Consider the following 128141-nt stretch of genomic DNA (forward strand, 5'->3'; position numbering starts at 1 on the left):
TTACTGAAATCCAAAAGCAAATCTAAGAACAACACAAAGCATCCTTAGACAATGATTGAGATAATGCTATGTAGCATCCTCTTACCTCTGGTTTATTACACAAGTCTGCTGTTTGCTTTAGCCTGAAGACAAAGATGCAGCTTTCATTCACACCTTTTACACTGTGTGGGAATGTCAAATGGCAGCCCTTGAAAGTAGTCAGCATCATGATATGACAACAGAATTTTAAAAAGCAGAAGAAGACAATAACAGCATATTTAAGTTGAAATTTCTGCTCTTTTCTTTTGAGCATTTCCTCCTCTATCACAAATAAAAATTCACTGAATGAAAGAGCAATGCAATATGCAAATTTTATACATACAAAAAAAAACCCAAAAAAACCAAAAAAAACCCCAAAAAACAGATTTGTACATGAGATCTTCTGGGCCAGGTGTAGGACTCCTTAAGTATCTTGTATCACACTCCAATGCAGTTCTGCATATTTAAATGATTCAAGGCAGTTCTGGCTATGCATCCAGAGGAGGTCAGTGCATCATATATGCTGAGTCCTCTATGACTGTCTAACAATTCGTGGTAGCTAAACTAACTTCCTTGGGAGATGCCCTGCTGAGATCCAGAAGGAGCTATTTCCAGCCTCTATGCTCTAAGGAATTCCTGCATCCCTGCTCTTTCTTCCTTAGCTCAATGATAATTAAAACAGCTTGGGCAAATATGTAAAATTCAAAATTCCTGTGTTCATCATTCTTCCATACCTACCTACTATGTACATGTGGTTTGGACTTGTATATAGATATAGACTTGTACTGGATCAATACAGCTAGACCAGAACCACTTGATCTCTAAAATTCATAAGGATCTGAATAGGGTTTTTTGAGGAAAATCAGTTTGTAGGAAATCTAACCACAGTTTTAATTCTACTGTATTAGTATGGCTTGCTAACCTAATACTTCTTTTACTTTACTGCTTCATAAAGGTAAGGGACACAGTTTTGATCTGTGTGTGGAAGGTCTCACATTTAAAAGAAAAAAAAAAAAAAAGCATTTAAATTCTCTTTCTTCTTTATTTGCACTGCAAAAACCAGATAAGTTTCTAAACAAACTTATCTTGCTTGTCTTCCTCCTGTTTTGCCATAAAGTTATTTCAGTATAACTCCTGTACTTATGACTGACTTTGTTTTGGAGAAAAAAAAATATTGTTAACAAAATTTTAACTATTAAGCAAATGTTTTTGTTCTGTACCTTCTATGCAGGTGGTTAGAGATTTCATTCTGGGTGAAACAGGTGTTGTGTTAATATACTGCTATATTTAATTTACCTGATGATACTGTAGTTAACAAGGTGTTTTACAAAGTGCAAATAGAATATGTTCTTTTTCAAAAGTTCACAGTTTAGGCTAAGTGTCAGCAGTCATATCTTGTCTGCTGATCTGTCCCGTCAAATAATCTGAGACTGTCCTTTAATTTCCAGCCCTGGGAGAGGTGTAGGATCTGCAGGGAGTGGTTTTAACTTTGCCAAGGATTAAAAACAAGGCAAGAGGACTTAAATTCAGCCTTTCACATCTTGAAATTTTCCTAAGACTTCTCTTAAATGCGTTTTTATTTGTGGATGATTAATCCCTGGAAGCATTCAAGGCCCATGGCAGGGGGTTGAACTGGATGGGCTGTAAGGTCCTATACAAACTTGCCATTCCGTGATTCTCTAATGCAATGGAACTTTGCACAAACAAGGCATCTATGTATTTGACTTCTTGTCAAATACATGTAACTCAGTCAGAGGTTTCTATTTCTTTATTTATTCATTAATTCTTTTTTTTTTATCCTCTGTTTGCTTTTAAGGGAGTATTCCCTCCTGTGTGAAAAGTAAATAGGTAGATTGAGAGATAAAAAAGCTGAATTCCTTCCTTTGACCCTTGAAGAGGCTTGATGCAAGGAGTGGATATCTTTCCACTTATCAAGCCATTGTGCCTCACATCAGATTTAAGTTAAGCACTCAGAGGTCAGGTCTGTTTTCATGTAGGCAAGTGTAATTTGTATAATCATCCACGCTTGAATTTTGGATCTAAGAATACCAGCACTAGTTCTGAATCAGATGATGTGTGAATTGAGACATGGACAGCCATCACCAGAAATCTGACTTGTTATTATTCATTTTATGAAGGCAATTGAACTCGAATAGGGACTTCCAGGCATCTCAAGATAAGCTGCGTTTGAATGAGTGAATAGGAAATAAAAAACAGCCTGGAAATAACCAAGGATACTGCCTGCTGGGGAGAGGCCAGGGCCTGCTGTTCTGCAGGGGAAGAGGAACTGGGAACTCACCAACAGCCAGGGCTGTCCCAGCATACTCAGAAGTGACATATGAAGCAGGCCTGTGATGATACCCAGCATAAGACCACCATTGACCCAGCAAACCCACAGTGAGGAGAGAGCTTCAGCTCAATAGTAACTTCTGAGAGAAGGAAGGAGATTCTCCTCTGAAGTTATTTTTCCAGAAAAAAATGCCAAGACTGTGGATGACATTTAATTTGACTTACTGAAGTTGCTTTTCCTTGGAAAAGAGGGAAGAAGAAAAATCCCTGAATGTCAGGTATGAAATAAGAGATTATAGAGGGAAACAACTTTTTATCCGCCCTTGAACCATCTCTTTGATAAGCAAAATAGAGTGAGTTATGAGGCAGAGCTTCAAAACCTTCAGTCTTTGTCATGGCTCCTTCCTGAACTCCCATTTTTCAAGTCTTCTGAACACCTTGAGCAGGATTTCATGACACATGGAGGCTTGCTCCTGCCACCTAAAAACATAGTCTTCTGCCCTCCTGTTGCAAACTTCCTTTGATTATGTATCCTAGAATATTTTTTAATGTTCAGATTGTCCTCTGTGATCCTCAAATTCCTCTCAGACTGCAGCTAGTCTAGGCTTCCTCCACCTGTACATATAATCTGCATTTTATATATTTGGATATGAATTTATATTTATGCCTCTTGCCACATATGTTGCCCATCTGAGCACTGCTTAACACAGCTCTCTTGATCAGTGTCAGAGCCTCTTCTCTTTTTCCCATCCCTTACTCTGTGATCTGTAAATCTTATCTGCAACGATGCTATGTTATCTTCCAGGTCACTGAGAATAGTGTTATGCACCAGGGGATGAAACCCAGATACCTGGAGGTGCTCATAAGAAACACAAACATTCAAAGATTATTCATTTCCAGTTATCCTTTGTGATCAGTCACCTCACTAATTTGTAAACCATTTATCATGATTTTTTTCTGAAATTCTAGTTTTAAAATATATGACATATATGAGTAAGCTCCCCAGGGAGGTGGTTGAATTGCCATCCCTGGTTGTGTTTAAGAGCCGTTTGGATGTGGTACTCAGGGATATGATTTAGTCTAGGGTTTTTAGAGTTAGGGTACTGGTTAGGCTGCGGTTGGACTTGATGATCTTCAAGGTCTTTTCCGTCCTGAGTAATTCTGATTCTATGACATCAAGTAAAATATTTTCTTCTCTGCTGAAATTAGATCAATGCTGTTATGTTTATTGACCAGCCATTCCTATTATAAAGAAATTCTGATTTAGCTGAGCAAGCTTTAGTTTTCATGAACTCAGTGGACAGGCATTAAAAAAATTAACTTCCCTTAGAGGTAGTGGTAAGAACACCCCATAGCAGAGGGAATATCTTAATTTCTCTGTTGATTTTCAGCCACTTAAAGAAGTTTGTGTACTTTAACTTCCCTTGTAAGAGAGAAGATATGAAAGAGCCATACCTCTCTGGATGGAAGAGGGCAGAAGGGCTACCCTATGTTGATGGGAGCAGACTCCCATAACACTGAATTGCTGTTTTCCAGTGGGAAAAATATGCCACAATCAAAGGATAATAGGATAAATTTAACATCCCTTTTTCAACTTTTGTGACTTATTCATGCTTTCACAGCCTGTAAAGCAGCCAGAAGAGTGGAAGTCTCCAGGATAGATAAGATTAAGGTAAAAGATACAGGCCCCATACATGATCACTTTGGATTCCTTCACCTCCCCCACTCACTCTCTCACAGTGTATAGATATGGCTACTTCTGGTAATGGCAGAAAAATCACCCCTTTGCTGGTAGCACATATCATCACCTAAAACCTTTCGCTACAGCGGACTGTTAACAGGTAGAGTACAAGGATTAAACAAGTACAAAGAGCCCAAATTCTGATCTTTATAATTAATATGTCAGCTTTTGTAGGTAGACCAAAGGACATTTTGCTTGTGTAGAGTCTGTGGGATAATGATAATTTAAATATGCAACCCAGGTGCCTTAAGCAGCATGAGTCACAGGCTGTGAATGAGCAAAAATTTGCTTTGACCTTGAGCACTGCAGAAATCAGTTCTGGACTATAAATCAATCTTAATTAAAGGCTTGTTTTTGTGAGGTGCTATGTATCCTGGCTTAAAGCCTAAAATGTTTAAGGACCTGTTTAACTGTAAGCATATGAGTAGTGCCAGTTGTGTCAGGGGGACTTTATCTGTCATCCACACATGAGTGGTCTGCTGGAGCAGAGGGAAAATGTTCAGCTTCCTGTAGGATCAAGAGTTACAACAGTGCATGTCTCCACAGTGAATTGTAAGTTTAATCAATGCAAAATATTTCTCTTCTGGTACCAGTTTCAGGACAGCTATTGATTTCATATCTTTCAATAGGTTTTTGAACTGTAATTATGACCTTATTTTCATATTCATCAGAACAGAACATGAAGTAGATATCTGCCAGAACAAGAGTAAGAAGACTTAAGAGATCATCATTACTTTGTCAATAAATTATCTTGAATTATCATGTGGAAACTGTATTCAGTTAGAAATACCTTATAATGCCATGATTTGCTAGTGTTTGATTAGCCACATAATATTTTTGTTTAAAAAAATGGACTGCACATGTCTGCTCACTGTCTTCTAGTTGCCTACATATTATTGCCCCCCAACAAGTGAATATGCTGCTTTCATCTATTTGTCAGTAATCTCTTTCTTTTGAGATCTCTAGCACTTTAATCCCTTACTTTCTACATCCTATGGATTAAGTCTTCTTTTACAGCATGACAGACTTTAAATAACTTAATGACTAGGTGTCTGCAAAAATCCCTTGCCTATATTACAAATAACAATACATGGTCCTCTGTGGATATTGAGAGTGTAAATCAGCATTACTCCTGCTGTTTATAACATCAGAAAAAAAACACCACAATTGAATTATCGTCTTATGTTTAGCCATGAACCGTGAAATTAGCAGGTAATAGTAATGTACTGAAACTCACACCCTACAAAAAGGATCAAGAATAAAAATGATCAAAACCATGTTTTATGAAACTGCACTTCCCATGCAGCCAGAGTCACTGATGTGTCACCATGGAAGAGGAAAATGTGAAAAGTCAAATGTACATTTGATGTCCGCTGGTTATTAGGTAAAGACTATACTTGGTCTTTAAACAGTAAATAACTTAAAAATACTACTGGGGAATCTTGTATTAAACTTCTTCACTTCTTATGGTGAATTTTATGAGTATCTTATTGACTGTTACTGCTGTGTGATTGATAAAAAGAGCCTGCGGGGAGGGGTGAGGACTAAATCAGATTAGTTCAGAGAGTGTAAATCTCAGATAACAAGTAACATTCATGGTAGTGTTGCAGAAATACATAAGTACAACCTCATGCAGAAATGCCCATCTCTCTGCATCTTGTACATCCCTAAACTCTTGAAGGATCAGCAGTGGCCATGTATTATTGTGCCGTAGCCTTGATGTTGAGATCGAGCTGCAAGGTGCCCACCAGTACAAAAGCCATAGAAGGGAGAAAGATAGTGTCAACCTCACTACCGCTGGGCAAGGCTGACTGGCAGTCATGTGGTGCTCACTTACAAAAGGCTGTGTGCATACATAAAGTAGATTATGAGATCCTGGTCTGAAAGGAGCAGGACCTTGGTTGTCCTCATAAGTTCTGTGATTCTGACAGCACAGGTGTCTGGTAAAGGAGGGAATCTTCTGCTGCTGCTGATGAAGTGCCTAAGTGGCTCCTTGCTGAGGCAAGACATCCAACTCATTTTGTGGGTACAGTTTTTCTCAGGCTGAATGTCCAAGCTGACTGCACTTTAACTTTGGTTCCAGCCTTGCTTTACTCCTAGAAATATTCTCCCCTTAAATGTTTCTAATCACATGAATAAAATCAAACAAAGTAGGATCTATATGCAGCTTGGCTGTCTTTGATTAGTACATCCCACTAGAATCCAGAATGGTTCTTCTGACTCTCCCTCATCCTTTTGAACTTGGTTCATTTTCTTAATTTTCATTGGCCTAATTTACAATACCTGAGGCCACTGTCATCCTTTCTGTACATAGAGTAGGCAGTGTTTAATGAGATGCTATAAAATCCTGTCCTCCTTTTATCTTTGGAACTTCTGTTAGTAACTTTAAACAAGCAATATTTATCCCTACAGCAGATCTATTCTCTGTGGTTTTTTTGTGTTTTTTTTCTTTTTCTTTTTGTGTTTCTTTTTTTCTTTTTGTGGGGTTTTTTTTTTTTTTGTGGATTTTTTTTGTTTTTTGGTTTTTTTGGCTTTTTGTAGGTCACTGTAATTCCAAAGCTTAATATTGTAGATATTGTTCTTCATAAAAAATAATACCTGTAAATTGTAGCCTTAACAGGGGTTTTATTTTAACCTCCTAACAGGAAGAAATCAAACAACATCATTCCTAAATATTAGTGGGAAGAAAAGATTAAACTGCTTTTGAAACAATCTCCAAACTCTCTGCTGGGGGCATGGATTCACCAAACAGGGACCTGACATACAAAGAAAATGTAAATTAAAAAGATTAGCAAAGGAGGGCTAGGTTTGATGAAAGGCAGAAAATTCAGTATGCATACATCTAAGCCAAATTTCTGAATATATCTAGAGAAGGCAGCCTTAAAATTCTAAGATTAAAAATAACACTATGTATTCGGCACTTCTATCACGCTTTTATCCATGGCTCCGAAAGCACTTTGTGAATAACTATGTTTGATATATTGAAGGAGTCAAATTTTTCCTCCTGGGTAAACTGAGGCATTGAGAAGTGATTCTTCTGAGTTCAAACACAGGGCGTGATGTAGCAAAGGAAGAGGTTGACAGGTGACACTACAAGCTGAAACCCTGTACTGTGTCTGCCTAGGATGGAGTTAATTTGGCTGTTACTGAGCAGTGGTTGTACAGTGTCAGGGCTCTCCTCCTTTCCTACTCTGCATCCTTAGTATGTAGGCCAGGGATGGGCAAGAAACTGGGAGGAAATACTGCCAAGACATCTGACCAAAGCTGATTAAATGTGTGCTCCATGCCATATGATGTTGTACTCAGCAATAACATCTCAGGGGGAAAAAGGATGGGAAACAGTCATTATGATGGTATTTGTCTTTCCAAGTGACCACTATGGGTACCAAGGTCAAACTTCCAAGAGATACCTGCACCTCCACCAGCCAATGAGAAGTACTTAATGAATTCTGCATTTTGCTTTCCTTGTGCACACAGCTTTTATTTTCCTACTAGGCTTTAAAAACAGTTCATGAGTCTTCTAGTCTTTCTTCTATTTGCTTTGTGGGAGAAAGGAGTGAGTGAGTTGCAGTTTGGTCATAGAATTGTTGACTCTTTTGTGTTGGGACACCTAAAGATCATCTAGTCCAATTAACCTGCAATGAACAGGGACATCCACAGCTAGATCAGGGCTCAGAGCCCCATCAAGTCTGACCTTGAATGTCTCCAGGGATGGGGTATCCACCATCTCCCTGGGCAATCTGTTCCTTAGTAGCTCACTCCCCTTATCTTAAAAAAATTTCTTCCTTATATCTCATACAAATCTCCCCTCTTTTAGTTTGAATCCATTTCCTCTTGTCCTATATTGGCAGATCCCACTAAAGAGTCTGTCCCCTTCTTACTTATAGTTCCCCTTTCAGTACCGCAAGGCCATTCTCAGGTCTTCCTGGAGCCTTCTCCAGACTAAACAACCCCATCTCTCCCATCCTGTCCTCATAGGGAAGTGTTCCATCCCTTATGTTATTCTTGTGACCCTCCTCTGGATGCACTCCAACAGGTTCACATCTCTCCGGCACTGAAGACTCTACATCTGGATGCAGTACTCCAGGTGAGGCCTCACCATAATAGAGAAGAGAGACTAGATCACACCCCTCACCCTGCTGGTCATCTTTCTTTTGGTGCAGTCCAGGATACAGATGGCATTATCGTCTGTGAGGGCACATTGCTGGCCTATGTCCAACTTCCCAAACACTAGTACCCCCAGGTCCTTTTTGACAGGGCTGCTGGCAGAGTTTTCATTCCCCAGCTTTCATTGCTAGTGGACCTTAACCTAGGTAGAAGACCTTGTGCTTGAATTTGTTGAACATTATGACATTCTTCCATGACCTTTTCTCAAGGTTGTCTAGATCTCTCTGGATGTCACTCCATCCTTCTGGTGTGCCAACCATACCCCACAGCTTGGTGTCATCAGCAGACTTGCTGAGGAGACACTTGATCCAACTGTCAGTGTCAGTGATGAAGATATTAAAGAGCACTTGTGCAAGGAGTGATCCCTGAAAGATGCCACTTGCCGCTGAATTTCCATCCAGACACTGAGCCACTAACCAGCACTTTGGATACAAACTCACAATGAGTTCCTCATCCATGAAACAGTCCACCTATCAAATCCGTATCTTTCCAATTTGGTGGGTCAACCCATCTGTAGCCCTCAGCAGCAGTGCATGTATTCAGTACTTGAACAAAATCTTCTAGAGATAAATTCTAGAGGTAAACCTCAAGTTGGCACCTGGGAATTTGTATTTAAAAAAACTCACACATTTTCAAAAATTCTTCAATGAAAAGAAAGCTGATATTTTGCTAGGTAAAAAGTGAAACACAGGCTAGAATTTTAGGTGAAATAAGTTTAGTTGTATCAACTATCTAAGTAGAATAATCAGCCCATCAAACCACAGCTCACAGTAATCAGCAGTCTTGCGACCTTCTGTTAAGATCTCAGTAGAGGAACTTTAGCATAACAAAGTGTTCCCTGGATCAGCAATCAGACAGTATCACACAGGTATGATTCATGTGTTTGGAGAGAGTAGTATTTTCTGTTTTTTCAAAGTACATTAAATAACAAGTAAAATCTATATTAAAGCAGTGTTACAGATCTTGTTTTCACCCATTAACTCACAATAACACTGAAGAGAACAAAAAAACAAGAGCACAAAGCAAACTGTCAGCCATACTACCTTTTCATGACAAAGCCAGAATAAGCTTTCCTGACACTAACAACTTCCTTAAAATTCATCTCGTTCTTCTTAGCTGTGAGAAAATGTGCATAATTCGTTTTTAGATTAGAATGTTAAAGGGACATTTCTAGCAATAAAAGCAAACAAACCAAAACAGCCCTCTTTGAAAATATTCCAACTATCTCGTTATCATTTGCTGTAACTGAAAGAGACTCAAAATACTATTTATAGATTTTCTTTGTGTTATTGAGAGCATTTTGGCATTTAATTGTTCCTCTTGTCTGAATATATCCTTCAAAATCTATTGCAGGATTAATAGGTGGCAAAAAGAAAATCAGTCAAATCCCTCGTTCCCTTCAAGTTTTATTTTAACAATAAAATCCATAAATATAGCAGAAATACTGGCGGGTAGCGGTAAAATTCCATTTTAACTCTTTTTGATTCACTGTGTTTCAAACTGACAGTGCTTGTACCTGGTTATTATTGTTCGACAGAAATAGTTCTCATTTTAAGACAACTTAGGTGAAAAAGATTCTATTTGAAATACTGCAAAACCGTGCTGAACAAATGCACTCCTTATAAGGCAGGGCATCACGTATTGGGTTAAGATCTCATGTATAAAATTGTTAATAAACTACACAGCTATATTTTAATAACTGCTTCATTAAGTGACAGGAGTACAATAGGTCACAGCTTTCATAGTTTATAATGCCCTCATTTTCTACAATATATACTGCTCATCTATGAATATGTATGTAACCTATATCATGTACAAAGAGAACAGCAGAATAATTGAGTGATATTTGGGGATCAATTAGCTTCTATATCAGTATCAACTTGTTTCTACACATCACATAGAGTTGAAGGAAATTTTACAAGGAAAAAAGTAAAGTAAAGGCTTTCTTCCTTTGTCTGCCCTTTGACATAGTCCGAAAGCTATTTTTTCCTCAGGATTTAGAAGCACCTTTGATACCCACTTCTTTTGCCATTCTGTTGTATGTGATAAATGTACTGTCTCACTGACCCAAAAATGGTTCATGCAAAGGTTTCTACTGTCCTTTCTGTCCCACACTTTATTTTTTTATTATCCTTTTTATCCTGTGGTTTTTGTTTTCAGCAAGGCAGAATCCTCTTCCTGCTTCCTAGCAACATCCTTAGAGAACCTGAAAACTTTTCAAATCCCAGTCACTGTCTTGGCTGCATCTGGAAAGGGCAACAAGATGACAAATTCTCCAGATGCCAGATGTAGGTTGCAGCTCACATGTGGAAAGTATGACTTGCTTATGGTTTCCCAGCCAGCTGCTCCAGATGAAAACCATGGAATCAGCATGTCCTGCTTCTGAGAGAGTGCATATGTATGTTCTTTCAGATCCTTTCCTAGATTCAAATCTAAGGTCCAGGACAGTTGGAGTGGAGGAACATTTGTTAAATAGGGAGATTCAGAAACATTAGCATAGGAATGTGGGCATATGATGAGGCAGATTTTCATTTATAAGTGACTGGAAATGGAAAACACATTAAAGAGTTCTTCAGGCCAAGCCCTTCTTGACATAGCTGTTTAGATGCCTTATGGTGCACTTCTGGGAAGGTCTTTCTTCTGCTTAGGATTTACAGCCATGTAGTCTCAGCTCCTGTGACATTCTGATCATAAAATAATGAAGGCTGGAAAAGACCTCTACGGTCATCCATTCCAACCATCTTCCTACCGCCGATATTAACCACTAAACAGTGATCCCTTGGGAAGAGGATCTTAAGCCTGGGGTGTTGAAAAATCTGAATGTTAAACTTGAGAATATAATTTGCTTTTGTAGCTATAAGACAGAGAAACTAATCAGTTTGGAGAGAGAAATACATTTGCCAAATTGATAATTGAACAAAATAAATAAATATTTCTTACTGCAACTGCAGCTTTAGGAGGCAAAACTCCCCTTAGCAGAGCTAAGCACTTCTCTCTTCTGGTTCAAGAAGACCACCGGGAAACACTCCTGTAAAGAAATGACAATGGGGATGCTAGAGTCACGTGTACAGTGTTTAGTGAACTTTTCTCAAGTGACCACATCACAAACCCCTATACTTTTAACACAGGGGAAATATAGTAATACAAGTCTCATTCACTGCCCACTGTTGCATGTTTTACAGTTAGTGAAATTCCAGTGACTTTGACTGAAGCAAATGAGAGGATAATTGACTTCAGGGTCTCTGCTTTGAAGACTTAACAATCTAATTTTGGACTGGAACAAACAAAACAAAACAAAACCCAATTAGAGAGGAAAAGAATACAAAGTCCCTCAGGTTATGCTCATGTCTTTACTGGTTCTGCTACATGTCTTTAAATAGAAGCTCTAAATCACCACTGCATGAACATCAAGAAGGATAGGAAGAAGGATATTTGCTATAATTATATATTATAAAAGCAAAAATATCTATTTTATTTTGCACCAGTACTAGAGGAAATTTTCTGCTCATGTGTGATAAAATTGTGCAGATTGTAGACTGTTGTATTAGGTGAAGCTGGTGGGGATTCAGGACATAACACAATAGGCCCTCCCCTGCTCGGTTATGCATATGTAGAAGAGGGTGTAGATGAAATGGAAAACATGTATAAGGGACTTACGCAGTCAAATAAATGCCATTTTACTGCTCACCACATTGGTGTCATGAAAAGCGTGTAATTTGGTCGGGGCCATCAAAGCACCTTACTGAGGGATGTGACTTATAGGGTTACCAGCGTAAGGTAACAGTAGACATCTGCAGAAATATCTGCAAGTCACGCTGTCTTGTTTGCACCTAAATGAAGAGCTGATTTGGGGGATCAGGTGACTGAGCACCACCTCTTTTCAGAGCTCAGAGCATTCCTGCAGGTTTCACAGGAAGGCAGATGCAGGATCTCATGTTCTTATTGGTCTTATCATCTGCCACTCTGATGGTTATGCCACTAATTGCACAAGAGCTCATTAATGCTTGTACTGCTCTATGCTTGGAGGTGGATATTAAGGTAAAAACCTCTTCATTTATATGTGGTTTTCCCTCCCCTGGAAGTGTTTCAGGAAAGAGTATATGTAATATTTAGGGACATGGCTTAGTGGGCAATGTTGGTGGACAGTGGTATTGTGTGATCTTCAATGTATTTTCCCACCTGAATGATTCTACGATTTTATTCTGTGATTCCCTTTAGTCCTAGTTCATATAACAGCTATGGTAAAATCCCATGTATTGCATCAGCAGTATAGAAATTGTAAGGCAAAAAGGAATTCAATTTCTGCCTTTTAGAGCTTTCTTGTCTGCTTGTAATCACAGACAATTTTTTTTTTTTTTTTTTTTTTAAGATTAAATTCTTTCACTTTAGCTCAAAGCCTTTACAATTTAATTCTTGGGTGTGATATTAAATTTTAATCTTTGAGGATATTGAAATGTATTTCCAGCAGAATATTATGGGTGTGCTGCTCAAAACAGATCTTGAGACAACAGAGAGCTCCTGGAGTGTTGAGATTTTGCTTATTTGCCTTCAGTGTCAATTGAATAAGCCTTTTTCGCTTTGCTATGCTTTCCTTTTTTTTTTTTTTTTTTTTTTCCTTTTCTTCCTGTTCTTCAATATTAATGTTTCAGCACCAGTTAAAAGTCAATAGATTTCATGTTCTACACCTATCCATGTATCAATTTCAGCTACTAGAATACAAGACAGCAGGGTCAAAGCTAACATTTGCTATAGAAAAAGGCTTTTCCCTTAAACCTACGTGTCATGCTCATGAATGCTGGGATATTTTTTTCAGCTGAAATCATTAGAGTGCTTTATCTAGAGCTTTACATGCTCTACAGTATTTCCAATAGTAAGGATAAAGGAATCTGCTGAACCAAATAAAAACTTAAACCCAATAAAAATGTTGGGATTTCACTTGCAGATATCCACCAGAATGTTTGTGCTCTGACACATACATATTTGAAACTCACTTCTGTTTGCATCTAACTTTTCTCCCACGTGTTTCACAAGATTCATTCTTTCTTTGTCACTCTCTGAACTGGAGGCTTCAAATTGCTGCCAGACGCTGGGGGAAGTGAGGTTAGCATTCATTTGAATGTCTGTGTTTAAATCCAAAGTTTAGTACTTGCATGTGCATAAGACCAGAATATTCCCACTGTTCAGCTGTGTATCTGTGAGACTGGGATATCTCTGGTGTTGTACTATGAACTTTCTATATTATCACTCAGACATGTTTCAGAGATAGGAATTTATTTATCCTAGGACACACAGAGGCTTCAGACCAATCATTATCTTACCATTAATATTAAAGGAATCCTGGAGACTTTCCTAGCTCAAATGGGAGGTTTTGGGGGGGGTTCAATCAACTTTTTACAGTGCAGACAAACAGAAGTACCTGTAGAGAGCGATTCTACCTATGTGAGATTTGATTTGTCCTTTTGGGATATCTGTATTAAAATCTTCAAAGAAAAATAAGATTAAAGGGAAAACAATGTTGTTCTTATTTACACCATTCAAAAACTGACCTACTAAAGGTCTGGATGAACTAATGAGGTTTGAAATACTCCTGGGTTCCTAAAGTGAAGTATCACCAGAAATCTGCAATAATGCTATGTATGTATTCCTCCACATCTGGAAACTCTGAATGAAAGGTATTTACTGATGCCAATCTGAAAGGGACTGAACCTCTCTGCTTATGATCTTTAAATCAGGATCATAATTAATACAATTAAATCCTCAATAATCTATTTGAAGCAGAAATCTGACAGCACTTTTCAAATTTCCCTTGAAGAGCATTGCTTCTGCCTCTGTTTGTCAATAAGAGCTGGACATTTGATAGGGTCCCAAAAGCTCAAGATGATCTGAAACAAGCAATAACAATTTCTCAGAAGCATCCATTTCTGAAACTGTTCCATGGCAGCATATATATCACCTAGATTTTGCTTACCATCTATAAATTTCATAGAAATCCAATTACTTCTCTAGAAGAAGATTGGAGAGTCTCATGTATCAAAGCAGACTAAAATTCCCAGCAAAGGCTGCTGGCCCAGAAATATTTGAAAGCAGACATCAGTTTCATCACACCCAAACTACCTTTGTCTCCACAGTCATTGAGCACTCTTAATTACCTCCAGGTCCAAGCTAGAAAGCAAGTTCAGCCTCATCCACAGCACACTGCTGTGGTACCAGGGAGATATCAACAGGTGCCAAGTACAGCTAGCCACTTGTCCCAGTCCAAGCTCTCATTTACATGGGGGGCCGCACAGGGATAGTGGCTAGGCTGAATCTACCACAGTCCAGCAGTCTGGAAGACATCCAAAGCTTGGCTTTTCCAGATACCATTTGTACATGGGGTACCAGATACTCCCAAGGAGTGGTTTGAAGCTGAGGCTTTTGGATCACTGTGTATCCATATTGTTTTTTCAAGGAGCCCAACTTTGGCTGTTTGAATTTTGCCTTCAACAACCTCCTGCTCTGCAATAGCCATACCAGGTTCCTTCCAGGTAAGAACATGGTCTTTCTTTTCTTTATAGATTGATAGAAGGGGAGATTGCAGAGGGCCAGATACAGTAAATTGGCTCAGGATTAAGCTTTAACCACAGAGCTTGCATGAAAATGCCTCCAGACACATCAGCTGGACAATGCCACTGACTGATCAGAGAGACTTCCGAGAAGTGAGTGGTGTCAGTACACATTTAATGTGGTTTCAGGTACACACTCTGTGGAATTTGGAGCTGAAAACCACGGGGTAGGGTGGTTTAATCCTTCTCCAAGCCAGATTGGTATGCTGGAAAAACAACGTATTCTGCTTGAGGCTAACTTGGAATTAGTGTACTAACATTTGTGTGGACTTGAATATTTTTTTTCCAATATGAGAGTTGTTTTGTATCAAAAGGTGACTTTTGCTTCCACTGACATCCACTAAAACTTCTTATTGGTTTCAATTAAGCCAAAGCTTAACCCTTTGTTACCTTTGCTGGATGCAATACTAATGTGCTAATCAAAATCATTTTTGAATATTATATTGCTTGAACTTTTTGGAGCATAAAGTTGTATGACTGCTCTGCAGCTGCAGCACTTAGCACTTGACTCTTCAGTAAATTCAGTGCTTTGGTAGAAGGCAGAGTCTTCTTCTCCCAGATAGTCCCAAGCTGCTACTGCTATGCCACTTTCAGGTTGTCCTGTGATAGTCCTGGCATCAAAAGTACTAGAAAGTAGGATACAACTTGTTTTCAGTTTTTCTGGTTTTGAGGTAGATAGGCTTGCGGCATGTTGTTTACCTGGGCTGGTCCATCTTCCCAAGAGGGAAAGATTATCTTCAGCACAACACTGGGCTAATAATGCACTATGCTGCCTTACTGCAAGAGCTCAGCATTCTCTGTGTTGTCCTTCATTATATACTATAGGGATGCTTTAATACAACTGCAATGTGTAATAAATCTAAAGCCTTCTGTTGCCTGGTTGAAGGCTGCAGTTCACTATTTTGATGTCTAGTTACATCTAAAGTTCAGAATTGAAACCTGTCCTTCAGTGGATTGTTGCAATCTTTTTGTATGGATTATTTTTTCAGCACCAAAGGATTCTCTATTGTTATCATTATGCTACTGTCCACTTCCAATGCAGAGTCTTAATCAAGATGGAAGTCAGAAGACAGCAGGGGAGCAAAGTTCAGCTCTCCAAACAAAATGGGGCTTTCATCTGGATGTAGACTGAAATGTCCCTGGCTTCAAGCAGCATTTGCTATAGGTGGAAATCCCCAGCTCCCCTTTTGGTGAAATGCTATGTCTCACCACAGTAACATGATCAAACAGCTGCTGGTAGAGATGACGTGTGCTACCAGCCACAGTGCATGGCAGCTGGGCGAGTGTCTCACCCTTTAAAATCTGTTCTGGAATTTAACACTCATTTAAGCAGCTTTAGATGAACCCATCTACATCAGTGCTAGCAGTCTACAAGCAGCCAAACAGATTTCTGTGCCTCCCTGTTTTTCTCAGAAGCCTCTTGTTTCTTTGTTGGTTTACTTGTCCTAAAATCAGGGATTTATCTCAGTGATAACTTCCTACCCTGTGTTATCATTAACCTCTGCTGCAAAGCACAACAACACATGATAGCTCCGTGCTGGACTGCAAATTGCTGCCACTCTTCCAACAATTATGAGTTCTGTTTTAAAAACACGAAAACTACTCAGATCTGCTGTGGGGATTCTTATATTGCTTGTAAAAGGCCATTACACTTCTGCATCTCTAACCACCTCCAGCTGATGGAAGAAGCAACTCTTGCCTCTGCACGTATGTGCCTCGAGTCCTTGCTCTCTCTATGTGTCAAAAATACTCCATAGGCTCCCAGCTAGTTTTCCAGGGCATGCTTTCTGTCAAATTCACATGCTGTTTACATCAACAAAAGCCCTTGTACTATATTTGTTATGAAACTTAGTGTCTAACAGGCAACTTACATTTGTAGCACTTAAGAGTGCAGACAGCCATATATTGGGAAAACACAGAGGCAGCTCCTAGTCAAGTGGTCTGATTAGTGCCAGCCAATAAACTATATCAGATACAACCAGGCCTCAGCATGGAGCAGTGGGAGGAGAGAAGAGCTTGGTGAAGAGATGAGAGGAGTGTGCAGAGGATCTTCAGAAAGCCAATGGAGAGGTTTATTCTTAAAAATGAATTTTTAGAAGGGTATTTTCAAAACTGCCTCCAAGAGAGGAAGACCCATGTCTTTCTTGTGAAAATTTGTAAATCAAAACAAATCACAGCTAGATTACCTGGGTAAGGTCAAATAAAAAAGCTCTTCTGCAAACTGTGTCAAATCCCTACCTATTGCTTAAAAAAGGGCTCATGCTCTGTTTGTGTTCATTTCTACAAAAACTAAACTTGATATACAGAAAAGTTGTAAATTACATTGAAGATAATCCTGGTGACATAAATATTATAAACCTCTTGAATCTTGTCACCCAGGAATGTCCTGTTTGAATGCCATTTTCACACATTTGAGATACACAGATTTAACAGGATCATCCGAAAGTATTTGTGAAAACTAAAAGAGCGCATATCTGTCTCAGCAGTGAGGACTTCTAGCAGCCTGGCGCACAAAGAATGTAAATTCAGACATAGCAATGCAGCACCTGGATATGGAAAAGAGAGAAGAGTGAAAGGTGCCATGGGTGCGTAGCAATGAGCGGAGCTGACAGATTCATATTATTAATGCAGCTCAACACTTCACGATATTATTCTGTTGTTTCGACTTAATTGGATTTTTGTTAACCACAATTCTGAAACTCGCTAAGCTGGCTACCCAAACTGGTTTGAATTTTGCAGACCATTTCAATTAAATCTCTAAAACAAAACTCAGTAAAAGCAGTGGAAGTATGGACATGTGGCCTGGAAATAATAAAGAGGTGTTATTCATACAAGCACAGATGGGATCAGGAAAGCCAATGAATGTGAAAAACTACAGGAGGTTCTACAGGTGCATTGATCTGAAGAGAAAGGCAGAGGAGAATGTACCATTTCTGATAAATGAGAAGGGAGAACTGGCTTCAACAGACATGGAGAAGGCTGAGGTACTCAACAGGTTCATTACCTCAGTAAAGAACTGACTGTCAGGCTTCTCATATCTCTTGCATCTCTAGACATCTTGGTGGGAGTAGAGGGGGCAAAATTTAAGATGTCCTCCAACCTAAGCTAATCTATGATTCTGTGATTCTCTAATCATCCTTATGGTCTTCAAAGAGAGTGAGTTGGCATAACTCACAGACCCTTCTGCCAAATCTGTTTCTGTTTGCACATGAAATGATCACACAGTTTTCCTACTCTGAATTACGAATAAAAAAGTTTGATTCCAAGAGGATGTTTGAAAATGCAAATTCCAAAATAAAATTCATCTGAGGGAACACAGATGCCTACACCTGATTTTCTCTGCTTAGATTGGTTTTTTGAAGCGATGGGGGAGAAGCAGGCACTAAGACATCACTTACCTTTTCTCAAGGTAGATGTGTAAAGGAAATCACATGAACTGTTCCTGAAATGTCCGATTTTCCTTGCTCTTTATAAAAAGCCTGAGGATGACCAGCTCAGTTATAGGCATATAAAAGTAGATGGGATGAATCCAAGCTGGTATCACAGAGGCACTGTGCTGATGCTCTGAGACACAGATCATAGTCAGGGGAGAAGAGAGAGCTACCAATATACATTTTTCCTGGCAGTTATTACTGTTTGAAATACCCTAAACTTTATGTATCCTCAGTTCATTTTTCCACTTTAAAATTTTTTTTAAAATTCAGTTGGATATGGATCATGAAAATAATCGACCTCTTGAGAATCATCATAGTGATCTCCTATTTAGTATATTCATAGACTGCAAAGTGAAAATTCTGGCACTCCCTGGTGTTTGACATCTGTTCCATCTGCAGTGCAATGCTTCCAAATAACCTTGCTCATGACCTGGGAGTATAATGTAATTTCAGTGATGTACATCTTTTACTCTCATGATAGGTTAGCCATTTGATCTTCCCAAAGGGGAAACTTCAGCAAGTATGTATCACTGGTGGTGATGTAATTGATAACTTTTCTAATTGTACAGCTGGAATAGGTTGATAAAATACTAGATTTATAGATTTGTTGCTTTGTGTTCAGCTCTCATACCTATAATTTCTATCTGGTGTGCAGAAAGAAAATTTGTTCGTCTCTAAATATGTCAGGCCATTAAATGTATGTTGCTCATGATCTTGCACATAAGAGGCACATTTAATATCACTAAAACGAACAATGTATCACAAATTCTTTTGTGTGAGAGCAATCTAATCAAAAGCTTTTGTTCCACTGAAATTTATCCAGGTTCTTCTGGGAGATAAAAGTTTACACTTAGCTTAGCCAGTATACCCTGCTGTGCCTGGTATATTTACAGAGTCATATTCAGCATGGTTACCACTGCATGCATGTGCAGCAGGATGCCGATTTGGAGAACTACTATGGGTTATGTATTAAAAATGAGTTGAGAGCACAGGAGAGGAATTCTTATCTAGTTGAGATTTTAAACCTCGACTCTCTTGAGGTCAATAAGTGAAACTGGTTGGCTTTTTTGTAAGATCAAGGATTGTGGAGCAGTGGTTTGCACTCAGTCCTTTGTTAAGATAAGACAGCTGGGAACAGAAGTAGGCTTTCAAAGCACTACTTGGGGCTCCTGGGATGGTTCAGTCACAGGGATTGGAATGGGACTTCCTCTACCAAAACACAGACGAGTACACTGAAGACTGCTCTGACCATGCAAATCTCATTTTTCCTAGTGGTCAGAAAATAGTAATGCCAAGGAAACAAAACCAATGAAACGGTCTTGTACATGCGTAGCAGTTATTCTTTCATTTACATCTTGCAGCAACAGAAAAGAGCAGTTCTTTGTTCTTAATACTGAATTTCAGGTTCATTGAATTACATGACAACTTACAGGGAAAAAAAATCAAGGATGTATTAACTACAATAAAGTACTAGCAACTCACAGTAGAATAGGTAAGAAAGGTAACTTGAGCGCACAAGTAGTAAAGAGAAGAAGCAAATAATTCTTGGTTATATATTTAATTCTCAAGGTTGCTCAAAAATCCTGCAGCTGCAGCAGGGGCAGCTCCTTTCCTCTTCACTCCAGGGTGCTGGGTTGTACAGAAGGGAGAGCAAAGCTCTGGCCCTGCTCCTCTAGAATAGCCTGAGATCAGAAAACATATCCTAACCTGTCTGAACCAGAACCAACATATACTTTTCACAGCACTTATTTTACTCTTCTGTGACTCTTCTGCTGAATCCTGGGTCAGAGTTCTTTCCTGCTCAGCAATGAGAGAATGACAGGTCTGACAGGGTTGGAAGGATCTCAAAAAATCGAGTCCACCCTGCAAATCACCTGACCCTCAGCTGTACCAAAGATACGTGTTTGATAACAGATTCTCTATGACTGGTTTCATCCTTCTCCCATCTCTTTCTCTTTGTGATGTGTCCAGAAATGCAGCCATGATTTGCAGCTGAGTGTCCTGAGCTGGGATGTGCCATGGCATCAGCATAGATTTGCTAGGAATTAAGGATCAATAGCAGAAGGGTGCCATCAACACTGAATATTCTTGTTACAATCAAAGTGACAAAGTGGTATTACTATTTTCCACAGAGATCTGTGGCTTTCTGAGCTATTTACTTACCTGAAACTTGTTGCTACAGCTACAGGTTGATGCCAGAAACAAATGAGCTAAAATTCCATGTCTGCGGTGGGTATGTGAGGAAAACAAGACTGCGAGCAAATTCCTCAGCCTTCCTCTTTTGTCACAAGAAGCTCAGGTGCATCAAATGACTCTGTCCTTTGGGTGCTGGGAAGCCATAGTTGAATACTTCCTGGTCTTCCCTATTAGACTTGCTAGAAGGCTTATCCATGATGTCACTGGAACAGAAAATAGATTTCTTCTTTCCAATATCCAATTTTAATTTATTCTTTGGCAGTTTATGTCTCTTTGTGCTTGTAAGAGCATTTTCTCTACATTAAATAGTACTACACTCTGGTGTATTTATGAAGAACATTTGCATCACTTCTCTGCAAACTGCTTTGTTAAGCTATCTGAGCACCTAATTTTCACACAAAATATGCTCCTGACTACACTAATCATAATAATAGCTTTTCTCTGCACCTTCTTCCAGCTGAATTCATCTTTCTTGAACCTGAGGGTTAGTCAAGGGTTAGTTTTTCCTACAGAAGGACTTTCAGATACTTTATTCAAAAAATAGAATTCACTGTGTTAATGTTGGCATCAAGACTATTTGTGCCAGAAAGAGAAGACTGAATGCCTACAGATGAGTACAATACATAGTGGAGTACATAAATGTAGCAAGAGGAAGTATCAAAAGAACATATAAACAGAAAAGGAGAAATCTGATAACACACTCATAAGATTTAGGTTCTTACCTTGATCTGGAATAAGCATATTTTTACTGTCTCTTTTCTGGTCTAGTAAGATTTTTTTTCTTTTATTGTGTTCCAAAATAAATTGAGTAGGAGTGAGATCTTTTTAAACATCCCAAGCGATTTTATTAAGGCTTTGAAGCAATGTCCCGTTGATGAAGAATGTTGCTGACTGTAAATGCTGTATTAAACCTTCACCAGTTATCTGTATTTCCTTGATTAACATCAGAGATAAAAGGAGACTTGGGAAGCACAGTTTGTCTTCAATAGATATTCAAAGTGCCTATTTACTTTTGTTAGCAACAGGAAACTGTAATGGGAATATTCATTTCAGCATGAAATGAAACCCACTCAGTGAACGTCTCCAGGGATGGGGCATCCACAACCCCCTTGGGCAACCTGTTCCAGTGCGTCACCACCCTCTGTGTGAAAAACTTCCTTTGAAAAGAAGACACGAAGTGCTGGTGGTGAGGTCTCCATCTTTGTCAGAAGGAACTTTCCTGTTTGATACTTACAAAAGTGTTTCTTTAGTACTCCTGCTGTACAGTTCACTGCTCTTTGTGTCACTGACAACTATCTTCAACTCAACCTTCTTTTACCACAAGTTGACAACAGACACAATGCTAAATTACTAAATTATTCCTGACAACAAGAGTAACAGCTACTCAGACTACTGACTGTTTTAATAATGGATTAAATGTTTATTTCCAGAGAACTTTTAAAGATGCCTCTTCCCACATATACATCGTTAAAAAGCCATGCTAGATTACTGGGAAACTGAATTTATTTCTTCTCCTCCAGTTCTGTTTCTTAAGGAAGTTTGTCCCAAGTTGTTGGTTGTTGTCCCCAGGATCTGAATATCCTCATCTCTTTGGGATTTTTTGCTAGTCTGCAGAGCTAACAGTGCCTCCTCTGACTTAATTCTCCAAAGCAGTGGCATGTAACTTAAAATGTTCTTGAATGTTTCATGGAAAAGAGAAAGCTCTCAAACTGCTTTTCTTCTGCACAGTCCTCACTGCATTTGGCCCCTCCTCTCCCTCAGGAATCATCTTTATGTCTTTAGGCCTGTGTTTGCCTATCTGGTCATCACAGACATTTTGCAAATCTGATAAGCCATGGTCCCATAAAACCACATTGGTTTAGCCTGTGCTGTGATGCCTTTTCTCCAGCTGAAGTGATGAAGAAGAATAACGTCATCATCTTTCATTTTAAAATTCCCATCATCTAGTCAAACTGAGTCATTACATGCATCCACTTTCACAGTGTATGCACCAGCCTTTCCAGCCTTTCACACTTCAATAACAAAAACTTAGGAAAAAAATAAGAGCTCATAATTCACTTTTGTCATTAGTAATTCAAAAATAGTTATTTTCTACTTCCACATAAAATTAAGTTTATCCAGGCACAATGCAGACATGGGTCCTTCTTCTTCTTGTTTAGGGAATATTTTTGTACAGCCTAAACAAGACAAGACTTCACCAGAGATATTACAGTGATGTTAGAATTTCCCAGCGGCTTTGCTTGTTCAAAATTCAGATGAATTTACAGATTTCATTTAAGTATAAAGGGCCATCCACAAAAAGCATCTTACAGACTATGTCAAAGAAACCTCTCTAAAATTCTGAAAAAAATAGACGGTCCAAGAATAGAAAGGAAAAGAAACTGATAAATGTTTTCTTTTTTCTTTTCAGATATCAAGCCAAGTCATTACATAGAGCACTGCAATGTTTGGCACTATCAGCCAGGGCTGTCATGTTGGAGCTGGTGTTTCACTGTACTCATCTTTGAGTGACATGAGCACAGGTCTACTGTAACAAAGGGGGAAAAAAAAAAAAAAAAAAAACCAACCACTTTCCCTCTTCCCCTCATGAATAGCCCATTCAGTTTATGGTTCCACTTCCAACGTTCAATATTTTGTCTCCGTACCAGTAGTAGATGTATGAATGGGGTGTATGCAGACTGACCTTTTCAAGGCTTTCCCACATACCCAGACCAGGGAGGAGCTGTCATGCCACAGGAATTTCTTGAAAATCTTCATGTAACAGCATCATAAAATGATAGAATGGCCTGGGTTGAAAAGGACAACAGTGACCATCTAATTTCAACCCCCCTGCCGTGCACAGGGTCGCCAACCACCAGACCAGGCTGCCCAGAGCCACATCCAGCCTGGCCTTGAATGCCTCCAGGGATGGGGCATCCACAGCCTCTTCAAGCAACCTGTTTCAGTGCGTCACCACCCTCTGTGTGAAAAACTTCCTCCTAATATCTAACCTAAACCTTCCCTGTCTCAGTTTAAAGCCATTCCCCCTTGTCCTATCACTATCCACCATCATAAACAGGATAAGAAGCATAGTTTAATGAAAACTATTATCATAACCATAAAATAAATTTACTTATTTATGTGAAGAAGTATGTCAGAGAATTTGAATTTTCTACTGAAAACTCAGCTCTTCATTTGTATATAAGTAATTTTTTGTCATTAAAACAGGGGATATGTTGGATGTTTTTTTTCATCTGCTTATTGTTACTAATAGCAAAATTATTTAGATGTTCTCTGCCATAGTGAACCTGGTTGAAATTAACTATAACTTCTGCAAGCAGAGGACAGCTGGCCAACATACTGCTGCTGAGAAATGCGAACTTGGAGAGTGTTTGCTTTTAGGGAAAAGAAAGACCTATTTTTCTACAGAAATGGCAAGTCTTGTATCAAATTATTCCTTTTAATCCCATGAGCCTTTAGTTCACAAAAATTCTGGGAAAAGAAAAAGTAGTTATTAAAAAAAAAAACACAAAAAAACAGAAAAACCACTGTACTACCATCATGGAATGGCAAAAAGGGATGTTAAAAATTGCCTTATAAATTAGTGTTTTAAGAATATTTATAGAACTCAGGAAAGAATATTCTGTGAAAAAGCAGACTCAGTTTTTGATAAGAATATCCCTAAGGTTTTTCTGCTGCACAGTATCATTTCTGTTACTATGGTGTAGTACTAGGAAGTCCTAATTGCTTAAGGCGCTGAAGATAACAGTTTCATGAATTCCACTCTATATCAGCAACAAGAGGAAGACCATGGAAAACATGAACCTGCAACTGAATGGGAGAGGACATGGTGACAAAGTGCATGAAAAGAGCCAAGTCACTTGGAATCTTCTCCACTTTGTTCTTTACAGGTAAGACTTACCTTCAGAAGATTTCATTGGACTGTACGAAAGTAGACACTGCTGTTCTCTTTGACAAAAGTCAGAAGAAGAATCCAGAGAACTCCAGTCTGGTACACCTCACCTCAGTCCATGCAAATGTGATAGAGCAATCTTCCTGGAATCCATTTCCAAACATAAGAAGGACAAGAAGATGACTGGGAGAAGTTGGCATAGGTTTCCAAAAGGACATAATACTTGACCAACTGGATACCTTCTGCACTGAGATTACTGGTTTGGTGGACATAAAAGATACCAGTGAATGATGATTATCTTAACTTTAAAGTTTTTGACACTCTCTCCCATAGCATACTCACTGAAACACAAATGAAGTATTGTCTACGTAAGTGGACAGTGAGGTGTAGTAAAATCTGTCTGGACTACTCAGCTCAGAAGTTTCCAGTAAAGGATTGGAGAGTTTTGGTGGACAAAATGTGTACTGTTCCACTGCAGCAAAGAAGGCCTGCAGTATTCTCCAGCAGACACGGATTTGCTGGAGAAAGTCCAGTGGAGGACCACTTACATAATGAAGAGACTGGAGCACCTGTTATACAAGAAGACTGAGAGGCTTAGAACTGTTCACCATTAGAAGACACAGAGGGGAATCTCATCCATGTGTAGAAACACCTGAAGAGAGGAAATGAAGACACAGCCAGGCATTACACAGTGGTTCTCAGCAAAGGGACAAGAGGCAATGAGCACAAATAAATATATGGGGAATTCAGTTTAAATGGAAGAAAGAAAAAGTCACTGTGGGAGCAATGGATTCATGGAGGCATTCAAAACCTGGTTGGACATAGCCCTGGGCAACCTGCTGTATGTCAGCATACTCTGAGCAGCAGGGTTAGACTCTATGATCTTCCAGAAGTGCCTGCAAACTTCAGCTATTAAATGATTCTGTGGAATACAAGAATTTATATTTGTGATTACTAATCAAACATTTATACCACTGATTGGTGAAGCCTGTTTTCTTTAAAAGTGAGATTTCAGGGCACATTTACACCTCTTTGATAAAAATCTTTGCATTTGGTAGATAATAACAAGTACAGAAAATCATCTTTTCACACACAAAAAAACCACACACAGTTGAAATATTTTACATTCATGGCTCATTCTTTGTTTGCAGAAGGACTAAGATATGTTTAAGCTTCCATAAATGTTCTCAGTTTGTAAGGAACAGTGATTAGAAAAGAGCAAAGACATTCCTTGTTTCTTCCTTCTTACCTCTGGGTGAATGTAATGCTTCATTTTGGATCTGACAACTTCTTCAATTTACAGTTACCAGCTCCACCTGTGAATCAGTTTTTTATATTCCTTTTCATATGTCACTTTGTGTTTAGATTGCAATGGATATCCTGCAGCAAAGAAACATTCAAATTAAGCAAATAATGCTATCCTGAAGTGTTACGTAGTCCATACTGAATCAAGAAATTCCAGGTTTTGTATCTGAAACCTGAAGATATGTATTTTTTTGCACTCTGTAAATACCACTGTTGCAGATCCTGGTATAGATATCCATAAGGCCAGTTTACTTCTTATTGAAGAAGTGAATGATATCCTGATCTTCAGCAGGCTTATTCATGTGCTCAGCAGAAACTTATGTTTACATGCACACCAGATCAAATCTTCCCCTGGTGACAAACTGGGTGGAACAGCTTTTTGAACACATCAACTATACCCCTTAAGATGGGACTATTAAAAAGTATCTCCTGCCTCAGAGTCACAACATACAGTCTACCCAATGCTTCCTTCCCATCCTGGTTTTCATTTGCAATTATATGTTCAGTATCACTCTTTAATACCATTAGCATTATGCAGTATAATGCAGTTGCAGAATATTGATGGCACTCTGAGTCGACCCAGCAATTACTGTGGAAATGCTCAGAAAGGCTACTGTACATTATAAAAGCATTAAAGTGTGAGCACTATGCAGTAATGATGGAATTATCCTTATTCACTTCCTGCCGATTTCTGAATGTTGCACACAAATTGAATACTAGATAATCATGTTTCTACCTGGTCATTCTCCACCTTTAGACTCTATATCATGTCAGAAACAACTGTGTTTTTTCACTGCAGCAGTTGTGTGGGTTTGACTAACAGAAGCTTGCATACAATATGAAACATTACTATCGTGGAATACATTTCTTGTTTTCTTTCTTTAACATTTGATGAACTCCATTAGAAGAAATATCTGTCTGGGTTAAACCAGATGTTTATCCTCCTCTCTTTTCTACGTCATCATTGGCAACAGAAGATGGTGTTTCAGGAGATCATACAAGCCCTGACATTTTGTATAGTCCCTTCTTCTTGTGCTTCCTGAGTCCCCAGATGTTGTCAGATGTATTAGAAAGTGCATTCTTTTCCTTTAAGTATCTTCATGGATTGGTTGTGTGTGAGTTGTCTGAGACTGTTCTGAAGCCTCTGTTATCTGCATCCACAAGATCTTATAGCTATAAATTACATAATTTCACTACTCACTAGAAACTTACCTTCTTTTACATGTTTTAAATCAAGATCCTACCAGTTTAAACAGTTGTACATAATCCAGGGACTGCACAATTTAATGAGTAGTTGTTTCACAGCTTTGCAAAACTCACCCATAGCCCCTCCAGTCTTCTTTAAAGACTAAGAGATCATGCATCCCTTCTTTGGCTCTTCTTCCTCTTCTCATAAGACATCTGTTCAGCCCTCTTGATCTCTTAGTGTCAATGCACATATTTCCACATGTTTCTCAAGATTTGGCTGTACCGAGTTTTCATAACAGCATATCCTCTGTCTTGTTCTCAAGCACCTTTTTTCTTCTTGATTAATTTTGTTGTCATTCTGGATCCTACTGCACACTGAGCGACTGTCTGCATGCAACTCTGTTCAGACTCCTTCAACTGAGACACATTCCCAGGAGAAAGATTTAGCCCACTCTTGTTCTTTAATGTTATGCCACTGACCTTTAGAGGAGCTGGACCAGTCAAACAATGTATCCAACATGTGATCCCGTTCTTTGTAGAGATCTTTGGTTCTTTGTAGAGCTGTTACACAGCTGATGTTGGATATATTCTTAAGAACTCTTGCAGAAAGGCTCCACCACAGGCTGCTTCAAGGGCAATCCAGATTATTATTTTATGGCCAAAATTGCTTTATAGAAGGCAGACTGATGGATGCAAAGCTATGTGTGTCAGGTGATGAGGTTTATCTCACTTCCTGGTTCAGCTTCATAAGCTACAGAGCAGAGGTAGCCCTTTTTGCAGTGGAGGATGCTGTCAACTCAGGTATTATAAGAAAGGAAAAACTGACTGAGAATCTTTCCTTGAAAGCAGTGTATATATTGCACTTTTCTTTTAGAGCAAAGATGAAAAGAGCTCAGTGCAGCGGGTAGATTGACACAGAACAAATAAAAGAGGTATTTACTGGAGAAACATAAATCTCAAATTCCTGAAAACAGAAAATATATGGACTGTCTTTTAATTTTTTACAGGTGTCACTACAAGATCTTTTGAAATTAGTGTAATCCTGTAGCCACTATCTACTCTTTAGAGAGGAGAACATTTAAATGAATATGTACACTGGCTGTTATTACCTTGTACCACAACAGCTGAGCATCAATTACTTCATCTGGCATGTTTTTCAATGGCTGTTGAGTATTTCTTTCCTTTGCTTATGTTTGAATAGTTTGTCTGAGTACTTTGGCACTAATTTATCTTTTCAACCAGCTGCCTCCTTTGTATTAAGGTTTTTAGGGATGTTTTTCTCCCTGGCTATGGCACTGCAGGTTGCATGCAGACCTGCCAGTCTTGTACTCTAAGAAAAACATGACTGATGGCTTGAGGGAGAAATGGTGGTAATTTCAACAGACCTCAAGCACACGATTATTTCTGCATTTTATGGCTGTTATAGTTTCCTTTAGACTATTTGTTATTCCAGCCACTGATGTTTGTTCTGCCTTTTTATTTTTATTTGCACAGCTCTGTCAACTTTTTGGTATAACAACAACACGAGTATTTATACTTTTTCCCTCTTTAATTATTAATTAATTAGTTCTCTGGGATTGCTTTACAGTTTTCTTTACAGATCTACTCAATCATATTCACCACTGTAAACTGTCCTTTGAAGAACTCACAGGGATATATTTACTGTGTTATATACATGCATTTGTGAAAGATATATGTGCAGTTAATTTTACATCACACTTCTCTGGAATAGGTGGGATGGAATGGCCAAAGAGGTAAGGATATGCTGAAGGAGAATTTCATATGACTTTCTATCAAAAAAGAAGAAACAATGGATCCCAAATGTCATTGAAAGTAACTGGTTTGTATTTTATATTAGTTTTATAATCTGGGTTGCCTTTGCCTTTCGTTTACTGCTACTGTGAACCAGCTCCCTTGGTAGAGTAGGGTGATGACAGCTAAACAAAGCATAGCAACCTGAGGGCTAATAAGAAAAGACTTGATCTCACCATCACTGTTTATGTATGAGTTGGCAAATTCTGTCATTGTCTGGTAGAAACCTTCTGATTATAATTAGTGACAAAATTAAGTAGAGAAAGGGATGTAGTTAAAAATAACACCAAAAAAAACAATCCACCAACCAAATAAACAAACAAAACAAAACCATCCCCCCCAAAAAAAACCAACAAAACAAACAAACAAACAAACCAGGCAAAGGTTTGCTCTTTGGATTCAATGGTCTATTACAGTTGAAGTATTCATGACCTTACCTCATTTAGAAACTGAAGAGTTGGTCTAAGTGACAGTACATTGTAGAAAGTGATCACCCTTTTGTAGTAAAGGAGAAAGAAAAAACAAGCTAAATGTTACTACCAAAGAAATTTCCTTAATATCTTTTTAAAATAACTGAACAGTTTACTGTGATCTCAGTATTTCATATCCAGTAGTGGCAGGGTAGGGGATCTGCTGATTTTCTGAGATCAGTTCCTATCTTACCTTTTATGATAAGAAAACCTAATACTTTTCATTTAAATGTTTACTAAACACAACTGTACTACATTTCTGTAAGATTTTCCTGACTCAAATAAAAAATTCTCACTTTTCCATCAGAATGTAGCCTTTGCTTCCCAAAATCTCAAAGATTCAAGAAACATCTAAGCATATGGACCATGTCTACTATTTCTCCAGCAAAAGAAAAGGTCATTTCGGTATTGCTAAACTGTTTTTTTCTCATGAAATTTTAAAAGAGCGTTTCTTTTCCAGTCTAAATTCTGAAGGCGCAGGGAAAGCTTGTTTTACCCTCCAGAAATGATAGTAATGTTTGGGTGATGATGCAGTTATTTTTTGTAGCACAAATCTCATTGTGAGCCTGAAGGGACTGGCTCATTTGCAAACACTGCAAACCGAAGTGCAGAATACAGTCTGCATACAAAGCCCCCTGGAATTTGTATCATTTCTAAAGCTATTGTTCTGAGGAACAGAATCAAAAACAGAAAAACACGAAACCAGACTGGGTAAAGTACACAGGAATACAGTAATCTATACAATCTGTCAACTAAATCCTGAGATGTGTGCAACTTTCATACCGTAGTATCACAGAATTATAGGGGTTGGAAAGGACCTCTGGACACTGTCTAGTCCAACTCCTGCTGAGGCAGGTTCCTTACAGTAGGTTGCACAAGAAAGAGGCCAGATGGGTTTTGTTTGTTGTCACAGACATCTTGTTCCAGTGCTCTGTAACCCTCAAAGTAAAGAAGTTTTTCCTCATGTTCGTATGGAACTTTCTATGTTCTCATTTCTCCTTGTTGCCCCTTGTCCTGTTACTGGGTACCACTGAAAAGAGCCTGGCATCATCCACTTGACTCCTGCCCATCAGATATTTATAATACATAGATAAGATCTCCCCTCCATCTTCTCCAGACTGAACAGTCCCAGGTCTCTCAAACTTTCCTCATAAGGGAGGTGATCCAGGCCTCTAACCATTTCTGTGGACCTCCAGTGGACTCTCCAGTAGTTCCCTGCCTTTCTTGAACTGAGAAGTCCATAACTGGACACAATACTCCAGATGTGGCCTTACCAGGGCAGAGAAAAGGGGGAGGATCACCTCCCTTGACCTGCTGACCACGTTCATTTTCACACACCCCAGGATCCCATTGGAATTCTTGACCACATGGGCACACTGCTGGCTTGTGGCCAACCTGCTGTGCACCAGGACACCCAGGTCCTTCTCTGCAGAGCTCATTTCTAGCAGGTCATTCCCTAACCTGTACTGATGCATGCATTTCCTCCTCAGGTACAGACTCTAGACCTGCACACACTGAACCTCATCAGGTTACTCTCTGTCCAACTCTCTAGCCTGTCCAGGTCTTGTTGAATGGTAGAACAGCCTTCTGATGTGTCAGTCACTCTTCTCAGCTTTCTATAATCATCAAACTTGCTGAGCGTGGACTCTATCCTTTCATATAGGTCACTAATGAAGATGTTGAGCAAGAGCAGACCCAGTACCAGCCCCTGGGAAACACCACTAGCTACAGGCCTCAGTCTGAAATCTTCACTGCTGCTCGTCAACCTTTAAGCTCTGTCAGACAGTTCTCGATACACCTCAGTGTCTGCTCATCTAATCCACACTTCCAAAGCTTACCTGCAAGGATGTTATGGGTGACCTCATCAAAACTCTTGCAAAAGTCAAGATACACAGCATTTATTGTTCTTCTCTCATCTACTCAGCCTGTCATGACATCATAAAATGTGACCAGATTGGTAATTAGCCTTGGGGAATCTATGTTGACTACTTCTGATAGCCTTTTCTTCGCTTGCTTGGAGATGACATCCACAAGCTATTCCACCACCTTTCTGGAAACAGAGATGAGCTGATTGGTTCCTAGCTCTGTCTTCTTGTCCATTTCACAGACTAGAGTGACACTAGCTTTCCTCCAGTCCTCAGGCACCTTTCTCATTCTCCATGTTCTCTTAAAGATGATAGAGAGCAACTTGACAGTCACTACTGTCATCTTCCTCAGCACTTATGGGTGCATCCCATCAGTGCCCGTGGATTTGGTACATCAAGTTTTCCTAGGTGATCTCTGACCAGATCCTTCTCAACCAAGTGGAATTTTTCCTTCTTGTAGACTCTCTCCCTTATTCCCAAGGGATTCCCAAGGGGCACTCTTATCAGTAAACATCAAATTATAAAGGTGTTCAATAACTGCCTTTTCAGTGTTCTCTGTTATCAGGACACCCACCTCATTCAGTAGAGAACCAAGTTTCCTTAATATTTCTTTTGCTCTTTATGCTTCTCTTAAAGAAGCCATTCTTGTTATTCTTGACCTCCCTCATCAGATTTAATTCCAAATGAACCTTTTCCATCTTTGTGGCTTCCCTGAATGCCATGACAATTTTGCTCTATTCCTACAACTGGACAGACCCCTTTTCCACCTTCAGTAGACTTTCTTCTATTTGATTTTTTCCATGAGATCTTTTCTCATTTATGCAGATTTTCTGTCACCTTTGCCTAATTTCTCACTCTTAGAAATCTGCATCTTGAGCATGGAAGAAGTGGCACTTGTATGTCAGCCAACTCTCTTGGGCCCCCTTCCCTTTCAATACCCTAGCCCAGAGGATAACTCCAAAAAGGTCTTTGAAGAGGTTGAAGTTGGTGATGTTCAGAGTTGCAGTCCTACTTCTTGCCTTATTTCTACCTCATGGTCACTGCATCTAAATCTATCCCCAGCCTTCACAGTCCCAACCGGCAGTGTCACCCATAGTAGTCTAACCCTTAATTCTCACCCATAAGCCTTCTACTCATTTGTAATTCATTCTTAGTCAGCACTCAATGCATTAAAGTTGTTCTCACTCAAAAAAAAAAAAAAAAAAAAAAAAAAAAAAAGCAACTCCACTGCCTCACCTTGCTGGTATGTCTTTCCTATAAAGTGCATGGCCATCCATGACAGCATTCCAGTCATGGAGGTGTCCCCCATGCCTCTGTGACTGCAATAAGACCATGGCCCTGTGACCACACATAGATCTCTAATCCCCAGTCAATTGAAATGGTGTGAGCATTGCTATTTTGAAACCTTATCTAGTTCTACTATCCCATATAACCAGGATTCAGGAAAATGGTAGATTAGACATGTTCTCAGCATTGTCTTAAATTCGTACTTCCTCTGGCATCATGTAATATCAGGTCATTTTATAAAAGAGCCAAGATGTAATTTGTCCACCAGAAAGCAGCTATGTGATGGGGTTGCATACTTGTTAGTATCTGAGTCAGACCTAGTGTGTTCAGCCACTGAAAGGGACACATGAACTGGTAGTCATCAAATCATAATTCATATTTAGGGCTGAAGTCTATGGTTCTGGCCTTTACATATAAATGAGAAAAGTATTGTATCTTCTTTATTGCTCAGTGCTAGATGACGAATAGAAGGACCTGTTTTGTGCTCTGAAATCTTTAATGGCTTCTAAGTCTATTATCATCAACTATAGCTGTCAAATCAGTCATTCAAACTCTCATGGTGTCATAAGCATAATAAATATTAAACAGTTTTTCAGAGCAATTTTAATATGTTGTGTTCTTCAGCTAAAAAACTTTTTTGATATAGTCAGTAATGCATGGGCATTAAAGGTGGAAATGTTGTGGTGCTTGATAAGGATTAATGTGTTTGTTTATTATGTTGGAAATTAAGCCTTCTTGAGCACCTTTACAGCTCTTAAAAAATCACTTCTCAAGGCTCATTCATAACAATGTATAAGTTAGATGTCATAATCTAAACATGTCATTCTAGATTCCCCTTTTACAAAGAAAAATATGCTCTAGAGTGTGATTCTTATTACATACTTGAAGCCAGGTTTGCACTGCATCTGTCACACAAGGGATAAAATCCTGACTCAGGTGTTGCAGACTAAATGATGTCCACACTGCTGTCACCCTTTTGTGAAAACTCACCAAATCTAGGTTAGGTCCAGTGTTCTGTATATCTTCTGTGATGCTTCCTAGGAAAATGTTCTGTAGGGTAGCATTCAGTTCAAAGTGACCAAAATTAGTAGGGGGCTTATTTCATTGTGTAAAAATTTACTGGTTGTGCTGTGTGAAAAAGATGTGGGAGTTGTTGGATCTATAGGGATGTAAGATATTCTTATGAGGCTAATTTGGGTACAGTGTGCTGTACTGTCTGTATAGGGAGGACCACTTTGCCAAAAACACCCAATGCTTACCTCTGATGGAGCTAGGTAAGCCTCAAAGAAGGGCATGCAGTCGATCTCTATCCCAGAAAAGGTTGCATCTGTTTTTCCACTGATTGTAGGGCCAGGAAAAGTACACAGACTTGTAGTTTCCTAAACTAAAACCAATGAATTTCTCCATAGATACCAGAGACAGGATTTGACCTGCTGTCACCCTAGGCTCTTTGTGTTATACTAAATAAGATTGGATCAGGCTAGGGCCTGATGGTGTGGAATATATTTTGTCCATGCAGATGAAGATAAGCTATTTTGAAGAGATCTCTCACAGAAAGACATAGATGAAGCAGCTCAAATCAGGAACAGGAATTAAACAGTGTGTACTGCCAGTGTTTGAGCCTATTCTTTACAGCAATTTAGGCTTTCTTATAACAATTTTGTGTGTGTGGAGAGTTCAGGCATGCAAGACTGTGATTCTTATAAGGCACTGTGTTGGAATTTGCCTTCTTTGGGTATCCTTGGGGATATCCTTCCTCCTAGAAGAGTCAGATGGTTAGAGCACTGTCACACACAACAGAAATTATTTCCACATCTGAAGGAATTCAAACTCTCATCTGCCAGGAATGTATCTTAAACACAGAATGTAGCATGGTCACAGGTTAAATTTGTATGGGGGATTTCTAAACTCTGTTCTTCACATACTGTGAAGTAATTTTATAAGAATGTTATCTCTGGTTTTGTCTTCCATGCAGTGTAATCCTGGTGGCATGTTATTGTCCGTCTGGAAACTCCAGTGCTAATCTTATCTTGTAAAACATAGCCATAGTTTTACATAGTCATAGCTAGGTTTTCTCTCACTAAGGCATAGACAACAAAACAAAACAAAACCCACAAAACCTTTATCCAGAAAGATATTGAGGCCCTGGAACATGTCCAAAGAAGGGTAATGAAACTGGTGAGAGGTCTGGAGCACAAGTCTTATGAGGAGCTGCTGAGGGAGCTGGGATTGTTTAGTCTGGAGAAGAGGAGGCTTGGGGAAACCTCATTGCACCCTACAACTTCCTGAGGGTAGGTTGTGATGAGGGGGGTTTGGAGGAAATGGCCACAAGTTTTGCCAGAGAAGATTTAGATTAGACATAAGGAAAACTTTTTCTCTCAGAGAGTGATCAGGCACTGGAATGGCTGCCCAGGGAGGTGGTGGAGTCGGCATCCCTGACAGTGTTCACGAGGCATCTGGATGAGAAACTATAAGATATGGTTTAGTGGCTTGTGGTGATAGGAGTATGGTTGGACTAGTTGACCTTGTAGGTCCTTTCCGACCTTGTGATTTTGTGATTCTATGATTCTGTGTTCATGATAAAGCTTTACTGCATCTCTGTGTCCATAACCTACACTGTTTCTAACTCCCCTTGCTACTATGGTCAGAGAAACATACCAGTCCTGCTTCTGATCTGCAAGTTACACCTTGCTTCACCCTCTGTTCAGTGAATGCGCTATGCAGGTCTGTGCATATTGTTCCACCCTTCCAAGTGAGTTAACAAAATCTTGAATAGACAACTTGCCAATCAATCACAGCTGTCTCTGAGGACTGCTTTGAGTGGTGTTTCAGCAAAGCAGCTAGATGAGTATGCATACTGATCAGTCCTCCAACAAGGCCAGCCCATTTTCCCCTCTGCCTGAGCAACGATCTGTATTTAATATGAGAAGACAGTAAAAGCACAAATATCTGTTTGCAAGAAAGACTACTGGGTTATCAAACCCCAGCAGATTAAACATATTTTCTGGGTGCTGAGTGAGAGCCACCCTATTCTCACTTCTCTCTTCTCCATGAGTTTAAGCAATTCAGAGGGATTGATTTTGGTAGTTCCAGTCTGAATCACTAATTCCTTTCTGTCATTGTAAGAGGAATCCAATTACCTAAAACTGGGTTTCAGATTTTGCAGTGGAAGCCAGGTGTTTAACCTTTAGTTATTGCTGTGCTCCATACTACGATGTTAAAGTCCCTTTGCTTAGCTCAGGGCTTGAATTATATCTTTTCCCTAGCAATTTCATTCACATTGTTAAAAATTTTGAATCCACCAAAGTCAAACAATGGAAACTTTATGTATAAACCATGTGCGCTAAAGCTAGTTATGAAATACCATTGCTGACTATTACATATTATACCTTGAGACCCTGGAACTCCAGCACCCAAATAATCTTCTTAATCAGTTCATTTAATAAGTGTGTATGCTACTGTGAATAGGTTTCTTCTTGTTGTGAACAGGGATGCACAGGCAGATCAGGGTAGAAGGAAAAACCTCCGGAGGCAGTTAGTGTGGCTGAACTGACATATAGCATTTCCTTCAAATGTTACAAGTGAACATACAAATACTGTAAATACAGCATCGTTGGATACTGTGGTCTTGAACACACCTTTGTGAGGAGAGAACTGTCATTAAATATAATGGTATCAAGAGACTTTCTGAGATTTCAGTGATTTGCAAGTTCATAAGTATAGAATATTTTTATATTATAAATTCATAAACTTAAAAAACAAGGTAGATGAAAAAAATTCAAAAAATAATACTGCCGCTTAACTTAGGACTAGAACCCCTCTATATAGGCAAAATATCCCAACAATGTACATCAAATTCTTCTTACACATATCTAACTGTTACAAATCCCCTTAAAAATGTCACTCAAGACTCTTTCTATACATCTGGATTCCATAAGAAAGATTCAGATTCACACAGATTTTAGACTGAGATTGAACATCTTTGCTGCTGATGTGGACAGGGCACCCTCAGTAACTCTGCCAGTGACACCAAGCTGAGTAATGCGGTCAGTACACTTGAAGAAAGGAATATCATTCAGAGGGACCTGGTCAGGCTGGAGAGGTGTACCTACTTCATGAAGTTCAGCAAGGCCAATTGCAAGTTCCTGTACATGTGTCAGGGCAATCCCAAACATAAATGCAGACTGGAAAGAGAATGTACTGAACATTCCTAAGAAGAAGGACTTGAGAGTGCTGGTAGATGAAAAACAGTGTGAGCTGGCGATGCAAGCAGGCAGTCCAGAAAGCCAATCATATTCTGGGCTTCATCAAAAGAAGCATGTCCAGAAGACTGAGGGAGGTGATTGTCCCCCTCTGCTCTGTTGTCTTGATAATCCACCTGCAGCATTGCATCTGGGCCTGGGATACCCTGCAGAGGTAGTCTAGAGGAGGCCACTAGGATTACCAGAAGGCTGGAACATCTCTCCTTTGAAGGCAGATTAAAGGAGTTCATGTAGTTTAGCCTAGAGATAGCTCTGACAAGAAGATATGGTGATCTTCTAGAGCTTAAAGGGAGCCCATAGGAAAAGTGGGGAGAGACTATTTATCAAGGAATGTAGTGATAGGGCAAGGGGTAATGGCTTAAAAATAAAAAAGAACAGGTTTAGATTAGACATTAAGAATAAATTCTTCAGTTTGAGAGTACTGAGGCACTGGAACAGGATACCAAGAGAAACAGAGTGCCCCATCCCTGCAGGTGTTCAAGGCCAAGCTGGATGGGGCTCTGAGCAACCTGGCCTAGTGGGAGATGTCCCTGCCCATGGCAGGGGTGTTGGAACATAATGGTCTTTAAGGTATCTTCCAAACTTACCTACTCTACAACCCTGAGTTTCTGTGATCCTTATGTAATCACAGTGTCACTTTATCTTGAGGATGCAAATAGAATTTACAGTGACATGGCTATTCAACTGAAGCTGCATTGTGCATATAGTTGCCTTTAACTACTTCATTCTTCTCTTTTGTATACTTCAGGAATGCTACCTTTAATGATGTAAACGAGAATGGCTTTACACATACAGATATGAGCAGAATTAAATCCACCTTTCAGCCCACCCCTTTACCAAGTCACATGAGTTCAGCGGCAGCAGTGATTTCACATAGCCTTTAAATGCAGCATCAATCCATCCTGACCTCAGCTACATGTGTTAATCCACTTCTCAGTCACACACTGAAGCAACTTTGGGATTGCTCCTTTGACAGCGTTGTGCTCTAGGTGAACAGTAATGACTCTGTAAGGGCTAAATTTCATCTCTCGTGTGTTCTTCAAATGTAAATATCTCATCTACTTAACCATATAATTAATTTTTGAAGAGTTTACCCTTGTAGTCAGGGGCACACAGTCCAATAAAAAGGTAAGTAAATATCGCAGGGGTCAATTACTGGCCAATACTTGTATCCACATACAATACATACCAGGATATTTTTATAGTCTCTCAGGTAAAAAGAATTAACCTAGCAACCTCTAGATGACTGATGTCTTAAAGCAAGCTTCACTGATCTGTCACAAAACTACTTGTAAGTAGGACGGGAATATTTTCTGCACAAAAGGTCCTGACAATATTGATTGCTTGTTTTTCCCTTTACAAAAAAAATGAATGCTCAGACTCTGTGTTTTTTAAACAGCTTAACAATTCTGTGAACTCAGAGTATTGATACTATATGGATCTCAGCACTTTTACCTCCTTTACTTCAAAATATGCATCCTGGACAATCTTGTATTCTGAGAGCTTGTAGGACCATGTCTAAATTAGCAGAAATTAAAACAGCATTCAAGTTACATGCCAATTTACTGTAACAATGGGCAATTTCAAGTCTCTTCCAGAGCTAAGAGTCTGTATCTGTACGAAGGCTGAGCAAACACAATCCTCTCCTGCAATGACTGGAGACAAACTCTGCTCTAACACACAAAAGCTCAAATCCTTTACGCCTCCTTTTCAAAGGCCACACTCCCAGTGAGAATGTATCTGGTGTCATTTTTCCCTAGATACATTAACTAATATTTCTTTCAAGCTGGATGTTATTTTGCTATTTACAGCCTTATTTTCTAATCTTAAGTCTCTGTCTTTTATCACTACCCTCACTGGTATTAAGGTGCAATGGTGCAAGTGGTAGAAGTGCCGCTCTGCTACCCAGGAGGCTCGAATTCCGGGGGTTGGACTCGATGATCTCTAAGGTCCCTTCCAACCCACACAAGACTGTGATACTGTGATACTATGAACTCATCCAAACATGAAATAGGCTGTAAAAAGAAAAGCTGGGTATTTTTATGCTCTCATGTGATTTACAGGAATCATACAACATCCACAAAAAACAAGGAAAAACTCTTGCCAAATCTTCCAGATGCAGAAATAGCATTCCCAAAAGGAAATCAGTTAGCTACCATGACTGAGGGCTGACTGCTGCAGGTACAAAAGGAGAAGAAGCAGAAAAGCAACAGCACTGCAAACCCTATTACCTGGTTGTGCTGAGACAGAACCAACCCTGGCCTCTGCCTTGTGTCAAGGGAGGTTCAGCAGCACTGGTCTGCACAAGACCCTATGACACAGTCATAGGTAAGACTCTGCTCCACTGTCCTAGCCACTGCAGCTCATTGTCCACAAGGGTATGGGACTTCCTGGGCTGCCCAAGGGGTAGATGTGGACAGTGACATATAACGAAATGTCTTCTAGGGGACTGTAGCAACATGTAAGACTTATTATGGGGATGATTAAGGGAATGCTGAGAACTGGGAAGAGGGAGGAACCAAGATAGTTTGTGGAAGAGTGAGGAAACAGGAAAAGGGAACTAAAATTATCTGAATGCATGCAAGCAGTTGGCTTGTTAACACACTGGTCTAAACACACCTTGCACCCAATCACAGCACTCTGGTCTGCCTTCCAGTGAAACTTCTTTACATTTGTGGGTGTGGTGGTGTTGTTTGATGTGTTTGTGTATGGGAAATCTAAATGCCTGCAGAAGAGTGGTTCCCCAGGGAACTTCAACCTTTGATTTGAGTGTATGAACACATAACTCACCTGTTGACTTCAAGGCAGATCTATAGCAGGGAGAGTAAGGTGTCTAGGGTCCAGCCACCAGACAGATCATGGTCCTGGGATCTATATGCTGGAGGACCCAAGAGCTTGAAAACTTGTCATTGGGAGACCTTTGTTTTATACAGGACAGGAGAGAGATCCCATCATGGAATAGTGAGAGGACACATGAGTAGCAATAGTGGGAGTGAGTCTTGACATTAACAGAAGCCAGCAACTGGAGGTGAGCCTGGGGAACCTCTAGTAGACCTCTCTCCTGATCAGCAGAAGAAGAGGAAGAGGATGAGGCCTCTTCTGTATATTTTCTGTCCATGCTTTTTCTGTATGTCTAGCCAATCATAAATGTTTTTGTCAAATGTGCACATGCACCTACTGGGGTACATGTCCAGCCAGAGCTGCACTAACCTCACAGCTCTTAGAATACTGAATTTACCAATTTCCAACAAAATGCTAATGTTCTCTTTAGATGAGCATGGCCTCGACTACCTCCACTAATACAGTAACCAAACCTTCCATACAAACCATATCCTGGCGACTCAACTATGTTCTGCTTTCATTCCTATTATTATAAAGAAGTGTGTCCTAGAGACTTACTAAGATTATTAACTTCCACTGATCACATTAGAGCTAGACAGATCTCTGGGCTACTGAAGTATGATTACAAAGGTGACTGATGTAAAGCAGCTCCCCTTGCAAAACAAAGTACCAATATAATTACTACTTTAAATAGTAAATCTAGGATTTAGAGAGAAATAGAGCTAAGGCAGTTTAATTTTTTCATTATTATTATTATTATTATTATTATTATTATTATTATTATTATTATATGTAGCTGAAAATTCAGCTAAATCTATATTTTAAATCATACTGCTAAGACCCCAGACCAGGCAGGGTGTCAGATACCAGTGCTCCTTCTGTCACAGTGAGATGTGATGTGGTATCCTTTCTAGATTTACCTGTCCTTCCATTTGTCATTCAATGCTCCTGTTGCCAAATATGTCAAGGGAAGTTTTGCCATCTACTTCATCTGCACCATTTGGAACCTGTCCAACAACGAACTGTATAGAAACCTTTTTCTTACTAGGAACACAGCATTTGTTCTTTGTTCCTTGTCTTAGGACTGTTTCTGTTACTGTCCTCTCAAAAATGATGGAACAGGATTTCAGGATTTCTGAAGAGGAAATCATACTTTTCTTTGAATAGCTCCTTTTAAGAGGTGTTTTATCTCTAGCAGGAGGAGGATTACAACTAATCCAAACTGTTCCAGTGTCATCCTACAATTAACAGTTGAAATAGTATTTCCTGTCTTATGCTTCATCTCTTTCAGTTTTTCAGTTCAGTTCCTGCTTTCTCACCATCTTCCAGTGGATCCACCTTTATGATAAGCATAATCACTGGAAGTCCTCCCTGAATTCTATGTTGGGAACCACTGTAATTAGTGAGTAAGAAGTGATCCTGTAACTTGCAAACGACAACCATGTCAATGGCTTCTTCAGGAAGGAAAGATGGAAGGAGTGAAGTGGATAGTGACTGGAGTTTTGTCAATATGAAGTTCAGAAAAAAACAGTAAATATTCTCTACAATGGCATGAATGATGGTCAGAAATTGAGATTGACTGCTGAAACCACCAACCTTTTGCTTAATTACACTGTCCTTGTTCTTTTTTAACTGCTTAGATAAGTTCTCACTAATACCAGTGCAGACAAGACAAGGTTTATTGTTTTTTTCATCTGCACTGGTATAAATGAAACCTTATTCCATCACTGTAAAAGATCAGCAAAACCAATTAGATATTTCTTTCTTCTTAAAAGGTTCAGATTCACAAGATTTTCATATTGTTATAGACTCATTGAATCACAAAATTGCTTTGGTTGGAAGGGATCTGTAAGATTACTTTCTTTCAGGTCCCCTGCCATAGGCAGGGACACTCTCCCTCCCCCCAGCCCTTCAGATCAGGTTTTCCTGGATTTTTTTGTTTTTCCCGATTCTTGTCCAAGATCAAAATAGCAGAAATGAGACTAGTTGAGAATTCTTGAGTTTTGTAGGAGGGTCTTGGTTCCTCTAAAATGAATCTCATCTCTAATTTAAGTTCTGCCTTTAATTCCATTTTAAATATGATGAGGCAGATGTATGCATGCATTAAATTCCTTCACATTCTGGGCAGTATATATTCTTCTGCAAGTCAAAATGTGTAGCAAGAGGATCTCTGGTCTTAACTTCATGTCAAATAGTCCTTTGTTCTTAAAAGAATCTCTGATGTTTACAAATTATGTCCTTTGTAATCATCTATATTCATCTGCAACTGGAAAGATGAAACAGAATGTTCTCTTAAAATACAGACGGGAATTTTGTTTGCCAAAATGTCAATCAGGAATATTTTCTAAAATTCTGATGGAAAATATCATTCAGTAATAAAGAGGTTGCCTTAAAATATTTATTGTAAATTCTGTGGCATTTTGATAGATACATACATTTGAAATGTCCTAATTACATATTTACTAAAAGTTTTCAAGCTGCATTTAGGTTGATTAACATGAGTCAGCAGTGTAGAATAGTAGAGCCTTGCCTCTACAAAAATAGAAACATTAATAATATTTCTCACCTGTTATCTTTATTCAGCTAGTTTATATTGATTAGAATTGCCTATAGCAATTTGGAGATCTTCATGTAATTTAAACACTGAGAAATATTTCCTAATATCTAAGAAAGCCCAAGATTGTGCAACTACCTTATGGAGAAGCAAGAGGCATTTGTAAGAACAGAACATTTCTCTGAAAGTAATGTTTTCATTTTTATGGAAACTAAAACAGAGGAATACAAGGAATTCAATATCAGTATTTGATAGAGCAAATTTTCAGCCACAACACACTTCTTTTAACATAGTGAGCATCATAAGCTATGCATTTTCACAAGCAATTAACAAAAGCTTTCATTCTGTTCTCACCAAAATCTGCACCAGTGGAGGTGAACTACTGCTCCACAGCTGCTGTGACCATATCATTGCTAGGTCAATATGAAATCACTGTGAATAATAGAATTCAGGGAGTATATTAGCTGCTCAGTAAATGGATGAGTGTCAATTGGCAAGTGGTAAGCAATTGCATTCTACATTACTTGTTATGTATATACATATTATTGTTTATTATTACTAGTGTTATTTCCCTTCCTTTTCTGCCTTGTGAAACTGTTTTTATCCCAGCCCACATTTTACCATTTTTTTTGATTCTCTTCTTCATCCCAGTGAACGATTGTGTGGTTTGAGCTGCCTGCTGGGTTTAACCATAAAATTGTGTTGCATATAACCACCAGGTCTGAGATTCACATGACTGCCTAAGGTAAGTAGACAGACAGTTAATGGGGAGAATGGAAACTTTATGGCATCACTTATTAGACCTTTTTTAAAACACACTGGATTTGAAATGGCTTTTATGGATAATAGCTTTTTAATGAATAAACCACTCATTGGACAAGGAAAGGGCTGGATGGTTGCACTCAAAGAGTTGTGGTCAGCTGCTCAGTGTCCAAGTGGCGTTCTTCAGGGATTAGTGTTACAATCAGTTTTGTAAAACATCTTTGCAGACAACATGGACAGTGAGATTGAGTGAATTCTTAGCATGTTTGCAGATAACACCAAACGGAGTAGATCAGTTGACACGCTAGGGGAAAGGAATGCCACCCATAGGGACATTGATGGGATTGAGAAGTGGGCTCATGCCAAACTCATGAAGTTCAACAAGACTATGTGCAAGGTTTTGCACCTATATCAGGGCAATCAGATACAGACTGAGCAGAGAACATCTTGAGAGCAGCCCTGGAGAGAAGGATTTGGGAGCGCTGGTTGATGAAATACTCAACATAAACAGGCAATGTGTGCTTGCAGCCTGGAAGGCCAACAGTATCCTGGTATTTGCACTGAATATCAGCAAAATATTCTTTACTGTGAGGATGGCAAGACAGAGGAACAGGTTGCTCAGAGAAGCTGTGGATGCCCTCTCTCTGTAGGCATTCAAGGCCAGGCTGGATGGGGCTTTGAGCAACCTGATCTAGAGGTGTCCCTGCCTATAGCAGGGGGCTTGGAAGTAGAAGATCTCAAAGGTCCCTTCTAACACAAACTGTTCTCTGATTTTATGATATAATACAAATTACCTAGTGTTTCAAAAAGCACATCATACATACAACAGAGCACACAGGAACAGTAACATGCGGAGAAGCCACATGGACTTAACCAGAGAAAATTAAACAATCTGACCTGACTCGTAAGGGGACCATCACAGGACATACATCAGTTTGATAGTTCAGAGATAACACCAGTCAGCAAGTCAATGGGACATGCACTCCAAATACCCTTATGGACTGAGGGAGCTACTGCCCACATGAGTTTGGGGCACATAACAGCATTGGTGTCCAACCTTTTGGCTTGCTGGGGCCATACTGAGAAAACAGGACTTACCTTGAGCTGCATATAAGATAAAAGGTTAAGGTATATAATTAACAGAACTTATTTTTTACTGTACTTTTTATTAAAACATAAAAAATGGAGAGCAACACAAGCATAAACTTAGGGGGATGTTTGACTTTGTTTTGTGAAACTAGTGAAACAGGCTGGTTTGATGGCAGCTTTTGCCATTCCTATCGAGTTCTCAAGGTGTTTGTCAGAGATTTTTGATGAAATATTACTCTTATTGTGCTTCATCCTTGACAGTGATTGTTCACAGTTGTATATACTGCCAAAAAGCAATGACATTAATAAGATATGACTGTGAAATGAGGTATATTTTTCTCTGGAAAGATAGGTCTTACAAAAGTTTGGATACATCACCAAATTTTTATTTGATTTTAATGTCTGATTGCAACTATATACATTGGATTCAAAAATTCACAGATAACATATTTATGTCAACTGATAATGGAATCACAAATAAATAAAAAAAAAAAAAAGATGATTTTTTTCTTTACTGGAAAGCTTGAAAGTTATTTGCAAATTCTCTTATCAAAGCAGAAAGCAGGGCTGCATATTTTTCACTGTACACAGAACTGAGTTTAGCCAATGCATCAAAATGCATAGCGTTACTTGCCATATATTGAGTTTGCTATAACTTAATTTTCCTTTCAAACACTGCTATGGTTGGAAACACAGCATGGATAAGTTGATTTTCACCTTGAAGATGCATATTTAACTCATTTAAATGAATTGGTCAAATCTACCAAAAATGTTTAATATGTGAGCTATTCTTAATCTTCATGTTCTGGCACAAATTTTCCTCTTGATTCCATAAAGGACTTGATTTCACTTTGCAAATCATAAAGCCTTTTTAGCATTTTTAACCCAATTTACCCACCTTCCTTCAGAAAAGCAAATGATGACCCCAGAATCAGCATCCATACTTTTAAGAGACTCCTAGAATTGATGATGATTCAGTCTCTTGGACTTTACAAAACTCACCATTTTGGTGACAATTTGCATGACATAAACAATTTTTAAAGCTTTTGCACATAGACATTTTCGGATGTCCAAGGCAACTCTATTTCATCAAATTCAACTTGCAGGTGGTAATTGCACTATCATTTTCTATTAATTTAATGTTCCTCTTTTTTATCAACCATCACTGGGGCACCAGCTACACCAGATATGTTGGCAAATGTTAAAGAAAATCAAGTTAATGTATTTTTTTACTGATTTACTGTGTTTTTAATGACATAAAAGACATTCAGTGACATTTTGTCATTGTTACTTCCAACAAAAATGGCAATTCGAACCATATCTGCAGCTCCAGTACTTTCATCTATTGCCAAAGCATAAAATATGAAATTAACATTTTCCTATTTCTTCAGTTCATATGGCTACAGTATGTTGAGACAAAGTGATTTTAGAAAAATCATAGCTTTTATTTTTTTTTTATCAGTACACATTGTATCTGCCATGCTTTCCAGACATTGCTTAATAAACTCATCATCAGTAAGTGGGTTTGGTTTTTTTGGCAATCAGATTTGCTATCATTTCATTAGGTTTTGTAACAGAGTTCTTTTGTGTTTTAGGGGTTTTTTTTTGTTTGTTTGTTTGGTTGGTTGGTTGTTTGGTTTTTTTTTGATAATATTTTTGTTGAGGTGACAGACTTCAGTTTCACTATTTTGTCTTTACAAAGCATTCCTTGAAATACATACAACTGAGCAGCATTTTTCAGCATATTATGTCTTTTCAGGTTCTAATCTTGAAAACTGACATTATTTCCTTGTAAAATGATCATAGTGCCATGCTGTCTGTCAACACTGCACTGTGTCTCCCATGTCCTGAGGCTGGCACAGCCTTTTTGTCCCTTGTTCCCCTGCTGCTGATGACATGGCAGCAGTGAGCAGGCCTTGTGCCAGGATGAATGTGGCTCATCGACTGCAGGTTGGATATTCCATATTCCTGTATTATAGGATAGAGGGGAAATATATCCTGGGATTATACAGGTCTTAGTATGGGATGGTTAAAAGAAGAATAAAAAGTGGAGATATCAAATGAACCTGATGAGGTTCAACAAGAGCAAGTGTAGAGCCTCTCACCTGGGGAGGAGTAACCATATGCATCAGTACAAGTTAGGGGATGACCTGCTGGAACTGAGCTCTGCAGTGAAGGACCTGGGTGTCCTGGTGGACAACAAGTTGACCATAAGCCAGCAGTGTGCCCTTGTGGCCAAGAAGGCCGGTGAGATCCCGGGGTGCATTAAAAAGAATGTGGAGTGGACAGCAGGTGTGGTGAAAGTGATCTTTCCCCTCTACTCTGTCTTGGTACACATCTGGAGTATTGTGTCCAATTCTGGACTCTTTAGTTCAAAAAAGACAGGGATCTCCTCAAAAAGAGTCCACTGACATTGGCAAAGAGATTACTGCATCAGAAACACACAGGCTGGCCACAGAGGTTTTATAAAGTACTATTCTCAGCTCTGATGAATAGTACTTCTGAATTTAAAGAAAAGTGAAGGCTTACAAAGGCTTCCAGGCTGAAGTGCCATTTCCAGAAGCACAAACAGTTTTCACCCAGTGAGATGTATGTGTCCTTTTATATGCAAAATGGCATGAAAAAAATAACACAGGCAGAGTATGTTCAGCCCCTGGGATTCCTTCCAGCATGTGTGCTCTGTTATTTCTGTAAGCCAAAAGGCATTACCTTTCTGATCTATGCCATACTGATTTTGCTCTAGGCTGTTAACTCTCAAGTGCCCTGAATATCAGAAAATTCTGGTCATTGTATCACACAAATGTAACCCATTTGTTTCTAAAAGCTTGGGGGTAGGTGCTGAAGAACACCACAGTGAATTTATAACAGTCCACTGAAGTTAGAAAAGGGAGTTTCATTTAAGTTAATGTAAATGTAATTAGAAACTGTTGCAGAGATTTCTGTTCACAGAATGTGCTCTCTTCATGCCAGTTTTCTATCAATTTCTTTATTCCAGGCATATGATGAACCAATAATTAGAATGTGAAATGATCACATAAAGATTACTGATTGCCAGCTGATCATTCTGAAACATTCCTATTACAGTCAGCAAGAAAAATTACCCTGCTGTGTAACTCAGAAACAATGCCTCTGCTTGTAGCAGAAGGGAAAGTATAATGGAGTAGGAATTCTTGGGGAGTTCTTGTGGAAATGTTCAATACTGCAAGTGAACTATTTATTAAATATTTTTTCCTTTATGAACACTAAGTATCTGTCATACAATGGAAACCCTTGCAGCAAAATTAGCTTGTAAACTGACCTTTCACTTTTGCTTTTTCCTCTTCAGCTTGACCTACTCACAGCCTCAGGATCACTATATGAATACACACAATTCTAAAAATCCCTTGACATTACATGCCTGTTCTCTAAATAATATATTTTTTGCATGAATAACTCATGGTTGTACAGGCTTTTATAGACCTTTACCTTGCAGACCAAAAGAAAAAAGCAATTAAAAACAAACACCATAATAAAGAAAAGAAAAAGGATCCGTGGTATTTAAAATGTTTATAGAATATGTATGGGAATAGAAGTAACGACTGGCTGATGAGAATTTTGGCAATACTGGGCAGAAAAGGCAGGTCACTAGTAAGGGTTTCTTACAGCACTCTGGTGTATGAATTAGGAATGATGGATATGCAGCATGGACTGCAAAAACTGGTGCTGTCTCAGGTCTTTGTATTGTTCTGTCTTAGTCAATTCCGAGCCATCAGTTTGATTCCTTTAGAAAAATATGTCTCTTTTCTATTAAGCATGTGGTAATTCTTGGAGGCAACAGGAAATTTTACATACATGAAGAAATCTTGGAATTTTCTTGGAAATTACCAGCTAGCATACTATGCTTACTTACATAGCAGCTGTAGCCTTCTCTCCAAATTAACTAATGCCTTCTGCCCTTTTTTGTTGTTTTTTAACCTTCAACTATGAAGATCATTCCAAAAGGATGTTACCAATTGTCATTTATCTGTTGCTTTTTATTTTATTTTTTTTTTCAGTTGTTCCTGGTAGAGGACATGTCCCTTTATTTTGCATGTATCCCTATGGTATGAGTGTAACATGTGGCTCTCTGTTTTCCTTCTGCAGTTTCATCGAGACATCAGGGACTTCTTTTCTGGCTTTTCTGACCTTCCGTGATTGAAACTGTGTGACTGATAATGCAAAGAAACAAAAAAACAGAAAGAAGTCTTGTGATGCAAACATGCAAGTGGGTAACAAAGCTGCAGATGCAGCTTCTGCTATGCTGCTGATATTTTGACACCTGAGAATCCTACTTCTGCACTTCTTTTGGACATAAGCAGGCAATTTCTGATTCTAATTGGTACATAAATACATGTCCCTATGATTTCATTAAGCTTGTCACAAGTAAATTGAGATAGAAAATATTTGTTTAGCCAAATAAATTTCAATTTAGCCCTTATTTGTTGATGCCCATGGGAGTTATGCAAGTAAAGGGAAGCAGAGATATAATGAAATGCAGGAAGCAATCAGTGACATCAAAGTAAAGCCTGCTGGAACCTTCAAACTTTCATTTGCACGTCCAGCTCCACAAGCCTCTTTCAACACATTCTCAGTAGAGAATGTCAAACTTTTGGACTCACAGATAAATGACATGACAGAGCATAACCTTTGCTTCTGAAATATTCTGCCTGTTCATTAAAAGGAACCTGCTGAAGTTGGAGCAGAGCATGGGAAGGAGATAAATGGGAAGAAAGACGTGATATGAAGAAAAAGAATACAATTTATGTGTTTGCATTTAAAATGTATAATACTCTGCGTTTCTGATTAGCCATTGTTCAAACAGCTATTGTTATTTTGTACTGATTCCTTTAAATACCAAAATTAAAACTGGAAAAAGGCAAAAAGTACTTATGATCAGTTGAGTAGGTGACCTTATTTTCCTAACTCCTCTCCTTCTATACTCTTCTTTCTAGTTCATTAAAGTTCAAAGCCTATAGGAAGAAAGAGTCAGGCAGTAATTGTGGCTTGCATTTTCTTTCCTGAGCATGGTGGTAGCAGGAGTTATGTTACAGAGCTCACTGCTCCCACATCAGCTCTGCAATTGGACTCTCCTAAGAAGAAATAGAAGACAGACAAGTCCTGTGCCAGAAATCGTTCAGGTGAATACCAACAGGATGTTTGTAAACTGTTGTGGTTTCTCTTTATTTAATATGCTGAATTAAATATCTATCTACAACAAATCTCCCAAGGCATGGGTGCTTCCTTTTCTAAATTGGTGATACATTACAACTCTCGTGCAATATCTTCATCTCTGAAAGTGGTGGGAGATGCGTAAGTTTGAGCACACTGGGCAGTAAGAAACAACCAGCAGTCAGGAGAAACAATAAGAAGATGAAGTCTGTATTTAGCTGTGAGCATCTTGCCTCTTAAGGGTCCTTCTGGCAGCTAGGGGGAGGTTTCTCTCAGCAGGAGCCCAACTAGTGAGCTACGAGCAGCCCTCCAGGCACTCAGTGAAGGGCAGCTCACTGGAGAGCCACCACCTGTGAGCAATTTTCCTTACAGGACTCAGTTCACTCAGGAGAGCTTACACATCCTTCTCCTGCACTGAAAGGGACGATGAAAGAACAGAAGGGCTGCCTGTTACATATTACTCCATCAGTAGGACTGTAATACATCTTCAAATATAACTTAATTTGTTAACTCAAAACACTGCATTTGAACGTGATTACATGTAAATTTTACTACGTAATCCACTAAATTTGGATAATTAAATGTACTTACAGACTTTATTCCCTATTTTGAATGATTACTATGATTTAATTTTAATTCCTTTTCCAGAGCTAATCTCCTCATGTTTTGAATTATCAGTACCCTCAGACCTCATTCCTACTAAGTCTGAATTAATACAGTACTCTCTCCCTGTCCATGCAAAACATCACATTCCCAATTTATCTGTGTTCGCTTTTCCTCCCTCCACCACATGCGTTCTAATAAACAAGAAAGAAAGCTGCATTCAAGCAGAATCCAGACTGCCGCGATGGCAGCAGTGACACTGACAAATTATGAGCAGTGTTTTGGCTGCATGTCTCAACTTGCCAAAGATGCACCAGCTGAACTGTGCTGCTGACAGCTGCCAAGGCCTGAAAAGGTGAGAAACCACCAACTCAGTAACAGGGCACTTCAGATCTGATTAGTTCTGCAGCACTGGTGCTTGACTATGCCCATTTTTGGCTGGCTGAGCTAAGGAAATCACAATTTCCCTTCTCCTGCGCTATCTCAGCTGTTTGTTGGTGGTCCTGCTGTGTGCTACTGTTTCCTCAGAGTCACTCATGAAATCACTTCAGTCAAAACAAAGAGAATAATCAAAGAACAACTATTTAAACTCAACCCACCTCCACCCCTTTCTAATTTGGACAGAAATGAGTCAAGAGAGGCTTCACATATGCAGCTCAGCACTGGATCTGAGTAGCAGTCTCCAGTGGAAGGTTGGCATTGAGGATCTGGGTTCATGTGAAGGTCTATGATTGCAACAAAACAAGAAGCAGTGCAATTTGGCCACGTAAATTACAACAACCATATCCTTTATCTACTGTATCCACTTTGGAGGTAAATTCCTTAAATAAACTCTCATTACAACGAGAGTTGTAATGTATCACTCAACTTCAGACATTTAAACTTCAATATCTACCAGGACTACTGAAGTCACATAATGGTGCAGGGGAGTTTTAGATGCATAGCAAGAGGCCAGTCAAAACCAAAAGTCTGGTTATTTTATTTTTTTTTTACCCTCAAAAATATGAAAATAAGACTTTAATTATTACAGCTGTGAAAAAAAACTCATCCATGACTCATTCACGTCAGACACAGCTACACAGGATGATTGAAAGCAAGGAGAATATCTGTGAGAATTGAACTTCCCCAGTTGTCTGTGCAAGGCTTTATTCAGCTGCTTCTGGATCACCCCAAGTTCATTGTGAATAACAATTCTGTTCTTTAAGCTAATAAATAAATTTTAAAAAATAATAATAAAAAAAAATAAAAATGCAGAGGGAATATTTTATATGCCTCAGTAGATTCTGGAGGCAGACATAATTCCTTACAGACAAGAATGAGAGCTCCAAGGAAGGATTCTAGTCGCATATGAGAGAAGGCAGTTAAATGCATTAGGTCCAAAACCAACTTAACTTAAACAGCTACCCAACACACTATGAGCTGTACCCAGTCTGATTCCCATTCTTCAACATCACTGTGTTTTTTGCATCACCCATTCATATCAGTAATGGTCACATTTTTGCTGGACTTCCTGGATACTCTAATCCTACCCAGCAAAAACTTAAGGATTGATTCTTGACCCTGCCATGGACTTCCAGTAGCAAATCAGACCAACCACTTACTTTCTCTGCGATTCAATTCCCTTTGTGAAAAACTCCTGTTATAAAAATGATGATAATATTACTTTCATGATTTGCGTGCCATGTTCAGACTAAATGAAAGAATGGTAGCACATACATACACTAATAAAATATGAAGGAAATTGCTTAGTGTAATGATAGTGGGTCTAATTTCACCTTCTGATTAAGGGAAAACTTACAGCAAAACTACATAATGCAATATTACCTCTAAAAATTTATGAATTTTTTTACTTCAAGCAAGACTTAATGGTTTTCAGTGAAATAAAACATTACAAATCCCAACTAAATCTCTGCAATTGCTACTGATTCTATCCAAGCATTGTCTATAAAACCTGAGCCGTACAAAATACACTTATCTAAAAAGCCATTATTTGGTGAGAAACATCTCTAATATGTGCCTTCTTTCTAACAGAAAAATGCATTGCAAAATGATGTATTTTTAGCATGAACTGCATGCTTAGCATAGTAGAATAGCAGTAATGCTGACATCACGTGCTTTGTGACAAAAAATGTATGCTGTGTATCCTTAGAGTTAGAAGGAACATCTGAAGGCCATCTAGTCCAGCTCCCTTGCAATAAACAGGGACACCACAAATAGATCAATTTGCCCAGGGCCTGATCCACCCTGGCCTAGAAAGTCTCCAGGGACAGAGCATCAACCCCAAAACTGAGTAACCTGTTCCAGTGCCTCACCACACTCACCATAAAAGATTTTTTCCTTATATCTAACCTAAATCTACCCTCTTTGAGCTAGAAACCATTCCCCCTTGGTCTATCAGAGTCAAAGAGCCTATCCCTTTCTTTCCTGTATCTCCTCTTCAGAGACTGAACGGCTGCTCTCAGAACACCTCAGAGCTTTCTCTTCTTGGGTTTGAACAGCCCCAGCTCTCTCAGCCTGTCCTCATAGGGAGCTGCTCCATCCCTTGGGTCATTTCTGTGGCCCTCCTCTGGATGCACTTCAACAGCTCCATGTCTCTTCTGTACTGAGGACTCCACATCTAGATGCAGTGCTCCAGGTGAGGCCTCACCAGCACAGAGCACAGGGGCAGGATCATTCCCTCGCCCTGCTGGCCATGCAGCTTTGGACACAGCCCAGGACAGGAATGGCTTTTTGGGCTACAAGGGCACATTGCTGGCTTATGTCCAGCTTCCAATCTATCAGTACCCTCAGGCCTTTTGTGGAAGGACTGTGCTCAATCCAGTTTGTATTTGTAGTGGGGACTGCCTCGAGCAAGATGCAAGATCTTGCATTTGGATTTGTTCAGTCTCAATTCTAACCATTCTGCCAGTTGTAAATCTCTTGGATTTTTTATTATCATTACTATTTTTTGTGTATTTTTTATAATAAAGATGTGCTGTAAAAGCATATATAATAAATACAATTCTGCCCTGAGATGTAGTGGATTCCCTTTTTGTTGTTGTTGTTAGGTCATTCTGAAAATTGATTCAAGTGACAATTTTTCAATAACCATCTACAAATTAAGTAAGTGCAAGAGACAGATTGCTCAGAACAATCAGGTTAATGCACTAACAGGTACATAGGAGTGGAATACAAGACTGTATCAGCTCTTCTACTTAGAAACATTTTGTCTCTAGCAGTGAACAGCTACTTAATATTAAAATTTAGTGAATAATTAACACTGTAATCTTCTCACCAGAAGATTTGTCAAATCTCTGCCAGTTAACATTAGCTGCATCTCTTGTTCTCTCTCAAATATAATGCAAACTGGTTTTAAACAATATTTGTTTATAAAGAGAGTTTTGCTTCAATTGTCAGTGCTCTTCTAGTCCCCACTAACTTCTAATTTCTGCTTTCAGGCTTATTAAATATCTGACATGGATATCCATGTAATTATGCGAATGAGTGTCCTAGGTTAACTACAAAGCATATAAAAAAACCTGTTCATTCTTATGAAAACTTATTTATATTTTCTTTAAATTCAGCTAAATCTTACTGGCCTTCTTATCTAATTTGTCAGGCTTGATTTCTACCAGCACCTCTCTCATCACTTACCCAGGCTAAACAACATGTTGATTTTGTTTCTCTTGATGTTATTTCAAAAACCAGACTCCACATAATGATTAATAACCTGGCTGTATTTATTAAGGTCATTTGTTAGCTACTTCTTTAAAAACAATTGTGCCATAGCAAATATTGTTGTCTTAGTCTAATACAACTTTTACTGTAGATTAATACCCTATTTTCAGTAAAGAAAAAAGTAGGTTATATCAGAAAACAGAATGTGCTTGACATCTGGACAAGTATTTGCCTTGTATATGGGCAATAGGTTGACTAAATTTAGAATAAACCAGTAGCCTGGGCTGAGATGTGAGCTTATATTCATTCTGTACCCAGGGATAAAAATTTAAGTCCAAGGCAGTATCATACTGTCCGTGTTTTGAGAGCACCTTGCTCTTGCTCAGCCCAACACCCATGGAGGAAAGCTTTGATGAACACATATAGTTGAGTTTGCTGGGTGTTTTTTTGTTGTTGTTGGTGGTGGTGGGTTTTGTTTGTTTGTTTGTTTTGCTTTTTTTCTTGTAGTATTTTACAGCAGTTGAATTGCATCATGCTCCCCCCTGTCTGACTTCTTTGCAGTCCCAGCATTTAGGCACCTGTGTTTGGTTTTTTGTTGAAGGAAAGCATTAACTGTTTTGCTTCTGGCTGTAATGCAGCCTGGCTGGGTGGACACCCATGCCTGCTCATCCAGACAGGTGTGGAGCTCTGGGGCAGAGGGTGCTTCCCTTGCATGTAGGTGTGCATACCACAGAAGAGTACTGCTGCCTTCATTTAACTCTCACCTAGTTCTGGAAGTACCAGTGTTCCTCATTGCATTTCTTTTTCATTTATAACCTCACCAGCAGCAGTGTTGTACCCATATTATCAGAGGGAGAATTAGATGAAGAAGGTCAAAAGGCCTTCACCAACAACTCTGGGTGCTTTTGGAAGGTACCTTTGGAAGCCTTCTCTGCTGACCAGAACTCCGTTTGTTCAGCAGTACTTTCCCAGCCTCTCACAAAGCATCTCAGTTTCAATTTAGGTTACTAACACACCAGTGTGGATGCTCAGAAGGTGAACTTATTCATTCTCATTGTAGTTAAGAGAGACTTTTAGGACTCTTCAATTGTCTAAATGTGGATATCTAGTGTCATTGGAGATGTCTACTGGAGAGGATACTCTGCAAGCGTGGAAATGTCCTCTGTGCTTTCAGTCATGTTTGCCACTCCTATGGGAATACCTTAGGCACTAAAGAGTACCTCAGAAGATACCAGGCCCTTTGCTTAGGCAGATTAATTACTCTTATGTGCATCTGGAGTGTAATGTGAGCTTAGATAATAAACACTTTTAAAACTCTGGAATCTTCAACCTGAAGATGTAACCCACATTTAATCACTGTAAAATTGCATTTAGTAGTTAAAGGAAACAAAATCAGAAAATAAAGCCAGGAAATGATCCGAGACTTGACATTTTCTGCTCCAAGGGTGTCAGCCTCATACTTCCCAGCCCCCTGGGACCCTCCTACCCCAGCTGTACCTACATGAAGGAGGAGCTGAGACCAAGCCCTGCTCCCACCCAGACTATAGTCAGGCTTCTGCCAGGACAGCAGTGAGGATGAAATATCTATGTCAGCACTGAAGGCCTGACAGTTTTTCCACTTGCAATTGCTCTGGTAGTAAACAAACTTTTGCTAAGCAACAAGAAACAAAATCACTGGAGCATAGACCAGAATACAGTATGTGATGCCTTAAAGGCCCAATTTACTGGCTCAAATTCAGTGTTTGTCTCTCACTTGTTTGCTGTCCTGTCCTTTATATGCCATGCTGTGTTCTGTTTTCACATTGCTCCTTCATTCCTATGTATTTGTTTTTCATATGCCTACTCCCACTATGTACGTCTTTTCGACAGTACAATTGTGTTTGGCATCCCTCAGACAATTTAGTTCTTAACATGCTCCAACTGGCCAAGTCTGGATTTCTTATACAATCATCTGAAGAGTACAGCAACAATTTCTTCCCTTTGACTAAATGCTGGCATCATTTTTTTCCCCTTTTCTTTCTCTCTCTCTCTCTCTCTCTTTTTTTTTTTTTCTTTAAATATCCCAGCAGTGTGTAATGTCCTTAGGTATCAGGTTTCCTCTGTATGAAACATGATACAAATATAATCAGAAATCACCTAGGTCTATTTATGCTAGGTTATCTAGGAAAAAAACTGTGTAAGAAAGTAACTCCTACTGCTTTGATTTTGAAAATGGAGGAAAAAAAAGGAGCAAATATAAATATTCAGGCAGTTTCAGGTAGTCAGGTTGAAGGCCTGCTTACCTCTTGCATTTCTCTTGCTCCACCTCCCCTGAAGTCAATAAGTTATTTGTTTTCCCTGCAGACTCTGCCTCCAAAGCTGTCTATGATGTTGCTAGCACAGCCAGCTGTAAGTATTGATCAGAATATAAATATTTCCTCTGAAATGCTAGCCTTTGTCAGATTCAAATATCTCCTATTTCTGTGTGTCTGCATGGAGTAAACACTGTTCGCAGAGACTGTTATCACAGGAAACTAAAAGTGTGACCTTAAGATAATTAAAACTCTCCCATCCAAAGATTCGAGTTTATTAAAAAATCAAAAGATTCCCATTCTTTTTGGAACTAAAATCAAAGCTGTGGTATAATTTTCCTTAATTTGTTCAACAGAGGACCAAAGCAAAATGTGGCCTCAACATTTGTAGAGGGTAGCCATCAGCCAATTATAAAAAAAAAAATTGCTACCTGAAAAAATTTTGGAATTCCTAAACCTAGCCAACTACAAGTTCTAGAAGGATTATAATGTAATAAGAAAATATCAATCTGGATTTTTCAAGATAAGTTGCATCACTGTAGTTCCCTCTCTCCATGGAGTAACAAGTTCTAGTGGATGGGATAGAAAGAGCAGATAAGGTGTATTTTGGCTTTACTAAAGCTTGCAGCACAGTCCCTGCAACATTTTCATATGCAAATTTAGAAAATACTGTTGAAGCGGAAAGCAAGTATTTGCTTTCAATGTGGATGGCCCTGACAAAGTGGGAGATCCTGCAGAGGTCACTCCTCATTAATACTCAATATAAATATTAACAATGGGATGATAGGAAGTAATCCCTTAGAATTTACGGATAACAGTAAGCTGAGAAATGCAACATGCATTTAAATGGTCAGAAACAGAATTAAGAACTCTTAATTAGAGAACTGGTCTGAAATCAATACAATGTACATAGTTTAATGCCAAATGAATAGTTCTCTGAGAAGGAAACAAAAATTAAGTTCATAAATACAAAATGAGAAGAAAGCAACATGGGTAACCAGCAACACTGCAAGCAAAGCTTGGGGTATGTGGGGGATATACACAAAATGAGTCCATGTTTGACATGCTGTCACAGGAGACATGCTTCATTCTGAAATCTCGTTACATACGAGACGTTGCTAGTTAAATATTAACACAGAAGTAATTATTAATGTCCAGATAGTTATTACACGAATGGTAGAGTCTCAATGACAACACTGTGTCCCAGTTTGAAAAGCAGCATTTAAAATGTTGTGGAGAAACTGGGGGAAATGTCCTAGAAATGGACAGAAAATGTAATCTAAAAAACTTTACAGAAAAAAAATATGAAGAAAATATTTTGTTCAGAAAAGAGAAGACTGAGACAAGATATTATAATCGTGCTAAGATATTTGAGATTGTTAGAGCAATAAAAACCTTTTCTTAATGTTCTAGAGATCAAAAAGATGAGTATTGACCTAATATATAACAAGAAACATTTAGATTAGACATTACAGAAAGAAACTTCCTGATTGTCAATATGTTTGTGCACTGGACTGGTTGTCACTGAAGGTTATAGAATTCCTGGTACTGGAGATCCTGAAGAAAAGCTTCAATTAGAGAAGTATCTGTCAGGAGCTACCCAAAAAACTGGGTTTGACCTTGTTTTCAAAATGGAATCAATGACACTCTTAGGTCTCCTTTCAGCTTTTTGTTTCAATGGAGTCTGCAATTACTTTCAGGGCTTAAAGAAACCTCTCAGTGTAGGATATACAGTAGCTGCTTAAAAAAAGATCAGATAGATACATTCAGGAAAAATGTTTAACATCCACTCGCCAATATCCATGACCTGTGTCACTGGTATCACTGAATTTTATTTTGGATCAGTTTGCAGCATTTTCCCACCCCACATGCTTATTGCAAGTCATTGGCGCACAGTCGTTTCTATCTTTTCAGGACCGCTGGTTCATTGATTTACATCAGTTCCCATCTGTTCATGTTTAACTGATCATTGTCTTGAATTGTTTGCCCAGTCATAGTTGCACAATTTATTGAAATGTAATTTCAAATGGACATAGCAGCCATTACATGTAGTTTTGAACCAGATACCCTAACGTAACCATTAATCACTAATTGTCTCTCCCTAGTTGAAAAGTAAACTTGAGATTTGAACTCACGCTGAACTCCTGAACTCCCCATTTTCTTGTGAGCTTGTACTTGACTGACTACTGAAGGCTAAACAATACTTCATCATTCGCCCTTGACATTTTTTATATAGGTCAGAACTACAATTCTGGACATTTTGAATAGTTACAGCAATGAGAATGCCCCCTGAAGATTCTCTTATAAGTAGTTGAAAGGTTATGGCTGAAATGAAAACAGCAACTCAAAATCATTCACTTGGAAAAACTGAAAGAAAAATCTGTGAGAGTTAATTATAGCAGAGGATTAGTGATGAGAGAACATTTATATTAATTGTACTCAGTAGTAGAAGAAACACTTGTTCATACCAACTGAGCATTAAAACTGTGTTCTTCAGAAACAGGACATTAAAGAGAGCTCAACCTAGAACACCTTGATAAGTCAAGGTAACATCTATTGATATTAGTGTTTTGTTTATCGCATGCCTGAGTCTTGCAGAGGCCCTTTTCTGGTACACATTTTTGCTTTTTCATTGCAGGATATCACTTGTACTGTCTTACACTCTGAGTTAACAACTCACTGGCTAAAAGTCTGAGAACTCTGGCTTTAGTGAGGATTTATCTTCATATGGCTCGAATAGGAAGAGCTGAGCCAGCTTAAGTAAAGATCTGAGTTGATAGGCATCATATTGGATGGGGGCACACATCTGTAAAGGATATACTGTGTGCTGTGCATGTTTGATTTCCCTTCATGCACTCACAATTTCTCAAATATCAGTTTTCTGAACTCCGTAAAAAATATAAAGGGATCATAGCATAAGAAAGTTGGACAGATGATTTTGCTGTTGTGTGAGTACATGTTATCAGGTCCAGACAGGTCCTTTGCATTTTAAGGAACCAAATCAAAGGAGAAAATAATGATTTATTTTTAGGAAGCAAGTAATCATTGCCCAATTTAGAACAATATGTAAGCACAAGTTTAACTTCCATTAGAAAGTAGATTTTCACTTGGAAATGAGGAAACAAACCCATTTACCTAAGAAACTAATATAAATAGCCCATAAAGATCCATCAGGGGACGGCTTCTCATCACAGGTGTTTATGTATGGATAAACGCTTTTATTTTTAGCCAAGAAGTTTCAAAATTTGGTATGCTTGAATGTGAAAATGATTGTGCCATGTGAGTGTGAATGTGGAACTAATAGTACTATAAATAGACCATAATCACTGCAATAAAAATGTAAAACAAAGCTTATTAGACTTCATAAGTAAATGAGGGCTAAGATCTTTTGAACTTCTAAGCGTCCCAATAAGATAGCTATAATTTAATATCTGGCTGCTTTACAAATTCTGGAAAAGAAGACAAAACCTTCAAAACCTTTCTCTCAAAGTCACTAAGAGAAAAAATACAGAAAACATCAAAGAAAATAACAAGAAGTCAAGTTCTTCTGGATGAAAGTAAAACTGGTTATCCAAAGTGAGGGAACAAAGTGAGGTAATAAAGTGAGGTGAGTAATACTGAAGATAGGAGGATGTGTTGAGAGTGGTCTAGAAGGTTTCCTCTGCTTAAACAGAAGTATCTTCACAGTTTCACTGACAACAAGATACTCATTAATCCTGTCCTGTTTGCTGGATAACAACTGGAAGGAAATCTCATCACTGATGATAGTTGATAACCTCCATTTTCTGACTGTGACTGCATTAAAAAACAACTACAAAGTTTCAAAATCTTCAATATCTGAATGGAAAACTCCTTTGCTGTTGCTCATTGCTTGTCTGAAGCTCTTCTTTGAAGTTTCAAAATACCAGATTTCAGTAAGAAAATAACAAAATGCCCCCAGATTCACTGCAACTCTAGTATAAAATGAATATTACTGTGGTCATTCTGAAAGCTACAACCCTTCATCCTGTTTGCATGTTACAGATATCTACCAATATCTGTCTTCAGTATCTACTCCAACATGAGCTCCCCCAGCAAAGGCTGCCTGCCTTCTATGATCCTTGCTGCATACTTGTGTATCATCTCAGCAACCAGATTCCATCAAGTATCATCTGGAACTACTGAATGTAATGAAAAAACAGCTAAAGTAAGTATTTAAGTCAAAGTTTTAAGTGGCTTATTTTGAGATGCTAGGTTAAACTTGCAAAGACATATAGTTTCTGATCTCACCAGACTTCTTTCAGGGCAAATATTTTAAAATGGAAAGAGAGTAATGATGCGCTTTCATGCAGCCACAAGAGACCCGGCACCCAGTAAGAAACATGTGGAGCTTCTGCATTGCCCAAGTAGGGGATCTTGAGTCCTCATTGTGAGTTTCAGTGCATTAGATGAGAAGCCACAGCATTTTCGACTCTGGAGAAATGTCCTATCTAGCACACGTCTGATGATACCTACAGATACCTACAGATGTAACCCTTAATTGTTCTTAATCCAGGTTAGCTGGCTTTTATTCTCAGAGTAAACCAACAGAATGCGAAGCTGGGATTCTCGGTTTGGCGACTGAAAAGAAAAGAAACCCTCATCCACATACAGCAGACAAGGAACAAAGGCCTGACTTCAAAAAGCATTATTAATATCAAATGCCCAATGTGGTTGTCATGTAAATTGCACAGAAATCAGGCACAGAGAACTTTCCTCTGTATTCAGTAGGCATTTCATAAAATAAATCACAGCATACTAGATTTTCTTATTCTGTCTAACTGAAGCCATCATCTCGGCTAACTGGATTTTCTCTGCTTTCCAAGCCTGACTGTAGAAAAAACTGCGTGAAAATCGATTAGGTTAGAAAAACTTGCATGAAATAAATAATAGAGAGAAATAAACTGCGTAAGAATGGTAATCGCTTACATACTTTCCCTGCTATGTAGGAAAAATGAAAAATCCTGGGTATCATTTCCTAACAGGAATTAACTTTACACACAAAATAGTTATTTTCTGAAAAGCAAATGACACAATGGGCACACTGCAAACTGGTATAAGAAACTGTGAAATCTATCAATAAGCCAGATGTTGTTTTAGGAAAATCAAAGATTCCATTCAAATGTAATTAATAGTTAGCACTAAGTGCATGCTCTTTTGTTACTTTAAATAATTTATTAAGATACACTTAATGATTTATTAATGATAATTAGTGATGACATTTATTCCTACCCCAAAGTATTTTTTCTTTTCTGAAGTGAGATCAACTCATTCTTTTTGAATTTTGTCTAAGTATTGTAAATAATAATAATAATAATAAATTAAAGATCTAATTTGCCACATTTGAATGAGAGCAAGTGTGTAGTAATAGAGGCCCTGAACTACAAAGCTGTTGAGGAATGTAGCTGCAGTTGAAATCAGACTAAGTGAAGGCTGCATATAAAACTGGAAATGTGTAGATCACTTTGGGGAAATTAACAGAAATTCTAAGTAATGTTAAAAACCCTTTTGAAGTGCTAAAAAATCAGACAGTCAATTTTTAATAAGACATAAAACAGACAATAACTCATTCTAGTCCTGCCAGCTCCAACTCATTTAGTTGGAAAACCTCCCAAACACTAACAGAAATTTAATCCATTCCTAACATAGGTGCTAGAACTGAATGACATTTGGGAGCTGCCAAACAACACAAATTTCTGCTGCTACCATTGAAAAATGAATTAGACTTTATGTATGCAAAGGTTCCTGTTAAACAACAGAAAACAGTGCTACTGCTTTACTAACCATTAGCAATTTTGTTTTGCAAAGAAAATAATTATGACAGAAAAATGACCTACAATATAACTTGTGCTAAGAGAGCAAGCTCTTTGTTTGACTGATATGAGTTTAAAAAGATTGGTGTCTTCTAAAAAATTCCAGTTCAAAATGCTGATGTGTTGCACAGTTGTATTTCAGACAGGCTTGTGGGGGAAGAACCCCAGCACTGGATCATACGCATTGCTCAAAGTTTTTTTTGTATAATTTCTCAATGTTCAAATAAACAGCTATTGCTATTGTATCAACAACTGCATTCTCAATCTTCTAATTCCCTCAAGAATATTCCTGAGGGGAGTCACAAGGTAATCTTGAGCAAATTAGGGCTTCTGAGTGTTGCACTGTGCACTTTATAATCTGATTGCAGCTACTCAGTCCTGCTTGCTTTTATGGAGCATTAGGGTCACAGGAAAAACTGAAGTAAAGGACAGGACAATTGCAACCACTCAGATGGTTTAGCCCATGTGTTTGCTGCAAAACAAGAGTCTTTCTGTATTTTATTTTCATGATTTTTAAAGACATATGCTCATGCCTTCTTGCTAGGAAAGACCAGAATCAATCCTCACTCCTAGGTTTCAACTAGCAGGTTAGGTAAATCAGGTTTGTGCCACATTCCCACCTAACGATATCGTATTGAATTGTGTTGGTCCATGGAAGTAGTGAAGATGCCTCTGATAAGTACTTTGTGATACCAGAAAAAGTGCCATTAGGAACATCAGTAGTCATATATAGGAAAAAGTAGAGTGATCCAATTGCTGACAGGACCTCTGGCTATGGAACACTCCTTGTCAGGAAGTGGCATTCATCTAGGAGACTCTCCTCCTTTGGAGCTCTAGCCCTTAAATGAGCCCAGCAAGGTATGGACCTTCACCCCTTCTGGTCATGTTGGATGAACAAGTGAATTGCTTACACCTGTGGTTCCTGGGTTAGCCATACCCTTTCACCAGGTGCTCAGTCATCAGACTGTGACATAACAGTTTCCTTACAAATTGTACTGCTGAAGTGATAAAACATGTATATGCCGATGCTTTAACCTGAAAATTGAATTGAGTCTACTTCCTAGATCAAAGCTGCACAATTCAGGCTTCTATACATAATTCGGGGAAGCAGGAAAGGCAATGTCTCTTTCTCTTGACAGCTTTTAGAAGAAAATGGTATGGAAGCCAATAAGCGCTTTCTGGGGAGTTTGATCTTCATGGAGTGGTAGGCAGACTTTGAAAATCTGTCACAAGCTGTAGAACTGGCTGTCAGAAATTGGTTCAGTAGTCACAGTAGAAAGATGATGACAGGGAATCTGTGGGGAAAGAATGACTTGAGAAAGGGCAAGAGGGGCAAGAGGTTGATGAGAAAAAGGTGGAGAAAGGATAAGTAGGCTGAAGGGAAGAAAATAGAAGACTGAAAATAATCATGCAGAAAAGCTACTTTTAGGATGTGAAGCTGTGGCAAATAGGTTTGTGTAAGACAAACACAGAGACTGAGTCTAGGGCAGAGTTACTCTGCCTTCTGTATCCCAGCAGAAATGACCACACAGTGGGAAGAAAGGCAGATGTGTTTGCACAGACTCCTTCCCAGAGCTGGGAGTGAAGACCAAGAACCTCAGTGTTGACCACTCCTTTAGTGCTGGATTGACATTCAACGGAAACTACACCATCTAATACTTTGCTTATCCCAATAAAAATGATCCCTTGCTCCTACTCTCAGCTGTTTCAAAAGTTTAAGTAGTGGAGCTCTTTGCAATTATTACTAAAGTTCTACCCTATGGATTGCTTTTTCTCCAAAAAGTATGACTGTGAGCTTCATAAATAAAATACAAGCAGCATTTATGCCAGTGTTGTCTGTGTGTTAAGCACTTGAGCATGGGATTTTAATTTACTTTTGTGTGTGTGCATGCAATAAATTTTATATGGATGTAATTAATGTCTATGGAGTTATTAATTGTCTTGTATATCCAAGAAAGTCAATTTGCTCAAGAAAAGGTCAGAAAACAGGCTGCAGTGTTTTTCTTCTGCCTTGCGAGTGAGAAAAAAATGTTTTAAGATTTCTGCAGATCTCATTAAACTCCAAAATCAAATCTACATTTTAAAAAGGTAGATTTTTGCAGGCAAGGATACAACTTTCTAATTAACCTGCACACAAATATGCACAGAGTAGAGGATGGGTAATGTTTATCAAAATTAATGTGATTAAAGGTCAATTTCTGTTTCTCTGTTATGAAATTGCTTCCATATTCCAGTCACAAATAAAATTCTGCTTACCAATTTTATTGTATTAATTTCAACGAAGGAAAAATAGTTGTGGGTTTTTTCACCTAATAGTAGGTAAAAGTAGTTTTAAAATGGGTTCAGCGCAGCAAGTGGCAGTTGAAAATAATTGCTAGTTACTTGTACTATGACCTTTTATACTGACAATAAGTATTAATAATGAAAATTCAAAGTCAAATTTTAATACCTTTACTGATTGAAAGCAATATGGGTAGTTTTCTGAAACTGAGGACACTCAGTATTTCATAAGGCTACCAAACTTACCAAACAGGAAAGATAATTCTTATTTTGATGTGACGAAACTCTTTTATTTCTATGCATTCTCTACTGCCCGGCTTCCACTTTCTTCTGTCTTTCACTTCCCAAAACCTCAGTGTTCAGAATCATGAACAGAGCTGTTGTGCTCCCCGTCCATTTGTGGGTGCTGGTGGGGTCCACCTGGCTGGAAGTATAATGCCAAGAAGGACAAAAGACAAAAGGGAGAATTCAGATCAATGAACGTGGAGCTAGACAAAAGGGGTCCTCTGCTCACAATACTCAACTGTAGCCCTTAACTTCAGTCCTTTAAAACTTCAAACCATCTACTTAGAGAGGTTAAGTCCTGGCAGCCACACCATATGCAGCACTTCTGTGACATTTGTTGTGATGAGGTTGCTCCTCTCTTCCTGTGCCATCTTGGAAGGTCTTTAGATTTCTTCCTTGGAGGAATCCGAGACCAGGTTGGATGGGGCCCCGGGCAGCCTGATCTAGTGGATGGCAACCCTGCCCACAACAGGGAGGTTGAAACTAGGTTGTCTTCATGGTCCCCACCAACCCAAGCCATTCTATGATTCTATGAACTTCATACAGAAGCTCAGCTAAGCTTGGAGGGTATCAACAGGGCTGAGAAGGTAAAACAAGCAAGATTAGGAGCAGGTGTAGCCACAGCATGAAGATTTCACTTTGCCCCATACAGATCCTAAGGGTGTCCCTAAAGGGGATAAGGACATGCCCAAACCAGTGACAGCAGATAGCTCCAGATCTGGGAACAATCTCAATACAGTCTTTGCCTTACTGGTACACTCTGCTGACATACAGAGCTCATTTTCTTTTGACACATCCCCTAAGAACAGCATCACATCCTCTGTCAACCTTAGCCAAGGGAAAAACTTTGCCACCTTCTTCTGCCCATGGGGAGGTACCACTCATTCCTAGCACACGTCACGGGAACTGGAAATAGATAAGGTCAAGAAATGAAGTCTAGAAAAACAAACAAACAAACAAACAAAAAGCAGATAATTTCCTCTTTGCAGCAAATTTACATCTGCTTGACCACTTCACTTCTGGGAATCTTCTGGGCCCCAGCCTGACCTTGGTCTCCAAGGAATTAGTCAGCAGTGAAACAGATATGCCATTTTACAGGCACAGAAGAAGGAAAATTTAGCCACCTTCGGGAAGAAAAGAAGCTCAGCTGCAGATTTGGAAATGCCAGCATTAGCCTTAGGCACCTAAATAGCTGTGGGGATCTGATCCTAAATTGCAGTTCTTTCCCCATAATAATAAATACTGCTTGAGCTTTACCCTGCAGTCATAGGGAATGGTTGGCACTACAGTGCGCACACTTGCAAGCTCCAAGAGAGCTATGGGTTACAGTTACATTTAAAAGACCTCTCTTATAACAACACCCTATTTTTTGAGATCCAAAGTTGTTATGTGGTAATGTATAGCTGTTTGTGAAAATACAGTTCTGTTTGCCTTGATATCTTTGTCAAAGAAGTCATAATACACACTTTTATTACAGTAGTGGCATACCATGAAATTCAGCAAGGTTTCCTGAGAAGAGAAAGGCTAAAGGAGTAATGTCTGTGGGATTTAAATTGTATTATAATTATTATGTTAATTTTGATAACAAAGTAGATAGAAAATTAACTAGCAGCATTTGAAATAGAAAACAAATCAGGCTTAATTGCACTGCAGTTCCTTAGTGTCAGAAGAGCAAAGTAACAGCAGATTTGCATTTTAGCCAGGGGAATTCACATTTCATGTTAAAACAGCAGCTTTTTCTCCTCTGTCATGTCCTGCTTCAAGTCACACTGCTGGAGAGTGAACTTTGTAGCTCTGGACCATCAATACACATTTTGAGTAAAAAAGAACTGTATGTCAGAGAGGAAACAACAGTAAAATATTATACCATACAAACAAAAACTCATTTATTTATTTATTTTAATGTATGATAGTGTAGAAATGATAACAAAATTCAAAGCAGATTCTAAGTGGTTTCAGTAGCTTGTGGGTTTGTTTCCGCATATGAACCGAATATTGTTGAGTGTAAATGTTCACTCTGATTTCTTCTGGATTGTTTTAGCTCTACATATTCTTTATTGAGACCTAATTGTAGAATCAGCTACGTATCTATAATTTATCAGTGCACTGAATGAACTAGATTTCTCCATTTCCCGAAATGCAGAGTGCCTTCACTCCACTGTCTCAGAGGGAGTTGTGGAAGTTCAGTGCATCAGTGTATCTCATTCTTAGTGCAATTTGAGAGAGTTTTGTTGTTACAATTAGGCGGGATTTTAATTCTTTCTCCCCTTTACAAGAACAAGATATGGTTCCAAACTCTTGTTGAAACACTGGAGAATGTTAATTTTTGCTATTATTCTTGCTAATAAGGATGCTGATATAGTAGAAGCTAATGTGAAGTCAGACAGTCACACTTTCATAAATCATTCATGCAGTAAGCAGCTGGTGGTGCAAAAGTAATAGCACCCTCACTGCTTCCCAGCTGATAAAGCCCTTTTGTCTTCACTGCTGAATTCTACCCAGCTCTTCAGACGCTCAGATCAGATGCATATTGCCCCAGTGAAAAGGCAAAGAGAAATAAAACAACCCTGAAATGCACAGCTAAAAAGTCAATAATTAATTTATTCATATTCCCTGTTATCTTTTATTGCAGCACAAATCCTGAGTTGCTGTTTGAGGTCAAAACACAGAGTAGGAGATGGAGAGGGGGTGGAATGAGCCATATGAGATTCTTACAATCCATGTTGTTCATGCGAGAATGACAGCTCCCAGGTGGCGGGTACTTATTGTCTCTTCTGCAGCCTGGGAGAAGCTGTACCAGCTTGGCTTTATGAGCTGTGCACAGCCAATACATAAACACTCCCATGATGAACTTATGACCCAACAGACCCAGACACCAGCCAGCAAGAATTTAAGAGTAGATTTCCATGTCCATGCCGCTTCTGAGCAGGAAAGACATGTTCAGCATCTACACAGAAAGGTGAAGCTAGGCAGGGATGGGTCCTCCACTCTCCTACCCTGGGCTTCTTCATGACAGCAGAGGTTTGACCAATGGGAGAGAGAATGGACCAGTAGATACAACAGCCAGAAAAAAAGCCAGAATACATAAATGTGTATGTGTATCAGAAAGACAGAAGCAGCTTATGGAACAAGACAGCAGCAAATCTTTGGGCTTCTACTTTGTTGGACACTTGTGAAAAAGCAGTAACAAGAACTGTGACAATTCTTTCCTTTTTATTTGTTTGAAACAGTCAATAATTTCAGTTATTTACAAATTTTTGTCTAAAAAAAAATAAAAATGCTACTCAAAGGATATGGAAAACTGGTATGCAGGAACTGTATAGGGAAGCTTCTGGGGGCTATTGAGCAAATATTGTTACTTCAGATGTCTTTTATACTTCCTCTGAGACCTGACCCTTTTATAAAAATTAAAAGATTCTTGCCTGTATGGAAATCACTGACATGCAGGAAGAAAGTGAATAGGTGACCAGAAGCTTTAGCCATTATCCTTCCTAATTTTGGCAGTGTATCCAATGAAAGGAAAATGAACACACGGAATACTGCAGTCAACCAAAGATCTCAGTAAACGAGCTGCAATGGTAGCAGCCACTCCATCTGTCCCTCTCAGACAGCTCTTCCTCTCTCCCTATTGTTTCACATTCAGAAATTGCTGATTAAGAAATCCTCAAAAAAATCATGACCCAAAAGAAGAGGAAGAGTACAGGGAGGGAAAAGAACAGATGACTTTTGAGATTAAAAATCTCAATCACTCTAGCATAAGCAATGAACTTAAGACCATTGGCAATAGAAATAGTTCACTTAACAGATGGCAGACAGCTCCAGTCTGTGGAAACCATTTTAAGAATGAGCTCCATTGAATGGTTCTGATATGTATAAATTAACATGTTTTAAAACTGTGTATATTCTCAGGTGGATTCTTGAAATATTTTTCACAGTTTTCAGGTGAAATACTTGCTGTTAGAGCTCGATTCTCAATGTTTGGATGGTTATATGTAAGAAAGCTTTGTGTACTGTCACCTGTCTTAGGGAATGAGGCAAATGCTTGCTAATGCAAACTGCACTCTGCTTTTGATACCCATAGTCTCAAGCATACTTATTTCAGAAATCCTGTGGTTTGAACAGTTCCTGGGGGCAAACATCTGCCTATGTGAAATTTTATTAGGTAAATAATTTGAATATTCAGTAATTGCTTCCCTTCAAGAGTTGAAGTAAAATAAGAATTAAATAAATAAATAAAAAGGAACTATTTAAGCAATTAGTTTGCTCTCTGCTAACTCATTTCTCGAATTTTTTAGTCTTGTGGATTGGTGCATTTGTGCGACAGCACATCCTTTCAGTCACAGAAATTGTCTTTTCTAAGAAGAACTGTTGCAAACACCCAAATAATTCTACACATCATTCTGAGGCTGTGCCTCAGCATAATTGCTCATGAGAGCTGTAAACAGATGCTGCACATTACACTGACATTTGCAGCAGAAGTGTGAGCGGTGGGTTTCCATATATTATGGGGCAAATGGTGCGCTGTTCCTGTGAGATAAAGTGAAAGGAATTCAATACAGGTAGAAGTGTTTGAATGAGGTTTATTTGTTAGAATATCTAAAGTAGAGAGTGGTCTAGGACTACTTAATTCATCAAGTTCATAAAAACACCAGAGGATAGTGTGGTGAACAATGGTGAACCCTGTTCTGCACTACTTCATCCCATGCACAAACAATCTCAAAGCTGAAAAATTCCACCAAGACAAATCTGTACTGCAAAAGCAGAGCCAAACTATCTATCAAAATCCTCTAACTTCAATGTGTTGTCTCACTTCAGTACAACATCAGTATGTCTTTTCAGACCAAATAAATCTTCAAAATACTCCATTATTAAGCTTGCTTCCTGGACTTTTCCTGTGTGTGTTTGTGAACCTTCTCATGAGCTAGATTTCCAGCTGTTCTGCTGTCTATTTCTGCTGCTGCTACATCCCAGATACTCTGTTTTCTGTTGTTTTTGCCAAGGTCAAAATGGCTTGAGCTAGGTATGACAGAGCAAGAAAACTGGCCTCCTGCCTGTGATTTGACATTAAGCAAAGAACATTTCTGAGTATGGAGACATTCTTATTTCAAGGTAACTCATGTTAATTGCAGGTGATGGGCCAAATTCCCTACTGGCCTAAGGCATTCCTTCAGCCTCAAGGCACCTTTATGCACATCTATCAGCCTTAGAAATTACTGTGAGTTAAGTGAGAGTATTGATTTACAGCAAATGCTTTGCTCTGCAGTAGATGTCTCTGTAGCTTACCTCTCATTTCAGCAGTATTTCGTTTACTTTCAAATATAACTTTACATTTGTAAAATGTCTCACATTATATATATATATATATATATATATATATATATATATGGTAAACATCACATAGAAACTCCAGGCCCTATGTCCTTGGAAAATGATTAAATACTTATTTATGAGGGTTTTTACTAAAATTGGATCTCATTCTGTACCCAGATGTTGCAGAGATCAACGCATATAGGCACCATGAACGCAACAATTATGACATGGCTCATGTGAGCCTAAAGTGAAAATACCTTGATTTTTCCTTACAGAATGCATTCTGAAACACACCCAAAGACTGCAGTTCTTAAAAGCAAGATTTATCAGAGTGGAAAAAAAACAAGGAAACAAACAAACAAAACCAATAACTTTTCAATGACATACATTCAACCTTGCTTGGGGAGACAGAATAAATTGAAATACCCCTCCTTAACAAGACCTTCCAAGGGGCAGCTTCTCCTCCAGTTTTTCTTTCCAGGCCAGTAATTTTCAGCATCTTTCTGGGCTACTGTAACTGTCACACAGCATCCTCTGGCTCCCCAGGAAGCCAGAGGCACTGCTTTTATTCTGACTTGTTCAATTCAGCCCCCTGCTCTTTTTGGATCCTACAAGTTGTCCCCTGACAACATTTCTTTCTGGAGGTGCCAGTAATTTCTCTCCAGCATCATGCAGCCCTCTGGGAGATGAATTTGGAAATAGGAAAGGCTGATTTGTTCTCCTCCTCTCTGTGGGACCAGCTACTGGACACTCAGTTCTGCAGTCAGGACTATATAAACAGTAACCTACCTTCATGCTGCCTTGTTACACCTCCCAGCAAAACATAATATATGAATTATTTGTAGTAAACTGTGCCCAAAAACAGTTCTGCCATCTGTCACAGTTGTGAATAATGAGTTCTTCATACTTCCTCAGGGTTATACATTCAAAGACCTCCCCATAATTGCAGATATCCCTAAATGTGGACACCTGGCATTTCACTGACAGCTGTTCTAATCCCAGTTAACTGATGGCAAAAATAGAGTGTGAAGATATTAAAGGTAGATTTTACCTTACCTAATGACAGCTACCTAAATATAAGACACCTTGTCTACTTTCCTTATCTAGGTTCTGTCTTTAGCCTATAAAAAGAGACATAGATATGTCCAGAGGGCAGTGTATCACACCTCTTTTCTCAGCCTCTGGGATGAGCCATACTCTGGGTTTGCTCCTCTTTATTCACTGACTGCACAAAGAGACCTTCAACAATACATGACCAATCTCATTTTTTCATGTCAAAAATTGAGATTTTTTTCATACAGGATTCCTCTAAAGAATTGAATGAGGACATAAGTTCCCCAGAATCAAACTGGCTTTAGCACTTCTCCTGGAGAACGCATGAGAACAGCACTGGTTCCAGCCACCACTCTGAGCAATGCACAGGTCTGAAGTAATGTACATTGCTGATCAGCTGACAGCTGATCATGAAAGCTATAGTCTTTGGGGTCTTCTTGGCAGGAGGAAGAAATAAAACTGAAGGAAACAAATCAGAGTAGTTGAGTGACAAAGAAGGAGAGAGTACTAATAGAAGCACAACAAAGGACCTTGATAACGCCAAACAGGCAGTGGTTGAAAGCCACTTGAAAGCTTTCCTGTCTGTATGTGGGTATGGCTTTAAAGGGAGGACAGGGGGCAAGTAGAGTTGGCCAGGTCAGACCTCACACCTGCCTGCATGGAGAGAGGCATCCTCCAGCTGATCAGAGGTCAGAAGATCTATATTCAGTACACAGCTCTTTCAGTGACTTGAAATACCATTGCCACAGCCAGGTTCTTTCCCATTTCTATGGCTCTCTTTCCTGATTTACCAAACAAAGATAGTTATTTCATAACCCTCCTTTATAAAATATTTTCAAAACAAATAAAAGGAAAACTCACCCTTCAAGAGAAAGATTTTAAATTACCTTGCTAATATTGTTTATTACAGACATTTGGGAAAGAAAAAAATAAAATAAGGTTGTTATGTTTGTTTGTTGAGTTTCGTATTTTTAGAAATTATATGAGCCAATAGACATATGGACAATGAATGACTAAATATGTATGTGCAAGGACCCATTGCTATGTATTAAAGCAGAATTCAGGTGAAATGCAAATTCCCATTGATCCGTCTAGTGCCAAATTTGGGCCAAATGTGAGCTGTCTGGTTTGCTTGCAGGGGCGGCCACTGCTATGGATAACAATTATTTTTGCACTGTGATTTTCAGTAGAATTAGAAATATCTGTCATACAAGTAACACAAAAAATTATTGTATTTGGACCTAACTTCTCTTTTCTCCCTCCAGCTATGTGCAAACATTCCTCAGCTGTACTGTGCACAGATTTATCAAGCAGAGATTGAATGATGGGAGCATAGCACGAGGGCGGTTTCATTCATGAAGTAGGTGTGTTTGAGAAGTTGCTATGGCTCTTAATGTGTTTACCAAGAACATATTTATCATCCATGCAAGGAGCCTGTTTCAAAAAGAACATACCAGGGGCAGCTTCACTGATTCACAGTAGTGTCTAAGAATGTTCGTTACCCTGGGACAAAATCATTTCCCTATTGACACCAGCAGGAGTTTTACTGTCAAGAAAAAAGTCTGTCTTCAGTCCTGATTTCATCTAGTTGTTTATCAGCCCACAGGTCTTTCAGGCCCCTCTGCAAACCTGAGGACAGGGGGAAAAAATCATTTTTTGTTGAGTCCTGTGACAAGTCCTGAAATTCTATTACGATGTGATTTATCACTTGCCATAAGGCAGAGCAAAATACATATGAATGACTGATTTGCATGTCACTATTTTCAGGTTTTCCAGAAGGTTGTAATCCTGTTTCTGCCTTTTCCTGTGTACAACATTTGGGCTAACCAGGGAATAAATAGGAGGTTTATATGGTCAGCCAGATAAAAAGCTAAAAACACATAACATCAGGATGTTAAAACTGTATTTTCACATACAATAAGGACTGCAAAGAGTGAGAAGCCATGTGCTCCAGCAGGAATGTGCACTGAGCAGACACCTACAGCTAGTTCAAGTGCTTTGAGCCCCATCCAGCCTGATCTTGAATGTTCCCCATTAAAGGGGAACCTCCATCCACCACCTCTCTGAGCAACCTGTGCCAGCGTCTCATCACCCTTACTGTAAATAACTTCGTTCTTACATTCCATCTAAATCTCCCCTGTTTTTATTTGAAGCCTGTAGTATGTATGGTTTTGGTACATTCATATGCATGGGAGTTACCAGTTTAATGAAGACATAATTTGAATTTTTAGACATTTATGGAAATTTTCACCGCTCCATCTGGGATGATACTGGCCCTTTTGATGAGGATGGTCTGCAAATTTACAGTTACACTTAATTTACAGTTACACATACTAGAGGTATGAGTCAGTGGAATCTGAAAGGGACGTTATTAACCGAATAAGGATGCTTACCCTACAGTGAGATCAATGGGATTGAATAGGTTACAACAGGATCTTATCCATGTAGCCTGTAGCTACAGGTGTGTACAGTAGTGAAACACTGCATCCAAAACTCATATGGAGTTGTTGGCAATAGCAACATAACATGGATAAAAAATTTGTCTTCCGAACTACAGACAAACATATTTGCTACATCTCAAAGTCTACCAAATGGCTGTAAAATTCTGTGAATGGTAACAGAACAAGATCCTAAGTTTAAGAGTCTGGATCTGAAACCTTTTCCTAGTGGGTAGCATTTATATAGGACAATACCACAGAATTAAAACTCAAGGAGTATAAAATTATCAGAGCCAAGATTTTTTCCTAGCATTTCAGGAAGAATGCCAACACCTCCCTTATAAATTAAAACAAATACAAATTGCACACAGACTATGACTGGAGTCTTAAAAGTTACTGAAATTCTTCCAAGAACCTAACAGGAGATGGAGAAAGCTAGATCAATTTCCATTAGATGCATATTCATTTTCAAGTTTATCTAAAAATAAACTTTTTAGCATTGCCCCCATTATTCAAAAACTATTGAAACTAAGTTTTTTTTTTCTTAGATTGTGTGTGCCTGGTGGGATGCAATGCATAGTCATCTTATTTGCTTGAGTGAATCAAATGCTGGCATTATGGGTGCTTAGCAGTATACAACCGGGTTAACAAGGTGTCTTTGCAGTTTGTTAACTGCAGGCAATTGTTAAATGTAGACAGTCAATATAGAATACTGGATGAAGTTTTAATTACTATTAAAGTTTTTGAAATCTTTTAAAAAACACTGTGAAATTGTCTTTGAATTCATGGCACTCAGAGGTCGCAAATCTGGCTACAGTGTGGAATGTCTTCCAAGATATTTAATATTAAACTGTAATTAAGAACTGGTCTGAAATAAAGCAGTCAGAGAGAAGGAAGCAATTGTGAGAAGGAGGGAAGTCAGAGAGTGTTTCCCTGGCCGTACTTCAGCCTGGAATGTTAAATTCCTATTAACACATGCAGCACCTAACTTCAGTGCCTGGCAAGCTTTCAGGTTGGCCACAAGTTGCCTATTGATTTTAAGCAGACAATCATTATGAAATGTTGCACTTCCGTGAAGACAAATATGTCTAAATTGCATTTAAATACAACAGTAGCCAGAACTTTTAAAGGTGTGAATCTAATTCTTTGTAATCAAAACTCTATCAGATAAAGATTTTAAACAGCAGTATTTGCTTTAAAAAGTAAGCTGTTGCAAAACAGGTCTTGTGAACTCTAGAGCAGGAAAATCAACAGAAACAAAGAGAGACCATACAGCTCATTGCCTAGGAGGAAGAGAGCACACTGCAAACACTGCTTGCAAATATTGAATGAAGTACAAAGGAGCATATTAATGAAGTCAAAGCAACATCACTGAATACTGAATTCCCTGTTTAAATTATTCTTATTGCAAAAAGACCAAATATTTAAAGAGCTGTACACACAAACTACCGTAATGGCAAATACCATGCTGTAACAAGGACATTGTATATGTTAAATAAGGTGGTGCTGATATTATCAGTCCCATACAGGAGTCATGGTCTTACTAAACCTCCACTGTGTGAGGAAAAGCTCACTAAATGGATCCCAAGTCCAGACAGTATCTGTTATGACAGTGGAAATAAGCCACTGAAGTCTGTTAAAAACATGTAATAAGGGTGCTGTATACTTGGCAACTAAAGGCTTCAGCACTTGAAGAAAGCATAAGCAAATGCTGCAATGTAAACATATCCTTTGAAAAAAAAAAGAAAAAAGCTCTGCAGTACATAGCACCTGCCTTGTTCCAGCGTGGAGAAATGTTATTATGCACATCATTGGCTCCATTTCTTTCCCTGTTGTTGGCAGAACTACATCTGTCTTAGCAACTCACAGTATTAGGTAAACTATGAACACCCTCCAAGGCTGTGGGCTCTCAGAGCATCAATATATCTGTCATGTTTCAAAATCATCAATTAGATGTGAAGAACTGACTCTTCTTAGCACCACAGCAGGGACTCTGCCAGCAGCTGCTCGGGGCTGGCAGCACAGTCTCCACTGCACAAGTCACTGCAGGTCACCTTCCCAGCCTGGCAGAGTAGCTTGCTCACCTTTTCCAGCCACCAGCTGTGTTGTGTAAGGGCCCTCCCCGTCTCTGTCTACCCTGTAATCACACTGCAAGGACAGCATTGTCCCAGAGACTATTTGCTTTGAGAGGTGAAATGGAATGGAATATCTGGGACCATACAAGTTCAAGTAGCACTGTGGAAAAGATAGGGGCTCATCATGGCTCTGAATCTACTGATCATGAGGATGGATATTCTCAGTTCAGAGCTTCTTACCACTCACTCACCACCAGCAGCCCCATAACAAGAGTTCAGACAGTCAAAGAATGGGCAGAAATGTGCAGCATAGGTACCTAAGGATATTCATGATAACGTCTTCAACACCTAAAGCGATTAAAGGAGCAGATTGAAGCTTGTCCCCAGAGGGTTGCTCAGGGTAGTGCCCTACAGGCAGCAACAGCCCTGCTCCTCCTGCCCTCTCTGCTGAGGCCACAGATCTGCACTCCCATCCCCAGGTCCCAGTTCTCTCTCTTTGGGAACAGAATACCCAGTCTCTTGGGCCTCAGGATGGAAGTCAGCACCTCTTGGCCAGATAAGGCATGGATTCATCAATAGTGACAATGTTCCAAAGAAACCGGACGGATCTCATCTCACTGTGGCAGCAAAGATCCCATTCTTAGGGAGTGTCTCATTGCAGAAGGTGTTTCCTGGGAAGTGGATTGTCTGCAAAGGCTGATTTATCTGCTTGCCATCTGAAGACTGGGTCTCTCCAGAAGCAGGTACACATGACAATAGTGGCAAACAGCACATATATGCACACACACATAACACTTCCCCTTTGCTCACCAGTGAGTAGCATTATAGTGTTTACCACTCATAAACCCAGACAATGACATGGTTATGAAACTGAGCTTTCAAAAGGAGCCCTAGGAACCTCAATGATTTCTGTAAACAGAATCATATTACTGATGAAAGAAGCATAACTTGTTTCCTGGACACTGAGGAGACTCAGAGTACCCAGACACTTAATAAAAAAAATCTTTTTCTCGTCAGTCAAATTAACTATACAATTATTTTTTTATATAACAGGAAACAAGATATAACTTTAATGCTGATGTTTGTTTATATACATAACAAAATATTTTCAGACACTCTTCCAACTCATAGAACCATCAAATCACAGAATTACTTGGGTTGAAAGAGACCTTAAGAATCATCTGGTTCCAACCCCCTGTCATGTGGCAGAGCTGCCACCCACCCAGCAGGCTGCCTAGAGACCTGGCCTTGAACACCTTCAAGGATGGGATATACACAGCTCCTCTGGCAGCCTGTGCAACTGCCTCACTACATTCTAATTGAAAACTTTCTTCCTAAAATTTAATTTAATCTCACCTCTTTTACTTTAAAGCATCACAAAAGCAGTATTACCGAAGAAGTTATGACCTTTACAGTTGAATATGATGATACTCTATAAGCAGTAAGAACAAAAATGCACGTAGAAAGGAAAATGAAGGCCTGGCATTACCCCACTCATTCATTTATAGTTATACAAAAACATGAGTTTGCACTTCTGTGCAAACACTGGTAATGAGGTGAAAGCTTTAGTGGTGCTGTGTCGTGCATTAAAAAGTCTATCATGGACAAGATGAGATCCTCTAAATGGTTAGACTACTTTTTATAATGGCTGTAGAACTGAAATTTAGTTCTATATGCTTTTTATGTTTGTAACCAGACTTCATTCTTTTCTCACAAAGAGCCTACTTTTGAGTAAAACTGAAGGAATGCATAAAGGAAAGATAATAAGGCCTCTTCCTTGAAGAAAAAGACATATTCTTGTTATGTACTGGACTTCAGAAGAAATATACACATAAGAAGATAAATTCAAAAGTCATTAACCATGTTGAAAATCATCAACTGAACTCAGGATAAAATGGTAAAATACAAGTACTCACACACAGCATGTAATTCAAAAACATAAATAGAAGCAGCACCCAAAGTAAAAAACTTTGTTCTTTGTTTGTGAAACTGCTCTGAGAACATAAGATATTTCAGCTTTCCATGATAATCAGACCACAGAGCCCACTTATACAAATTACCTTACTATCTGATACCTTTTGCATAGTATGACATTCATATTGTTGAGATACACACAGCAGGAACACATTAATGAGTCTGCTGATAGTTATTAATACTGATAGATGGGTTGCTGAGCTAGATTAGGGCACATTCTTATCAGCAGGCACTCTCACTCACTCACTCCAAGAAAAATTTAAAATCACAGGTACAAAATACAAACCAGAAACTTTAATTTCTTGAATTTAGTCTTGGATGGAATCCTCAAAAGTAGAGACATAGTTAAAGTCATTGTTTATCAGGGTGAACATGTACAATGCCCTTCATGTTCATTCCTCATGCTAAACTGCTGTCCCAGAACTGAACCACTTGCATTAATAAAATGTAGTGGACTTAAATAATTATTCTTAAAATTAGAACTTAATGAAGTTAATTTTGTGGAAATCAAGAAATCCCACAGAAGACAGCATAATGCTCTCCATATTTGCCTTCCTTCCTCTCTTTTGCATGTTTTTCCCTTGTTTTCTGCCATAAACTAGTTCATTGTCTCTTGCAGAATCCTTTTACAACAGCTGCACTGGGACAGATTGAGACAGAAGTGTAAGTTCTGCTACGTCAGGGATGCCCTGAAATTGATCCATTTTTGCAGATTATTCTTCCTGGATGGACACATTCACATGTTTTAACTGTACTTCCCTCATGTTGTTGAGGGTTTTGTAACTTCGTCTTGGTAGCAATAATAAGTGCAGATTTTTCAAAGGAACGAAGGCTTATTCTGACTGTGACTCCCAGAGATGAAGTTATAAATTATGCCAAAGGTGAAACACCAGGCTTGTCTGAATTATTTCATATGAACATGTTCTCAGGTTCAGAAGCTGATAGAAAGTGTGCTCAAAATCTACTCAAATTTGTCCTTTTGGATTTACATGGACAACTGCGTGCCAGATTCAAATTTTCTGTGATTGAAAATACTCCATATTGCATTCATCAGGAAATAAACCTATGTAATTTGGTCCTGGAGATATCTGACCTGGACATAACTGTTTTCATAACATTTAGAGGCCAGTAACTGTAATATCTACTAATTGAATGGTATGTAAACACAACCTTTCTCAATCTCATGGACAAAAGCCAATTTTAAGTGTTGCAACGTCTTAAACAAAGGAATGTTATGACCACATTTACAATGTTATTTAACTTCCTTGAGATTTCATCCCATCTGGAGGTGTGCTATCATCCAAAATCTCACAAACACTATGAAAGAACGGTAGTGTGATTGTGCATTCAAGAAGTTGCACTATATTAATACATGAAGACAGAAGACAACATCTCAACAATTCCTTTTCTTAACAGAATTTATAAGTGCCCAAATATGTTACTGACTGGAACTGCTTTGTTTGACAGTAAGACCAGTTTTCCTAGATAAGTTGGTTAATTTGGTTAATAACAAAATGGAGCATTCTCTACTCTGCAGGAAAGCATCAAGGGGCACATTACCCTTTTGCACTTTACTGTAATGACTTTCTTGCTAGCCTCAGCTCTTCTTGTGCGCTACTTAAAATCACTAACAACAACTAAACTGATAAATAAAAGAAGACTGGGAGCTGAATGAGTTCTCACTCTCTAATGTCTTGTTCTTGAGTATTTTGCACCAGTGATGTTTTGTATAAGACTCCCCAAGAGTAAACATGTCTTGGACAGAGTTATTGTGAGCCATAACACTGGGGAGTGAGATATAACACATAATAAGTGAACTGTCAGGGCAACCTTATTTCATTTAACAATTTAGACTGAACAGATGACATACAAAGCCCTGCACACATCATTATACTACTTTTGTATTGATTTCAGCATACCATAGTTTGAACCTACCTAGCAAGGTTATAATGGTATCTAATCTCTGTTTTAAACATATTTTAATATTCAGGTTCTCTTATTTTGAAACTGGGTGGATGTTAGAATTACTTATGTGGACAATAAAACATGTCAGGACTATAGCATAGTCAGACACGGTTACAAAGAATGAGGGAGATATCTGTATTATTTTTCAGTGACTGTTTTACGTGTCTCTGTTCATGTGCTTTATACTTTTTTTGTCTGCATGAATTTAAATCTTTCGCATCTGTTAGGAGGAATACTCACTTTAGTCAAATAGAAGTTATTGAACTCACTGCAAGGATAAATTGATGAAATTAAAGGTCCTCTGATATATATATAAGATGAGAGAAACTTCTCTAATGGTCCCTTCTGGGCTTAAACTTTATGAATCTATGTTTCATTTCCTGCTTGCTCAGAGATAGAGATATCTCCAGGGAAAATACCAAGAGTCCTTCAGAGAGCAATGGGCAAGCTATCAATCTAGAAGTGCCTACCTACCTGGTTCAGGGTCAGGTTAACAAGCTTATTGTCCCATTTCTATAACTTGAGATCAAAGCACACCCATCCATTAAAAGAACCTTCCCAGTGACAAGAAGTGAAGAGCAAAGCTATCTGGGGAAGGGCAACGTGTGGAGAATGAGGCAGTAATGCAGGAGATCCTGTCCACCTCAGGTTCAAATATCACAGGTGTCCAAAGAAAAGAAAAAGTTTTAAAACCTAAAAGATAAGCCAAGGTGTGAACAAACTTCCGTGATATTTTGACTGTTAAAAGTAGTAAGCTGTCTTTTACAAGGTTGTTTGGAGTCACTGTTAGCAGAAGCTGCTTGGCTCTCCTGAGGCCAAGCTCAATTGGATCAGTCAGAAAGCAAAAGCCAGTGCACATTAAAAGAGTGTTTGAAACAGTCAGACCAAAAAATAGTTTAACTGCATTGTTTCAGTGATGACCTGAAGAGTCGTGTGAGTGACCCAAATCTTGCTAATTTGCAATAGAAACGTTTGAAGGATGAAAAGAGCATACGGAAATGAGTTTTACCAGTGCCTTCCCAAGTCACAGGGAAAGACTGCTGAATGTGCTTGGAGATTTCCTACCTATTCCCTGTCATCATAACTCACATTGCAACCCTCCTGGTCCTACCGCTTCATGATGTACCACTTATTGACTAAACAGCTGAGCCTGTCAGGAAACCAGAGCTAGGACTTAACTATAGATATCAGGAAGTGAGCTTATGTTCATGCTTTTGCTGGAAGATGGCCTACAATGTGACATGATTCCATCTCTCATACTCTGTCTTTTCATAAACAGACACAAAAGTGCTTGCAACACTCAAGTTAAATGTTCAAGATATAAGTTATCCAAGATATATTGGCTAAGTATCTAACGAGAGTACATACTAGCAGTACTTACCTGCAGTAAATATGACATTCATCACAGATAATAATCTTTTCCTGGATCTTAGATACTTGTAACTAATAATCAAGTCCATTGTTATCAAGACACAAGTTAGTAAATTTACAGCTAGCTCAAGTATGCCTAGATTTGCTGCCATAATCTTTTCATTAAATCATAGAAATCACACAAACCATCCTTACCTCTCCACAGTTGGATTCAACAGCCATTGGGATGATCTCTCTGGAATCTGAGAACAGACAAACAACAATCCCTCTCCCTGATATGCGATCACTTCTTACACATTTTTGGCCATCCCCGTGGAAAAATAATATAGGACCTATGCTATCTTCTTCAGCATTGTCAGTGGCCAGTCCTGCAATTTAATTTTCACCTGGAGCCATTCTGCATCTCCATCTTCTCTCGTTCCTTAGGAAACAGCAATGAGCCTCTGAAGTACAGTCTCAGTAGCCTCCACAAGTTCACAGTGGCTGGCACCTTTCATCATAGTGTACACAAGCCCTCCTCCCTTTAAAGAGAGCGAGTTAGTGAAAAGCTGTACTTTTTAAGCAATAAAACTTTTGTAGTGTTTTCAGGGATGCCTGCCAAGCTGGGTTATACTGATATGTCAGCAGCTCTGTTATGATAGCAGGCTGTGGATATTTCAGTTCAAAGGTCACAACATCCTGCCAAAATAAAGAGAGATAAACTTCCATTATGTGTGGAGTGTGTTTGAACAATCTATCTATAAAAGAGAATAGAGGCAGAGAGTGTGCTAGGTAAGTGTTGCCAAAGTAAATGAACTTTTATTAACCTTCAGCAGGATAATGCAAAAGGCAAGGACTGCCTGTGGGGGTAACAGAGTAACTTGAACAGATCCTTGCTTCTGTCCAACTTTGTACCATTGCTTCACAGTTTTGTCTATAGGAGTTCCAGTTATGTCTACAACATACTGATGGCCTCCAGTATGGCAGTGTTTAGTTAAGTAACACCATCTCCAGGGGCAAGATTGGATGAGTCAACCCATTCAGGCCCATAGACGTACCAGTTTTTCATATTTTTTTGCCCAGCATTTACAGATGATTCATTTATATGAGCAGTGTGAGCCAAAATTAAGTTCAAATTCAGCACTTATATCAATAGTGTAGGAGGCTGGGGATTTTTTAGGATCCTGTCTAAGTGATGTCTTATGTAGTTTGGAAAATATGAATTTTTGAGTGTTTAATGTAGCTCTTATCTCTCTTAGCTACAACTTATCTCTAAACCACCACCCTCATCTTAAGTATGCAGCACATCACTGGCTTCTTCAAGCCCAGATGCTGACAGTTAGTTATACTCAGACAGTGAGGGAAAAAAGTGAGAGAACCATGTTACTTATATAACCAGTTGTTACTCAAAGCAGTTGAAAATTGTCTTGCACACCTTCCAATAAACTCATAGTCTCACACATATGTACACTGATAAGATGGGATTTGTGTTTGATAATTAAGGTATGAAAGTAAATGTTTGTGTGGTTGCAAATAAATAATAAGGAGATGATGTATTTAATCCTTTAAAATATTCACTTCCCATTGTCAGTTCAGTTCAGTTCTAAATATGGATGCCTTCCAAGCCATAAAGTGACTAAGAAAGCAGAGCTGCTGGTGGAGGATTAATCACTGTGTTGTGATGTGTTTCTGTACATGCCTTATGGATAGAACCCGGTGGGCTGAGATAAACTGCATGTTGCTGACACACTCTTCAGCATGAATATGTGTGAAGTGAGTGAATATATTTGGTTCTTCTTTTGTCATTACCCACAGGGCTTGGGAATAAACTCTGGTGCTGCTTTTGTCATAGTATAATGCTATCAGCTACATTGGAATGGCTTAATTGCAGAGTTATCTCTAATTTGCTTATGCCAGTTCTGGACCATAGTCAGAGGCCTTCAGATAATAAGGCACCTGGACTGGAAGGTTGTTTCTGAGGACATAGCTCTGGAGTTCACAGTCTCTGCCCTGTCTTTGCCTTCATTCTGGAACAAAAGATTGAATAGGTTATCCTTTAGCATATGTCATTTTTTGTAGCTTTGTAGCATTTCCTGTGACTCATCCTTTGAGACTGAAGAACTTTCCTGTTTTTAATGGCAAAGAGGGTCCATTTTGCCTCCAACGTGTCCAGCACCAGACGGAGCTCCCTACCTTGTTGTGTTCAGGAGTTGTTTGGTGTGGCAGTCTTCCATACAAGATCCTTTCTCTGCCAGTTCTGCCCACTCCTCCTCTCAAATGCAGCACTGCTCCTACACCACAGCTTTTATGCAGTGCTCAGTGCATCATTCCTATGAGAGCTAGAGCTCAGCAATAGTATCACTCAAATACAGATAATGTTGAATGCTGATCACATTTTCCATCTTTGGACATCAAAGCATTTTGACAACTCAGATCTTCACCCGCAAGTAGAGCACGGTTACTATGCAGGAATATTCGGAACTCTAAGACTGAAACTATAGCTTTCTATTTTCTCATTGGTTCCCAACACCGATGCAACAGATAAGAATAGTTTTGTTGTTCCCAAATGGCACTCTTGAAAATTCAGTCTAAGGTGCAACAATGAATTTGACTTTGTTGTTGTTGTTTTTGCAATAGAAAGAGTAGTACAAATTTTTCTGGACATAAACAGGCCCTGAGTTACCCTGCTTAACTTACCAGCATCAGCCAGAGTGTTGGGGTTTTTGCAACACTAGAAATGCAGTAGCACAAGCACTTCATACAGAAGAGGGAATCTACCTTACCCTCATTTATCTGTGTTGCCTCAGAGGAGTTAACACCAGAAAAATTATTTTTCTCTCTAACACAAGCAGATGTAATTATGGATACATGTAGAAAATTGATATGTGAAGTAAGATTGTGCTGGTATTACTTTTCAGGGTTGAATAACCCATTAAGTGATTTAGTCAGAGTCACATGCAGAATATGAAATAGAATCCCCAGTTTCCAGAATCTCAGTTTGGCATTTTTATCATGCAATACCTCTACTAAGAGATTATGGCTACTGGACTTGTGTTGTTACTGGTTATTAATAAAGGTGTCTGGACATCTCAGTTGTATGTAAAATTCCAAAATGACACTGAGATAAAAGAAATCAGTTTAGTCAGATTAATATGGGTATCAAGGCTATATGGATATGAACTTTGTTGTTGTTGTTGTTGTTGTTTTTAAGAATGACAAAAAAATAATTCCTGGTAAATTTCCATATTTTACAGTTTTATATCTACAAAACAATAATCACTGTTTTCTGCTCCTGTTCCTAAAAAAAAATGTTTCTTTCCTTACCATCTTCACCACTGCAGTGCATTTAGAGTAAATAATTTTATGAGGAAATCTCATGTCTAACTTATTGATTAAATAGATTTAACATGAAGCCCCAAATACATGACTCGCAAGTCCTTTTCAAAATTATTTTGATGGAAAACCTTTACTGTTACATCCATCACAAAGAACTTAAATGTGGAGTAAGCACTGAAGGCATTGATCTCTCAGGATAGGCTAGATAATTGAACTGAAGAGATTTTATTATGTGTGCTGTGGTTGATAGTTTAGTCTAAAGTTCTGAGTGAATGTGATGATCTATACATGGTCCTGTAGGACTGCGGTTCATCATTATGTCAACACAAAGTACTGCAAACCGCCTCTATAGTGTCCAAAGTGTATGTTCTTCAGATAAGAGATAGATCATAGTATATTAGGACACAATGCAATATTGTCATGAGTTTTATTTCTAAGTCCTGAGGTTATTGTAACTTGGATTTCTTTTTCACTAAACCTGCTAATGCTTTTCAGGCACTAAATAAGCCTTTTTTCTGCACTCCTTTGGTTTGGATATCATCAGCCTACCTCCAAAGTATTGGCAGTGCACCCCAGCATTCCTGCTGGGAGGAAAATTGAGGTCACTGATATCAAAAGCAGTGAATGTATAACACTGGCTCGGGACCAGGGATTTTGTGTTGTAGGTTTGCATGTTTGCAAATGAAGGTCTGGAACTCTTGAAACAAAGAACTGTATACAAAAACTTTTATAGCTTAAAATGTGTGCTTGTGTTTTTTTTCTATGAAAGCTTGCCTTTTTTCAATCTTATTCATTTACTGATTGATTGATTGATTGATTGATTTTTCAACTGTGAATATCTCTCCCTGTCACAGACAGACTACATAGTAATAGTCCAGCTGTCATGTACAGGCTAGTAGTCTACCTATTAGGTTGATAACATGAGTAAGTATGGAGCAACTGCAGTGACAAAATGAAAGGTTTCTCTTCATTTTTGGCACTGCTGTTAAAATTAAGATTAAAGACATACAGTAAAAGCAACTTAATTAGTTATTTGCTAAAGTGCCTCCTTTTTGTCTTGTGCACTGTGTCTTGATCCACTCTGCATACCTTCAGTATTACTCTGGGTATTATTCTCTAACCCATTTCTGTTACAGATCATTCTAAATTGTCACCTGCTATGAAAAGACATCATTTAATACACCCAGACTCCCTTTTCTAGCAGATCACAATTGGCCTGAGTACTGAAGAAACAAGCAGGAAAGAGGCAGATGAGCTGAAAATGCTGAAGGGGAAAAGTCCTGAGAGAACATGCTTAAAACTGTCTGTTAACCCAGATATTATTTCCCTCAGATACTGCAGTGTCTGGCCCACATAGAAATTTCATTTTCTATCATAGAACATTAACTGAAAAGAATTTCTTAATTGAAAAAGGAAATTTTACATTTAAAAGTTGCAAGAGAAATGCATAATTAAAAATAACCTGACCCAATGTAGATGGGAATATGCAAAATAAATAAATAAATAAATAAAAATAAATTAAAAGAAAAAATCACTGAATGGGCTCAGAATTTTTATGAAGACAATCGCAGTATATGCACAATACTGCTACCTACGATCCTAAATCCTAGAGTGTTTGGCATATGTTTTTCTCTGACCTTCTGCAGGTATTCAGAGCATGCTTTCCTCCTTCATCATCAATAATTTTTTCTCAAAATGACAACCTTGCTATCCTCAAAAACAGAACAGAGTTTCACTGACACAGCCAGCTGTAGTACAGGAAAGATTAATTGCATGAGTGCTGAGTTTAGAGGCAATGTGGGCATATCATTCATGTCAGGACTAAGGCAGATTTAGATCTCCAAACAAGAATATGAGGTTCTTGCTTTAGGTAAAGAGTTGCTTTCAACCATTGTTATTAAATCAACAGCAGATGAGGACATCAACAGATGGCCCTGTATCACTGCTTCTAAACCTCAGAAGAGAAACATCTAAGCTATTAAAAGCATCCTTTTCAAAGAAGGGTCTGTCACTCCAAGATCAAACAATGGAGAAGATGGAGAAGACCTCTGTGCCATTCAGAGCTATCCTGACCTAGAACAGGCTGGTCACACTGACATAGTTCAGCAGTAGTTCTTCAGGCAAGGTTTAGATCGTAGAACTTTTGCTATGTGTATCATAGCAACTGGTCCAGGATGTAGAACATGACTGTTCCTGTTTAAGTATTCTTTTGAGTCATTTGGTAGCCTGTGCCACTGCCTCACCACCTTCACAGTGAAGAATGCCTTTCTTATATCTAATCTAAATCTCTTTTAGTTTGAAACTGTTCCCCCTTTTTCTATTACTCTATTGAAAGTGTTTCTTGGAGTGGTCCAAAGGAAAAACAGGGAGTAAAATAGCAGTTTTCAGGTGTGGGCAATAGGAAGTCTTTCTGCATAGTCCCCTCTTGATTTAATAGAGTGGCTGTATCAACAAGACCTCTTTGTAGAACTTCACAAGAGTGTCCCGTTACATTGGCTTACACTGACCAAGAAGTTAAGATTCAAGAAACCAGTTATAGACATTAGGGACTGTTTTATTCTCTCCCTCATTTGTATGTAAAAGTGTGAAATGATTTGATCCAATCTGACACTGATTCCATACATGCACAAAATGATTGCTCCTCCAGAGGTAATATACATCTGTACCATCTCAAGGAGATAAAGATAGAGGAAAAGGCAGCAATAACTTGATGATCTTATTGGGAAATTTTATGCAGAACTAGACATATTTTGGATAAAAAAGATCACGGTGATTCATTTCTGGTTCTTCTTCCAAAAAACATCTTGAATGATAGCTAACAAGATTAAAATAGTTAATAATGAATGAGGTCTAAGATATTTTATTCTCCAAAAGGAAGAAAAGGTAAGCAAGTGCCTTTTGATACAAGTGCATTTTTTACAGCTACTGAAGGAGAAGGCAGATGCAGCACCTGAAGAAGGAAAAGATTAATACTGTTTTTTCAGTTAATTACATACAAGACTCAGGTCCAACCAAGCCTGAGAGATAATACCATGTAAAACATTTGCTGTTGTCCACATCTATGTATATGTGACAAGACTCACTATTATTGTAGGAACCACTGTTTTTAACCCCATAATAAACAAAAGAAGAAAATAATTACAAGAATTAGACTGAAATCTTTTCTTAACTTTCATTGATTTTACATTGGGAGTGGATATGCCATGGTGAGGAAACATCAGTCTTTCCTGAGACTGTCTAAGTGTCTTAAGAAACCGATTTAAGCAGGCTCTGCTCTGAGGATCATGGAAATTAGCTTCCTACTCTTTCACAGAAAAAAAACGTATATATATAGAAAAATGTAGTTCTTGTTACTGGAATGGATTTCCAGTATAGAAAGGTATATATATATAGAAAGGTATATATATCCAGAGGTATAGAAAACAACATTATTTGTTACTTAAACATTCAAATAGCTTTTACCAAAGTCGTGTCAACCTTAAAGCAGAAGTTCTTAATGTCTCTTATCTCTTGATATCTACCAAGGACTTTATGAGCAGCTACCACATGAGGACTTATTACTACACGGTTGTATTTTGATTGTGACTGTCAAAACTGTCACCACTGGGAATTTGGCAATTACAGTAAAAATGTGTTTAAGAAGTTGGATACTTTGTCTAAATGAATACATGCAGAGAGGACTGAGATCATTTTGCATGTGCGCAGAGCTGCTCCAGATGTGTGGTGCTGTGCCTGAGCTAATCTACCCTGCTGAAGAGTTGAGTTATGAAACCACGGTCTGTAAGCTGGACTCGGGACCATGATTTCTGAGCATCCAGGCTGAAAAATCCTTGTAGAAACTGTGCTCGGATGGTGTTCTCTGATGCAGTTCTGCCTATGGGTTCAGAGCCTAGATGGGCTCCTCAACGGGGAGCTAAACTGATGGCTTCCACCTACAGGGATATTTTCCTTCAATCCCCTAATGGATTTTAGCATGACACTATGAATTTCCAGAGTTCTAATACTTTCCCTTTTTTCCCCCTTTCCTTAGTACATTTTTTATATTTATCTCCAAGATGGTATATCTTATTTTACATTCATGACAGCAATATCTGTCAAGTTAACCATAATTACTTCTACATGCTTTGGTACTTAGGATTCAGGGATTTGTTACTGGCAGTTTAACATCTCTACTGGACAGCAATATCATATTAATTCAATGTTTATGAAATATATCTAAAATACTTAATATTTATAAATTATGTATATATATAAATCAACATGAAAGGAAACAAAAACAATCCTGCAACCTCTTATGAACTCATCCAAGCTGTTTTCATTTTTTGTTTTCACAGTACTCTTATTTAAAACCTTAGACATCTGCTGCCACACAATGTAAAAGACTTATAAAAAGGCAATGAGATTTGCTCTATTGCATTCCATATTAGAGACTGTGGATAGCTCACACAGGTGAAAATGGAACTGCTGGTAGTGGACACCCATGGAGGTAACTAGTAATTACTCATGTTCTCATAAATCCCTCTGCTACTGCCAAAGAAGAGCACACAGCATAGATGCAGTTCATAGCAAGAGCAATCATCACAGTGTGCTTGCAAGTACATTGTTTGTAGTACAGAATAATCCCTCTGAATGTACATTACCTGAAAAACATTTTTAGAACCACTTATCCTTGCAAGAGATTACTTTTTTGTCATTCTCCTGTGTATTCTTCTTACTTCTAAGTGATACTGCCATCAGAGAAATAGTCATGAAGCTTGTGCCAAAGTACAAGACAAAAAATATTTGACAGTATCATTGACATTATCTCTTCCAACAGCAGACAAATTACATGAGTACACACATATATCAGTAGCATTGGGCCTTTGTTACAGTACTGAAATATGAGAAAAATGGGATAAAGAGGCTGTAGGCCCACATCAAAAGTTTTCATTGGCTGCTAGAGCAGCTCTCCACCTGGACAATAGGATCTTTTCATGTGTGCTAAACAATGTCACGCAATAAGCACAAATGGCAGCAACTTCTCCTTCTGATTCTACAGGGAGGGTTTCCTATCCTCAGGTGATCTTTGTAGGGAAGGTCTGCTATCTGGTCTCATAGCCAAGGTACTTCTGACTTCAATTCCTTGGACTCAGAAATTAAAACTCTTCCACAGTATACTAACTTACTCATCATGATATCCCATTTCTTCTTTGTTCCTCAATGTGAATTATTCAATTTGTGGCAGAAAATTGAAACTAGCACTAGATTTCAGTAAGGTTGGAAAAGTGCAAACTTTCTGAAACCTTCAAATCCAATTATTTTCTGATGCTGAATGAAATCCTAAGACAACAACAACAACAAAAATCACAGAAAAGTAAGAGGAGAGTTTTTCAAGAGTAGCCAGTAATCCATAATCCAGTGTCACAGCAGTCCCCTGGGATGGGAAAGATCCCATTTCTAGTCTCTCTTCCAACAACAAGCTGGAGCTAGTGAGAGTGCTGATTACGAGCCCCTTGCAATTTTCTCTAGAACACAATCCAACCATCTGCATGAATCACAGTACAGTCCCTAAGCAGGAAATGAGCAGGACAATCAAAGTCTTCTTATTCATATTCCATAGTTCTTCTTTTTCTTAATTTAATTTTAATTACCTTTCTTAATCAGATCATTCTATGTTGACCAGCACTGTTTTCAGCCATATGGGACACTAAAAGGTAATTATCAGTGCTATATCCTGAAAGATTTTTGTTGGACAAAAGCTCTTTTTTCCCTCTTCAAGTTCCATCAAGCCACTGTTCCTCAAACTCCTTTGTTTCTTGAAGTCTCAATTCTAATCTCACATTTTTCATTTGTTTGTTGTTTGGAATCTCCTAGATTTGTACCTCTGTGGGTGCAAAGCCTCCTCCATGGTCCTTCTTAAGTTCTTGGTCTAATTCTTCACATGCCAACGAGTATCAACTCCAGTCCTAAAATAAACAGTCACCGTTATGCTCAAAGTCTTGCTATGGGCAGAAATAAATGCAACTTTCAAACAAAGCCAAGAATTTATTTGCAGTTTAATTTAAATCTTAACTATTCAATGAGTTATATTTAGTCACAATCTAATTATTACCGGGGGGGGTGGAGGTGGGGGGTTTGTGGGGAAATCCATCAGAGGAAGGCATAGCGTTATAAAAACGACTCCATAACAATAAAGGTAGAATTGCTTTACACTCACTTCTTAATACTTGCCCCTTTTTCCCACTTTTATGCATCACCTTCCACTTTTTCCCAAACTGCAAATCTTCTGTGCATCAGTGTTGCAGGTCATTGGCATGCCAGCTCATTTGCCAAGAGGAGTATGATGCTGCTGTTGTTTCCATCTTGCTCCCCACATGGGGCTATCGCTATATATCTTCTATCACACCATACAATTTTCTCCCTGTTCTCAGGATGTCACTTCTTTCACTATTGGTAGTTGACCAGTGATGAGTTGTTTACAGGTCTGGGGTCTCCAGTACCATGTTGTGCTCTTCCACTGCCAGTATTCCTCAGTACTTCACACCCTGTCATCCCTTGTTGAAACCTCTGCTACAATACCACTCCTTTGCACTGCACCACTTTGCTAGTGTCAAGTATTCAGTTCCACACAAAACAACAGCTTGTTAATGCTGTTATTAACAATTAATAATATTAATTATTCAGAAATTAGGGTTATAGCAGATGATTACCCAAAGCAATCATTACCCAAAACAACAATAAAACAAATTAAGCAATGGCTACCTTGTCATTAGGAGATTGCTGATAACAGCTAAACAAGCCAAAACAAAGCTGTGGGCAGCCCAAGACAAACCCAGCCAAAGCCTGACAACTCCAAGTCTTCTTAGAGTTAATGTGAAGTCTCTGGTCTCTTACTAGCAATGTCAGCCTGCATCTGTTGATCTGTTCTTATCTGCTCATGATGCTGACTTTTGTTCATCCATCTGGAAATCCTTGTAGCATTCATCAGGGTGTATAAGACAGATTTGAAACTTCTTGTGGTGTTTCAGATCTGTGACTTGTGTGATCAGTGTCTTTGCTGATGCCCTAGGATTCCATCAGGTTCGATGAGAGAGGTGTGTGCCACACTTGGGTCTGCCACAGCTGACATCAACCAGGAGAAAAGCATACTTTCTCCAAGCCACGTTGCAGAGATATTGCAAGCCATGGTTTGCTTCCACCAAAGCACATGATTTGTGATTGATACCTGTTTAACATTTACATCCATTTTCATTGAGATAGTTTGTTTGAGCAGCACCTTTAGAGGGATTACTAGAAAGCTGACTAACTTGGGACATTGCTCAGAGCTTGATTAAATTCAGCTGGTGCTAGAAAACTTTATCCCAGATGTTTATTTGTTAAATGCTTAACTGCATCTCACTTCTTCAACAATATCTTCAAAAGCCACAGGACCTGAATGCAAATTTCCGACAAGGACATTTTGTAGAGGAATCTCATCAATTCAATTCAGTGTTAACACCAATTTGTGGCTTCTTTCTCCAGAAACTGTGGACAGAAGAAATCCACAGATTTTACTTCAAATAGTGTCCTAGTTTGTAAGTATACATAAAGACAGACTTTACTTTTTGTTCTATGATGTACCCACTTTTATCTTTTTTTTGCAGGAGTATCTTCAACTGCCATATACCTTTTCTATGGAAGTGAGGTAGTTTTTATTAGTCTTATACTCTTCAGTGAGAAAATAAAGAATCAAATTGAAACAGCAGGCAAAATAGTATATATGCAGAAAGCAACATGTAGTCAAGCCTCCTCCAGGCTGAAGCTGTCGTCTGTTACAATAAAGCCAACAGACAGGCTGTGTAAAATAAGCCAATAACCCATCTCTCTTTTCAGTTCATATAGAGATTCACATGAGGTGTGATCCAAGTGAAGTACAGTTTCTGGGAGAGAGCCAATATCTGGGAATATTTTTCTCTCCATCTGATGTGAAAGAGCCTCAGTATGGTGCTGCAAACGCTGAAGATTCTGGCTGACAGCGAGTCCAGATGTCTGAGGTCACACGTAGCACCACACCACCAACTGTATCTCAAAGAGAAATGTGGAGTCTGAAAGCCGGTGCTTCAGATACATCAGAAGCCCTTAAGGCTGAAAAATATTCTCTGGGTGGCAAGAGGTGATTTGGTGCCAAGTAGTTTAAAAGCCTTCCTAAACATATGTGTTTGCTTTGCTCTGAGGCACCAAGTCCACTTCAATCAATGTAGAAATCAGATCTATAAAGGCAATTCATTCAAGAGGATGGAAACAATTTTCCTTTTTTTCATATGTCTTTGAAATGGCTCGTTGTCATCTGACAGGTTATTTTGCCATTGTAGGAGACTGGGAGTCAGCTGAGAAAGAAAATGGAATGGAAGAACTTTAGATTAGGAAGCTACTAGAAAAACCACATTTAAAGGAGAAAGTAGGCAACAGCAGAGATGCTGCTGTGGCCACTTCTACCCAAACTGTCCCACTTATATATTTGATTGGTGCTGTTTCCTGTAATTAGTGCTCTGGAAAATAAGTTCTTAAGCTATAGCAGGTTTTGTAAACAGAACATGTGTCATGATGCTTTTTCAGCATTTATATGGAAGAAAAAGATAACATAGAAGGTATTCCTCTTGAGCTCTATCAGCAATTGCAGATAAGGTGAACACCTGCTAGTGAGTTTCTGCTTACATTGGTGAGATCTGTTCATACTGATACTGAAGCAGACATGTCTGTCAAAAGCATCACCTTTTGTAATACCAGTATGACCTCTCAAGCCCTTCTGTAAGTTAGTAGTCTGTTGTACTATCAGAGCAATGTTGGGTGCACAAGGGCACAGAAAAATTAATCAAGTCTTTGGGAGGAAGGATGAGGAGAGGCAGCAAGTGTCGAAGCTGCTCCACAGCTCAGAGGCAAGTGGTGTCTCACAAGGGTCAGTTCTAGGACCAATACTCTTTAGTATCTTCATCAATGACATTGACAGTGGGGCCAAGTTCACCCTTAGCACGCTTGCTGATGACACCAAGCTGCGAACTGTGGCTGACACATCAGAGGGATGGGATGACATCCAGACGGACCAAAACAGGCATGAACAGTGATCCCAGGTGAACCTCATGAGTTTCAAAAAGTCCAAGTGCAACAACTTGCGCATGGGACAAGGTAACCCTTACCACCAATACCAGCTGGGGGATGAAAGGATTGAGTGCGGCCTTGTCAAAAAAGACCTGAGGGTACTGGTGGATGGCAAGTTGGACATAAGCAGCAATATGCACTTGCAGCCCAGGAAGTCAACTGTATCCTGGGCTGCATCATAAGAAGTATGGCAAGCAGGGCAAGGAAGATGATCCTGCCCCTCTGCTCTGTGCAGGTGTGGCCTCACCTCAAGTACTGCATCCAGATGTGGAGTTCTCAGTACAGGAGAAACATGTACCTGTTGGAATGTGTCCAGAGGAGAGCCACAAAAATGATCCAAAGGATGGAATAGCTCTCCTACAAGGACAGGCAGAGAGAGCTAGGGCTGTTCAGCCTAGAGAAGAGAAGGCTCTGAGGAGTTCTGGGGGTGGCCTTTCAAAATCTGCAGGGGACACACTCTTTAGCAGGATCTGTGATACAGAAAAAGGGGAAATGTCTTTAAATTCAAAGAAGGTAGCCTTAGGTTGGACATAAGGAAAAAGTCTTTTACATTGAGTCACTGGAACAGGTTGTGCAAAGATGTGGTTGATGCCCCATCTCTTGAGTCTTTCAAGGCAAGACTGGATAAGGCCCTGAGCAACCTCATCTCTCTGTGCATGTCCCTGTTCATCTCAGGGGTGTTGGACTAGATGACCTTTAATGTTCCCTTCCAACTCTTAGGACTCTATGATTCTGTGATTCTATTTATTTCATCCCACCGTGGGAGAGGACTTAGCCTAGGCTGGAGGAAGAATGAGGAAGTAGAGTGGCTGTCCAGTAGGACATGCAGTGTGATACAGCCCCTAAGCCATCAAGAGAGAGCAGAAGTGACTACAGACTACCTTACAGGATCTTTGGATAACACACATGCTTCATTGTGTGCATTTCAATCATGAGCACTTCACCATTTCCTTCAGAAATATCGTAACTTCATTTTCTACCACCATTTCCACTTTTGGCCCTCTGTAGCTTCCTGTACATGGCTCAGCTCACACCAGTGACAAGAAGGAGTAGGGAACAGCAATACCAAACTCCTGGTGAGAGTCCTAGGCAGCAGGTTTTATCCTTATGAAGTGTTTGGATGTCCTTCTCAGTTTTTCTGTTTTCATTCTGTATGGAAACTCAAGGCTTCTCATACACTAAGGCTGTTCCCATCCCCCTCTCACTCATTATACATTTGGCATCGTTAGTTACACTGGTGTTAACCATACTGAGGATCTGGATGAGCTGGACAGCTGTGACTGCTTGCATAATGTATGATATGCCTCCAGCAGTGCCTTTCTCCTCTGCTATCTCACAGCATTAGAAAGGATGTCTGGGTTTTATTCTTTTTTCCATTTCTCTCTCTTCACCTGATCTTATTAGCCTCTCTGGTGGTCACCAGTATGACATTAAGAACACCCACCCACACATCTCACCCACTGCAGTTTGTCAGGACTGCCAGTGCTCAAGGCTATCCTGTGGATTATTTCTCTGACAGAGTGTCTAATGCAATTTTATTTCATTCTTTTTTTTTTTTTAAAAAAAAAAAAAAGATACCCTGCTGTATTCTTTCATTCTCTGGGAGCACTGTGACCTCTCCGCTATTTTCATGTTAAATTGACCCTTTTAAGAGTCTTTTTTTAAGCAAGAACTTTTATAAAGACTGCTAATATACATGTATTTTTGGCAACCAGTATTACTAATGCTGCCTATGGCCACCTCCAGGGCTTCTTCTTTCCAAGGCTGGGACATCTGACAAATTCCTACCACAGTAGGTGCAGCTATCTTTAGCTTTCAAAAAGACCACTGTTGCTGCTTTGTGGCAACAGCAGTGACAATTCTCTCTATTGTGAAAAGCGCTCAACATTTCAAAGGTTATTTTTAGGATGATAACCTTTGAGACAAATGTTCCCACTAAATCTCACCATATCTCCTAAGTACATAAATTACTATTGGGAATAATCAGGTCTATGAAATTTTAAAGTGACCCGTCTTAATCATTCATCTTCATCTCTCGTCTATATCTCTCATCTTCTTCTCTTTCATACAAATGGTGGACAAAAAACTAGTCATGAATCTGCAGTGTGGTCTTGCAGCCCAGAAGACCTTAGGGTCTCCTGGGCTACATCAAAATTGGTGTGTCCAGAAGAGAAAGGGAGGGGATTTTCCCCTCTACTCTACCCTCATGACATCCCATGTGGAGTACTGCACCCAGGTCTGGGGCCCCCAGCACAGGAGGGATGTGGGGCTGTTGGGAGATCTAGAGGTGGGGCACAAAGATCATCACAGGGCTGGAGCACCTCTTCTATGAAAACAGGATGAAGTAATAGGTCTTGTTTAGCTTGGAGTCAAGAAGGCTCTGGGGAGACCTTATTGCAGCTGTCCAGTTCTTATAAGCAGGAGGGGCAGCATCTTTCTACATAATCTAATAGTGATTAGACATAGTGGGATGGCTTTAAACTAAAAGAAGATAAATTCTGATTAGATATTATGAAAAAAAAAATCTTTAATCAGAGGAGTGGCACTGTCACATAATGCCCAGAGAAGCTGTGGATGTCCCATCCCTAGAAGCATTCAAGACCAGGTTGGATGGAACTCTGGGCAGCCTAACCTGCTGCAGTCCACAGCAGTGGGGCTGGAACTGGATGATCTTTAATGTCCCTTCCAATCTAAGCCATTCTTTGATTCTATGATTTTATATCATAGAATCATGCACGTGAATGCACGTCTGTGTATGTACTTCAATGGATGGGATGATGCTGATGAGATAAGATGTCCTTGAACATCTGAAAGTCAAATGCACTTTACTGCATTAAGGCAACCACAAATAAGCAGTTGCTTTAAGTTCTGTCATTCAAAAGAAAATTATTGAAACCAAATAAATGAAATGAGGAAATAAGTGTTAAAATGGGTTAACAGCAAAACTCAAGCTTGTCTCACACTGGGGTAGCTCTGCCAGCTTCAGACACTCAAACTTACATTACTATGAATTAAAAACACATGAAAAACAGAAGTAAAATATTAATCAAAATTTATTCCATCTTGTGCCATTGGGAGATATTTTAAAACTTCCTTTGTTGTTCAAAGAGTCAGGCTCTGGCTCTCACTGGTACAGCGGAAGACTTTATTGTGCTATTTAACACTTTATTTACATTAAAGAACAGAGCATTGTCAGATAGGTCCCTCACACTACTTTTTTGCAGCACCAATGGATCTTTGAAGTGTAGAGAAAGTTTGAAGCATTCAGCAAGGGCTGTGGAAATGCTGCAAGGTAACTTACAGTATTTGTAAACAACTCAAAATGTCAGGAATAAAACAATCTGCTCTTAATGGTGTATTTTCATTGTCATGGGTACCAATTTCTTGCTGTAGTATTTCCATGTAATTCTTTGTGAGTTAAGCTCAGTTTTGACCCTCTATTTCAGGAGATTTGTACAGCATGTTAGATGAGGTATATAAAAAAATGCTGAGATGGCCATTATTTTTGAATTTTCAATCATTTTTTGAACTGTGATCTTATGTTCATTGTCTCATATTAGTCATTTTGCATTTCTGCAGTGTGTGTTTGTTTAACATGAGCAATAAAGACAATGTGAAAAATAGAGAAATAAATGAGCACTCATAAAAGAAATGACATTCATTCTGCTCTGTCATAATACTGGCAATTCAGAAACATTAAAATATTAACCTTTTTAAAGAAAATGTTTGTAAAATTAAAAAAAAATAAAAACCAGTAATCCAATTTGGAATGCTTTTGTCATTGTTGTTTATTAGCTACCTTCCTCTTTGTAAGATCTGTCGTTCAATCTGAAAACGTAAGTATTATTCAGTAACTCAGCTAGCAATGAGGGTTAAAGTAAGCAAAATCCAGCATAACTTTAAGAACACAACATGGAAATGTCTCTGTATTGTCTCAGTAAATATTTGTTCATGAGAAGTTATTATGAAATAAAGTGTAGTTTTGTAGGTTGAAGCCATTTTCCTGCTCAAGGAGTTGCACATACCCAAGAAAAACCAAACCCAACCCCCAAAAATCCCACCAACCAAAGAAAAACCCCAACAATACAAAGTACAACAGCACTGTTCTCATCCACTTTAGTCTCCAAGACTATCTGCACCACCCAGCTTTGTCCCTGCTCTTTTTTATGTGAAAGCAAAAATAGACATAGGTCCATTTAGTATCATCACTGATGCTTTACAAATTCCTTTTCTTTAAAGCCTTTTGTCTTGTTAAGATATTCCAGTTCAATGATTAGGTAGCTGTTTTATCAAAACACATTATTTGTTTGGAGTATTTTGTTGACAGGAAATTTAAGCTTCACCATCTCCTCTTACAGAGATTTTGCTGAGTTTTCAAATTGTTATTCAGTGAAGTGAAGTGGTAAATCTGTCCTACTCATGGTATGTTCAGACTACTGACCAGAACATTTTTTTGGCTGACATTATTAAAAAGAAATAAAGCACCAATCTCTTATTTTCAGTTTTCTTCGTCTGCAGTGATGTATGAAATTTCTTTTAGGTTATTACAAATCTCCATCTTTTTTTTTTTTTTCACTTGTTATATGATGGCAGACATCAGTTTTGTATTTCAGTTTTCACTAGTGAAAGATCATGAAGTTCAAACCAGCATAAATCTTTCCTTGGCCTTGGAAGCAACACATGCAGTGGAACATATTACCTTATTGGTCACGCCAAAGCCAGTGGGGTAAATTACAGCAGGGATTTATTCTTTGAGATCTTTGAGATGAAATGCCAGCTACTGACTTCTGTGGAAGTGGTTTTGATTTCTGGACACATAGTTTCTATTGTTTATGGCGGCAAAGTGGTACACTAGCCTAAGGGAAAAAATCCTAAAATGGAAGTTATTAAATTGAGGAGAGGAACAACTTGTTGCTTTAACTGCAGGATAGTGAACAATGAACAAAAACAATGGGACATGGATTTGCAACCACTCTTGGATAAGGAAACAGAGGCTTGACATAAGTAGTTTTGGGAAACAGTTCTTCAAGCATGTACTCCCCGTTAGCTTTACCAAGCTCTGCATAACTACCATTGTCTCATGGCTCATGTGCTGTTGAAAGTCTTGCAACATATCTTCCAGGCTCAAACACTGGGTGATAGCTAACTAGAGACATATTACTGGTCCAGAAAGTTACCAAATAATTATATTGATGTGAAAGGCAAGTTTAGTTCATTGCTTGGATCTAAAGAAAATTGCAGACATAGGAAGAAGTTGTTTTTCTTTCACAGAGCACAGTGTATGAATCCATCTTCTATCTTCTACTCATCTTCTACTCATCTTCTACTTCTATCCATTGCTGGAGTACTTAACTAGCCTTTTATTTATAATTTCCAGCAGATAAATGAACATTTTACTGTGAACTGCTGAAGGTCATTTGACAGTGTAACCAAGTTCTTTTTCCCTCTATTATCTCCATTATTTTATACCCATCCAGACTTTTACAAATTTTCTTAGTTTTTCCAAAGCAATCACTCTACATGTTAACTTAAAGATTTTATGAGGACAAAATATAAATGGACAAACTGACATTTTCAAGTAGAATTTTGCACATTAAGTTCAGCAGTTGTTATGGAAAGGGGCCAAAATACTTGCCAGGGGATCCAGAGTACTTAACACGGTGGAAAAGAGAGGTGGTGAATGCTGCTGTGCTCTGAACTGAACAAAAATAAAAACCCATCACCAAGTCACAGAACCACAGTTGACCAAATACAAACATACACAGTTCAACAGATTAAGAGAGTTTAAAGGAAACCTGTTCTCATTTTTGGTTAACGTATCTTCTATATTCTGTAGTATTTTGTATTATCCTTTTCATGAAGATGTTTATGCTTCATTTCAGAACAAAAAAAGACATTAAAACTTCAATATTTCCCATAAATAGATATTCCAGATATAACTCAGGTCTGATCTCCATAATTCTCACTCATCTGTAGATAAGACCATTGTGCTATTTTAGCATGGAATTATGAAACAAGTTTGATGAATATAAGACAGTCTTTGAAGTACTGGAAATCTGATGGCTTTGCACCAGGTGTTTGGAGAAGAAAGTTCGATTCATTTGTCCACACTGAGATATCTGTCGACATCTGAGATTCCCTGTTTCTGGAAGGCATCCACAACACAAGAGCCACAGCAGTGATTCCCTTTAACAGCTGCTGGAGGCAAGTAGGGCTACCTGGTGGTATTTAAAAAAAAAAAAACAGATGTGTGGTATGTAAGACTCAAACTTACTTCTGAACAAGTGAGCTGAGACCATACAATTTATACCACATCATTTGAGACATTCATCAGAGAGACTCACATATGGTCAGAGACTACTCCTGTTAGACTCCCTAGGGAAAGGTTAGATTGCCTAAATAAAACTTTCGAATGACTCTTCAGATAGCTTGTGGAGTCTCAGACATCTTTCTGGCCCTTTCAGACAAGGCACAGGTTCTATGGGACATCAATTTTCCTTCCTTAGAACTAGAAGCAAGACAAGATATTTAAAGGAAGACAAAATGGCAAAGAGCAGCTACTCTTAGTTTAGTGTCACTTTTTTTGCTGATAAAATAAGATATGGTTTGATTCTCAATACAACTTTAGAAACCATTTGAGATGTCTTTGGAGATATCATTTGGCCCCAAGTTTCTGATTCTGAAAGCATATCTCTTCCTAAAAATCTAGTGTAAGATGTACTTGCACTCTCTAGATACTCTGGATCATAGAATAATAGAATCACCGAAGTTCAAAAGGACCTCCAAGATCATCTAGTGCAACTGTCCACCTACCACATATATTTCTCATTAAACAGTGTACTTCAGCACAACATCTAAATATTTCTTGAACACCTCCAAAGATAGTGATTCAACCACCTCCCTGGGCAACCCATTCCAGCACCTGAGTACTCTTTTGAAGATGTACTATGGAAGTACTATGACATTTCAAAATCCGTCTACATAAGGGCAAAAAAGTCAAACCTGAAACTCTAAGGATGGAATTCTGTAATTATTACTTTTAGGTAGGTAGAAGTCAACTGTATCTTACCCTGCATAAAACTTTATTGGAGACCAACTCATTTTCTGGTGACATCAATAAGGAAAGCAAGTAAAATGTAGGGAGAAAAATTAAGTTCCCTTATAATTTTGCACTTTTTTAACCATTTTTCTTCTTCTGAAGTGTGACAGAGAAGGAAAAATGGCTGGCTTACCCATCCATTTACATTCATAACTTTCTCCAGTACGATAGATTATGGATCAAACAAATAAAATGAGGATAAAATAAATAATGAGAAGTTGTGAATGAAGAAACTGGAGCAACGAGGCAGGGAATAACTAAAGCTCAAATTCTAGTGTTAATGAAACAAGTAATATAATAAAATTTAAGTATTTTCCATTTAATCCCTAACTGAATGTTTCTGAAAACTCACAGCTGAATGGATCAGATGCAAAATATCCCCAAGTGAGAATTCATAATGTACTTAGCCTGGTGATAGTGTGTGACACTCCGTTTGTACAGATTCTAATACAACTGCCAAACTGGAATTCTAGTAGTCCTGAAGCCTATTCATCTTGCAACCTGTGCCTGGAAAACATCATCACATACCTTTGATCTGTGGAGAACCGTTGTTATGACACACCACCCATGTGACATATCAGCTCAGTATGACCACCACTTAAATAATGTACAAGGTGTAAAACAGTGTAAGATCAAGTATTCCACGTCTATAGCTTTGGCACATTCAAATTAATCTAGAGACACTGCAGAAAAGAATATTGAAAAACACAGTATCTTGTATTTCATTATCCTAACCGCCAGAAGTATGCCCTGAAATATTCTACCTCCTGACTAATAAATGTCCTCGGGAAATATTATTTATTTATGTGATTTTGCAAAGAAAAAAAATTTCAAAACTTTATGTAGGATAATTATAAATATAAGGAAATGCATCAATAAACTTCTAATTAGGGCACTGACATTTTTCCCTTGTGGTGATAGAAATATATCCAATAGTATTTCAAAGCTCATAAATGTGTAATTAGGACCCCATATAAAATAGGAACATGGGTAATTAAATGAATGAGAAAACAGAAGCTAGAATTTCCTTCTTCTCTACTGGTAAAATATCCTTTTGTATTGTAACGTAGTGCTCAGAAGATTAAAAGAAAAATAATAATTGAAAATAAATAAATAAATAAAAACAAGAAAAAAAACTGGGAGAAGGCAGAACTGATCTGGGAGGTTCTGCCTGTGACTGACCTATCTGCACACCAGGAATCATTGTGGTAAATTTCTAACGCCATCTCTCCTTAAAAAAAATCTCTTACATATGGAGCATGATAACCTCATAAAGTACAACTGACAATTCAAGAATATCACGAACAAAAAAGACTCATGAAAATATCCTCAAGTAGCAAAAGAAGTATTTAGGCAAAAGAGCATTTGGCGATTGTGTATTACTATAGTCAAGGTTGTCAAGGATGTCTCAGATTCTTGTTTCTAGAAAGCTACCACCTTGAAGAAGGAAGATGTACATGGTAGGAGACATATCCAGAGCTATTCAAAAGTGCTGAACGTGAAAGGGATAGTGAGTGGGCTAAATAAATACTTGGGGGGAAGTAAATGGTGTGAAGAGTACAAACTTCAGCCTGAAGTATACTGCAATTGTAGAATATACAAGTTAGCTATTATCTCCCACACCACCAATACTCAATATATTACAAGAATCAGAAACAAAGACAAAAGAGTGTCAAACTTTTCCTCTAAATTAACACATACACACTTTGGCATTAGAGTGAGCATTTGGTGGGGAATATTTCTGCACCGTATAATTCAAAAATAGGTAATGACATTGTCATTTTAAGAAGTTCTTCTTTGTTCTTAGAATACTAGTGAGACAAAAGAAGTGCAAATCTACACTTAGTATTATTTGTTTTGTCCGCTTGGCTTCCTTCACGTATCACAGAGGCAGTCTCCTTACCTGCCATTTTTTTCTTTTTCTTTTTATTTCTTTTTTTAATAGACCTGTAGCTGTGATTCATTATTCAAACTTTATTTTTCCATTCATTTTAAAGCTAATAAGCCTGAAGGCCCACATCACACCGTCCTTCATCCCCACAAAACGCTATTCAGGTATTAAAAATTAGCATGAATATTCATGACAGTTTAATAGTTTCTCATCCTTGCTTGAAGATATACAATATATCAAGTCTTTTTCAGAGTGAAGAGGCACAGATTTTTATTGTTCCCTGCTTTCTCTTTCAGGAAGAAGACAGCCATTACCTCTGTTGCTGACAGACAGTTTTCTTTGTAGTGTCTTATGACTTGTTTACAGCTGTGATTCCTTTGGGATAAAGACCTTTTGAGTCCTGACCACACTGTGACCCAGTCAAGCAGCATTTTGAAACAAATGCTTCATCTCAGACACTAGTAGAGTTAGGATCTTTCCCCTGTCTCTGATTTATATTACCCCCCAACATTTTCTCGACAGTTTTTACAGCCTTTATTGCACTGCTTTGAACATGCCTCTGGTTCCTAAGGCTGAAAGCAATGATTCTACCAGTCATTTCCTAACTTCATGAGTCAGCAAAGCCTCAAGATCTATTCAGCTGCCCAAATGCAGGTTTCTAGTAAAAGATGTCAAGACTGTTCAGTGTAGAGGCTAAATCTTCATTCTCTGTAATGGAAATTTAGATGAATGTCTCACATTTATACATCTACATTTCACTGTGTCTGGAGGTGAACACCAATCCCTGTATAACACTTCTGAAGCCTAAGTCAAGACCTTGCATGTACTTTGCTGTCACACTGAACACCAAGAAAATATCTCATTTGGTACAGAAACCAGGGATGAGAAAAACCTCAGCTGCATTATAGAAAAAAGAAAAAGTAAGGTAAATAGGTACAGTATGGGTATGGATAGGTGACAGAATTCCCATGTCATTGTGTCCATGAGTATGTTGTCACGTGGATGTACATGTCTATGAGATCATCAGGGTCTGACTGAATGCACTGGTTCCGTACAGTGAGGAACAATCTTTTGGAGACCATTTGATAAGCAATAAAAAGTCATTCTTGACCTCCATTTACCACCTTAATCAACTAGCTTTCTTCTTTCAGACTGAAATCTCCATCTTAGTCATTTTCATCCCACTTTTTTCTAAAGTAGATCCTACTTTACTATATTCTATTTTCTCCTGAACTGATGAAGAGAGGATATTTTACAATCACCCAAGTATGCTGAATTTCTTAAAGTAACATCTGTTAGTTTCATTAGTTTTGTTTATTTTCCCTTCTAGCTCTTACCTCACCAAATAATTAGCCCTGAAGATTCTGTGCTGCTTGATGTTTCTTTTTCAAATAGTGTTTAGTTAGTTTTCTTTTCATGTGATAACCCAATCACATGGATTGTGAGCCCGGAGAGTGTGAATACATTTTAAAGAATAAAGTTTAATGAAATGCAGCAAGAAGCATAGATGACTCATATCCACATATCTACTGCTTTTCTCTGCTATTTCTTTTTTCACTTTGCCCCCAAAAAAACATGAAGTCTGTCTAGTAAATGTGCTTATCAGCTTGTGCTCGGTGCTGTAGTATGCTTTGGGGGCCTCATTCATCTCCATGTTGGTGAACACCGGCCCACTGAAGTAACATAATGAGAAATCAGGCCTGCTAGCCTACGTTTAGTTTCTGTAATTGGTTAGACACTGTTTCTTTTTCAAAATATCAATTTGTCATTGGGGAGAATGAGAATCCAGAGCTCCATCAGCAGGTAAAGTTCTGAAGTCTTCAGATATTTTGTGATAACCTTTGCTGTTGTAAATTGGACTTGCTCCAGGAGATTTTATGAAGCCAAGGTGATTTTTTTCACAGGAAGTTTGGCCTGAGAAGTACACTTCTGATCTGATAATGAACAGCCATGGTACCCAGGAGCACATGACATTAGACCTCTTTTTCCTGCAGATATATTGGGTATGAAATAAACAGTTTAGAGGAAAAATACTTTGCTTCCTGAGTCTTGATTTATGGTCCCTATCAATAGTATTATTGTCACAGACACAGTAAACTGGATTTTTCCCTGTGGGTAATTCTGTCTTGAACATCCTTAGCTACCTTTATGATGGCTGTACATAAACTGTGTTCAGACTTCCTGCTCCTGATTTTGCACAAATGTCGCATGTGAGATGCTAAAATGAATTTTGTCTTAGTTCTCTTCAGCATGTCCAGATATATTTAAGGTAGGAGAGGAGATGTCATCAATTCCTTCAAGTGGAGAGACATTTTAGCTCCTGAAAACCTTCAGCTTTTTCCTCCATCTTCTCCAAACTGTAATTTAAAGCACTCATGTGATTTCAAAGCATTATTTCAATGACTTTCAAAGCATTATTTCAATGACTTTTATTGTGACCTCTGATTCCTTACTCCATTTATGTGCTAAGTGGGCACATATGTAAATTCTCTTGTGGCAAGATAACGTTAACAGATGGGAAGTCTGTTGGAAAATTAGGAGGCCAGAGGGCTGGCTGCAGCAGCAGTGTGAGACAGAGGAAGTGTGTGTGTGGGGGGGGGGGGTTCTTTGGTGTTGCAGCTCATAGCTTAGGGCCAGGACGATGCAAGGCAATGGGTGTTAATTGGGAGGGGAGAGGAGTGCAGTACAACACCAGACATTCACACATGGAGACGTCTTTTCAGCATCACACACTATAAATTTGCAACACTAATCTTGCCCCCTCCTGTCTTGCACGAAATAATCATCCATGAATCATATGCAAACAATTATTTCTTAATACTCCTGAATATTTCAGTTTCTCTGGATGCTACAGTCCTGTCATGGTAAGAGGAGGGAAAAATGTCTGTTCTAGTGGTGTTCTTAGCAGGCTTGCTGTTGCTTTCACATCAAAACAGGAAAGGATTTTTATCATCCAGAGAGCTGAGTAAAACAAGCGCAATGAACACTGAACTGGGCAAGCAAAAAGCAGAATGAATCCAGAAACACACCCAGCAGGCAGCCAGAGCCATGCTCCTTTGTAAGAGAAACATCTATCTGAATGGAGCAGCCTCCCGCTCAGCTTGCAGCCACAGCAGAGCTGCTGGTGCCCCAGGCTCATATCCTCTGTATCATACGGCTCTGAATCTCACCTTGTTCCAGTCTGTGGGTAATACCTGCCAGACCAGCTCACACTGGGCAATAAAGAGATTCTCAGATGAGAAGTTTTGTTCTCATATAGGCACATTACATGCACTGACTTCCCTCATCTTCTTTTGCACTGTCTGTGGTTGCATATTCTCCTTGGATGGAACGTGTTCCTGATGAGCACAAACTACTTTGCCTTTTAACATTATGTTTAATAGTGCAGCTTTATTCTGAAAAGTGGCAAAGTAAAAATGTCACCTTCTAACTCATCAGATTTGTCACTTTAATGTATTCAGAAGTAGATCTGTTCACTTTAATGATAGAAGTAAGTTTTTACTACTTTTTGCCTGTGTTAACTCTATGCAGCCAATAGTGCTAAAGCACTGGATTAGATTTCATTTCTTCTCAGCTGTGCAGGAACTATTTATTAACATCCAGTCACGAAGCCAATTATAAATTATAATTTGCAAATTCTAATTACAATCTCAGATCCACAAAGCAGCAAATTTCAGGGTAGCTTTTATTTACAGACAATGGTCTTCTCAGCGAAGTAATAATTTGAACAGTTTAAGTTGTAAAGAAGTGCTAGCTTTCCAGAATTAGGTTGGATTTACAAGGCTGCTAACTGTCAGAAATTTTTATCAGTATAACATTGGAAAGACTTTAAGATAAAACATGGAGCATTGTCAAAGAATCATAGAATCATTAAGGCTAGAAAAGACCTCAAAGATCAAGTTCAAATGTCAACTCATCACCACTGTGCCCACAGCAATGTTCCTCAGTGCCACATTATCACAGCAGATCACACATTTGGTAGTTTTATATCCAGAAGAACTGAAACTTAGTCTTGCATTACAAGTAAAACACTGAAAATCCCATGTAAACAGAGAATGTGAATTGGTGATTTTTGCTAGGGATTAATGCTGGAAGAAAGTCTTATATTTCAAATTGAGGTTGAATCTTCCCTTCTCTGTGCAATATGACCTCTTTTTTTCTCGAGGTCTATCTGAACCTCTTTTCTCCTTGCTCCATTTTGGAGAGCTCACAAAGACATATATGTAACCAAGGAGCAACTGGGAATCAGTCAGATCTCTGACACCACTATTGCTCTTCCATTTATTTTCCTGGCAATTTTCCTTCCGTTATTGCATTAGGAAAATCTGAAGGACTCAGGGTAGGTGAATGTTGTTGTGAGCTTACAAGACAAATACTGGGGAAAATTCCTTTAATGGAGCAGGAAGACAAAGCACCACAAAGAGACTGCAAAAAGTAATGGATGAGAGAGAGCTAGTTGAACACAATAAACCCAGAATCACACAACCCAATCTCCCTTAAATCTTTTTCCCTTTTGCTTTATGCCTACTAGGTAGCTTTGGGCCTCAAGAGGTCTTTGGATTATGAAACGAAGCCGCAAAAACCACAATGTTCATACTATTTCCTTTCAGTGCCTGTGGACATTCATAAAAAAAGGTACTGTTAACATTTCACTGTGCTGAGATACTCCTGCCTTTTCCAGAAGATATGAAAAATTCTCTTTGAGAAGATCAAGGGTGAGAGTAGCAAATGAATGCTTTAATTGACAACCTTGTACCTGCTAATACTCTCTTAATGCTGGTTGTATTTTGTTGTATAACAGAAGGCTGAGCAAAACTGTATTTACTCTGGGGAGGAATCTTTCTTACATGCAGTATGGCTTTCCTTTCTTCATTTGACATTTTTCCTGACACTAAGCTGTGATTTCCTTTTGAATCATATGAGCAGATAAAAATATGAACACTGCAAAATAACTCAGTGTTATTAAAAAGCATGGAGTCTGAAAGTTCCATTTATTTTTTTCTTACATTTTTATAACCAATATTATTCTAATGCTACTTATATTAAAGTGTCAACCAAGTGATGCTCTAAACAAGTGACTGTCAGGTCCTGTTTAATGATTTTCTCTGTACAAGTGTGTATCATTTTTAACAATAATAAAGCTGTTCTGTACAGGTCTTCACTTTGTACAGGGACTCATTTTCCCCTAGTTAAAGAGGACACTTCTCTAAGGTTTCAGAGCTCCAAGCAGCCTTAAAGGTGCTACAATTTCAATGATCTTTTGTACATGTAGAATATAAAAATTATTTGATTCATAATCGCTTTCACTTTGATGAAACCACTGGGAAGTACTTTTCAGAGTAAATCATAACTCAGGCAGTTAAAAAGCCAGAGAATGTGGGAGACTGGACTAACACAAAGGAAAGAAGAGAGGGTATAAAAATCTCATACTGAATGAGAAAGGGACCTTTGCTGAAGATGATTCTTGTCATGACATGGAGTTAAGCATCTGCTTAATCTTATAATGGGATGGCTTGAAGAGCCCAGTAAGCTGTGGATGTATTTTCATTTAATTCTACAGGTGATGGATTACATTCTTATTGAACACAGGATACGATTTTATTGGGGACTATGGTGTTGTTCAAGCACAGGTTCATACCTTCATTATTTGAACTACATGAGCAATGAAAATGACTCTCCTGTGCTTGCAGCTATTAGAAAGTAGAAATGGACAAACCTTGAAAAACTCTCCCATACCTCCTTTCTTACCCATGTAAACCAATTTTCTACATGTTGAGGCACAATTCTCCTGTCCAGGTATTATGACAGATTGGGATAGTTCTTACAGAGACTTTACAAAGCAAAACATTCATAAATGAAATTCTTTTTGTGCTAAATACGTGAATCTGTTGTTAATGCTTTTTCTCAGTGAAATTGTGATAATTTGAGAAATATTTTTATTTTTAAAAAAGCAAGCAGATATCAATTTTTCACCAGAAGTGAGAATATCAGTAATCATGGAACTCAGGCTCTTCCTTTTTACTATCTGGACATACTCTTGATGAGGCTATGAAATGGATTTTCACTTGTCTTTCCTTCCAACCTGGAGGTCTTGAACATGTAACAGCAAAACCACTCAGCTTCACCAGCAAATAATGTTGTTGTCTCCTGCCATGCTTTCCCAGAAATGGGATTTCCTGGCATTCACCAGCTGTGGTGGCTATGTATCAAATATCTCAGATGCTTTGCTAGAACTCTCCCAAGTTCATGACTTTGCAACACTTTGCAACACTGACATTCAGAAAAGACAGAAGGGATGATGAATTGTAGAAGCAGCAACAACAGATCTCCAAACCTTTGCACTATATCTAATCCCGCTCTCCTTGGCAGCACAGTCATTTCATGCACGATTTTTGACACTGCTATAAGGACTGTGAGAATGCATACAGAGACACAAGGGAGCCCATACTCAAAACTACTCAAGTCCAATTAAATTTCCTGACAGCTGTTAAACCTGCTCAGAACAATTTTGAATACACTTGTCATTCATTTGGGAATCAACTGATACCATGATGAACAAAAATGTAACAATGTTTTTGTTTTATAGGTCATGTTTTTAACAGCAAATGACAAAGCTGAGCAACAGTGTTACCATTGCATGAGTTGACTGGAGTTAGATGATGCTGGCAGGTGGAAAAGCAGAGAGTACAAGCTTCATTTCCCACCAACTTGGCTGAGCCTACAAGGATAAATATCAGATTGTTTTCAGTCAGTCATCATCCAGCAGTAGCCAGGAATTGAATTACAGAAAAGATTTCTTCAGGGTGCTTAGGAACCTGAGGGTGCTGCATTTACAAGTTAACCACAGAGGAAAAGGTCTGCCAAAAGAGAGACAGAGAGAGAGAGAGAAAGAGAATGATAAAGACAAGTTATCTCCTCAGGCTGAAGGTATTTGTGTTTATTGGCTTAATTGAATACATCCTTGTTGTGGTAAGAAATGTGAAATCATCAACAGATTCTTTCAACTCAAATGGAAGATTTGCACTTTAGAAAAACAAACACATAAGGAAACAAAAAGCACGTATATAACTAACTTTACATATCCCCCTTTGACTACCTGACCTGATTTTGTCTCTCTACTAGCTCTTCAGCTGAGTAACTTTTTAACCATCAAGACATATGAATATTTATGACCACAATCAATAGACCGTATAGAGGCTAGTGGATTGGTTAGGTGAGTATTTCACACTCAGAGAAATGAGGTTACCAAAGGAGACATTTCTATTTCTAGAGTGGTCTGCATCACAGAATGTGTAGCTGCATCATTCATTCTAATGTCCTAACAACTGCTCTACTTCACTGCACAGTTCATTTAGAAGAGGGAGAAATCTAACCTTTTAACTCTCCATGCTATCAAGATTTCTCTCATCCTTCTCACACACTCTTCCACTTGTGGCTGTGGCTGAGGCTGGGAGGCTGAAAAGGATTTCAACCTGGGACGTGTGGAGATGGGATGTGCGGAGATGGGATGTGCAGAGATGTAGTTTCCCTTTCTATTCCTAATCCAGTAAAAAAGGTCAGCCTCTCCTATTTCTGATACAGAGGGTCTGACAAAACTTGAAAGTGATTCAGTACCTGGGATCTTACTCAATGACATTCTTCTGAAACACTTTTTTACATGAAGCAGCAACTAAATACTGAGAGCTCTGGGCACTGGTGGGTACCTGGGCTCTCATATCTTGTGACTTCAGGGAGGTGCAGTCAAGAGTGGGAATGCATCCCACTCCACTCTGCTTTTGTTTCAAAGAAGTCTTATGCAAGAAAATATTTTGAGAGTAACAGTAGATGAAGCAGAAGTTGTGATGCAGTGAGCTTTAGGAAGTTTCATTGGCAGATTACAAGTACATATATGTCAAGAAAATACACGTGCAATTTTCCTGGAATGCCTCCATCTTATTGTAGCACTCGATTTCTGTCTACAAGAAATTTCTTTGTGACTCACACATATTTCAATATTTGTCTCTTTATTTTGATTCTCAATAAAGACAGAAATTAGTGACACTGGTGTTTTTTCCAGTAAAGACACTTCACAGCTGGAAATTGGACTGGCACCAGCAGATAGTAGTGATGATTTCCAAGCACTTCAGAGCTGGGCAATGTTCAAATTGGTGACACAAATGAAAGGCTCAGTCATCCATTAGAAATCACCTAAAACAGACAGACTCCCTGAATATATTTAATTCTTCAATGCTGATTAAAATAGCTTCGTTAAAAAATGTATTCAAGGGCCCTGGAGTTTTAGCCTCTGATACTTTTTATGTAGGCCAAAGAGTACTTGTTCTATGGGACTGAACAAGGATTAATCAGCAGATTGGATGCAACTTCCTTCTAAAACAGAATGCTGATTTTTAACTAGAGTATTTTAATGGTATCTCCGCCTGAGACCTGATTTTGTTGCATGTGACACATGCTCTCTTATAACTTTGAATTATGCATTTTATCTCTTTTTATTATTTCAGTTTTTAACCACTACAAATCACAGAATCCTTAGCATTGGAAAAGACCTTTAAAGATCATCTAGTCCAACTCCCCTGCAGTGAACAGGGACACCCACAGCTAGATCAGGTTGCTCAGAGCCCCATTCAGCCTGACCATGAATGTCTACAAGGATGGAAAATCCTCCAAGTTTCTGAGTGACCTGTTCCAGTGCTTCACCACACTCACTGTAAAAGACTTTTTTCTTATATATAAACTAAATCTCTCCTCTTTTAGTTTGAAAGCATTTCCCCTTGTCCTATCACAACAGACCCTGCTAAACAACCTGTCCATTTCTTTAATGCACCTCCACTTCAGATGTTGAAAGACTGCTCTCAGGTCTCCTCAGATTCTTCTCTAGGCTGAACAGCCCCAGCTTTCTCAGCCTGTCCTTGTAGGAGAGGTGTTCCATTCCTTGAATCATTGTTGTGGTCCTCCTCTGGGTCTGCTCCAACTGTTCCATATCTTTCCTATACTGAGGAGCTCAGTACTCTTCTTTACTCAGTCACTTCTGCATAAAGACAACCAGAGAGCTTTTAAAGCTCTTATAGTTTGGTTTCATTTCATCTTGTATGTAAACAAGCTTAAATTCAGCTACTTATCAGGACTCATAAACCCAGAGTCCAGCTCCAGTTTGACAATCTGTGCTTGCTGAGCATCTCTCAGTCTCACAAGCTGCCCTGAGAAGTCAACTCTTTTGGAGTTCCTCATTTTTCCTCTCCATCTTTCATTGTCTTTTAAGATGCTTTTCTTCCTCCCGTGGTGGAATGGCAGCATTTTTGAGAGCTTATCAATCAGGAAATCTATCTGCTGACATATAATGTCACCTCTTTGTGTTGCCAAAACTGGTGCATAGAAAGCAATTTTGATCCAGACCAGGACAAACATTTCTGCATGTGAATCTCTGGAGGATAAATTGCTCTAGTAATTTTATTTGACTAAATCCATTTCAGTGGCCTGTCTTATTCCTTTGTCTTGCTATTTATAGAACCAGTTTGCAAGAGACCTCATTTTTCTAGCACACCTACTTGCCTTAGCAGGATCAGCTATGAGTTCAGCAACCTCCCACCCGACGCCACTTTGATGTCTGGCTTCGTCTTCACTGTAGGTTCTGGGTGTGTTTCTGGGTCCCATCACATCTGTCTGTTCTCTGAACTGAACAAGCTGAGCTCCCTCAGCTTCTCTGTGCAGGGCAAATGCTCTAGCCCCCTACCACTACAATAACATTTGATGAACTCCCTCTGGTTCACAAACGTCTTTCTTGAACTGAGTAGCCCAAAGCTGGATGCAGTGTTCTAAATACAGTCTAATGAGTTCAGAGCAAACCCACTTCTAGCCCATGTCTATCTCCTCATCTAACAACACCCAGAGCAGCTTCAGCTGAGCTGCCCCACAGCAGTCACCCTCTTGTAGGCCTGTATTACTGCCAGATATCCTCCCCAACCCAGAGAAGAGCTGTCAGTTTTTCCTTGTTTAATGTCAGGAGGCTGCTGTTGGCCCATTCCTCCAGGCAGCCCATGGCTCTCTGGCAGCCCTGCCCTCGAGCACGTCGTCTGCACCCTCACTTGGCAGTGAACTGAAAATTTTCCTCCACTTTCCCCAAGCAGTTGCTGCTTTCTCCTCACCTCCTCCCTTTTCTTAGATCCTGTTTGTTTGTAGGTTAGTGCTTACTAAGCACAAGGTTAATTGAACTCTATTCTGTTGTTAGAGCTGACAAGCAGAAATCTGCATGTTTTAATCCAGATCGCATTCCTTCTGACTCAATCCTTTCTCATTCATAACATCCAACCACATGGACCCAGAGAATATAAATTTTCTCCCTGCTGCAACAAGGCATTTTTCTAACAGCTATGTAAAACCTTAATCAAAGCTTACAGGAGCAGGAAATGCAACAGTGCACTTTTGTAATGCATCAGTAAGACCAAATGCCAGCTCCTTCAGTGCCAGCTGATTAGTTTAATCTCAGGCAAACCAGCTAGTAAACTGTGCTATAAGAGTTCTTCCAAATTGGATTCCTTTCTCTGATATGCAAATAGTTCTTAAAGACTTCCAAAATGCTATTTTTATTTTAATGAGTAGAATTTCCATAATGGCCAGGGTTTTTTTAATGTTCATTAGTACGTATTTTTAGCATTGATAATACTCAGATCTGTATGGTTCACAGGTGCTGATACTTCCAAAGGAAGGAAGAGCTGGTCATCCTCTGTGTGCTTTAGTTTATTGTTTCATCGTACAAACTAATGAATTATTAATTTTGAACATATTTATTTATGTAAACTTGCCTGAAAGTGTAAAGCCTGAAGCTCGGTTACTGTTCAGTATTTTGTTGTTCCCCTAAAGGAAAGAAAAGAGTTGGGTCACTTTGTTATAAAAGTACATGTAGAGCATATTTTGCATATCAAATACATGTCAGCAAGTATTTATGAATCAAAATAGGATTATTTGAAATAGATTATACTAAAAATGTCAACAAAAAAATTAGAATGGAAATGCATCTCCTGTTTGTTTGTGAGCCAAATATTAAACCAGGACTAATGTTTTTCTTTGGCCAACCCAGACCGGCTTTTTCAAGCCTATGGTTAGCATTAAGGAGAAAATCATGTGTTCTATGTGACTGTAAATATTCACATATTGCATTCCCCTGAACTGCTCTTTTGTCCCCTGACTGAGATGTATGGGTGTTCACCTGAAAAGCAAATGCCTGACCACCATTTTTCATGTCTGAATTCCAGCTGCAAAACCACAAGAAGCCAAGGCTGTAGAAATAAGCAGCGCTCAGGACGAGTTTTGGCAAAGTAGATACCAGAACTCTGGCAGCAGCCTTTGGATGACAGGCTTGTTCCCTTTGTGAAGGCATCAGCTGATGAGAGAAACCAAAATCATGATCAAGCACTGTGTCCTTCCTCCAGATACCACTTAACAGTATTTTTGGTAATGTCCAAATCAAAACTAAAGTGAAAAAAATAATATCAACTACAGAATACTAAGAATAGTACTAAAGGCGTTACATAGAATTACGGTTCCTATTTATTTCTCAGACACATCCAAACTCAGTCTTAGTACTTTCTTTTTCTAAGCATCACTCAATGTCACACATATTTGGAGTTCCCTGTGGCAATCAAGTTGCTGGATGCCCAATGCCTGTCCTCTCCACTAGATAAGGAATTGCAGACTGACAATTTTTTAGCTGAATACGTTTTATTGGAGCATATATATCTTTACAAGAATTCATTCACTACCTCACATTAGAATAATTTGGGATTATTGGTCATAGGTGTATTAGGATTTACAGACAACAGATAGAGAGAGGCTGGGAGGTGCTCTTGGTATTGGTATCACAGCAGTACTGAACTGAATAAATGTAAATATTTAAGCAAGGTTTTATACGGAGGCAGCTCTACTGAAAGATACAAGAGGTCCCAAGCTCCTTGCAGCTCAGAAGACAAATACTGGATGGTTTTGCTCTTGCTGTGAGTAACTTGTTCACTATGGAGAAAAGTGAGTGATTAGCACAACTGTTAGTTGTAGGTGCTAAAACAGTCCTGTGTATGCACAAATAATTCACCTGGAGACTCTGTTTTTCTGGTACGTAGGTTTGTATTCAGGATGTCCTACACTGCACTGTGGGCTGACCTCTGTCTAACAGAGTCATTAAAGCCTTGTGAGTTATTTATCCCTAGTGTAAAATCAGCCAAAAGATACAGATTTACCAATACCTTTCTCAAAAAAAAAAAAAAGTTGTTTGGTGAATTTATATTTCCCAGACTCCTTAAGGAGTGGTGCAGTGGTAGAAGTGCCACTTTGCAACACTGGGGCCCGGGTTCGAATCAGCTGTGGTGCAAGTGGTAGAAGTGCCGCTCTGCTACACAAAGGCTTGAATCCCGGGGGTTGGACTCGATGATCTCTAAGGTCCCTTCCAACCTGCACGAGACTATGATACTATGATACTATGACATACCTGACTAAAAAATATCACAGAATTATGAACCATATTTTCAATGTAGGGTCATAAATGACATGAAAACACTTCATGTAATACTTAATGACTATTCTTAGGATCTTTTAGTATTTTCTTTCCTCAGTCTCAAAGAACCTGATCAAAACTATATTTATTGAAATAACTACAAAGATGATGTCACGAGGTAGAGAAGGTATTTTATTCTGGTTTTATAAATAGGAGTTTGTCTTGCAGACAAAATGACATAAATCCTGTTGTAGCATATTGGAGAACGCAGAACTGGGAAGAGAAATTTAGGATGGAAGTCAATTCATCACTTCAGTAAACTAAACATTAAATATCTGGTCTAAATTACTCTCTGGGAGAGGAAGAGTGTCATCTCTCAGGCACAGTGTGTGACACCTAAGAGAGATGGCTCAGGCACTGCCTCTCCCTACTGGCAGTGACAGAAGCTCAGCCAGAGCCTTCAAGCAACTTTCTGACAGCTGAAGCCCAAAGTTTAGTTTCAGCACTCTTCCTTCCTATGTAATCATTGGGTACAGAATTATTGAGCTGTCCTTGTTTCTGCAGTCCATGCAGAAGCCTTACAGTCACTTTTCCCCCCACAGATCTCTGCTTACACGCAGAGGAGACTCTTCAATAAAGTCATAACACTTTTGATTCAGTTGCATCAGCCTTTCTCTAGCTTATGGCCGGAGTCCTGAAGGGAGAGGAGTAGTCATGCTGTTCTGGTTGCTCACGCAGTGGAAAATAAAATCTGTTATGAAATAATAAATGCAGTTAGTAACTGCAGTATGAAATACCCGATGCCAGTCTAGTCACTCTTCAAATCTTTGTCTCAAGTGGAAAAAAACGCCTGTGCTCAATGACAAAAAGCAAAACTGAAGAAAAATAAGGAAGAAGAATAAAAGTGCTTTAATATACCTCTTTTCCCCTTCCATCCCAAAGTCTTAACTCCAATATCTGATTCATATCTACTTTGGTTAGAAGTGCTGTGCAATAAGAATGGATCTACAGGGTGAAACACTAGGATCTGGGGCTCTGGAGGCCACATGGCCATGGTTTCAGGGATCAGAACTTCAGGTTGCTCTGATCTCATGGACCGAATGCCCATCACTGGCTGGAACATATTCAGGCCCTCCTGAAGCCCATTGCTGTGTTCAGTTCCGAGCACACGCTCGGATGCTCTTCCATGACCCAAAGCAGGGTACACAGGAGCAAATGGGAGGTTTTCTTCAGAGCATATCCTTGGTCCTCACTAAAGTGATGTAGATTCATGAGGCATTTTTCTGAAGAATTGCTGGCAAACAAAAACTGCACGGCTAAGCAGCTGTCTCTCTATGGTTTAGTCTATAGTACTGAAATTAGATTTTCAAAGCCCCCTAACAGGGATGCAGCTTATATCCTAAAAAGGAACAATTTTACTGGCAGCATTGCATTATACTTGTAAGTACCAGGCTTTATACTGGCATATTTTGCCTGAATAAACTGCCTACAAGCTGCAGTTATCATGTTCCTTGCTAACTATGACTTCATTAAGAATTTTTCATCTAGACTTTCCACCGGTGCTGTGAAGTCTACTCCATTCTGAATGAATTAAAAAAGAAAAAGAAAAAAAAATGAAGTCCAGGAAGGAATCAAATTACCTAAACCCTCTCCCTTCCCATGGTGGACCAGAATGCTTTCCCAAAGCACATTTGATTCCAGCAAAATAAATCTGGCCTCATGCGCTAAGCGCCTGTTCCACGTCAGTCTTAGCTGCACTAATCGGATATTTGTGTGAGCTGGAATCTGCTTCGAGTAATGCTTAAATAATCATGGAAAGAATGTGGCCTGACTGTGAGAAACCTTTAATCCCCTCATTTCTCCTACACAACCACCCCTAAATTCAGGTGCAAACAATAACATTGTGCAAACTTCTGAGCATGGTTTTCCTTTGGCCTTTAGTGCTCTTCAGCCTCTTTTCATATATAACCATTAATCCACGTCACCTTACACATGCGTTCACTCCCTGTTCTTCAATACATTTTGATATTTGGATGATCCAGTTGAAGATATGAATACCTGAAAATAAAGTTGCGCAAGGTCTCTTGCGCAGAGAGTAGAGAAGTGCTCTCTTGTATCAAATTATATGCAAGCTGAATCTGAAATTCTTAAATACACTTTAGTTGAGTTCTTGAAAGTGAAAGTGAGCAGAGAGCAGGAGGACGAAACTTCTGCAATACAATTCAGGAATTTCTCAATTCTGTCTTGATCTTGTTTCACATATTCTGTTCCTGGCCAAGCCTGAATTCTGGTGAGTGGGAAGACCAGAAAACATCATTTCTAATCTGTCATCATCAGCCATCATATACTGGAATAGATGGATGCAGCTCACACAGGTTCAAGGTGTTTCCAATCTAGCAGCACATAAGCACTAGATGCTTTTAGATACTCCACAAAATCTGGCTGGCTGGTTATCTACACAGCTTAAAAGTGTGAAGTTGGTACTGTAATAAAATACTTCAAAATTTGGAGCTGTGTCTAGAGCTATAGAAGTGATTTTTCGCCTGCTGTCCAACCTTCACCGCCCTTTTATTTTCTCCAGATGGCTCTAATGTTGGCTCTGAATCCAGTTCCTCTCCTGGCTGTCACAGTAACAGTTGAACTACATTCAGGAGGTCAAGCTGGACTGCCAGACTGTCTGGCACTGATGCTCTTTAGAGAAATGTACCTGGCACCTTTTTCCTTTGGAAGGACCAGGATGCTCTACAAAATGCTGTACTACTGCATTTTCAGAGAGTAGGAATCCCCACATGGGCTCTAAACAGTTCCACTTAACAATATACCACACAGAAACTCATTGAAAAGTGCTCCAAGACCAAAAATCCAGCATTACTGAGCACTATTAGAAGCTTATTTGCAATCTTGCATCTATGCAAATGACAAACGTGGACAGCTAACCAAATTTGTCACCTCAAAACTGCATTTGAGGCTGACAAATACACCTTCACTGGCTTTACTTTGGGCTTCTGCTGTAATCTTAATGTTTTATCGACTTGAAGAGCTGGATTTCGTATCTGGAAGGGTCAAGGTCCGAACTGCCATCACATGTTTGGCTTCATCTCTAGGCCATTGCTACTGCTTGGAGCTAATCACATTCCTACTGGTTTTATAGACGAGTACATCTTGTATTTTGTTCAGTCCTTTCAAAAGTGAAAAAGCAAAAAACGGGGGTGCTTCAGATCACCATACTCTTATTATTTGTTCTTTTAAACCAAGAGGGTAGTTGAATCGGTAGGAAATCATGTGCAGTACTGTTTTTTGGGGGGCATCTTAAAAAATCTGGCAGCAGAGACCGCTCACATGTGAAATTTTCTGTAACCATCCACAGACAAAGAACAAGGCCATTATGGATGTCTTCTGCAAAGCCTTTTGCACAAATTGAGGAAGGTAGAAAGATTATCCTTAAATAACCCTCTGGTACTGTAAGTGCAAAACTGCTTAGTCTGTGTACCTCATGTAGCCACATAGTACACTGTTAAAAAAGGTGAATGAAACGCATTTAAGCAGGTACCTGGAGTGTTAAAATGCTTGTCTTGTTCATTCTATTAATTACATACACAAAATAAAATGATTTTAAATGACTATCTGATGAAAGCATAAAGTGATTATAAATAGAACTTAGAGTGAAATGGTGAATTATAATGATAACCTGAATAAAGAAATCTCAGTATGTTTTATTAATCAAGCATTTGGAGAAAAAAGCATTTACACTGGACCTTTGGAAGTAAGGTGTTCTCCAGTAGTATATTAAGGACACTGAAGTAGGTTATGCTGATAATGTAAACAAACTTAATTGCAGCAAGTAAATTCTTTCTCTCTCCACATCTTCCCCTTTCATGGAAGTATATCTGGTTATCCAGATTTCCATAAATATTACACTGGTCATTAACATACTTTGAAACTTCTGGATGAAAATGAAATAACTTCTTGTTCAAAGACTTTTCTCAAAGACACACACATCCATGACAAAAAGGTAAAACTTTTGCATCACCAGAGGACAGAAAACACACTCTTTGAATTTTCTTCTGAGTCCCTGGGAATACAGTACAAAAAAGAGACTAATTGATCTCACTTGACTTTGGATATCCACACAATAGACACCAATGTCTGATGCAACTCAGGGCTCCTCTGTTATGGAGGGAAATAGGTACTTTTAGAGCATGACTTCATAGGTTCTCGAAGATGAGATTTACAGCACATACAAAACAAGTCATCTTGGGTGAGATCACATGGCATGTGTGTGGTGTCCAGGGGATCAGGCACAGTTAGCATGGGTTTGTGAAAGGCAGGTCATGCTTGACCAAACTAATTTCCTTCTACGACTGGGTGACCAGACTGGTAGAAGGAGCAAAGGCTGTTAATGTAGTCTACCTAGACTTCAGCAAAGCCTTTGACACAGTCTCTCACAGTATTCTCCTGGGGAAACTGGCTGTCTGTTTTACCCCTCGCTGGGTAATGAACTGGCCAGAGGGCCATACCCAGAGGGTAGCAGTTAATGGAGTTAAGTCCAGCTGGTGACCTGTTACAAGTGATGTCCCCAGGGGTCGGTACTGGGGCCCATCTTGTTTAATATCTTCACTGATGACCTGGATGAGGGGATTGAGTGTACCCTCAGTAAGTTTGCAGGTGACACCAAGTTGGGAGGTACTGTCAATCTGCCTGAGTGTAGGGAGGCCCTTCAGAGGGATCTGGATAGGCTGGATCACTGGGCTGAGGTGAATGGGATGAAGTTCAACAAGGCCAAGTGCTGGGTCCTGCACTTTGGCCACAATAACCCCATTCAGCACTATAGAGTTGGGGCAGAATGGCTGGATAACTGTGAAGAGGAAAGGGACCCGGGGGCTGATGCTCAGCTGAACATGAGCTGACAGTGTGCCCAGGTGGCCAACAAGGCCAACAGCATCCTGGCCTGTATTAGAAATAGTGTGGCCAGCAGGAGCAGAGAGGTGATCATCCCTCTGTACTCAGCTCTGGTGAGGCCGCATCTTGAGTACTGTGTTCAGTTTTGGGATTCTCACTACAAGAAAGACATTGAGGTCCTGGAACATGTTCAGAGAAGGTCTATGAAACTGGTGAGGGGTCTGGAGCACAAGTCTTATGAGGAGCAGCTCAGGGAGCTGGGATTGTTTAGCCTGGAGAAGAGGAGGCTCAGGGGACACCTCATTGCACTCTACAACTTCCTGAAGGGAGGCTCTGATGAGGAGGGGCTTGGGCTCTTCACCCAAGCAACAAACATGATCCAAGGAAATGGTCACAAGTTGTACCAGAAGAGGTTTAGACTGGACATAAGAAGAAACTTTTTTTCTCAGAGTGGTCAGGCACTGGAATGGCTGCCCAGGGACGTGGTGGAGTCGCCATCCCTGGCACTGTTCAAGAGGTGTCTGGATAGGGAGCTACGAGATATGGTTTAGTGGTTTTCTGTAGGTATGGTAAAGGGAGGTTGGTTGGACTGGATGATCTTGTAGGTCCTTTCCAACCTTGTAGTTCTACGATTCTATGATTCACCTGAGAAGCTCTTGCTTCTCTCCATGGGCTAATAGAAGATAGAGATGCTAAGTTCAGATACAGGTGTTCACACTAACAGTCTACAGCCAGTCACTGAAATCCACACTGGAACATGGGAGGTTCAACATAAATTCTATAAATAACTTCTTCATGGTGACTGTAACAGAACACTGAGACACAGAACCAGAGAGGCTGTGGGTTTTTGTTCTCTGGAGACATTCAAAACCTACATGAACACATTCCTGTGTGACCTAATCTAGGTGTTTCTTCTTCACCAGCGGACCCTTCCAATCCCTGAAATTCTGTGACTCTGTGATTAGCTGATATACATGAAGTAATCCACTGATTTCAAAGGCAAAGTGAATCTGTGAATTTGTTTTAGTAATAGCAAGGCCTACACTGCAAGTTATTTCAATATTCCCATGACAGTTTAATTACAGAAAATGGCCACTGACTGCAGTTTCTCCTGAAAGGCTGAATTAAGGGTCAGGAAATAAGAAAGAATTTACGTGCTCTGAAGGACTTGTCTGTAGCCTCTATTTACCTTTTCCCATTAAATTTCTGACATCTTTCTAAGGAAAGTTAGTCTAACTAGCTGTAAAACTAGATTAAATTTCTTATTCAGTGAAACAGGGCTACATTCAATTTAATTCACTTTTCTTCTAAAATCCAAAGGGAAGTTTATTATAGTAACTGAAAGTATACTTCATTTCACACAGTAGTTTCCACTGGAGTGGGGGATTCATGTAACTTCAATAATAATCAATTTCAAAATCACTATGTTTAATTTAGAAATTTTTCCCTCAGCATCAAAATGTAGACAGGCTCTAAATGGGAGTTATTTATTACAGTGTATAAGCCCTTGAGAAAGGATTAAGAATACTAAATACTATTAAATGCCAAAAGAAGAGTGGCCAACAAACAACAATACAAAATGCTGTCATTCTCAATCAGCTATTGGTGATGGCTCTTCGGTGTGCCATGGCTTTACCAGCAGTCTGCTGACACAATCTACTGTTGCATAATAACAGAGAAATAAAAATGTTTTTAAAACAATGTGATGACACTGAACTTGGACGACCTGATTCTGCAGGACTCAAAAAAGCCTGTTTACTGAGCTCTTCTCCAAACACATCCCATCTTGTAGGTCACAGATTAGACTTTGATACAAGCTTCATTTTTAGAACAGTTTTAGCATTCCAAAAATATTGTCACAGGCATGGGATTGAACTGCGAATTTGGCAGGATACCATTCCTTTCACTAGCACTGTGATATATGAAGGTGGAGGAGGAGGAGAGATGGGAGGGAAAGGTGAATGGTTTGCATCCCTACTCAGCTCTATCTCTATTTTTTTTTCTTTTTCTTTTTTTTTTTTTTTTTTTTTCAACATCCATTGCAATCATTCATTGAATGATGAATGAAACTTGGCAGTCACGGGGATCAGATGTCAAAACCTGGCTTTGACAGTAACTCTCCAATGCTGGCATTTGGTTGTGCCACTACCTTATTCCTGGGCAGCCAATTTCTTTTTTAAACTGCTAAAGCTGTTGAGTTATCTTGGTTGTCTCTCTGCATCCAATTCAATTATTTCCAAAATAGACATTTTGCCATAGAAGATCCAAGAGGACAAGAATATGTAACTCCATCCCTATTACCTATGCTAGTAGGAAGGAAATAATATACGGTTTATTAGCTACTTCGTTAGTAAACTGAAGTCCTTTATAGTGGTATTGAATCCAAATACTTCAGACTGTAAGGAATCAGGAGTGCTCCCTCTAGACTGCTTTTGCATTTCAAGTCTATTGTGGATGCCAGTAAACAGTAAAGAAATGTCACAATAACTTGTGTATTAATGGGGTCATGCTCAGAGACAGCTATATTTCAAAGATAATTAGAAAAAAAGGTCTTGGAGAATATGAAAGTGTTTCTCTGAAGTGCTGCTGTATTCGACAGCTGCAGACATGTACCATAGCTTGCCACCTTCTGTGGGGAGTTTTGGTTTTCTTATACAAACTCTTCTGCATGAACAAGCAGCTGAGATTGGCACATAATAAAAGAATTTAAAGACTGATTCCTTTTGTGGAAAGAGCAATCTGCTACCCAATTGATCTGATATGTATCCATGGAGCTATATATTGCTGCCCAGTGGTGGGGGAGGGATGTGGGAAATGTATCATCATTCCTGCTCTTACAAAAGAAAAATGAAAGCTATTAGTTGGAGAAAGAAGATGCCATTATTAACAAGAAGAATGAAGATTTCAAGGTGGGAAAAAAAAGCAAAAAAGCAATTGAAAGAAAATGCAGGATAATATTGTTTTAAAATATTCATCTCCATGAACTAAAGATACTGTTCATTTTTATTGACTAAAGGTGCTTCACATTAATGTTGGAAACTTCTATATGGACTCCACTACATTTTAATTATTTCTTACCCTGCCAGGGATATTAATGATGTGATTACCCTTGAAAAAGTATTACCACTGGTGATTTATGCAAAACTCAGTCAATTCTAAGACTCTATCAGTCTGAATTAAAAGAAGCAATGGAGGAAGTATGCTTTCATCTTGTAAGCTGTAGATCATCATTATTTTTGGTAGTTGATATGGTCAGTGTACTTAAAGCATTGCTACAGTCAATGGTCTGGAACTCTTCCTTTCCTCAAGCAACAAATCACTAAGGGAAAAAAAAAAAAACAAAAAAAAAAACTTTGAGGTTTCGCTCCACAGTCATAGATATAGGAGTATAATAATCTCACAAAGTAATGTGTTTCATCTGCTTCGCTTTGTTTAGATTCAGCATTTCGGGCCAATGCTTTTACATTTTAACTGTTATGGCTGAGCTGGCCAGAAAGAGTCTTTAATACATAGAGTTTTCTGATTACATTAAGCTTTATATGATCCATCTCATGACACTCTGTGCTGCTGGATTTAATCATAAAGTATTTGTACTCACTGAAACTGAGTTACTGCAAATGTTCAATAGGCTCATTTATCTCAATGACTTAAGATATCTGGAGGTCAGAAGATGCCATGGTGAATCCCAAGGATCCTGTTTCTCTAATTACTAATTTGGCTGTGGTCATTTTAAATCTCATCTAGAGTTGGCAGCTCCTTCCTAAATCCATTCCAGAGCTTGTGAACTTGCTTTTCTGGTCAGCAAGGGATCGTTCTGCTTTCCTGAACAACAAGAGACAAGGCCACAATGACTGATCTTATGGGGAGCTTTACTTCAGTCTATTCAAAATATGAATTACCTCACTGTCTTAAACTGGGGTCACCAGATCTTTGCTCCAATCTAACCAAACTGATGGGGAGCTTTTGACTACCATGGAATATTTACCTTTTGATCCCCAGAACAGAAACATTTTTGAGACAAAGGCAGCTGGTAAAAACTGAGACTTTTGCATGGCAGGGCTGCTAACAGCATTAAGCAGATGTTTGTCACTACTAAAAAGAGTATTTCTCTGTTCTCCTGGCTGCAGTCAGTCCCACTGGAAGCCTCATGGAAGCTGTAGGGTAAAGACAACTAAACTGTCATGATGCCAAGGGACAAAGTGAGAAAGTTTATTTTATTCTGTTTTCCATACTCTTCTCTAAACTAATATACTAATATAATATACTAAGATATCCCACAATGAATATTACTGCTTGGATTTCCTCCACAGAAAATACAGTATACAAAAGATAACACGAAGCCCCATTTGTCATCTAGGCCTACTCCCCAGGGGATGTCCTTTCCTGTTAAACCTTGTTTTTCCTCCACATTACAGCTATGGAGACATCCAGGTATGAAAGTGCTGATCACAAACCAGAATTAAAAAATCCAGGTTCCTGCACGGTATCCAGGAGAACTAATCCATTTAAAAAGGATGTCACAGTAGACAACATGCTGTGTGAAATACATCTAGTTCAACCAGAGGGAAGCATAAGAGGTAGGGCTCCAGAAATCTTTTATTTCTCTTGTGTGTCTCAAATCTTCAAGGTACATATTCGCATTTTTAGCACTGTTGGTTAAGAGTTTGTTTTACAACCTAAAGTCATTGTTAAAATGGTACATACTGTTAAACTGTCTACTAGAAGACAAGGCAGGATTGTTGATATTTTGTTGTTGTTCAGCAAACAGTGAATTAGATACTCTGTTCAGCAAGTGAACATCCTCGGTCCTAGAAATGTGAAAACTCACTATCCCAGGTAAGAACCCATAACCTGGACAGAGAACTCATTCAGTCACCATTCTTCATCCTCGGGCAGATTGAAGACCCTCCATTGTGAGATGGGTTCTCTCAAGTTAAAAAAACAAACAAACAAACTTGAACCTAGATCTCTAGCTCCGTGGATGGGTACCAAAACCTGTGCATCTGTTTTTAAAAGGGCATTGGAGTGCATATCTGTTATTCATTTGAATGAGTTTTGATCCTTCAGAAGAATACTTACATTAACATACACTTCAGAATATGTTTTCTAGTCAGAGAGAATATATGTGATTTCCTTGGAACCCTCACTTCAATTTCTGTTGTCTATAAACGGACAAGAGATTTCAGAGGTAAAGTGTCTATTTCTATACATCATCCCTCTCAGCAAGATGTTTTGAGTCCCCAGGTACCACTGGAATTATACATAGAGTCTGTTGTTTTCACTCTGGGACAAAAGCATCCACTCTATGTCTCTTCTATACTTTGTCTTTTCATTAGAGAAAAGGTCAAAGACTTACACTACCTGCTTTACAAAAACACTTCTTTATTTCCTACACCAATAATGAAATCATATGAGATGAAAACTATCTGAAAATGCAGTACAAAAAATATATAACAAAATTTTCTAAAGAGAACACACAGAAATATATTGGTTTAGCTACTATTGCTATTGCATGATATGATACTAGTTAAATACTGAAAAAAACATTGCAGTTATCTGGGTTTTCATGAAAACCCTATAAGCGTGTACATCACTGTGTAAACCCAGGAACGTATATGCTGATATCTACTGACGGGAAATTTTTACCTGTCTTTGAAAGCAGCTGAATGTGTACTTGCTGTATTTCATTCAAACAGGCATGTGACGACATTTGAAACATTCTGCATTTCTGCCAGACCACCATTACAGTTTTTTTTCCAGTAGCTTGCTTGACTAAGTGATAAGCTATCATCTTACTCTGTGTACAGAGAAACCACAAGGAATAATTATCACAATATCATAAGCCAGATTATTGCTACCCGGAGACCATTCTGTGGGCACTGCAACCAGACCCAGAGAGTGTGCTCACCTCCTGGTCTGCCTTCATTGGCAGTCTCTCCTCATGAGTGGAAAGAAACTCCAAACATCTGCACTGTAGATGATAGTGTCCATCTTCTGACGAGTGAGGTCACAGTTTTGTTCAGTATTTACCATGAGAAGTTGGAAAGTACTTTCAGTGCTATTTCATGAAGGAAAACATGTACTCTTAAATGGCTGTCTCCCAGATAAGAGCTCTTTATGTTGATCCTGAGAGCATCTCTTAAGTGTTGTCAGAATGCCAGCACTTAGGAAAAAAAAAACAAAAAACAAAAAAAAAACACCCCAAAAATTATTTTTGGCAAGCAAAAGAGGGGCCTCTGGATCATTCTCCTTCAGCCTGACCCCAGTGTGGGCAGTAGGCCCACTTAAAGAGCAAGAACATGTTCTTCATTCAGCGTATGATGTACTGCACATGGAGAAGCTGCAATATACTCTGAAAGATAAATAGCCAGTCCTGGAATTCTTCCACACCTTTACCTCAAGAAACCAGCTCTTTCCTGGCTTCTTCATAGTTAACCACAGGCCAGAACAGATGTCTATGTCATATTCCTGGCTCATAGCTGGACCAGTGACCTCTAGCACCTGCCCCAGCTGCATGGCCATGTGAGATTTTTCAAACGGCAGTACAGAATCACAGAATTGCAGGGGTAGAAAGGGACCTCCAGAGATCATTGAATACAACCTCCCTGCTAAAGGAGGTATCCTACAATAGGTCACAGAGGCAGGCGTCTATACAGGTCTTGCATATCTCCAGAGAAGGAGACTTCACAGCCTCTCTGGGCAGCCTGTTCTACTGCTCTGTCACTCTGACAGTAAAGAAGTTCTTCCTTGTGTTCAGATGGATCTTCTGTGTCCCAGTTTCGGCCCACTGTCACCTGTTCTACTGCTGCATACCACCAAAAAAAGCCCTGTCCCCACCAACTTGACTCACACTTCAGAAGGAAGCCTTTAGGTCCAATCAGCTTCACCATTATGATACCGAGACTTGCATGTCAAGAGACACTGTTCAGAGCCTTATTCATTTGCATAACGTTCCTTGAGATTACTGATGTGTGAATGCATTATCACCATTCTTTTACTTGGGCCTTTGCATCACTCAGAAACTCTTGCTTGTGTAAAACCACCAATCTTCTGGGGCAAAAGTGCTTTACTTATGTACACTACCACTTTATGACTTCCCTTCAGTCAGTCTGATCAGACTTCAGATCAAAATGGGATACTGAAAGAGACTTTAACCAAAAATGTCATGTTTTCCAAGAGTCATTTAGTAAGACAGTCATACAAACATGAAATAACCAGTGAGGAAGCAGTGGTACTATAACATTTCATAGCTGCTAAGGAAGCAAAGCTTCACAAAACTAAAGCTAAAAGAGGGTAACTTCATTTTCTATCTGTAAGCCTTGATGACTAAGTACAAAATTGCCAGGAAAAAAAAAAAGCTACGGGAACCCATTGAATGACTCAGTAAAGCTTTTCCTGTTGTTCTCCACATTCCATCGGTCTCTTCTCCAATCAAAAATTCATTTTCTAGAGTGATTTTAGTATCCTTATTCACATCACTGTGGGATCCTTCACATTTCACTGAGATTTAACCCTTCAGTCAAATTGCTGAGACAAAGCTGGTCTGGCAAGTGCATGCATAAGTAAGAAGTCAAAGAGAATTTTTTTGATCCACTCTTATTGGATGAGGCTTTCCAAAGTCCAGTTTCCCAACTTCTTTTGCTAGGTCAACATCCGTTAGGGGAGCTATGCTTCCCTAGAATGTCTTCTAGAATGAGTCTACTCCAGCAAACATTACAAGGTCACGTAAAGAAAATGGAAGCCCCGACCCATTTACAAACTTGGATATTAGTAACCAAGAGCAACATGGACATGACAGCAAAAAGGTTTTTCACCCCAAACCAAAGAGTTGAGGGAGTTTTGGAGGGATCTAAGAATTTCCACTGGGTGTCCTGGTGGATGACAGGTTGGACGTGAGCCAGCAGTGTGCTCTCGTGGACAAAAAGGCCAATGGCATACTGGAGTTCATTAAAAACAGCATGGCCAGCAGGTTGAGAGAGGTGATCCTCCCCCTCTACTCTGCCCTGGTAAGGCCTCATCTGGAATACTGTGTCCAGTTCTGGACCACCCAGTACAAAAAAGTCAGGGATCTCTTGGAAAGAGTCCAGCTGAGGACCACAAAGATGGTGAGGGGCCTGGAGCATCTCCACTATGAAGAAAGGCTAAGTGAACTGGATCTGTTTTGCCCTGAGAAAAGAAGACTGAGAGGGGACCTGAAAAGGTCTATAAATATCTGAGGTGTGGGGGCAAAGTGGCGAGGCCGGACTCTTTTCAGGAGTGTGTGGAAACAGGACAAGGAGAAACGGCCAGAAACTGGAGCATAGGAAGTTCTGCACGAATGTGTGCAAGAACTTCTTTACGGTGAGGGTGACAGAGCACTGGAACAGGCTGCTGAGGGGGGTTGTAAAATCTCCTTCTCTGGAGATATTCAGGGCCCGCCTGGACGTCTACCTGTGTGACCTGGTGTAGGGAACCTGCTTTGGCAGAGGGGTTGGACTTGATGATCTCTGGAGGTCCCTTTCAACCCCTACAATTCTGTGATTCTGTGACTCGTTTCCAATGACTGTAATGCAAAATCCCCCAAGCCCTCTGTCTCAGCTCTCCATCACTTTTGAAAATTAGCAGCACTTTGCCACTTCTGTCAAACATTTCTTAAAAAATAATAATAAAAATATCTGCTTCTTCTGCTTTTCTGCAGGAAAATAACAGAAAAGTTTTTCTAGTGTCTTCTTATTTATGTATGGCTTTTCATTGGATTAAGGGGATTTCCCCTTCAGCACCTACTAAAATAAAGCTTCACCCCTCTGCTGAGACTCTGTTTGCCAGATGATAAGCCAGAATGACATTTTTTTTTTATGGTGCAATATGTACACACATCTGAAAACTACGAGTTTAGTGCCAACAATAGAGTGACTTTTAATGAGAACAGCATTTACCAACATCCCAGTAATTCACTTAACACATACTCTCATTAATGTACCAGTAATTTTAAATTGCTGCTGCCTACAGAAGCTTTGCTTAGAAAGTCCTATGAAGTCAGCATCTTTGCTTTTATGTAGGCTGTAGCATCCTGCTTGGCTAGAGAAGCTAATGTGTCATTTATTTTTACTGCCTCATTTGTACATTGTTCCCATTTCTTTCAGAGGCTATATTCCCCTTTCCATGACCAAGCTATCTATCAAAGGAATAAGAGTCCTTTTAAAGAGGCTGAGTGCCAAATTCTGTACCTTATTGAGGCAGAAATACATGCTGCCACATTGTATTCTGAAAAG

General features: G+C 38.9%; 3 long non-coding RNA genes across 5 annotated transcripts; 2 read left to right on the forward strand and 1 right to left on the reverse strand.

The window, feature by feature from the left end:
- Positions 1–413: 413 nt before the first annotated feature.
- Positions 414–80603, reverse strand: LOC107308229 (uncharacterized). 3 transcript variants are annotated; one of them, XR_001552695.2, is made up of 7 exons: positions 80290–80603; positions 29082–29139; positions 25589–25719; positions 24349–24991; positions 21170–23233; positions 20415–20650; positions 414–11243 (listed from the first exon to the last, which is right to left on the reverse strand). It is a non-coding gene; the product is annotated as an uncharacterized LOC107308229 (long non-coding RNA). The 3 variants fall into 3 exon arrangements; XR_014948935.1 differs by having other exon boundaries at positions 21170–24991; XR_014948936.1 differs by lacking the exon at positions 414–11243 and having other exon boundaries at positions 18190–20650; positions 21170–24991.
- On the forward strand, positions 12083–22985 carry LOC146762807 (uncharacterized). Its single transcript, XR_014948958.1, has 3 exons — positions 12083–12253; positions 14664–14739; positions 22858–22985. It is a non-coding gene; the product is annotated as an uncharacterized LOC146762807 (long non-coding RNA).
- LOC146762808 (uncharacterized) lies at positions 42548–48230 on the forward strand. Its single transcript, XR_014948942.1, has 2 exons — positions 42548–42668; positions 47897–48230. It is a non-coding gene; the product is annotated as an uncharacterized LOC146762808 (long non-coding RNA).
- Positions 80604–128141: the final 47538 nt, after the last annotated feature.

The sequence above is a fragment of the Coturnix japonica genome, chromosome 1 (genome assembly GCF_054131305.1).
Source record: "Coturnix japonica strain WE chromosome 1, WE-NBRP24, whole genome shotgun sequence".
Taxonomy (NCBI): domain Eukaryota; kingdom Metazoa; phylum Chordata; class Aves; order Galliformes; family Phasianidae; genus Coturnix; species Coturnix japonica.